Raw genomic sequence first — 142126 nt, 5'->3', positions numbered from 1 at the left:
AATTTCAGCCATGGGCGCCTGGAAATAGGGATGGTTCTTTTCCATAGGAAGGAAAGCACAGGGCCCCAGTGCTTCTGTGGCAGATGAGTAGCAGCCCTCTACATACAGCTGGACTGGTCAGGAGGGCCCCAAGGGGCCAAACCAGCCAGATCTGTTCCATGTTCCCTTGGATCCATGAGGCCCGAGGCCTGTGGTGTCACAATGTTCTTCTTCCTTCTGAGGTGTCACAATGGCCCCTGGGATCCCTGGTACCCTGCAATGTCACTGTGGCCCCTTGGTTCCATGGGGTCCCCATCGTGTCACAATGGTCTCCATTGGAATGAAAAAACCGAGCCCCAGTATCTCAGGGGCAGATGAGCAGCAGTCACCAGAGGCCAAGGGCAGCCAGATGAGATGGTGCTGGCACATTTTGTCTGGGAGCAATCCTTGGATATAGGGAATTTTATAGGCGGAATACCAATTTTGTACATTACCACCTAGAGGAGAAGGATGGCTCTTTTCCATAGGAAGGAAAGCATGGAACACCAATGTTTCAGGGGCAGATGAAAGGCGGCCACCAGAGGCCAAGGCCAGCCAGACCTCTCTGTCCTGGTAGCTTTTGTCTGAAAGCAACCCTTGGATATAGGGAATTTTGGAGGTGGAATCCCACATTCGGACATTTCTGCGTTGATAAGTGGGATGGTTCTTTTCCACTGGAAGGAAAGCACAGAGCACAAGTGTTTCAAAGGCAGAAGAGGAGAGAGGTGGATCCTGGGATGCCAAGACAGCCAGAGCTGTTCGTCCTGGCAGCTTTTTCCTGGGAGGAATTCTTGGACATACAGAATTTGAGAAGAGGAATCTCAATTTTAGCCATGGACACCTTGACAAGAATGATGGTTCTTTTCCACTGGATGGAAAGCACTGAGCCCCAGTGTTTCAGAAGCAGGTGAGAAGCAGCCCCCAAGAGGCCAAGGGCAGCCTGACCTGTCTGTTGTGGCAGCTTTCCCTTGGGAGCAATCCTTGGATGTACGGAGTTTTGGAGGTGGAATCCCAGTTTCGGCCATGGGTGCCTGGTGGAAATGGATGGTTTTATCTGTAGGAAGGAAAAGCACGAAGTCCAAGTGTTTTGGAAGAAAGTGACAGGTGGCCACCCATAGGTCAGGCCAGTCAGACTTGTCTCCCCTTGGCACGTTTTGTCTTTTTGTCACCTTTTTGGGGCAATCCTTGGACATGGGAATTTTGGAGGTGGAATCTCAATTTTGGCCATAGCTGCTGGGGCAGGAAGAAGAGTACTTTATATTAGGAAGGAAAGCACAGAGCCCCAGTATTTCAAAGGCAGATGAGAACCACATCTGTGGAAGCCAAGGCCAGCCAGACTTGTCTCTCCTGGCAGCTCTGGTCTGGGAGCTATCCTTGGATATAGGGAATTCTGGAGGTGGATCCCCAACTTTGGCCATGGGCACCTTGAAGGGAAAGGTGCATTTTTCCCATAGAAAAAAGAAGCACATGGTCCCAGTGCTTAAATGGCAGATGTGAGATGGACCCCAGGTTTCCAGGCCAGCCAGATCAGTCTCTCCTGGCAGATGTCATCTGGGAACAATCTTTCCATTTAAGGAAATTTGGAGGAGGAATCGCAAATTTAGCCACAGGCCCTTGGAGGAGAAGGACAGCTCTTTTCCACAGAAGGAGAACACAGAGCCCCAGAGCTTCCGGGGCAGATGAGCAGCAGCCCTCAACATGCCAAGGTCAGCCAGACCTGTCCAGCAGCCCCCGGGAGGCCAAACCAGCCAGGCCTATTCCACGTTCCCTTGCTTCCATGGGGCCCCTGAGTTTCACAATGGTCTCCTTGATTCCATGAGGCACCACAGTGTCCCCATGGCCCCTCGGTTCTGTAGGGTTCTGTACTGTCAGCAATGGTCTCCTTGGCTCTGCAGTGTCACAGTGGCCACACAAAGGCCCAGGAGCTTAAAAGACGGATCACAAGCTCAGCCCATGGTGTGGACCCTCCTTCTCCTGGGGTTTGTGTCTCACCCACACTGGAACCCAAGCAGTTGCTAGCTATATGTGTGTCTTTGGATATAGATCTTCTGTCTTTCTCAATCTCTCCTTTTCTTCTCCTTCTAATCCTCTTTACCTGAAACATTTTTGGGAAATTTAACATCTTTATTGTTTAACGGTTTCCAGGTTATAAGGGTGTCTTGGTTTGGAAAAGACAGGTGTTTACTAGGGAGGGGCAGGGCCTCCCTTGGAATGGAGAACTCAAATCCCCTCCCTCCAAATTATTATAATTTTGAATTTTGAGGGGGCTCTTAGGCAAAGATATGGGGATAGGATAAACAGTTCTTTTCTAGTATGTATAACAAGGCAAACAAACAACAAGAACAACAGCATTAACAACAAAACAGAACCAGGAACCTTGAGCGTCTTTGTTTCAGAAAGCTTGGGGCAGTCTGATTTTGGTGCCCCTGCGGGACTCTGAGAGCACCAAGCTGAACAGTGAAAAATCCTGGGCTGGTGGGTAAGGTATATCAGAAGCTCCACGGTGGTAGCTGCATTGGCAGGGACGTCCCGGCAGGACAGGGGAGTGCAGGCCCACAGAGTAGCAAAAAGGGCTGTGCCGAAGAAGGGGCAGTGGTGAGACAGGGCCGGCCCAGCTCCAGCAGGGCAGGAGGAGGCAGCCCTGAATTCCTGGGAACACGAGGAGAGGGTAGATTTCCCAGGACCGGACTTGGTAGTGTCAGTGGATTCCTCCCACAGCATGCAGCAGCCTGGCCGTGTCCTCTCTCCTAAATACGAGGGCAAGAGACAGCGTAGCTGCCCCCAGCCCCATCCTCTACCTGCCCCCAAAACTCAGATTATCTTCCCCCTCCGAGGGAAACTCCCAGAGACAAAAGAAGTGTAGTCCAATGCTACACTTACTCTCCTGACTTTTGGCTACTGCTTAGTTTTAGTCAAGCACCCACAAGTACCCAGCAGTTAGTCTCCTGGCAACTTATCGGACAAAATTCTGTAAGCAAAAAAGAAACAAATCTAACCCCCAACGATATCCACCCCAATATTTTTCCCCATACCAACATATTACATTGAATTTAAACCTTTAAATAATATACATACATTCGCTACCTTAATTATATACATATATACATGCCAACATGGATACAGACACAGTGTCACGGGTAGTTCTCCCTAAAACAAGGGTCCCTTGAGGTATGCATCGGATCTCTCCATCCTTTTGCATCACCCACCAGCTGCAACTTTGTCCCTGAGCAAAGACAACCCCACGGATGGGATTGTCTTTGCTGAAGGCAGAATTAATCCAGTTTTTCCCAGCATATCTCTCATGTGTGCCACTGGAACCTTATCTCCATCTATTGTTCTCAGGGGCTCAGATTGGGCAGGGCTGCTCTGTTGGTGGAACCTCAAGAGTTCACCAACCAGGTGGCCTTTGCTAATTAATCTCCCAGTTCTTCAAAGTCTCCCCATCCAGTGCCTTCAAGATGGTTTTAAGCAGGTCATTGCACCATTCAACTTTCCCGGCCACAGGCGCGTGATAAGGAATATGGTACACCCACTCCATGCCATGTTCTCTAGCCCAGGTGTTGGTAAGGCTGTTCTTGAAATGAGTCCCATTGTCAGACTCGATTCTCTCAGGGGTGCCATGTCTCCACAGGACTTGTTTTTCCAGGCCCAGGATGGTGTTCTGGGCAGTAGCGTGAGGCACAGGGTGGGTCTCCAACCAGCCAGTGGTGGCTTCCACCATGGCCAGCACATAGCACTTTCCTTGGAGGGTTTGGGGAAGGGTGATGTAGTCAATCTGCCAGGCCTCCCCATGCTTATATTTGGACCACCGCCCACCATACCATAGGGGCTTCACCCACATGGCTTGTTTGACTGCAGCACACGTCTCACAGTCATGGATAACCTGAGAAATACTGTCCATGGTTAAATTCACCCCTCAGTCTCGTGCCCGCTTACAGGTGGCATCTCTGCCCTGATCACCTGAGGCATCATGGGCCCATCGAGCTAGGAACAACTCTCCCTTGTTTTGCCAATCTAAATCTATCTTTGACACCTCTATCTTTGCAGCCTGATCTCCCTGCTCCTCATTAGCCCGACTCTTGGGGACATGGGCATCTACATGGCGGACTTTCATAGGTAGCTTCTCTACCCAAGAAACATCTCACTGTTCTCTAGTGGCAATGTCTTTCCATTCATCAGCAGCCCAGATTGGTTTTCCCCTCTGCTGCCAGCTGGCCTTTTTCCACCTTTCCAGCCAGCCCCACAGAGCATTGGCTGCCATCCACAAATCAGTGTAGAGGTAGAGCTTCTCTCTTTCAGCAATGTCCAGGGCCAATTGAACAGCTTTCAGTTCAGCAAGTTGACTCGATCCACCTTCTCCTTCAGTAGCTTCAGCGGCCTGTCTCCATACTCCCCTGCCTGGGGCTCCACACAGCTGCCTTCCACCTCCAGTTCATCCCTACGATGCGACAGGAGCTGTCAGTGAAAAGAGCGTAGAGTGTTTCTTCTGCTGGCAGTTGGTTGGACAGAGGAGCTTCTTCAGCCTTTGTCACTTGTTTCTGCTCCTCTTCATCAGTGAGACCAAAGTTTTCACCTTCTGGTCAGCTTGTAATTTTCTGTGAGTTGGCTATAGAAACCTCATTAGGTAACACCATGTTGTCTAGCTTACCCTGGTTTGGATGGCACATGGTTGTGGCTGTATTCCTCCCATTTGCAGGCCCTTATCAAAACAGGGGCCCTATAACTAAGGCTACTGGGTCTGTTATCTAGTTTGTTTTATGGGTTGATAATGTCGGAGTCCAGGGCATTCTTCTGGATGCCCTGGGAGGCCACAGACCTGAGCAAGAGGGTTTGAGATCTGTACAGGGGGGTTTTGGAGCTGTACAGGGAGGTTGGAGACCCTGGCACGGAGCTCCGGAAGACACTGTCTTTGACTTCAGTCCATGGGAACGGCTTCCAACATTGAGGGAAGAATTCAAAACCACAAAGATGTGAAAAAAGTAGTTTAGTTTGGTATAGGATGAGAAATTATGTAGGTTTGAGTTTTTAGAATATAGGTACATTCGGGAAACAAGATGGAGGACTTAGGGTGTTGCCCTTAGTTCTTCCTTCTTCTCCCCTGGCCTCCATCTTTTGGTGACGGTGGCACAAAGTAGTTTAAGGAGATTGGATTAGAGTAAAGTTAACCGTTTTACTATAGGTGATAGGTATTGGAATATAAGTGTAAACAGGTGATATGTAACTTTCTGTATAAAGGGACTGCGACGTCCCACTGTGGGGGGAGTCGCCTCGTGTCCCAGCTGCTGTTCAGATCTCAGCTGGGCACGGAGAACATTTTAAGATATGAAACAATAAACAACACGAAATATCAAGAGAACAAGACCTTGAGGACTCCGCTTCTTTCTTGCGACCTGGCTCGGGGCTTTCAGAGGGAAAAAAGGCTTTTTACCATCTTCAAGCTCAGGTCAGGAGACCAAACCCAACAGATAAGGTGAGGAATTCATGGATTTTTAACTTCTGCTTGAAGTTAAAGCACATAGATACATGGCTATCACACTCTAAGTGTATGTTTTTGGAGTTACTTTAAGAATGGTACTTTCTGTGAGGAAATGACAGCAGGGGAAGTTTCCTCCCAGCCCTTCAACCAGTTCTTTGTGCCTACCCCACCAGCTTCTGAAGGGCTCTGTCAGCCCCTGGAGTGGACACACAGGCTGAGCCAGAGGTGAGAATGGAAGAAGAGGCTGAGCTGAGAGGGACCCAGAGGAATGATGGAGTGCAGGCAATGGCAGCCTGGGCATCCCTGGGAGGGGTGTCCAAAGGCTCCTGGAGCTGCGGCAGCCTCGGGGCTGTGATCATTCCCCGGGAGCCTGGTCAGTGTCCCAGCCCCCTGTAGGGGAAGGAGCTTTTGCTGCTCTCTGGCCCGGAGCCAGCCTGGCCCAGCCCCAGCCGTTCCCTGGGCTGCTGTCCCTGCTCCCCCGGGGCCCAGGTGGAGCTGCCCCAGCGCCGGCCCTGGCAAGGAGCCGCAGCCCCCGGGGAGCTCCGAGCTGCGTCTGCTGGGCTGCGGCCGAAGGGAGGCAGCGGCCGCAGAGCTGCGGGGAAAGGTCCTGGCCCTGGCTCTGGGCCGGGGCCACGGGGAGAAAATCAACTTGCAGCTTGTGACCCACAGCAGGGAGGAGCAGTAATTGCTGGCTGAGAGAGACTCTTGCCAAGGGTCTGCAAGGAGAGGCCACAGGGAAGGGCTTTGTGCTGCCGGGGCCAGGCCGAGATGGGATGTGGGCATGGACTTGTACCCTGGGAGGGCGGTCGGGCCGTGGCCCAGGTTGGCCCGAGAGGCTGCGGCTGCCCCCGAATCCCTGGAAGGTTTTAAGTCCTGGTTGGAAGGGACTTCCTGCCCCGAAGTCATGGGATGGGATGGGATGGGATGGGATGGGATGGGATGGGATGGGATGGGATGGGATGGGATGGGATGGGATGGGATGGGATGGTGTAGGGTACCGTGGGGTAGGGTGGTGTGGAGCGGTGAAATGTGGGGATTGCACTGTGGGGGTGGTAAGGAACTTGGCAGGTGTAGGGATTGCAATGAGGTATTGGGTAGTTTTTGCTCTTGGAGTAGTGGGTCTAGAGGAAGGGAAAGCAAGAGGCACTTTTTGGAGGCTCCTGTTGCTTGTAGCAATTTTGGGGCCTAGAAGTGCATTCTGGGAGATCACAGTGAAATTGGGAAGGCAGAGGTAAAGGTCCCAAGCTGTGCAGGGCTGAGGTTACGTGGCAGTGATTTGGGGAGGATAAGGGCACCACATTACAGAAAGGGAGGAAGGAAGAAAGGAGGGAAGGAAGGAGAGAGAGAGAGAGAGAAAAAGAAAGAAAGGAAAGAAAGGAAGATTAAATAAAAGGGACGGCGGGACTACTCCCCAAGAAACTACTGGGTAAGATAATATTGGGCAAGAAACTAATCCCCAAGAAACTATTGGGCAGGAAACTACTCCTCTAAAAAGTACTGGGCAACAAAGTGTTTGAAGTGCAATCACTGTGCTGTATGGCAAGACTGCAGGAAAAAAGAAAGAAGCAGAGAAGGAAGGATAGAAATGTTTGTCTAGACTGTGAAACTATCACCCTTGTTTTTGCCATGTTCCTGTCTCAGCACGAAGAGCTGGAATTCTGCACCAGAAAATGCAACAGCAGTTACTGAGTTCATCCTAGAGGGTTTCCCAGAGCATGATCCAAGACTGCGGATGTTTTTATCTCAGGTCCTTCTGCTCATGTACCTGACAACAGTGATGGGGAGTGAAACCATCCTTTTCCTCCTGTGTGTGGATCACCACCTGCAAACCCCCATGGACGTTTTCATCTGCAGCCTGGCCTTCCCGGAAATCTGGTTTACATCCTCCACAAGCATCAAATGGTTTGTGATGCTGAGTTCTGGTCAGAACACTCTCTCACTCGGCAGCTGCTTTGCCCAAAACTATTTTTATTTTGCCCTGGGCTGCACAGAGTTTTTCCCTGGTTGTCATGTCCTTTGACCGCTGTGTTGCCATCTGCCACCCTTTGCTCTATGCTGACATCACAAAGCCTCAGCTCTGTGTCCACCTGGGTGTTGCTGCTTGGGTCCTCGGCTTTGTCCTGCTGAGCTACTGCTGCTCTTCCTCTCTGAGCTGTCTTTCTGTGGCTCCAAGATCCCCCATTTCCTCTGGGACAACTCCCCCTTGTTCAAACTGTCCTGCTCTGACACCAGCCTGCTCTGGGAAACAGACTCTGTCTTCTTACCGTGTGTCGTGCTGGGCTCCTTATGTTTGACTCTGGCATTTGACATCTGCGTCCTTTTCTGTGTTCTGCATCTTCCAGCAGCCTCTGGGAGGAAGAAAGCTTTGACCACGTGTTCTTCCCATCCCATCACCTTATCCATTGCCCGTGGGAGCTGTATTGCTCTCTACACGTGTCCTGCAGAAGATGTTTCCTTGAGGACCAACAGAACTGGAGCTCTGCTGAACACAGTCCTGAGCGATGGACACCTTGTCCCAGCTCCTTTCCTGGGACAGCCATCAGCCCTGCTTTGAAACCCCAAAGTTTGAAACCCCAAAGTCACCCTCCGAGTAAAGAAAGACTTTCTCCTGTGCAGTCTAAACCCTCCCTGGTACAGCTTTGAACCATTCTCACACGTTCCATCCCAGGATATCAGGGAGAAGAGAAAGGGAAATGCAGGGCAGAGCCAGGGGGGCAGCGAGATGGGAGTGTGCAGCCTGCAGGGACACAGCAGCAGCTGTGGGACAGCGCAGGACAAGCTGTGCTGGACGTGGCCAAGGGCCCGGCAGGGCTGGCAGTGCCCAGGAGAAGCCAAGTCTTGGTGCCCTGGGGCACAGCAGGGTCTGTGCCACCAAGGGCTGGGAGGGGACACCTTGTCCTGAGGCCCTGGGGCCTCCTGGCACAGCCCCAACAAGGCTGGGCACTGTCACCCCCTTGTCCTGCCCTCAGCATCCCCCCACATCCCAGTGGCCCCAGGGATCTGCGGGGACCAGTCCCTGGGAACCTTGGTCAGGAATGGCCCTGGGGGGCTCCTCAGTGCTCCCAGGGACTGCAGGTTTTTCAGAGCACTTTGGGTTTTGCTTTTGCCTGGGAGTCTCTGAGGGGTTTGTGCAATCACGGCCTCCAATTGTCTGCTGTAATTAGTCCCTTGAGATGTTTTGTCACTAACAACACTCAGTGGGGCTCATTAATGCCTCAAGTTACTCAAGAGTCATTAAAGTACTACTTTTTGACACTGAATCACTCTGAGAGGTTTGTGCAGTCATGGCCTCCAATTATCTGCTGTAATTAGTCCCTAGAGAGGCTTTGTACTGACACTCCGTGGGGCTCATTAATGCTCTGAGATACTCAATGTCTTTTAAGGTACTTTGGGTTTTCCTTCCCACACTCCGTCTCTGAGAGGTTTCTGGGCACTCTTGGCCTCCAGTTCTCTCCTCCAAGGAGTCCATGAGGAGCCTGTGTTGGGGATGGACCTCAGTGGGACCCAGGAATGCTTTGAGACACGTTGGGTTTTTCCTCTGACTTGGACTCCTGGAAAGGTTTGTGCCATCTCCTCTCAGGCCCTGAGGGCTCAGCACCAAATGCACCACGGGGCTCTTTGGGATCAAGCAAGTCCTGACAAACCACGGCTCTGCCTTGATTTCCCTCTGCTCTGGTGCAGTTCATTAGGAAGGTTTTGTACTGCAGTTATGGAGAAAGATTTCAAAGAGCTTCTAAGAAATTCACATTCCTGTTATAAAGGGTGTGTTTTATTACTGTTCTCTTTGGAGCAGAGGTGATTGCAGCATTCTGTGATTGATGTCGATCCATGGTCCCTCCTTAGGTCTGGCCTGCTCAGAGAAGCTGTGCCTTGAGGTCTGACCCAGTGTGGACAACCTTGTTCCACATTCCCCAAGCCCATCCTGCCTGTCCTCACTCACCTGGGACCTGCTTTGCTCAGAGAGCTGCCTGCACTCAGGCAAAAAGGGCTTTTCTATTTTTGAAGCAACGTAAAACTCGTAATTTTCCCCACTGAAAACAGACACACTCCTCAAGTGTGTGCCAGCCCAAGGGGCCACCAAAACCACTCCAGCCCTGCCCTGGGCCGGCTGTGAGGGTGGATCAGCATCCCAACCTGCCCTGGGCCACTGCAAGGGGCTGTGGCCACGGACACTGCACTGACCCCACTGCTGGGTTTGGGAGCCACGGCAACCGGGAGCAGTTCAAATGTCCTTGGAAACACTGGGGAGGACTGGGACATACTGGGGGACACTGGGAACACTTTGGGAGACACTGGGACATATTTTGAGTGATACTGGGGGATACTGGGACAAACTGGGGACAATGGCAACACTGTGGGGAAGACTGGGGAATACTGGGGCGTTCCATGAAAGATATGGGGGGAAATTGGAAGGGAATGGGAATGAACTCAGGTGTATTGGGAGGGACTGGGCTGTACTGGTGATGAAATGGGCTGTAAAGGGGGGGACTGAAGGGGCACTGGGGTACAACTGGGCTGTACTGGGGATGAACTGGGCTGTACTGGGAAGGACTAGAGGGGTTGAATCGGCTGTTCCCGCCTCCGCAAACTCCCATTTGCCGAGGCTCCCGCCCGTCACCGCCAGCACCCAATCAGTGCCAGGAAACCGGGGCCTCGGGGCGGTGCCTGGTGTCGGTGCCACGTTTCGGTTTTGTCTTCAACTCCCGTCATGCACCGCGGCCCAATTGAGCCCCATTGCACCCCGGACTACAATGCCCGTCACGCCCCGCGCTCCACAGAACCCCGCCCCCGTATCCCCCCTCCCCCCCATGTGTACCCTACCTTTCCCCCAGACCCTCCAGGATCCCGAAGTGCCCCCTCAGTATTTATTTGGAACCCCCCAAAATCGTCCCCGACTCCCCTGAATGCTCCCAACCCCAGAGATGCCCGTTAGAGCCACTTCTGGGAATTCATCTCCGATCGTCCCCCGTGCTCTCAGAGCTCTGCCCAACACAGTCTCGCGCCGAAAATTCCTGCTGTGCCCCGTGTCCTAAACCGCCCGGTTCGAGCTCCCCAAGTTCCCCCCAATTTCCCCCAGAAATGTCTCCGTGGACCCCAAAGTGGCCTCTTTTACCCTGTCTGAGAAAACGATAAAGAAGATGACAAAAGGAGTAAAAGTAGGACTAATTAGCATAAAGAGGGAGGAATCAATAGCCAGATGTTGTCAATGAATTAATGAAGGGACTTGTGTTACTTAGAACCAATGACCAATAATTTTTTGCGTTGCTAAAATTGTATCAATTTTTTAAAATACATGTAAAACGTAGGTTAAAACATATATAATAACATTTTATATATTTATAAGTATTAATATAATTTCCTTATATTTTTTTAAAAAAAGAAAAATTCATAATTTACAAAAATTATTTCAGATGTCAGTTTTTGGTGGATGATTTCAGACACGGTGAGGTTGGGGTGAGGAGCAGGTTGTCCAAACAGGGTCAGCCTGCAAGGGGCTCATTCTCCATGCCCAGACCTCCTAAGGAGACACTCAGCATTAAGATCACTTGGGGAATGTTTCTTTCACCTCTTCAATGGACTGAAAAAAAAAAAAAAATGCAGCCTTGATTAGAAAAACAAATCAGGAGATGCACTATGAAATCTTCCTCCATAAGAGAACTCCAAACTGGCTCCAAGCAGCTGCACAAGCCCTGGAGACGAAGACAAGTGAAGGAAGAAAAGGAGGTCGTGACTGCTTTCTGGATTTGAATCAGCCCCATTCTGGATTTGGGGCTGAGTCCAGAAGCTCCAGGCACTGAGAGAAGGTTGAAGAAGCTGATCAAGGAGGCAGAAGCAAAACTCCAAGTCCCTTGGAGCATCCCTGGGCCCCACTGAGGGCAGGGAGTGCCAAAGGCTCCCCAGGGACTGCTGAGAGCAGATCCTTGAGGCCAGGATTGCAGGGAGCCGCAGGCTGTGAGCAGGGAACTGCAATGCTGAGCAAGGCCTGGGCTGGTTGGAGGCAGCAGAAAGGCCAAGCCCTGAGCCCAGGCCTGGCACAGCAGGGCCTGTCCCTCCCGGGTGGCTCGGGGCTGCTTGTGGGGCAGTGGGATGGGAGGGGCAGCAAGGACAAATGGCACAAAGCTGTGTGACACTCCCGATCCTCATGGCACTGCGGGCCAGTGTGACACAGCAGGGCCTCATGGAAACAAGAGGCCGTAATGAGCCTGCGGGGCTGTAACACCCCAGAACACTGAAATAATGGGGGTACCCAAAGGTTCTCTTACTCGAGTTTGGTGCACAAGGAGAAATGCCAACCAGATAGTCTCAGGATGAACAGATGCACAGAATATTCTTATTTGCAAGGAACAGTCAAGGATCATAAGTCCAATTCTGAAGTTAATGGCCCATAGAGGGATGGAACCCTAAACCTCGGTGATATTAGCACCATATTTTAACCAACTGATCTAAGAGATCAAAGCAACACACAGCTCTACTGGAAAAATATAGAAAATCAAGGAACTTGGTAAACCATTTAATGGTTTTTTTGTGGAGCAGGCCCAGCTGAGACACACTGAGAGGAGCCCAGCGCTCCTTGCCCCTCTCCGCAGACACGTCAGCGTTGTCTCTTTTCGGGATGACCCCGGCTGTGTCAGGGGGTGCTGCTACGTGGACACGAGACAGCCGGTCCTGTCCTGCCGGGTCCCAGCAGTGCCTCGCAGCAGTCCTGCATCCCCGTCAGGATGCCGGCCAAGAGAGGTCCTGGAAGCTGAGGGAGCCGATTTGAAGCTTGCGCGGGTGCCTACAGGTCAAGGCCAAGGGCGTTCCCTCAGGATAGAGCAGTCCTGAGAGGTCTCTAGAATTCAAAGAAATCAGCAGACAAATGCATTGTCCACCAAAAGCTCTTTGATTTGCAGGAGGTTAGGGCTCTGCACCCCACCACAAGGCTTCTTTGCCACGTCCAAATTGCAGCGGGTTTCTGTAGGAATTCTATCAAAAATACCTTCCGTCTTTAGACTGCTGAGGTGATTCCATAGGCAGGGGCTTAGAAAGAAACACATTGCGTCAGAATCCTAGACTTGAAGCTAATGTCCACCTGCTGGCCAGGAGGAGTCTCAGCGCACCAAAGCAGCTCATCTTCCTCACCCCTTCCCTGCACAGGGCTGATTCTGTAGCTGCCCTTAGGTCTTCCCCAAGGCTATGTCTAAAGCTTTTTGTCAAGTCACTCTCTTGCCAAGTTAGGCTTCCAGGTTTTTCTTATGTGAACTGGTGCTAAGTACTTCTGGATATGTGTGCTAAGTACTCTTTCCTTCTGTCAATTGCCTGTGCTTCCTTACATCAAACAAAGGCCTTGTTTCATTCCTAAATGTGCCTGATGCTGGCCTAAGTCTTTTGGCACTGCTTGCTTTCCTGTGGCATGCTCTACCTCCCCCGAGAGTAAAGAGGGAGCTGGAGAAGGAGCTTGCCAGGCTGCTCTCCATCCTTTACCAGCAGTCCTGCTGAAGCGGACAAGTCTGAGCTGAGCGCAAATGGAACAGCTGAGCACGGGAAGGGTGGGTGGGAAGGATGATCCAGGAATCGTAGGCCTGGCAGCCTGAGCTTGCTGCCGGGGAAGGCCTTGGAGCACATCCTCCTGAGTGCCATGCCACGGCACGTGCAGGGAACCAGCGGGTGGGAAAGCTCTGCGGAGGGATGGGGACAGCTGCGGGTCTTGGCAGGGTGTTGAGCTGAGGTTGGTGTTGCTGGGCGTGTTGGGGAAGGAGTCGTCTGGAAGAGGAGAGGTCTAGGCTGGAACTGGAGTCACTTTGAAGGCACCACCTGTGGTATGGCACAGCTTTGGTTATGGAGGACAGAAGGAATAGCTGGGACTTTTTCTCTTAGTCATCCTGCTTCTCCTGCAGAGAAGAGGAGGGGAGAGCTGTGATTTCTTGGCCACTTAGATATCTGTAGCAGGGGCAGGATTAGCCCTTTTGCAATCTACTCCTTTGTTTGGGCTGCTTTTGTAACACTGAGTGGACTTTCATTCGTGGAGAGCTTTTATTCCTTAAGAGAATTAGGCTCTTAACATGCCTTCCTAGAAAAATGTTTGAAACCAAAGCAAGGCCTTTATTTTGCCTCTGTGTGGTCTTATGCTTTGTAAAGTGACATTCAGTGGATGACCTTAAGGCAGATGTGTTACTGCTTTGAGGTGGGAAGGAAACTTCCAAATCTATCAGGTTCTCAGGCCATTGCTATTAATTTAGGAAGTTTGCAACTTTTTGGAACTACCTGAGTTGAGTAATGGGAAGAAAAGCTTTCCTGAATTGAAGATTCTTAAATGCCAGATCCTTCTCAGCCTTTGCTGCCAGGGTGATTTTGTGCTTCAGGAAATGGCTCCAAGTAGAAAACAATTTCAGCATGGAGTAACAGCTTCTGACAGAGCGCAACAGTTGCCAGCACTTGCTCCAGGTGCTCCTGCCCACATGCCCTGTAGGAAGGAGCACGGCCCCCAGCGCACATTGGCTTTGGCTGCCCTGTGGCAGAGAAGCGCCCCGGGGCACAAGTCTCTGGGGCAGGAGATGACACCAGCACTGCCAGGGCTCGGGGGCAGCAGCTCTGCTTGGGCGGGGGCTCTGTCACACCTGCCGATTTCAGCGCTCCCCTGGCCCCAGGGCTCAGAGCAGCATCCGTGCCCTGGCCCACACGTTCCTCGTCTGCGTCACACCCGCGGGTTTAGGACGGCCAGCGGATGGGGACGTGTCCCAGGGAGGCCGTGCCAGCTTCTGTGCAAGGCCCCGTGCCCTTCCCGCTGCGGCCGCGTCGGCAGCCCTGGGGGCTCCTTCTGCTGCCCTGGGCCCGCAGAGCCGGGCAGCGTTTGCCCACGGTTTGAGCCGCTCTGAAAGATGCTGTCTCAGGGCTGTCTTCGACACTTGGGGTGAGGGATTCCTTCCAACCTGGGCCACCTTGGCTGGGCTGGGGGTGGCCCCAGGGCAGGTGGCAGTGTGTGCATTGGCCCTTTGTGACACGGTGCAGCAGCGGGGTCACCGTGGCATGGAACGGGACAGGGTGTCAAAGGACCCTTTGTGACCCGTGGCGACATAGGTTCTGGCGGTGACACAGCCAGGCCACAGTGCTCGGAGCAGGCGACGGGACAGGACGGGATAGAGCGGTGTCGTGAGCAGCCCCCCCAAGGCACACTCATTCCCGTCTGATCCGGAGCTTTTCCGAGGCGGTATTCCTACAGGTGACCTCGAGGCCAGACCACAGGACTTGGTGACCTGTGGCCTACCCGAGGCTTCTCTTTTGCACGTACCATCGAGGACTTTTTGACTCGGAGCTCTTCTGAGCCACCTCTCTAGAAGGCGCCCTCAACACCACACTCTGGCATGGCGGGCAGATTTCTTGGCCTCTTCAAAGTCTTCAGGGGGGAAAGAAAGCAAGCCCCTGGAGCACAGCAGCCTGAAGAGCCAGAGCAGCTCCAGCCAGTGCAGGATGGTGAGTGGCAGAACTGGGCCACAGGGCTGATGGCTGCAGCCAGCTTGGCTCCATCCTCTCCCACCTGTTGTGGACATGCCCAGGGACAGGACGGAAGAGGGGCTGGGGCTGAACCTGGCAGTGCCCAATCTCCATCCCCTGGGGCATCCCGGGGCAGTCCCAGCCTGGGGAGGACAGGGCTGGGCTGTGTTCTTCGGCCTCTCCCACAGCCCCTCAGCTCTGCCTGCTCTCGCTCTTTGCCAGATGCAGCCACGGACGGCACACAAGAGCACAGGCCTGCCAGTGGCCACTTCCACAGGACACTGAAGGTACCTGCAGCCCTCCCCACCTGGCCTGGGCCTGCTGTCACTGCTCAGCCGAGCACCGCGCTTGAAGCGTTCCATGGAACATCCCTGGCTTTGTTCCCCTGCAGATGTTCCCGAAATTCCTGCGCATTCGGCGTAGGAACACCAGCAGCACTGCAACTGCAGGTACAGCCAAGCTTAACTCCAGGCTGACCAACTGCCAGGCAGAGCCTGATGTCAGCACAAATTTGACTGCACGCTCAGAAAATTTTTTCACTGCAGTGAATGATCTCCGGGCGAAGGCTGTCGTCATGGAAATGACCGAGGGCACGACCATCACAGACACTGCCACCAGAATGACTCAAGGCCTCCCAAATACTGACAGCACCCCCACTCCCACCATGACTCATGCTCCCACCCTGCATTTTTACAAGGAAAGTCCTGTTCCTCTTCAGCAGCGGGTAAGCAGCCTGGGGCCAGGGCTGGAGGCCTCCCAGGATTGTGTGTCCCCTCAAGCCGTTGGATCCTCTCAGCCTTTGAAGCCATTAGAGTACTGTGGGAAGGGAAGCTGGAGAAGTTGCTGCCTTGGACAGTGCTCCAAGTCTTCCCCATGCCTCCTCCAGGTACCAGCCATTGTAAGGAATATTCACCAGAGACTAGCATCCCATGTCACTGTGGATGCCGGAATGGAAACTGACATTGTGAGGCTGGCTGAAGAACACCCAGCGGATGTGGTGCTGACCCTCCTGCGCTGTGCCCCAACATGTGACAGGTATGGGCTCACCTGCCTTGAGAGCTCAGGGCTCACCGGCCTTTAGGGCCGTGGCCCTGCATGACCTGTGCAATGGGCTCTGCCAGACAGGCAGACAGGTCCAGGACCCTCAGGCCCCTCTGTTTCCCAAGCCTGCTGCCATGCTCCCTCCCTGCCCTTCAGGGCACCGGGGCTCTGTCCCCTGGCCCCCAGACCCGCACAGGGCATGGTAGTGTGGCTGAGATGTCCCTCTGACACAGAGCTCTGATCCCACAGAGCTGCTGCCATGATGTGGAGAACCATAGGTTCATCGAGTTCCACGGTGGAGAAGGTGCTGCCAACACTCCTCAGTGTGATGGAGGACTGGCCTCTGTCTCGCATGTCCACCTCTGATGGGGACAAGGAGGACGTCTTTGCCCTGGCTGTGAGTTTCTGGGCATTTGCTCACCCCCAGGTCGCCTCTCCAGCAGCTCTCCATCCTCTCCCTGCCTCAGGCCCTGGGCTGAAACCTGGGCCAAGGGCAGGCTCAGGGGGCACCAGGCCTGCTGCTCCCCCTGCGTCTCCCCTGGGGCCCTGCCACATGGACACCTCGGCACTGAGCGCTCTCCTCGGCAACTTCTTTTGCAGGCAACTCTGGTGGTGTGGGTGATTGTCCAGGTGCCTGAGTGCCACGAGGCACTGATCCTTCATTCCTCCCGCCTGTTTGTGGCTCTGCTTTTCCATGTTGTCATCACCACACAGCAGATGCCACCACAGGAAGTCGATCGCTTCTGGAGAGCATGCCGAGAGGAACACCGCCTTCCCAGCGACCCCAACAGGTCTCCATCCTTCTGTCCTTCCCACGTCCTTGTGGCCAGTGCCAGTGCTCCCAGTGTGACCCGGGCTTTGCTCTGCACACAGGTTTGCAGTGCAGGCCGTGAGGTCCCTGCTCTGCCGGCTGGAGTGCGACAATGAGGTGATCGCTGTGGAGTCCAAGCATGGCTGGAACATGCTGCCCTGTGCTGACACCCAGCACTATGCTGTGTCTCTGCTGGCCAGGTGAGATCCCCTTCTCCCTGCTGTCCCTGGAATTTGTGCCCTGTGCCCGGGCTGCCCCACACAGTCCCTGTGGTCGTGGGCCAGAGGGCCTCGTCACTTTAGGGATGGCCGAGCAGACTGGAAAAGGCTGGGAGAGGAGGGTGCACAGGAGTGGCCGCCTCCCAAAGCACCCACATCCCCTGCAGGGATGCTGGGGAAAGACTGCCCCTCTATGAGTCAGTCCTGAGAAAAGTGTGCCCCCCCACCTCAGGCTCTTTGTTCCTTTTTGCCCCTGACAGGGAGATGCGCCATGTCTCAATCCCTTTGGCTTCCTGCATCGCAATCCATTTGCTCCGTCTGCTCAGCATTGAGAAGCCAGGCTGCGATCTGCCTCTCCTGGCATTCCTTGTGGAGGTGAGCCTGAAGGCCAGCGCGGCCTCGCTGAGCTGCCTCCCAGCTCTCTGCCCTCTCGCAGCCGCATCCCTGGCCTGGGATGGCACCAGGGCCCTGTGCTGCTGCCTGGGGCTGGCCCTGTGCACTTCTGGGCTCCTGCCAGCCGGGCCCTGTGCCACTGCCCTCTGCCTTTCAGGTCCTGGAGTGCCTGGACTTTACTAAATGTGGTGGCTGGGTCCTGAGGGTCGTTTCGAGTTACCTGCGGATCGAGTGCAGGCAGATGTGTCGCCTGGCGCTCAGAGGCCTCCTGGTGCTCAGCAAGGATCCCCTGATGGTGAGAAGGGGACAGCAGCTGAAGCTGCACTGGGGAGAGCAGCCCCATGGGCTGGCTGGGCTTCAGGAGCTGAGGCAGCTGCTCCCAGCTCTCCTGCCTCAGCTGCCCGAGTGCTTTGGGACAGGCCTTTGGTCTCTGGGCCCTGCGGCAGCAGGCTGGGCTTGCAGTGCCAGGGCGCTGTCGCTGGTGCAGCTGCTGACGGCTTCACAGCACAGCCTTGTGTTCCACACAGGCCAGAAAAATGTGCTGTCTGTCTGAAAGCTTTGTGGATCTGCTGGGCGATGAAGATGGAGTGGTGGTTGCCCTGACCCTCCGTGTGCTTACTGATATGCTGAAGAATGAAGACATCCTGATATCCAGCACCACCGCCCCAAAGCTGGCTGAGGCACTCCTGGCGCTCTTTAACAATGTAAGGTTCTGCAACTCAAGCCACAGGCATTGGGTGCTGCCCAGAAACTTTGCACTGTCTGCATTTTCAGGCCTTTGCCTAGGTGGGCCTGGAGTAATTGGTGCTTAGGTTTTTTCCTTTCCTCTAGGAAAATAGCTTCATGCAACTGCTCTCCATTGACCTCTTCCGTAAGGTGATGGAGGTGGTAGTGGATGAGGGAAAAAAGCCCCTGAAGACAATTGTCAACAAGAGCCTGCAGCTACTTTTAATCTACTGCCGTGATGAGAACCGGCTTGTGGCAAATGTGAGGTTTTGTGCATGCCTGGGAGGGGGCTCAGCCGCCTCCTGCCCTGGTGCCACGCAGGCTGCATCCTCCTCCAGGCCTTGGCACAGGGATGCGGGTCCTTGTGCCCTGGGCTGTGGTGCCATCTCTGCATCTCTGCTGCTCTTCAGGCCTCTCGGGAAACCCTGCATTGTGCGGCCAAGTTCCTGAAGTGGAGGGATCTGGAGGAGCTAGTGAGGAAGGAATATCCATTGAATATCGATGAGTGTAAGGTAAGGATGGCTTGGAGAAGTGCCAGCCTCAGCCTGGAGAAGATCCGTGGCCGCGGGGCTGGCAGCCGTGGCCCCTGCCCAGCGCTGCACCCAGGGGCTCCGGCCTGCGCCCCACACGCCGCTCCCTTCCCTGGGCCCCGCGGGCTCTTCTCCAGGCTCCTGCGGCCCCGAGCCGGGTGCCCGTGGAGTCCCGGCCCAGCGGGGCTGCGGGGCGGGGCGGCACCGCCGCTCCCCGGGCAGCAGCCGGCCCTCTGCCCCCTCCAGAGCCCGGCACCAGCGGCTGCTGGCCGCGCCTCAGGGCCGTGCGGGCAGGGGAGGCCGGGGCTGGGCGCGGCCAGAGCCCGGCCCAGGGGCTGAGCCCGCGCCAACCCTTCCCTCCTGCCGCTCTCTCCAGCTGGCAGACGACAGGAGCCATGCGGCCGAGCACCTGCAGAACCCACAGGAGTCCCTGCGAGAGGCGGCCATGGGGTTTATCGGTGAGCCACGAGCCCGGGGTCCCTCCCCGGCCCGCCGCAGCTCGGCCCCGGCCCCGGCTGCTGCCCCGGCTGCAGCGGCATCCGGGCCCGGCGCCGTGGAGCCCCGCCTGCCCTCGGGGCTGCTGCCGCCCTCTGGCAGCCGTGCCCTGGGGCGGCAGCAGGCGGCAAGGGCCCGGGCTGAGCCCTGCCGGGGCAGGAGGCCGTGTGGCCACAGGGCTGGCAGCGGCGCTGGCAGGGAGCCGTGCCGCTGGGGCCGTGACACGCTCTGTCTTCACAGGCATGGCCGGGCGGTACATGAGGGTGTAGCAGGGAGAGCTCCAGCTCATCGCCAGGGGTGAGTGAGGGCAGCGGGTTGTCAGCGGCTCTCTCTGGCGGGGGAAGCTGCACTGCCTGGGCCGAGAGCGGCAGTCCCCGGCTGGGGAGGGCTTTGTTCCTTGTGTGGACGAGGGCTGGAGAGGGCACAACACACAGAGATTTCAGGGGCACGTGGGGGATTCGTGGCAAGCACCTTCTGGCTGATCCCAATGTCTCCTGCTTCCTTCTGGGTGGGATGGCCCTGGCCGGAAGATCTCCTAGGATTCCCACAGATCCCGGCTCTGACCATGGCTCTGTTCTTCTCTCTTCCAGTCCTTCAAACCCAGAGGCAAGACAACAGCCCGTCATGTTCTAACCTGCAAAATGAAGCCCGGTTTCCGCAAAAAGCTCAACAACTGGGGACGTCTTCTGAAACCAGTGAACCAGTGTCCCAAGAACACACCAAAAGACACTGAAGAGGACACCATCTCTCAGTGCTGCTGGAGCTCCACGCACAGCTGAGGCTGAGCACAATTCCCACGGCTTCAGGCCTCTCCCTGTTTGTAGTTAGCTCCCTCCCTCCAGCCTTCAGACCCTGCCCATGCCCTATTTTTCCCTCCACTCTCCACCCCTTTTGACAGCTCCTTCCCTCTCAGCCCTCACACCCTGCCCATCCCCCCTTATTCCCTCCCAGCTCATCCCTTTGCTTCGCCTTTCATTAATAAACACTTTGGCTTCTTCACTTTACCTGCGTCTCTGGGGAGCTGAAGCGGCGTAAAAACCTGAGCCCTGGCACACACAGGCCCCTGCTGCCGTCCTCTTGCGCGCCGTCTTTTGTGCAGAGACACAGAGGAGTGAGGCCACATCAGGCTGGAAAGGTGCCTGTGCTGAAGGTCCAGTTCCACAACACTGTGGAGTTTAAGGTCCAACTGAGCAGCCTGAAGCTCCTGGATTTTGGAAGAGCCAACCTGAGTATGCTCTGGGCCCAACTGTGAGGGATTCCACGGCAAGCATCTACAGAGAGCAAAGGAGCTTGGAATGCTGAAAGCTTTCAGGAATAGCTTCCTGAAAGCACAGCAGTGCTCCATCCTTGCACAGGGTCAGGGAGAGGGCAGAAGCAGAGGCCATCAGGCCTTAACAGGGAGCTTTGGGTGTGCCTAAGGGCAAGTGAAGCAGCAGCAGCACGGTGGCCGAGACTCGGACGCGTGACCGAGCCAATGACCCGAGCGCCATCAGGCAGTGCCGGGATCCTGGCTGCGGTTCTGGTCCCCAGAGCTGAGGAATCGCAGCCCCTGCCTCAGAGCCTGTCAGAAAGCCAAGCAAGTGAGAGCAGAGGGAGGGCAGCCTTCCAGTCGCCCTTGGACATGGCCACAAAGCAGCCCCTGCTTCTCCTTCCTCCGCCTGTGTTGGGGGTGTGCTGATGGCAGCGCCAGCCAGGCTGTGCTCTGTGTTCCAAGGGCAGTGGAGAGCGGGCATGAAAAGTGCTGGGTGCACAGCGGAGAGTCCTGGAAGGTGCTGGCAAGAGCGTCCTGTGGGAACAGGGCTGTGGTCTCTGGCCAGGAAGAGCCTGGTTTTGCTGCTGTGAGTGCAGGCAGGCGTCGAGGCAGGTGAGGAGGCAGCGGGCAGCTTGTGTTTGTAGAGGGCCTGGGGCTGCATGTGCGAACCTCCACCTGGAATCACACTGGGGGAAATCCCAGCTAGAGCTGGAGCGCCTGTCCAGAAAGGACCAGAAGGAATTCAGCCTTGCCAGGGTTTCTTAAGAGTGTGTTGGTGTTCCCCAGGAAAGGTACACATTTGGGGAAATGCCTCTGGGGGAAGGGGGCTTGCTGCGGAAGGAAAGCGCTTTCCTAGGAGCTCCCGGTGCTGTCGGAGCAACTGTCCCCCTTTGGCTCTCTGTGGTCCTTTCAGTCCTTGAGGCCCGTTGCACTTGGCAGATGGACAAGGGAAGGGAGAAGGCTGTGAAGAGCGGGTTTGGAATCCACCTGGACCTGCAGAGACCAAGGTCAGCACCTGCACCGGGGTGTGTTCCCCCCCGTTTGGACACAGGTGTGAGCAGGAGCATCTCTGTCCAGCTGCCAGCCCCAAAGCTGTCTTTGAGAGCTGTGAATTCAAAGGCCTTCGCGCACACACCTCTCACATCTTACCTGTCTGCTGTGTTTCAACTCTTGGCAATATGCATTTGCCTCTTGCTTGCTGGAAGCTGCTGCGGCCCAGAGGGCCAGCACCGAGCTGGGCTGTGTGGGCCAGGCGGCACGGAGAGTCTTGGCTGATCTTGGGGTGTCTGTGGCCTCAGAAAAGGCTTGGAAGGTTTTCCTCCCAAGGCGCCCTGCTCACTGGCTCTTCCTGTGCATCTTGGAGAGAACAAGGCAGGCATTGCTGGCAGCTGGGCATTAGCAGGCCTTCAAATGGGGGCGTGTTGTGGAGCAGGCCCAGCTGAGACACCCTGAGAGGAGCCCAGCGCTCCTTGCCCCTCTCTGCAGACACGTGAGCCTTGTCTGCTTTCGGGATGACCCTGGCTGTGTCAGGGGGTGCTGCTACGTGGACACGAGACAGCCAGTCCTGTCCTGCCGGGTCCCAGCAGTGCCTCGCAGCAGTCCTGCATCCCCGTCAGGATGCCGGCCAAGAGAGATCCTGGAAGCTGAGGGAGCTGATTTGAAGCCGGCGCGGGTGCCTACAGGTCAAGGCCAAGGGCGTTCCCTCAGGATAGAGCAGTCCTGAGAGGTCTCTAGAATTCAAAGAAATCAGCAGACAAATGCATTGTCCACCAAAAGCTCTTTGATTGGCAGGAGGTTAGGGCTCTGCACCCCACCACAAGGCTTCTTTGCCACGTCCAAATTGCAGTGGCTTTCTGTAGGAATTCTATCAAAAATACCTTCCGTCTTTACGCTGCTGAGGTGATTCCATAGGCAGGGGCTTAGAAAGAAACACATTGCGTCAGAATCCTAGACTTGAAGCTAATGTCCACCTGCTGGCCAGGAGGAGTCTCAGCGCACCAAAGCAGCTCATCTTCCTCACCCCTTCCCTGCACAGGGCTGATTCTGTAGCCGCCCTTAGGTCTTCCCCAAGGCTATGTCTAAAGCTTTTTGTCAAGTCACTCTCTTGCCAAGTTAGGCTTCCAGGTTTTTCTTATGTGAACTGGTGCTAAGTACTTCTGGATATGTGTGCTAAGTACTCTTTCCTTCTGTCAATTGCCTGTGCTTCCTTACATCAAACAAAGGCCTTGTTTCATTCCTAAATGTGCCTGATGCTGGCCCAAGTCTTTTGGCACTACTGCTTTCCTGTGGCATGCTCTACCTCCCCTGAGAGTAAAGAGGGAGCTGGAGAAGGAGCTTGCCAGGCTGCTCTCCATCCTTTACCAGCAGTCCTGCTGAAGCGGACAAGTCCGAGCTGAGCGCAAATGGAACAGCCGAGCACGGGAAGGGTGGGTGGGAAGGATGATCCAGGAACCGTAGGCCTGGCAGCCTGAGCTTGCTGCCGGGGAAGGCCTTGGAGCACATCCTCCTGAGTGCCTTGCCACGGCACATGCAGGGAACCAGGGGGTGGGAAAGCTCTGCGGAGGGATGGGGACAGCTGCGGGTCTTGGCAGGGCGTTGAGCTGGGGTTGGTGTTGCTGGGCGTGTTGGGGAAGGAGTCGTCTGGAAGAGGAGAGGTCAAGGCTGGAACTGGAGTCACTTTGAAGGCACCACCTCTGGTATGGCACAGCTTTGGTTATGGAGGACAGAAGTGTTACGGATATGTTTGTTCATTAAATCCAGGATGTGGGTGACAAGTTAAGTGATAAAGGTTGTCTCGCATAATTTGCGATTGTAAGCAGTATTTTCCAGGAAGTCAGCGATTCTGAGTCTTGGAACGCGGCAGGGGAAGAGCAGACCCCAGCAACAGAGACGCACATGCGCAGAGTACTATTCCAGGAAGTCACGCACGCCGGAAACCGAACTGTATAAGAGGAAGAACTAAAACCCTGACTGACGCGGCAGTGGCGGGACAATAGTTCCCCTGTCGCCCAGCGCTGCATTACCTTATTGTTACGCTTGCTGTAATTAATAAAATCCTTGATTGGGACAAGCAACGGTGTCAGACTATTCCGTGCAAAATTTCCTCTATAACAATTTGGTGCCGTGACTCGGATAAGAATACGGATCCGACAGAGGGACTAGGGGAGGCGCCCCGCCTGTACAGGCGGCCTCTGGTTCTGAAGTCGGGATCTTGCTCTTACCGACGAACCCAAATTTGTAACAATAAGGTAAGGAAAACCCTATAAGCTCGGTGCACTCGAGGTCCGGACGAAGACGCAGGAGACGCGTAAGTAACTGCCCATTGTGCAGGGGAATCCGTCCGGGCTGGGTTGGGATCCTGGAATACAACGTGTGTGCGTGTGAATGAGAGGAGAACTGGCAGCCAGATTCTCCAAGTGAGTGCGGACCCTTAAGTAGTGCGTTTCCCATCGCCCGCGAGGGACTGGGCCACGAAAAAGGGAAAGTGAGTGAATACACACACGGCTGAAAGAAGGTATTCCAGAAGATGGGACAGGGGAAAAGCAAGCCCCCTCCACCCATGAGACCCCCTTCGGTTCCTAGGGATTCACCACTGGGGTTTATGTTAGAAAATTGGAAATACTATCCCACCACGGGGGACAAGGACAAAGTTAAGATGATACACTTTTGTGTAGAGGTCTGGGGAGGACAACAAATTTCCAAAGCAGTTTGGTAGCCCAGGTTTGGGTCATCAGAATTATGGATTCAGGGATTTTTGAATCAGTGGGTACGTGGGAAGGTCCCCTTTAATCAGGAAGAGGCAGATTATGCTGCGGTATGGGTCACCCGCCCAGGGGACCAGGGAGTAGCAATATTCAATCTCTCCCAAATAAAGTTTGAACATAAAGATGAGAAAAATAAAAAACCACAGGAGGAAGAGGAAGTTCCCCTGATACCACCCCCGTATGCACCCCCTCCACCACCACCGGCACCACAACCCCTGCCCCAAGTATTACCGGTTCCTACTCCTCAACCGGATACCCAAACCCCCGAGGACGAGGGCATCGGACCCACCGTTAGGAGAAGGCGGAGGGAACACGAGCTGCTACCCTTAAGGGAAGTACCTATGGGAGGGGCACAACCGCAACTAGGGTTCGTATCAGTACCTTTGAATTCAAATACAGTTAGAGAGTTTAAAAGGGATATGGGTAGCTTACTAGAGGACCCGCTGGGGGTAGCAGAAAAGCTAGACCTCTTTTTGGGACCTAATATATACAACTGGGAAGAATTACAGTCTATTTTGAGAATTTTATTTACGGCAGAAGAAAGAAATATGATTAGGAGAGAAGGGATGAGGCTGTGGGATTTACAACATGCGCAAGGACCTGCCGGGGACGTGAAATGGCCTCTACAGAACCCTGGGTGGGACCATCAAACCCAGAACGGGAGAAGGGACATGGAGGATTTAAGAAACATTATTATACAAGGGATTAGACAATCTGTTCCAAGAGGACAGAATCTACATAAAACATTAAGTGAAACCCAGAAGAAGGATGAATCCCCCACAGAATGGTTAGAAAGACTGAGAAAAAACCTGCAATTATATTCTGGGCTAGATCCCGAGACCCAACTAGGACAGGCTTTATTGAAGATGCAATTCGTGGGAAAATCTTGGGAAGACATTAGGAGAAAGTTGGAAAAATTGGAAAATTGGCAGGATAGGGGATTGGATGAATTACTCAGAGAAGCGCAAAAAGTTTATGTTAGAAGAGAGGAAGACACACATAAAAAGCAAATGAAATTGATGGTGGCAGCAGTACGAGAGGGGAGACGAATGGAAAGACCGCGGGGACTGCAAAGTGGAAACAGGATAGTAGCCCAGAAGGGGGCCCCCAACTGCTACTACTGTGGGAAGAAAGGACATATGAAAAGAGACTGCAGACAGAGGATAAAGGATGAGGCGGCATTCAAAGAAGATTAGGGGGGTCAGGGGCTCTATGTATTGGGGACCCGTACGAACAAAGAGCCCTTGATAAAACTGAAATTAGGTCCCCAGTCACAGGAGGTAGAATTTTTGGTAGACTCAGGAGCTGAGAGGTCTACCCTCCAGCAAATACCCCCTGGGTGCAAATTATCTAAAGATACTGCCCATGTGGTTGGAGCAAAGGGAGAACCCTTCAAGGTAGGGATTGTACAACAAGTTTTAATAGAAACAGAATCTAAATTAGGTATGGGAAATTTTCTCTTAGTCCCAGAAGCCGATTTTAATCTTTTGGGAAGGGATTTGATGGTAGAATTAGAAATAGGTTTGGAAGTTAAAAAAGGGGAGCTGGGAATTAAAATATGTGCCCTTAGGGTTGAAGACGAACAAGAAATTAATCCTGAAGTCTGGTATACCCCTGAGACCGTGGGGAGACTAAACATCTCACCATTTAAAGTAACCCTCAAGAACCCGGAGAACCCCGTCCAAATTAAGCAATATTCTATGTCTATAGAAGGGCGGAAGGGGTTGAAACCCGAAGTTGAGAGATTAATATCTCAGGGACTATTAGAACCGTGTATGTCCCCATTTAATACCCCAATTTTACCAGTAAAGAAACCCAATGGCACTTATCGACTAGTGCACGATTTAAGAGAAATCAATAAGCGCACTATGTCCAGATTCCCAGTAGTAGCAAACCCCTATACCCTTTTGAGTAAATTGGGGCCAGAAAATTTGTGGTACAGTGTAATAGACTTAAAGGATGCTTTTTGGGCTTGCCCTTTAGACGAAAGCTGTAGAGACTATTTTGCATTTGAATGGGAAGACCCTGACACAGGGCGCAAACAACAATTGAGGTGGACCGTGCTTCCACAGGGGTTTACAGAAAGCCCTAATTTGTTTGGACAAGCCCTAGAACAGATTCTTCAAGATTTTACCCCAGACCCAGAAATTACCCTGATTCAGTATGTGGATGACCTATTGATAGCAGGAAAAATGGAAAATCAAGTCAGAAAAGAAAGTATAAAACTTTTAAATTTTCTGGGACTTAAGGGGCTGAAGGTATCAAAGTCTAAATTACAATTTGTAGAAGATAAGGTAAAGTATTTAGGACACTACATTGAGAAGGGAGAGAAGACAATTGACCCGGAACGGGTACAGGGAATTTTATCTTTACCCCCTCCAGCAAGTAAAAAACAGGTTAGACAATGGTTAGGACTATTGGGATATTGCCGCTTATGGATTGAAAACTACAGTAGTAAAGTTAAATTTTTATATGCCAAGCTCACCGAGTCTAATCGTATAAGCTGGGGAAAGACAGATGAAGAGCAACTCTGGGCATTAAAGAGAGAATTGGCAAATGCACCAGTTTTAAGTTTGCCAGACTTAAACCGACCATTTTATCTATTCGCCAACATAGAGAATGGGACAGCATATGGAGTATTAACCCAAGATTGGGCAGGGAAAAAGAAGCCCATAGGATACTTGTCTAAATTATTAGACCCTGTGAGTAGGGGCTGGCCCACATGTTTACAGGCCATTGTTGGATGTGCCTTAATGATAGAGGAGGCTCGAAAAATAACCTTCAATAGTACCATTAAGGTATTATCCCCCCACAATGTGAGGAGTGTTTTGCAGCAGAAAGCGGAAAAATGGATCTCTGATTCCAGATTATTAAAATATGAGGGAATCTTGCTGGAGGCCCCGAATTTAACATTAGAAACTACATCTTTACAAAACCCTGCTCAGTTTTTATTTGGGGAACCAAAACCATCAGAAGAACTGGCCCACGATTGCCTCCGAACTATTGAGGAACAGACTAAGATTAGGCCCGATCTAGAGGAGGAGGAACTCTCAGAGGGAGAAGTAATTTTTGTGGATGGCTCATCCCGGATAGTGGATGGAAGACGTAGATCAGGATACGCACTAGTAGCAGGGAAGGATCTTGAAGTTTTAGAAGCAGGACCCTTGAATCCGTCCTGGTCAGCCCAAGCATGTGAATTATACGCCATCTTGCGGGCTCTTAAAAGACTAAGAGGAAAAACAGGAACCATTTATACTGATTCGAAGTACAGTTATGGAGTGGTGCACACATTTGGGAAGATATGGGAGGAAAGAGGTCTAATTAATTCCCAAGGGAAAGACCTTATACATCAAGAATTAATCAAGGAAGTATTGCACGCCCTGAGAGACCCCGTGAGAATAGCAATAGTACATCTCAGAGGACATCAAACAGGGACAGATCGTAAGACTAGGGGAAATAACAAGGCAGATACAGAGGCTAAAAAGGCTGCCCTTAGAATAGGACTTCTTAAGCATAAGAATCCTAGATCAGAACTGGACCCTCCCAACTCTTACCCTGTTCGATTTACACCCCAAGAAGAGCGTAAACTGAAAGATATGGGAGTACAACAAGATAAAGAAGAGAAATGGAGACTACCGGACGGGAGAGAAGTCATCCCAAAGGCTTTGGCTTTCCAATTGTTGTCGAATATGCATCAAAAGACTCATTGGGGAAGTCAGGCACTAGTAGATCAATTTGCTTTAAAATATATGAGTATTGGGGTACATGATCTAGCCAAATCAATCACTCAGCGCTGTGAGATTTGCTTGAAGGTAAACCGCTCTGTACAAAGAAAACTACCAAAAGGAGGAAGACCAGTTGCCGTAAGGCCTTTCTCTAAAATACAAATAGATTTCACTGAACTTCCCAAGGTGGGAAGATATAAGTATGTGTTAGTACTAATAGACCACCTCACACATTTCGTAGAGGCATTTCCAACCGCAAGAGCCACTGCACACACGGTGGCCAAAGTGTTACTAGAACAAATTGTGCCCAGGTATGGAGTAGCCGAAAGTATAGACTCAGACCAAGGACCACACTTTGTATCAAAAGTTATTAAGGCTCTGTCAGAAGCCCTTGGAATTAGATGGGAAGAACATACCCCGTGGCATCCTCAAAGTTCGGGGTTAGTAGAGAGAGTTAATGGAGAATTAAAGAAACAGCTAACGAAGTTAACCTTAGAAACCAAACTTAATTGGATTAAGTGTCTCCCCCTGGCCTTGTTAAATCTCAGAACTCTGCCCCGATCTGATGTGGGGATATCTCCTTTTGAAATGCTGTATGGGATGCCGTATGATGCAGGTATGCCTCGAGACCACCCCGGAATAATTGATAAACAAATGAAAACATATATAACCGAGATGATGGACTTTAGGAAGAAGTTATGGGAGAAAGGGCAGATATTGCAGAGACCACCCTTAAATATCACTCTACATCAGGTGCAACCGGGAGACTGGGTCTTAATCCGAACTTGGAAAGAAACTACTCTCCAGCCCCATTGGGATGGTCCATATCTGGTGCTCCTCACAACAAATACAGCAGTACGAACAGCAGAGCGGGGATGGACTCACGCCAGCCGTATAAAAGGACCAGTGCCTGAGCCTAAGTGGAAGGTCATCAGCCCAGCCGGAGATTTAAAGTTGAAACTCGCTCGGGGAACTGCAACAGGAAATTAAGAAAGGACATTCTTGATGAATAGAAAATATTGGTATAAAACTTTTAGGATAGAATATAAACTAGAGCTTGAAAGAGATCATAAGGGAAATATATATACTGATTGTATTTGTATTAAATGTAGTGATTCTTATTGTAATGGGAGTTGTTACCCCTTTGTATGTTACCAATGTTTAGTTTGTAAAAACAGGTGGTGGACTCATTGCCACAGAGGCAGGCCCCCGAGAGGTGTTTGCTGCCTCTGTCTAAAAATTCAACGGGAACTTACGGATTTAGTATTGGCTCAAAAAGTAGCTCAAGGGGAATTACAAGTAGACTCCAAAGAGTGGTGGGATATATTCGCAGAAGGCATAAACCCCGAACTGTATTGTTACCATTCCAATGAACCAGTCCCTTTTGTGGCACAAATAATAGCTGGAGTGTGTCGCCGTTGGGTAAAAGAAGTAAGGTGTGACGCTCCTCAGGTTAAAGACCACAACTGGAACACCTATATCCAGAGATCCTTAAAGAAAGGGCGAAAGTCCCCTCCTGAAGAATATCCCTGCTGCCGAGAAGATGGATCTCCCCGTGGCTTGCAGCAACCGAGTCGACGGGCGAGGCAGAGGGAGAGAAAACTGTGGAGGAAGTCGCCCTGGGATAGGTGGAACCAGGAGGTCATGGAAAATGAAATGCCCAAGGACTGGGACTAGAATCAGGGAAGAGGAAAATGAGATGGGAATGAGCCACTGTTGCAATGAGAACGCTACCTGTAGGCAACTGTTACTTTTATTATTGTTTTTATGGATAGGCAGAGCAAAGGGACAATCACATCAACCTTACAAGTGGTCTCTAATCAGATGGGAGGATCAGAAAGTAGTCCGGAATATCACTCAACCCGGGCCCCCAGCATTCTGTGTCCATTTAACTGAGCTGCTCACCATATGGCCCGGGGATTTGCCAAACGACCCCAGTAACCCACAGAGGAGGTATAAGGCTTTTTACATGTGTCCTGCTTCAAATCCCGGTAAATCGTATTGTAATCAACCCGGGTATAATTATTGTGCGTATTGGGGCTGCGAAACTATAGCCCAGGGATTTGCCCCGGGGGGGGGGCCAGATGAGTTTCTAACTGTAACTAGAGGACCACCAGGTTGCACACCCCCAAGATACGCTTATGATGGTACGGTGCAGGGGGGGAATTCGAAATGGTGTCAGTACATATGTCTAAATATCACTCAGCCAAATAATCCTGGTTGGCTTATAGGGAAGACATGGGGTATACAGCTCTGGGAGCCAGGGACAGACAGAGGAGGAATGATATTAATAAGGAAAGAATCGGCCCCAGCCGATACCCATAGTATGGGACCGAATAGAGTTTTAGGGGAGGATGAAGGGCCAACACCGGTTACAAATTACTCTGAGACTACAGACTCCCCACTAACTATATCCAGTCAACAGGAAGCACCCTTTCATACTTATAACACTCTGTGGAAAATTATGCAAGCTAGCTTTGAGGTATTAAATAGAACATATCCGAACCTTACCCGGGAGTGCTGGCTATGTTATGATATCCGGCCACCCTTTTACGAAGCAGTGGGGTCAAATGCCAAAATTAAAAGGGCCAACGGAACTAACCCTCGAGAATGTAAATGGGTGGAAAGAAACATCACTGAGGAAGCCCCGGGAATCACCATGTCAAAAGTCACTGGAAAGGGGACTTGTATAGGTAAAGTACCCCCTCCTAAAGAAACACTGTGCAACCGAACGGTTACGGCCAAGGGTTCACAGTGGATGATTCCAGCCAAGAATGCTAAATGGGTATGCATGAAATCTGGAGTAACTCCTTGCATTTCAACAAGAGTCTTAAATGATACACATGACTTTTGTGTCCAAGTAATAATAGTTCCACGGGTAATTTATCATCCTAAGGAGTATGTAATTGAACACCAAAATAATGCTGAGCATCACCTAACCAAAAGGGAGCCTTTCACCGCCTTGACTTTAGCAGTCCTATTAACATTAGCCGGTACTGGGGCAGGAACTGGAGCTGCAGCCTTGATCACACAACCTGGTAAATTGAGTTCTTTAAGACATTCTGTTGATGAAGATCTCCGGAAAATTGATGAATCAATTACCGCACTAACTAAGTCAGTACGCTCTTTATCAGAAGTAGTTTTACAAAACAGACGGGGCCTGGATTTATTATTTTGGCAACAGGGAGGACTTTGTGTAGCCTTAAAAGAAGAGTGTTGCACCTATATAGATCAAACAGGAATAGTCTTTGACACCCTAGGAGAACTAAGAAAACAACTAGAAAAAAGGGAAAGAGAAAGAGAGTCCCATCAGAGTTGGTATGAGAGCTGGTTCAATCATTCCCCATGGTTAACTACCTTACTGTCCACCATAGCTGGACCAATATTTTTACTAGTCCTTGTATTAACTTTTGGTCCCTGTATTTTTAACAAACTTATTGCAATAGTAAAAGCTCGACTGGAAGCTGCCCACTTGCTGCTGATACAGGCAAAATATGAGGACTTAGAAAATAGAAAGGAAGAAACGGAAGATGAATTGGAATGGAGCAGACAAGAGCTTAAGCGATTTAATGCACAACATAGATTAACCTAAAGACAAAGGGGGGATATTGTTACTGATATGTTTGTTCATTAAATCCAGGATGTGGGTGACAAGTTAAGTGATAAAGGTTGTCTCGCATAATTTGCGATTGTAAGCAGTATTTTCCAGGAAGTCAGCGATTCTGAGTCTTGGAACGCGGCAGGGGAAGAGCAGACCCCAGCAACAGAGACGCACATGCGCAGAGTACTATTCCAGGAAGTCACGCACGCCGGAAACCGAACTGTATAAGAGGAAGAACTAAAACCCTGACTGACGCGGCAGTGGCGGGACAATAGTTCCCCTGTCGCCCAGCGCTGCATTACCTTATTGTTACGCTTGCTGTAATTAATAAAATCCTTGATTGGGACAAGCAACGGTGTCAGACTATTCCGTGCAAAATTTCCTCTATAACAGAAGGAATAGCTGAGACTTATGAAAAGCCTGATGTCTCTGTGGAAGTGAAGAAGGACTCGAGAAAAATGCAGAACACTTCCACAAGCCAAACACAGGTCCCAAATGGGAAAACAAACAAACAAACCATTGTGACCTCCAGAAGGAGCCCATGCACCCTTGGGCTAGAGCGCTGCAGAAGCCAAGACATAGAGCTTCACTGAGCCAGATGCTCACCTGGAGCACCAGCCCTTTGGTGCCTCAACATGGCAGATCAAAGCCCATTTCCCAGCTGGCACTGGCTGGGGCAAATGCTAGGTCCTGGCAGGACTGCAGCACTCAGGATCTTTAGCCAGCAGCAGCAAGTGCTGGCTGGGCAGAAACTTGTACCTCGGCCTTGCACTAAAGACAGCACCCTCCAGAATTGGCATTTACTATCTCGGGAAAATCTGAGTCTGCTGTCACCACAGCTGTCGGGTTGTGGTAACTTTGCTCATTTTGCTCCGCTTTGGCCTCTTCTCCAGCAGAAGAGAGAGCCATCAGCACTGCAGGTGGCTGAGGAGCTACCACTAACTGTAGCAATGTATCTGCATAACTTGGAATACAAAGTGCTCAAGCCCAACTACCACCTAGAGATATTAGTTACAAGTAGCAGCTCTTTGGGAATATATCAAGGCCACAGAGACACAAACTGGTCTAAAAAGAAGAGGAGCCTGAGAAATTGAATATCAGGACAAGAAGAATGAGCTAGAGGCCATGAAGGCTCGAAATTATAGCCAATCAAATTGCCTAGAGGACGTGTGCTGAGCCAACAAAGCAGACGAACCAATCAAGAAAGGCATGAAGGTGTGAACGGTGGTCTTACAATCTATAAACATAGTGTAATGTAAATATGAAATGGCTTCTGCAGAAATCCTATCGGTTCTGTCGTTCAGAGGTACTGAGCTCCCACAAGTATCATTCAGATGTATTTGCTGGCAGGCAGAAATGAAAATTCAGGACTCAAGCTGTAGCCCCAAAGAGCAGGGAGATGCTCGAGGAGGCACCACCTTTGTTTTAGCAATTCAGCAAGCGAGCGAGTCCTTCTGTGAAAGGAACCGCTACCCCCCTTGCCTTCCTTCTGGCACCTGAGAAGGACAAAGACTGTCCCAAATGCAATTTGCAGGCTGCCACAAGTCTGTGCTTCTTGTGTCTTTTCAACACAGCTCTACCCAAAGCTGCAGCCACAGCTGACACCGGAGAGGAAAGCCCCTGAGAGCAGCAGAGTCTGTGGGGGCTGTTGGCATTTATCTCTCCTCCTGTGGCAGTGTTGAGTGCTTTACAAACCTCTCCAAAAGTCCGAGAAACAAAAGAGCCACAAAGAAAGGAGAAAGCGTTTAGATCTTGGAGTGCAAGCCAGCCCAGACTGGAGATCTCTGCTGGAAATGCCTAAAACCTGCAGGATGCAGAAGGGCTCTGTCAGAAGGCAGATGAGGCATTTTGCTCTCAAGTGCATGGCTACTGGGCTTGAAGCATTGAGGATTACTGCCTCAACTCAGAAGGAGAGTTTCTTCTTTCTTCTCGGGTTTCAGTTTCTAAATTATGCAGTTCTAATCCTGACCATGGAGTATTTCCTTCAGCAAACTCTTGGAAAGAAAGCTATGATAGGGGGTAGGTTTCTCTTTCAGGCAAGCAAGATTCTTCTCCCTCTGTACGTGTGGCCAGCTGATTATAGCTATACAAAAATGCAGGGGAAATTAACACACCGCTGTCCCACGCTTGAGAGACCAGGAGATCTATCAGGTCCTGTTGCCTACTGCAGGCAAGACCTTGGCAGTGTGACCATTTGACAATTTGACAATGCCTTCTGGCCACGCTTACAAATTCTGACTGGTACTGAGAGATGGGACAATCTATCCTCAGTATCTGAACATTTTTGCAGCTTGGCTGACTTCAGACTTGATAGATATTCTACCAGGAAAACACCTGGCCCATGGTTTTGTGGTCGGACTCACCCGCTGCTGATATTTTTGACTTTGATGGATTTTGTCATGGGATTTTCCATGCTCACAATTGTCCCTGAGGAAAACAAAATTCAAGATGCTCGCTTTGAAGCAGAGATCCCGGCTTCCAGGAGGCACAAAAGGCAGCCCCATTGCTGAGGCTCTGAACACTTTGTGGTCAGCTGGGTAACAACAACAACAACAAGGAGACAGACAGCTCTGAAGCAGAAATGGCCAGCAGAGACTGATTTTCTCCAGAAGTTCCTATGGGGAATCCTAAATGTCCCTGTGATATCAAATTGAGGAAGAACATTTGGTTCAGCTACGCTGCCACGTGCACACAATACGCTATCCTCCAAACAACAAATACACAAGACGTACTCAGTAGCTCCAGGGAGTCCTCCTCGATCTGCTGTTGCTGAGCAGCAGCTGTGTCAGTGCAGGAGATGAACCGACTGCCCGGGATCACCGTCTCAGCTTGGGGAGCAAAGGCTCCTTGACACAATGCTCCTGCTGCAGCTGGTTTGGTGCAAGAGCCTGTGTAGATCTGGGAGAAGAAATGAGTTTGGTTCAGAAAGGTGGCTGGCAGAGATGACCCTGAGATGCCATTCCAAATGCCAGCCCTTAGGAAGATGCTGTTAGCCTGCCACACGCAGGGCTCTTCAAATGGACTTTTTGCACGTCCACTTCCCTTTGACTGGATGGGCCAAAGCCAAAGGCTGGTGTTACTGGAGTTCATGGTCAGATTTATTTTCCATTTTCAGGGATTTTCTGAAGGAGGACTGCCACAAGGACCATTCCACCTCCTCCCAAGGGCTCTTTTCCCCCTCCAAGGGCTGCAGACACTCTTGCAGTTCCTTGTTCAAATGTTCTACCTCCTCCCACGGAGTGCTCTTGTCCTCCACCATGTTCAGGTCATGCTCAACCGGCAGCACTTCTGGTGGAGACAGTTCCTGCACCTCATGCTGACCTTGGGGCTCCTTCTTGCCCGTTATTTGCTGGAAGCATTTGCAGGCTGCCTGGCCAGATGTCAACACTTCCACCTCAAGTCAAACAGAAGAAAGCAGTCAAAGACTACAGCTCGTCCCTGTTAGCCAAGAGTCATCAGCTGTGAGCAAAGGGAAAGAAGAGATTTACAAGGGCTACAGACAGCTTGTTTCCATCCTCCATCTTGGACACAATGTTCCACTGTTAAAACACCTCATGAAACAAGGAGAGCAGGAAGAGGCCAGCAGGAATCAGTTTGGATGACTGCTGGCCAAAAGGCCAAAGGACTACTTCCATTGTCCAGGGCAGCAGTTGAGATTCAAGATACCAAGAAATGTCCTTCAGAACGGCTGTGACAGACACGACAGCAGGATGGCCCTCAGAGGCATCACCCCAACCCCCTGCACATAGTTTCATATATTAAATCACTTCCACAAAATTAATTGCATCAGAACAGAGGTCGCTTTAAAAGTCTCTGGTGGTCATTTGGGAAAGATCTCATGCCTCAAATTCTCCTTTGATGGTCAAGAGCCTCTGAAAACAAATTTCTTCCCCTTAAATACATTGAAACTATCTTTCCAGCAGGCCCACTCTCTTTATTCTCCCACCTAAGATAACCACTTGCACTGCTAGGAGGGAATACAGGACTAACAACTGTCTGGTAAAGCTTAAGGAATTCACAGTTTGTTATGGTCAAACATTTTCCCAACATTTTCCACTGCACTCTCTTGCCAGCAGACATCACCAACCTGTTCCATTCCCCTTGCAGAACCCTGTACCTGCTATCCATGGGCAGCCAGGAGGAGAGGCAGTCACAGAGGAGATGCACCTGCCACACCAGGCAGCAACCAAAACCCTCTCGAGTCACAGCTGCAGGCCTGTAACTGCACAGAATGCTCTGGCTGCCCCACTCCTTCTGGCCTTTTGGCTGGAAATGCGTTTTCTGCCTCATGCAGAAGTACCACAGCTGTGCAAACAAGGGCAGATGGGCCATATTCCAAAGGCACCGCAGTGTGGAGGAAGTGGTGCCCTAATGACTGAAAAATAAAACAACACACTTTTGTGACATTACTGTAGCAGGTAATGTCAAATCTGGCCTTTAACTGGAGGCCTCCAGGGGCAGATATGGAAAAACACCCGCCCCACATAGGGCAAATGTGGTTGTACAAGTGTGGAACATTAGCGTAATTGACAAGAATTCCCAATTAGAAGCACAAATATTGAGGAAATATCCCTGCTTTGCTCCCACCTCCTCTGGAGCCCCTCTTTCTTGCTCCTAGCTGTACTGCCTATCAGTACTGCTGTTTCAACCTTGGCTCCCAGAGGAGGCAAGATAAGATAGGAGCCTCTGGAACGTGTTTTGTCTTTCTGCCTATCAGAGGAGGAAAAGTACTGAAGTTACCTAGGAACTATATAACTATACAACAGTAGTCTACAGAGCTAGGAATATATATGAAGGAAATAGAAAAGCAGAAATCATGTTGGCATTAGAAGGAGACCATTCCCCAATTCCTAACCATACCAAAATCACCATCAGCAGGATTTTCCATCTTGAAAAAACAATGGACAATTCAGAAAGGTAATGTAGATTTTATGCACAGGGTGACAAGGAAGGGAATCTTCCAATGGAGTTGAGGTTTGATAGAGTTTTTATTCTGACTCCCACTCAGGGCTTGAACTGGAGAGAGTCATCTTGAAATGGTCATCACCCCCTCCTGAACTGCCTGCATTGCTTCACTGCAATGATCAGAGATGCCCATCTGGAGAGAGGCTCAGCTGGCATCAAATAGGGTTGCAGCACAAAGGGAAAACAACAATAACAACAGCAGCAGCAACAACAACAGCAATAATGGAACCATTACTTTGCAAACTCAGTGCCTCAGAGGATCAAGAGAGATTCCCTGGTTTCCAGAAATATGCTGAAATAGGACTGGCAGGACACTCTGCACCTCTGCCTTCATGTCCAGGACCTTGCTATCACAGGCTCATATGGCCCACAATCCCACTAATCCATTCATTGAGGTGTCTTCAGCAGCAGCAGTGGCACAGCTGAAAAACGTCAGGCAGCAGTTCCCATTCCCTGTGCATGCATGGCAGTGGGGCCAGCACTGCCAGGGCCAGGGCCAGGGCCAGGGCAGAGAGCACAGGCAGCACCAATGCCGAGGAGCCACTGCTCTGACACTGCCAGTGGGACTTCCACTGAGATGAGGCATCTGGGCGTGCCATGAGCACTGAGATGGTTTTTGCAGTGCGGCGAGGCAGCTCAGGTGCCTACCTGAGCCTTGAGTAGGCAGCAGCTAGCTCTGCCAGCAGCACCATATGGCCAGAGAGCTGCTGTGTTTCAGACTCACAGCAAAGCCCACCCAGCAGGACAATTTCCATGTCAGAACTGCAGAAGCGCTTTCCTCTTGTTACCTTGGTGCATCCCAGAGCGGAAGTTTGGACTCCGTGACAGAGAATCTGCTCACCCAAGAGACTGACGACTCCGCTCACAAGGAGCTCAGCACAACCAGAGTGTTGGCAATCCCTGTGGGACCAGCTGAAGATGCCATTGCAGCCGAGGGGACAGCACCACTGCCTGGAAAAGGACAATTCTGGTGAAGTACTAAGGACTCAACAACAGGCCCTAAGCCAAAGCTAACCTCCAGACGACCCTTCCAACCAAACATTGTATTTGTATTGGCTCATAAACAAAACAGGCATGACCATTACCGGTATGACAGATGAATCCGGTTGGTAGTGCAACAGGTGTTTACCTTTCCACACTTAGAAGCCAGACAAGGCCACGGAATCAGATCTGTGTGGTCTTGTTTGAAGATATATGGTCAAAGCAGACTGCCTTGGTTCCTCTCTGAGCCCGGGCCGAGAGAAGGATGAAATCAGATGTTCCTGCACTAGAAGTTTTGGCAGCTTGTTTATTCAACAGAATAAAATCTGGGGCCTCTAACAGCAAAGTCTGCGGCCTGGCCTGTGGGTGGGCCAGCTGCATAGGAATCCCTGGTTCCTGGGAGTGCATTTCCAATCCTTTGGTGTGACAGGGGCTCGCCAGCTGACGAGTGTGTCAGGAGGATGACAAAGCATATGGGTAACTGGCGATGTACCTTTCTTAATCCCTACAGGCAGTCTTCTGCTGTAACAATCAGGTGCATTGCTTAGCTTATCCTTTGGTACTCCTTTGCTGCTTTGCACTCCAGCAAAGGCCGCTTATTCCTTACGCCGGTGTTGGCGTCTCTGGTGCTGACTGCTGGCAAAACAGCGACACGTTTGCTTCAGAGCTGGACTAGGTGGATGCACAAGATGGCAGCCAGGGCTGAGGCAGCCAAGAACAACATGGCGGCCAGGGCTGGAGCAGCCACGCCCAAGATGGCGGCCAGAGAGCAGAGGCAGCCACGCACAAGATGGCGGCTGGGGCAGGCCGAGCCCTCAGCCATCTGTTGAAATGGACATTAACAGACACCCGGGAAACGGAGACGGCGTGGCGCCTCTGCTCTGCGCACACCGACATAGACCAGCCACTTTGGAACGTCGGCTGGCAGTATTTGGATGTCGAGGCAATTCAAATAGGTGAACAGAGGAAGAAACTCAAGGGTTTGAATGTTTTGAAATAAAAATTTTCTTTTTTTTCCAGAAGGGGGCCAAAAGCATTTCCTGTGCAGATGGACTTGGTTTAGCATCAAGAAGCATCACAAGTGGTTTCGTCCAGGCAGGAGTCACAGTGACTGTGAGGCGATGAAAACGGAGATGGGATCCGCTTGAGGCGGATGGTGCAGCGGCTGCTCACCTGCCATGTGTATCCCTCGCGGTACCTCTTTACTTAGAACACTGTGAAGACCCTATAGAATTGAAATACAAATCAAAACTGCAGCAGGAAGTGCAGTGCAGCTGAGGTTGTTCTTAATGGGATTCTTCAAGCTGAGCAGAGACATTCTGTTCAGCAGACGCACAGGCAGGGGCTTCTTGGAGCGCTGCTGTGGCGCCCATTATTTGGAGTAGGGGATGGCTTTGGGGACAGTGGTGAGGATGGAGTCCAGGTCGGAGAGGGCCAGGTTGAGCAGGAAGAAGAACATGGGGCTGTGCAGGTGGTGGCCGCAGGCTACGGCGCTGATGACGAGGCCGTTGCCCAGGAGGGCAGCCAGGGAGATGCCCAGGAAGAGGCAGAAGTGCAGGAGCTGCAGCTGCCGCGTGTCTGCCAATGCCAGCAGGAGGAAGTGGCTGATGGAGCTGCTGTTGGACATTTGCTGTGTCTGGCCATGGGGGCCTGTTCAAGGAGAAAAGATCAGTGACAGGTTAGGAGAAAGTTCTTTCAGTAAAATCAAAGCCTTTTCCCACAGACCATTCTTCTGTATCACACTGACAGCCTTTTGATTTTCTAGCAGATTTTCCTTAAACTCCAACTGGGGAGCCCTGGTTGGTGCTGGCTGAGTGGGTCTTCAGGTTCAGGGCAATTACATGCAGGGTTTTTACAATTCAGCCTTGCCGTGCAGACGTGAGAGAGGGACAGGGAACCTTGTCCTCGTGTTCCACTTTGAAACCCTGTTGATACAGAAGTCTCTGTCAGCTTGTACTCCCACTGCCAGTGACCAGGAATGGTAAAGTCTGTTTAAATGTTCTAGAGTTTTTTCAACAGCTTTTCTTCATCTCCACTTGACTATTTTTGATGTCAGAAACTCTCAGCATTTCTGCTGCTGCGCTCAGGGAGAACAGAGCAAGTTCTCTGAGGCAAGGTGGTGCATGGAGAATGAGGGGAGGAGGTCTGTCACCCTGTCCTGTTCCAGGATTCTCTGGGCTTTCACCTGTCCCCTACACAGGATGATCACCCTCCCACGTTTCCTTTAAAAACCATCCTGACACTGCTGAGAGCTGATGGATCCACCACAGTCCACCCAATGTCCATCCTCTTCTCAAGGGCTCAGCCCCACATTTGTACCCAAGGACACACGGGACTCATTCCACCAACCCAACAGCATTTTCTCCATCACAGAACTTGCGTGTCTCCCCGTGGGGCTTTCAGATAAGACAAAGATGCTACAGGGCAGGTTTGCATTGTGGAGAGAAGCTGGAAGCTTGGAAGGAAATCTCAGGGAGACTTTCAAGTGTCCTAATGATGGCACTGGATTAAATGAGATGGAGCTCCTTCCCTGGCTGCAGTGACAGCATTGCCCACAGCCGGGCACTGGGGACAGGGTCACCCTGAGCCAGCTGTGCCCCCTCCCAGAGCCCCCCAGTGCCAGGCAGCTGCTCCCAGCCCTGTGCTCTGCAGAGGGAACTAGGCCCGGGGCTGCAGAGCTGCCCCACGGCTCTGCTGCAGCTCTGCCTGCACAGAAGGGGCTTCATGCCTTGGACCCCCAGCCCTGAGGGCAGAGGCTTGGCTGGGTGACAAGAGGGAGGGGGCTTGTTCCAAGGGAGGGGCTGCACTGGAAAGGATCCTCTGGAGATCTCTCCCTGCCACAGCATTTCTGGGTTTTGTTTTCTCTCATTGCCTGATCTTCTCTCTGCTACCTGGAGATTTTTCTCCTGGAGGTATTTCCCTGTTCCTGATCTCTCCCTGCCAGCACTCACAGACCCCAAATCTCTGTGCACTCTCCTTGGCCCTACAGAAACCTGCCTGTTTGCAGGGCACTGGCTGGGGGCAGGTTCTGTTTGGAGCTTGGAGAAAGGACTGGTCAGACTAAGCCTGATGGCTCCAGTGAAGGTGATGCTGGTGCTGTCCATGGGAAAAGGAGTGGATGAAAGCACTTTTGGGAACCCATGAATAGCACTGGAGGTATAGTTCAGATGCCTTAGGGACTTTTAAACATGAAGTTGTTTATTATTTATCCCCCCCGTTCACCAGGAGTAAGAAACTGAAAACAGTGACTCAGTAAATTTTATCTTTATAAAAATTATTGTCCTGGAAATATTCCTGGAGTGAGCAGAAGCCCTGAGCATGTCCACATGCTTACAGCAGAGATAGTCTGAGTTGTACTTACAGAATCCATAATGGGATGTTCCTGCTTTAGGAGATCATTGCAGGAGCTGCAGCTGCACTGTCCTGCAGCCAGAGGTTTCCAGTGTCAAGGGCTGGAAATGATTCTAGCCCAGTCAGTCCTCAGCATCTTCCCAGCCCTGAGTGATTGAAGCTCTCTGTGCCTGTGTGCTGTGCCCAGGGTGGCTGCAAGCAGTGCCCCAGCCCTGCTGGGCTGTGCACAGGAGCCACTTTGATGGAGAAATGCCTTTTTGAAGCTCATCTTGGTTGCCAGGAGGTGCCTCTGTGTCAGGAGCCCGGCCCAGCTCAGCAGCACAGACACAGCACAAGGATGTTAATGAGCCTCTTGGGGATTTGCTGTTGTTTACATCAGACTCAGTCCCTGAGAGAGTGTTCAAAAAACTTCTCAAGGACTCAAAGTCAGATTAAAAACGCCAAAGTTTCTTGAAGTTTTAAATGGGTGCCATTGAGAGACATGCCTGAGAAAGTGTCCCCAGGTTCCAGTTAGAGCAGAACACCGCAGGCACTGATGACAGGTGGGGACAAAAAAGGCAAAGGTGTCTCTGATGCTGAGCAAACCTGCATGTGTTTCAGGAATGCAAAAGGCCAAGGCCTGAGCTCCAGCCCCTGGCAAGGCAGATACTGTCCCTTCCTGTGGTGGTTTTATGTTTGCTGAATTTTGTTTACTAGCTGGCAGGTAAGATTTTGGGAGAAAAAGCTGAAAGAGGCTCAACCTAAAAGTAAAAACAGATAGATTTTATTAGCATACAGTAAGAAAAGAGAAAAAGGAAAAATGAGACATTCAAACATCTTTCCACTTACCACAAACCGCTCACTTTCCCACTCAACAGAAAGAAAATTATGATTTTTAGCCAGTTGCAACTATTTAAACACAATCCTGCATCACCTTGGGAGAGGAGCCTCTCTAGAGTTTATGGAGATACGTGCCACAGGAAAAGGTCTGGTGGTTCTCATGGTCACAAATCTGCAACCACATGGAATTTTTGCAGATTCTGTGCAGTCCCACCCATCTAACAGTTTCCCAAGCTGCTTATGGGCCTCTGCATGTTTGGGGTACCATTTTAAGAATGCTTTTCTAGTATAAAGCAAGGATTCTCTTCTTCTTTCTCTAAAATCATCACTACCTCAAAAGAAATAGAGACCTCCTTTTATACCTAGGAGCCAGACCTTCAAAATTACTCCTTTCTAGAAGCATCTTCGTCTCAAAGGCTGAGACTTCCTTATTTTTTCCCAGGAGCCGGGTATATTTTCTATTCAAAATCCTAAATTAAATCTCATTCATATCAGTACATACAACTGTTTGACTAGAACTTGCATTCTCCCAAACAGCATTATAATAATCTATTTTTCTGTAATTCACATCCAGAGAAGTCTGGTCAGAAATATCCACTTCTTCCAATAGTCTTTATCAGTTCTTTTGCTAACTTTTGTCTCATACTCTCTCCTTACATTTCAAATCACTCTGTCTTCTATGAAGGAAGGAAAAAGGTTAATGTCTTTGCCTAAAGTCTTTTTTTTTTTTTTTTCTCCTTCTCCAGCTGACTCGCAGAACTTCAAGGCTGAAAGTGATAGCAGGGGGAGCATGGAGAAGAATCATGCTCAAGAACACTGATGGATGACCCTCCTCCACCCCTGGTCTGATCTAAAGCAACTCAAACTTGGATTAGCTCCCTGGAGCTCCAGACGAGAATTTTCAAAATTCTCTCCTCCATCAGCCAGCACGGGTTTAGGATAGGTAAGTCATGTTTGAGCAACCTGATCTCCTTTTATGACCAGGCGACCCGCCTGGTGGATGTGGGAAAGGCTGTGGATGTTGTGTGTTGGGACTTCAGCAAGGCCTTAGGCACTGTCTCCCACAGCACGCTCCTGGAAAAGCTGGCAGCCCACGGCTTGAACAGGAGCACTCTTTGCTGGGTTAACAACTGGCTGCATGGCCGGGCCCAGAGAGTGGTGGGGAAGGGTGCTGCATCCAGCTGGCAGCCAGTCACCAGGGGTGTTCCTCAGGGGTCTGTGCTGGGGCCAGCTCTGTTCAATGTTTGTATTGATGGCATTGATGAGGGTATCGAATATTTCATTAGTAAATTTGTGGACGACACTAAGCTGGGAGTGTGTGTCGACCACTTGGAAGATAGGATGCCTCTGCAGAGAGACCTGGAACAGTTGGATGGGTGGGCAGAGTCTAACAAAATGAAGTTTAATGAGTCCAAGTGTCGATTCCTGCATTTTGGCCACAATAACCCCCTGCAGCATTATAGGCTGGGCACGGCATGGCTGGACAGTGCCCAGGCAGAAAGGGACCTGGGGGTTCTAGTCAGCAGTCAACTGAACAGGAGCCAGCAGTGTGCCCAGGTGGCCAAGAAGGCCAATGGCACCTGGCCTGGATCAGGAATGGTGCGGCCAGCAGGAGCAGGGAAGTCATTCTTCCCCTCTACTCAGCACTGGTGAGGCCACACCTCGAGTGCTGTGTCCAGTTCTGAGCCCTCAGTTTAGGAAGGATGTTGAGATGCTTGAACGTGTCCAGAGGAGGCAGCAAGGCTGGTGAGGGGCTTGGAACACAACTCCTGTGAGGAACGACTGAGGGAGCTGGGGTTGTTTAGCCTGGAGAAAAGGAGAGTCAGAGGTGACCTTATCACTCTCTACAACTCCCTGAAAGGTGTTTGTAGTCAGGATCTGGGTTGGTCTCTTTCTCCAGGCAGCCACTGACAGAACGAGAGGACACAGTCTTAAGCTGCATCAAGGGAAATCCATGTTGGAAATTAGGAAGAAGTTTTTCACTGAACGAGTGATTAAAAAGTGGAATAGTCTGCCCAGGGAGGTGGTGGCATCACCATCCCTGGATGTGTTGAGAAAGAGACTGGATGTGGCACTTGATGCCATGATCTAGTTGAGGTGTTAGGGCTGGGTTGGACTCGATGACCTTGAAGGTCTCTTCCAGCCTACACATTCTGTGATTTTGTGAGACAAGAGGTTCCGGCAGTCAAGCCCAGAGCACGGCCACCGGCCGCCGCGGCCCCTGGCACAGGGCCAGCACTGCCGATCTGCAATCCTCCTCCTCTCCCCATCAGAGGAGCTGGAAGAAAAAGGGGACAGTGCCGGCCCAGGCAGCTCTCCTACAGGCAGTGGCCCTCCCAAGGCCTTGCCGGGCCTGGCTCTGGGGAGGCCTAGCCCGAACCTCTGACTTATGAAGTGGTGTTAACTCCTCGCCAGCCAGAAATAGAAAGACGACTGAGTCACTTGGTACTTTGATTCAAAACTGGGTCCCAAGAGACATGTACAACACTCTTATTTGTCAACCAAGCTGTCAATACTATTCCTTCTTAAAAAAAAAAAAAATCTTTCACATTCATGCTAAATTACCACATTCCCTCAGTGCTCAGGGCTCTTCCCGGCCCACTGGGATGTGGGGATGTGCAATGCCAAGGGCAGCAGCATGGGGCGGCCCCTGCCAGGCTGCTGAGCAGGGACAAGGAGGCAATGAGGCCCCAGGCCTGCAAGGGTCACTTGTCTCCTCCTCATGGCTCAGGCCCAGGCCCAGCAGCCATGGCCAAAGTGCTGCAGGAGTTGGCTCTGTCAGGGCCTTGCAGCTGCTGCCCATCCCTGTGCCCTGTGCAGCCCAGGCTGTGCTACGGTGTCCGTGCCCTGCGCCTCTGTCCCTGCAGGCTGTCGTCATCCCCCGGCTGCCCCACCTGGCTGGGCCCTTCCTTTGCTGACAGCTCTGCGTCCTGCCTGCCTCTGCCTGGCCACACAGAGCCTTGGGCTGCTCCAGACTCTTTCTGGGGGATGTTTTGCAGCACAGCCCTGCCCTGGGACAGAAATTCCTCTCTCCTTGTGTCCAGTTTGGAACTCCCCAGGAGATCTGTTTGGCATTATTTCATCCTCAGGCAGTTTCACACAATGAAGAAGAGCTCCACCATCTCTGAAACACCCCTTCAGGCCCTCTCAGGCTACTCACACCACTGAGCCCAGGGCCCTTAGTCTCACGGGCTTTGTGCTTGTGGCCTCCAGATTATATCTTGGGAGATTTTTGTGTCTTTTCAAGATCTTTTCAGATTAAAACATCGTGGTCATAATCCCAGAAAAATCGGCATATTTTTACAAGCCTATATTGGCAGTGGAAAGGGAAAAGCCTTTAAAATTGTCAAACATAAATTCAGACTTGATATAAGAATGAAATATTTCGTGTTTATGCTGACAGGACAGGAACAGGTTGTCCACAAAAGTGAGTGCCCCATCCCAAAAAGTGTTCAAGATCTGGAGCTTTGACCATCTGTTGCAGTGGTAGTTGTGCCTTCTCACAGCAAGGGGGCTGCAGCACATGATATTTTAGGGCCATTCCAATTAAAAAAAAAAAACAGAAGATAAAAATTTAATTTTAAGGAAGTTCTGACACCTCCTCATGAAAGCCTCACCAAGGGGGTAAATGACAGAGCTTTCCAGCATGATGTCATCTGAGCATGGGAGGTTCTGCGTTGGGGTCTGAGATTTATGATGGAAATCCGCAAAGGGCATTTGGGCAATGTGCGAGATTTCCCATGGTGTATCTAAGAAAGGACCCCAGGAAGGGAAAGGATGGGGGATCAAGGTGGTTTGCTCAGAGGTGATGGTCAGTGCCCATCCCTGGCCATGCCCTAGAGCTGATCCCCACAGCCTGTGCCATTTTCCTAAACCCCCTGCTGCCAAGAACTCTCTGGGACAAGGGAGCTCTCTCTGCTCGTGGTACTGAGGGACGTCCAAGTGCCAGATACTGGCGTGGGGACCACAAATCATCAGGTCCTGTGTCCTTTGGGGCCCAGGCATTGTTGAGACTGGTGTGTGTGCACACAGCACTGGTGTGTGTGGGGCTGGGTGTGACCACCAGGGAACATCAAACCAGAGCAACCAGAGAGCAGCAGAGGCCTGGGAGCCACTGAGTGAGATCAGCTCCTGCAGGGATCCACATGGTCTGGGTGTCTGTGCAGCTCTGCATCTCATCCTGCCATGGCAGAGCACACAGACAGCCCCTCCCTGTGTCCCTTTCTCCACTGACTGTGCTTTGGCCTGACCTGGAAACCTCCCGAGGTCCCTCCCAGGGGGAGTCCTTGTGCATTTCCCTCCCCCATGGCTCTGCTCTTCCTGATCCTTTGGTGTTTTAACAGTGGAACATGGTGCCCAAGACGGAGGATGGAAACAAGCTGTCTGTAGCCCTTGTAAATCTCTTCTTTCCCTTTGCTCACAGCTGATGACTCTTGGTTGACAGCGACAAGCTGCAGTCTCTGACTGCTTTGTTCTGTTTGACTCGAGGTGAAAGTGTTGACATCTGGCCAGGCAGCCTGCAAAGGCCTCCTGCAAATGACTGAGAAGGAGGAGCCCCAGGATCGGTGTGAGCCACAGGAACTGCCTCCACAAGAAGTGCTGCCGGTTGAGCATGACCTGAACGTGGTGGAGGACAAGAGCACTCCGTGGGAGGAGGCAGAACATTTGAACAGGGAGCTGCAAGAGTGTCTGCAGCCCTTGGAGGGGGAAAAGAGCCCTCGGGAGGAGGTGGAATGGTCCTTGTAGCAGTCCTCCTTCAGAAAATCCCTGAAAATGGAACATAAATCTGACCATGAACTCCAGTAAAACCAGCCTTTGGCTTTGGCCCATCCAGTCAAAGGGAAGTGGACGTGCAAAAAATCCATTTGAAGAGCCCTGCGTGTGGCAGGCTGACAGCATCTTCCTAAGGGCTGGCATTTGGAATGGCATCTCAGGGTCATCTCTGCCAGCCACCTTTCTGAACCAAACTCATTTCTTCTCCCAGATCTACACAGGCTCTTGCACCAAACCAGCTGCAGCAGGAGCATTGTGTCAAGGAGCCTTTGCTCCCCAAGCTGAGACGGTGATCCCGGGCAGTCGGTTCATCTCCTGCGCTGACACAGCTGCTGCTCAGCAACAGCAGATCGAGGAGGACTCCCTGGAGCTACTGAGTATGTCTTGTGTATTTGTTGTCTGGAGGATAGCGTATTGTGCGCACGTGGCAGCGTAGCTGGACCAAATGTTCCTCCTCAGTTTGATATCACAGGGACATTTAGGATTCCCCAGAGGAACTTCTGGAGAAAATCAGTCTCTGCTGGCCATTTCTGCTTCAGAGCTGTCTGTCTGGTTGTTTTGTTGTTGTTACCCAGCTGACCACAAAGTGTTCAGAGCCCCAGCAATGGGGCTGCCTTTTGTGCCTCCTGGAAGCTGGGATCTCTGCTTCAAAGTGAGCATCTTGAATTTTGTTTTCCTCAGGGACAATTGTGAGCATGGAAAATCCCATGACAAAATATATCAAAGTCAAAAATATCAGCAGCGGGTGAGTCCGACCATAAAACCATGGGCCAGGTGTTTTCCTGGTAGAATATCTATCAAGTCTGAAGTCAGGCAAGCTGCAAAAATGTTCAGACACTGAGGATAGATTGTCCCATCTCTCAGTACCAGTCAGAATTTGTAAGCGTGGCCAGAAGGCATTGTCAAATTCTCAAATGGTCACACTGCCAAGGTCTTGCCTGCAGTAGGCAACAGGACCTGGTAGATCTCCTGGTCTCTCAAGCACGGGACAGTGGTGTGTTAATTTCCTCTGCATTTTTGTATAGCTATAATCAGCTGGCCGCACGTACAGAGGGAGAAGAATCTTGCTTGCCTGAAAGAGAAACCTACCCCCTAGCATAGCTTTCTTTCCAAGAGTTTGCTGAAGGAAATACTCCATGGTCAGGATTAGAACTGCATAATTTAGAGACTGAAACCCGAGAAGAAAGAAGAAACTCTCCTTCTGAGCTGAGGCAGTAATCCTCAATGCTTCAGGCCCAGTGGCCATGCACTTGAGACCAAAATGCCTCATCTGCCTTCTGACAGAGCCCTTCTGCATCCTGCAGGTTTTAGGCATTTCCAGCAGAGATCTCCAGTCTGGGCTGGCTTGCACTCCAAGATCTAAACGCTTTCTCCTTTCTTTGTGGCTCTTTTGTTTCTCGGACTTTTGGAGAGGTTTGTAAAGCACTCAACACTGCCACAGGAGGAGAGATAAATGCCAACAGCCCCCACAGACTCTGCTGCTCTCAGGGGCTTTCCTCTCCGGTGTCAGCTGTGGCTGCAGCTTTGGGTAGAGCTGTGTTGAAAAGACACAAGAAGCACAGACTTGTGGCAGCCTGCAAATTGCATTTGGGACAGTCTTTGTCCTTCTCAGGTGCCAGAAGGAAGGCAAGGGGGGTAGTGGTTCCTTTCACAGAAGGACTCGCTCACTTGCTGAATTGCTAAAACAAAGGTGGTGCCTCCTCGAGCATCTCCCTGCTCTTTCGGGCTACAGTTTGAGTCCGGAATTTTCATTTCTGCCTGCCAGCAAATACATCTGAATGATACTTGTGGGAGCTCGGTACCTCTGAACGACAGAACCGATAGGATTTCTGCAGAAGCCGTTTCATATTTACATTACACTATGTTTATAGATTGTAAGACCACCGTTCACACCTTCATGCCTTTCTTGATTGGTTTGTCTGCTTTGTTGGCTCAGCACACGTGCCTTAGGCAATTTGATTGGCTATAATTCCGAGCCTTCATGGCCTCTAGCTCATTCTTCTTGTCCTGGTATTCAATTTCCCAGGCTCCTCTTCTTTTTAGACCAGTTTGTGTCTCTGTGGCCTTGATATATTCCCAAAGAGCTGCTACTTGTAACTAATATCTCTAGGTGGTAGTTGGGCTTGAGCACTTTGTATTCCAAGTTATGCAGATACATTGCTGCAGATACATTGCTACAGTTAGTGGTAGCTCCTCAGCCACCTGCAGTGCTGATGGCTCTCTCTTCTGCTGGAGAAGTGGCCAAAGAGGAGCAAAATGAGCAAAGTTCCCACAACCCTACAGCTGTGGTGACAGCAGAGTCAGATTTTCCTGAGATAGTAAATGCCAATTCTGGAGGGTGCTGTCTTTAGTGCAAGGCAGAGGTGCAAGTTTCTGCCCAGCCAGCACTTGCTGCTGCTGGCTAAGGATGCTGAGGGCTGCAGTCCTGCCAGGACCTAGCATTTGCCCCAGCCAGTGACAGTTGGGAAATGGGCTTTGATCTGCCATGTTGAGGCACCAAAGGGCTGGTGCTCCAGGTGAGCATCTGGCTCAGTGAAGCTCTATGTCTTGGCTTCTGCAGCGCTCTAGCCCAAGGGTGCATGGGCTCCTTCTGGAGGTCACAAGGTTTTGTTTGTTTGTTTTCCCATTTGGGACCTGTGTTTGGCTTGTGGAAGTGTTCTGCATTTTTCTCGAGTCCTTCTTCACTTCCACAGAGACATCAGGCTTTTGATAAGTCTCAGCTATTCCTTCTGTCCTCCATAACCAAAGCTGTGCCATACCACAGGTGGTGCCTTCAAAGTGACTCCAGTTCCAGCCTAGACCTCTCCTCTTCCAGACGACTCCTTCCCCAACACGCCCAGCAACACCAACCCCAGCTCAACGCCCTGCCAAGACCCGCAGCTGTCCCCATCCCTCCGCAGAGCTTTCCCACCCCCTGCTTCCCTGCACGTGCCGTGGGATGGCACTCAGGAGGATGTGCTCCAAGGCCTTCCCCGGCAGCAAGCTCAGGCTGCCAGGCCTACGGTTCCTGGATCATCCTTCCCACCCACCCTTCCCGTGCTCGGCTGTTCCATTTGCGCTCAGCTCGGACTTGTCCGCCTTAGCAGGACTGCTGGTAAAGGATGGAGAGCAGCCTGGCAAGCTCCTTCTCCAGCTCCCTCTTTACTCTCGGGGGAGATAGAGCATGCCACAGGAAAGCAAGCAGTGCCAAAAGACTTGGGCCAGCATCAGGCACATTTAAGAATGAAACAAGGCCTTTGTTTGATGTAAGGAAGCACAGGCAATTGACAGAAGGAAAGAGTACTTAGCACAGATATCCAGAAGTACTTAGCACCAGTTAACATAAGAAAAACCTGGAAGGCTAACTTGGCAAGAGAGTGACTTGACAAAAAGCTTTATACATAGCCTTGGGGAAGACCTAAGGGCAGCTACAGAATCAGCCCTGTGCAGGGAAGGGGTGAGGAAGATGAGCTGCTTTGGTGCGCTGAGACTCCTCCTGGCCAGCAGGTGGACATTAGCTTCAAGTCTAGGATTCTGATGCAATGTGTTTCTTTCTAAGCTCCTGCCTATGGAATCACCTCAGCAGTCTAAAGACGGAAGGTATTTTTGATAGAATTCCTACAGAAAGCCACTGAAATCTGGACGTGGCAAAGAAGCCTTGTGGTGGGGTGCAGAGCCCTAACCTCCTGCCAATCAAAGAGCTTTTGGTGGACAATGCATTTGTCTGCTGATTTCTTTGAATTCTAGAGACCTCTCAGGACTGCTCTATCCTGAGGGAACGCCCATGGCCTTGACCTGTAGGCACCCGCGCAAGCTTCAAATCGGCTCCCTCAGCTTCCAGGATCTCTCTTGGCCGGCATCCTGACTGGGATGCAGGACTGCTGCGAGGCACTGCTGGACCCAGCAGGACAGGACCGGCTGTCTGGTGTCCACGTAGCAGCACCCCCTGACACAGCCGGGGTCATCCCGAAAGCAGACAAGGCTCACGTGTCTGCGGAGAGGGGCAAGGAGCGCTGGGCTCCTCTCAGGGTGTCTCAGCTGGGCCTGCTCCACAAAAGAACCATTAAATGGTTTTCCAAGTTCCTTGATTTTCTTTATTTTGCCAGTAGAGCTGTGTGTTGCTTTGACCTCTTAGCTCAGTTGGTTAAAGTATGGTGCTAATATCACCGTGGTTTAGGGTTCCATCCCTCTATGGGCCATTAACTTCAGAATTGGACTTATGATCTTTGACTGTTCCTTGCAAATAAGAATATTCTGTGCATCTGTTCATCCTGAGACTATCTGGTTGGCATTTCTCCTTGTGCACCAAACTCGAGTAAGAGAACCTTTGGGTACCCCCATTATTTCAGTGTTCTGGGGTGTTACAGCCCCGCAGGCTCATTACGGCCTCTTGTTTCCATGAGGCCCTGCTGTGTCACACTGGCCCGCAGTGCCATGAGGATCGGGAGTGTCACACAGCTTTGTGCCATTTGTCCTCGCTGCCCCTCCCATCCCACTGCCCCACAAGCAGCCCCGAGCCACCCGGGAGGGACAGGCCCTGCTGTGCCAGGCCTGGGCTCAGGGCTTGGCCTTTCTGCTGCCTCCAACCAGCCCAGGCCTTGCTCAGCATTGCAGTTCCCTGCTCACAGCCTGCGGCTCCCTGCAATCCTGGCCTCAAGGATCTGCTCTCAGCAGTCCCTGGGGAGCCTTTGGCACTCCCTGCCCTCAGTGGGGCCCAGGGATGCTCCAAGGGACTTGGAGTTTTGCTTCTGCCTCCTTGAGCAGCTTCTTCAACCTTCTCTCAGTGCCTGGAGCTTCTGGACTCAGCCCCAAATCCAGCATGGGGCTGATTCAAATCAAGAAAGCAGTCACGACCTCCTTTTCTTCCTTCACTTGTCTTCGTCTCCAGGGCTTGTGCAGCTGCTTGGAGCCAGTTTGGAGTTCTCTTATGGAGGAAAATTTCAAAGTGCATCTCCTGATTTGTTTTTCTAATCAAGGCTGCATTTTTTTTTTATTTTTCAGTCCATTGAAGAGGTGAAAGAAACATTCCCCAAGTGATCTTAATGCTGAGTGTCTCCTTAGGAGGTCTGGGCATGGAGAATGAGCCCCTTGCAGGCTGACCCTGTTTGGACAACCTGCTCCTCACCCCAACCTCACCGTGTCTGAAATCATCCACCAAAAACTGACATCTGAAATAATTTTTGGAAATTATGAAGTTTTCTTTTTTAAAAAAAAATTATAAGGAAATTATAATAATACTTTTAAATATATAAAATATTATATATGTTTTTACCTAAGTTTTACATTTATTTTAAAAAATCGATACAGTTTTAGCAACCAAAAAAATTATTGGTCATTGGTTTTAAGTAACACAATTCCCTTCATTAATTCATTGACAACATCTGGCTATTGATTCCTCCCTATTTATGCTAATTAGTCCTATTTTTACTCCTTTTGTCATCTTCTTTATCGTTTTCTCAGACAGGGTAAAAGGGGCCACTTTGGGGTCCACGGAGACATTTCTGGGGCACATTTGGGGCAGTTCTAAACCTGGGGATGGAATCTGAAGAAAATTTGGGGTCTGAAGGACATCTGGGGGAGCCGCGTGGGCCCTTGGCGGGGCACTTAAGGATTCTGTCGGATAATTCGGGGTCCGGGCGGGCACTTGGGGGCCCTGAGGGGACTCTCTGGGGCGCGGGGGATGATGGGAGTTGTAGGCGCGGGTAGAACACGGTGTAACGGGGCCGCGGAGCATCACGGGAGTTCGAGGCGCGGCTCCAATGGCTGTCGGTGGGGCGCGGGGCATGACGGGAGATGGAGTCACGGCTGCAATAGGGCTCTGTGTGCGCCGCGGAGCATGCTGGGAGCTGTAGTCCCGGAAGTGCATAAAGCCGAGCTGTGGCGGGGCCGGGAAGGCGCTTGGCGGACACTTCTGCGTCCGAGTCGCGACTTGAGGCCCTCGGGGGAAACGTGTACGGTTCGGTAAGATTTGGGGAGAACTTGGGGAGCTCGAACCGGGCGCTTTAGGACACGGGGCACAGCAGGAATTTTCGGCGCGAGACTGTGTTGGGCAGAGCTCTGAGAGCACGGGGGATGATCGGAGATGAATTCCCAGAAGTGGCTCTAACGGGCATCTCTGGGGTTGGGAGCATTCAGGGGAGTCGGGGACGATTTTGGGGGGTTCCAAATAAATACTGAGGGGGCACTTAGGGATCCTGGAGGGTCTGGGGGAAAGGTAGGGTACACATGGGGGGGGGAGGGGGGATACGGGGGCGGGGTTCTGTGGAGCGCGGGGCATGACGGGCATTGTAGTCCGGGCTGCAATGGGGCTCAATTGGGCCGCGGTGCATGACGGGAGTTGAAGGCAAAACCGAAACGTGGCACCGACACCAGGCACCGCCCCGAGGCCCCGGTTTCCTGGCACTGATTGGGTGCTGGCGGTGACGGGCGGGAGCCTCGGCAAATGGGAGTTTGCGGAGGCGGGAACAGCCGATTCAACCCCTCTAGTCCTTCCCAGTACAGCCCAGTTCATCCCCAGTACAGCCCAGTTCTACCCCTGTGGCCCTTCAGTGCCCCCCTTTACAGCCCATTTCATCACCAGTACAGCCCAGTTCCTCCCAATACACCTGAGTTCATTCCCATTCCCTTCCAGTTCCCCCCAGTATCTTCCATAGCACGCCCCAGTATTCCCCAGTCTTCCCCACAGTGTTGCCATTGTCCCCAGTTTGTCCCAGTGTGTCCGTGGCCACAGCCCCTTGCAGTGGCCCAGGGCAGGTTGGGATGCTGATCCACCCTCACAGCCGGCCCAGGGCAGGGCTGGAGTGGTTTTGGTGGCCCCTTGGGCTGGCACACACTTGAGGAGTGTGTCTGTTTTCAGTGGGGAAAATTACGAGTTTTACGTTGCTTCAAAAATAGAAAAGCCCTTTTTGCCTGAGTGCAGGCAGCTCTCTGAGCAAAGCAGGTCCCAGGTGAGTGAGGACAGGCAGGATGGGCTTGGGGAATGTGGAGCAAGGTTGTCCACACTGGGTCAGACCTCAAGGCACAGCTTCTCTGGCCAGGCCAGGCCTTTGGAGGAGAGGCCCTGGATCAATATCAATCACAGAATGCTGCAATCACCTCTGCTCCAAAGAGAACAGTAATAAAACACACCGTTTATGACAGGAATGTGAATTTCTTAGAAGCTCTTTGAAATCTTTCTCCATAACTGCAGTACAAAACCTTCCTAATGAACTGCACCAGAGCAGAGGGAAATCAAGGCAGAGCCGTGGTTTGTCAGGACTTGCTTGATCCCAAAGAGCCCCGTGGTGCATTTGGTGCTGAGCCCTCAGGGCCTGAGAGGAGATGGCACAAACCTTTCCAGGAGTCCAAGTCAGAGGAAAAACCCAACGTGTCTCAAAGCATTCCTGGGGCCCACTGAGGTCCATCCCCAACACAGGCTCCTCATGGACTCCTTGGAGGAGAGAACTGGAGGCCAAGAGTGCCCAGAAACCTCTCAGAGACGGAGTGTGGGAAGGAAAACCCAAAGTACCTTAAAAGACATTGAATATCTCAGAGCATTAATGAGCCCCACGGAGTGTCAGTACAAAGCCTCTCTAGGGACTAATTACAGCAGATAATTGGAGGCCATGACTGCACAAACCTCTCAGAGTGATTCAGTGTCAAAAAGTAGTACTTTAATGACTCTTGAGTAACTTGAGGCATTAATGAGCCCCACTGAGTGTTGTTAGTGACAAAACATCTCAAGGGACTAATTACAGCAGACAATTGGAGGCCGTGATTGCACAAACCCCTCAGAGACTCCCAGGCAAAAGCAAAACCCAAAGTGCTCTGAAAAACCTTCAGTCCCTGGGAGCACTGAGGAGCCCCCCAGGGCCATTCCTGACCAAGGCTCCCCAGGGACTGGTCCCAGCAGATCCCTGGGGCCACTGGGATGTGGGGGGATGCTGAGGGCAGGACAAGGGGGTGACAGTGCCCAGCCTTGCTGGGGCTGTGCCAGGAGGCCCCAGGGCCTCAGGACAAGGTGTCCCCTCCCAGCCCTTGGTGGCACAGACCCTGCTGTGCCCCAGGGCACCAAGACTTGGCTTCTCCTGGGCACTGCCAGCCCTGCCGGGCCCTTGGCCACGTCCAGCACAGCTTGTCCTGCGCTGCCCCACAGCTGCTGCTGTGTCCCTGCAGGCTGCACACTCCCATCTCGCTGCCCCCCTGGCTCTGCCCTGCATTTCCCTTTCTCTTCTCCCTGATATCCTGGGATGGAACGTGTGAGAATGGTTCAAAGCTGTACCAGGGAGGGTTTAGACTGCACAGGAGAAAGTCTTTCTTTACTGGGAGGGTGACTTTGGGGTTTCAAACTTTGGGGTTTCAAAGCAGGGCTGATGGCTGTCCCAGGAAAGGAGCTGGGACAAGGTGTCCATCGCTCAGGAGCTGTAATTTGGATTGTCACTTGCCACTGTTCCTCTGAGCTCTTCTCTGTTCCAGAGATGGGCTCTTAATGAGCTGGTGGCTCTCCTGAGATGGGCCCGGGAGCAGCCCGGGCAGAGAATGAACTGAGTTTGTCCTGCTGTCATTGTTGGTGCCCTGTTTGGGAGTGCAGATGAGTCTCTTCTCTCTTAACCTGACACAACCCAGCAGGAGCATCAATCTCCTGAGGCAGCCGTGTTTGGAGGCTGCACACACAGGCACTGGTTTTGTGTAACAGATGATACCAGATCCTTGGGATGGCTTTCCAGAAATGCACCATGCTTAGAGGAAAGGCTTTATTCTTGGCCTGGCAATGGATTTGTTCAGGGCCAGGATCACAGATTTGTTCCCAAGGCTGCAGATAAATGGATTTAGGAATGGGAACAGGACTGTGTTCAGCAGAGCTCCAGTTCTGTTGGTCCTCAAGGAAACATCTTCTGCAGGACACGTGCAGAGAGCAATGCAGCTCCCACGGGCAATGGATAAGGTGACGGGATGGGAAGAACACGTGGTCAAAACTTTCTTCCTCCCAGAGGCTGCTGGAAGATGCAGAACACAGAAAAGGACGCAGATGCCAAATGCCAGAGTCAAACATAAGGAGCCCAGCATGACACACGGTAAGAAGACAGAGTCTGTTTCCCAAAGCAGGCTGGTGTCAGAGCAGGACAGTTTGAACAAGGGGGAGTTGTCCCAGAGGAAATGGGGGATCTTGGAGCCACAGAAAGACAGCTCAGAGAGGAAGAGCAGCGGTAGCTCAGCAGGACAAAGCCGAGGACCCAAGCAGAAACACCCAGGTGGACACAGAGCTGAGGCTTTGTGATGTCAGCATAGAGCAAAGGGTGGCAGATGGCAACACAGCGGTCAAAGGACATGACAACCAGCAGGACAAACTCTGTGCAGCCCAGGGCAAAATAAAAATAGTTTTGGGCAAAGCAGCTGCTTAGTGAGAGAGTGTTCTGACCAGAACTCAGCATCACAAACCATTTGATGCTTGTGGAGGATGTAAACCAGATTTCCGGGAAGGCCAGGCTGCAGATGAAAACGTCCGTGGGGGTTTGCAGGTGGTGATCCACACACAGGAGGAAAAGGATGGTTGCATTCCCCATCACTGTTGTCAGGTACATGAGCAGGAGGACTTGAGAGAAAAACTGCTGCAGTCTTGGATCATGCTCTGGGAAACCCTCTAGGATGAACTCAGTAACTGCTGTTGCATTTTCTGGTGCTGAATTCCTGCTCATCTTGCTGAGACAGGAACATGGCAAAAACAAGGGTGATAGTTTCACAGTCTGGACAAACATTTCTATCCTTCCTTCTCTGCTTCTTTCTTTTCCTGCAGTCTTGCCATACAGCACAGTGATTGCATTTCAAACACTTTGTTGCCCAATACTTCCTAGGGGAGTAGGTTCTTGGTCAGTAGTTTCCTGGGGACTAGTTTCTTGGGGATTAGTTTCTTGCCCAGTATTATCTTGCCCAGTAGCTTCTTGGGTAGTAGTCCCTCTCTCCCTCCCTCCCTCCCTCCCTCCCTCCCTCCCTCCCTCCCTCCCTCCCTCCCTCCCTCCCTCCCTCCCTCCCTCCCTCCTTCCCTCCCTCCCTCCCTCCCTCCCTCCCAGGGATGCCCAGGCTGCCTTTGCCTGAACCTTTGTCACAACATTCAGGACCAATTTGGATGTGTTTCATGGGTTCTTGCTAAGACTAATCGAATGTGTCCTGAGCACATGTATTCATATCCCCAAATGTTTCTTCCTTTCCCAGAAATTGCCTTTGTAACCTTCAACATCTGCCCCAAAAACCTACTGGAGTGAAAATCATAGGCTTTTCCTTGACACCTCTATATACCTGTCACATTATATGTGCGTGGTGTTGCCTTAACCCCAGCGGTGGCTATAACGATGGTTGCAAAGGCCACAATTCTCCAAACTATGCCTGTTTGATTTTCCATAACAACTACAAATCTTTCTAGTCTTCAAAAGTTATTGACCTATTCTAACATTTTACACACACACCATTCACTTTCCCGAATAAGCTTCAGTTTTAGTTCATTGTCACCTGGTGTGGCTCTCCAGATCACTTCAGGAGCCTTCTTCACTCGAGTGTGATGAATGCAGGCATTTTGCTCTCTGATCTTGATTGCAGTAAAGGTGGTGAGGAGCACCTGGAATGGTCCTTCCCACTGGGGTTCCAGAGTCTTTTCTGCAAAAGACATAACATATACATAATCCCCTGGCTGTATGTTATGTACTGGCCCATCTAATTCTCTCCTTTGAGCCCCAGCCACGTTTCTCAGTTTCTCTGTTTAGGACCATCATATACCCGTGTAGGGTTTCTTCCCCTACTTGGGTAGGTGTTGTTCCTTCTTGGACCCCATATGATCTTCTATACAATATTTCAAAAGAACTTCATTTTTCTTTTGTCCTTGGCTTCATCTGAATTCGTAATAATGCTACTGGAAGAGCTTTAGGCCAATGTAACTTTGCTTCTTGTCCTGTCTTACAATTTGCTGCTTAATCAGATGGTTCATTTTTTCCACCTGGCCACTTGACTGAGGATGATATGGGATATGAAGTTCCCAGTCTATGCCTAGGTGCCGGCTAATTTGCTGCTCAAGTTTTGAAATAAAATGTGGGCCCCTGTCTAAAGACATTGTGCCTGGGACTCCAAAACACGGTATTATTTCCTGTAACAATGCTTTGGTTACTTCTTGTGCTTTGGCAGTTCTGGTAGGGAAAGCTTCTGGCCACCCTGAAGAGGTTTCTGTAAATACCAATATCGATACCCTCCCCATCCTGGGTAGTTCTGAAAAATCAATTTGTCATTGCTGCTCAGGCCCATAACCTTTCCCAATTTGTCCAAGCTTTGGTTTAGGAATAGTTTGGGGATTAGTTTGGAGACAAAGGCTACATTGACGAGTCATTGGAATTACTGTTGTTTGCAAAATTCTGGAAATGATTCTGTCCTTCAAATAGTTATACAGAGTGTCTATTCCCCAGTGTGTTTTCTCATGTTCCTCTTTCACCAATGACCATGGCATGTAATAGGGAATCACAAGTCTTCCTTTCCCTTCATCTGTGATTGCCCGCCCTTCTTGGTTATAACTTCCATTTTCTTTCTCAGTTAGCATCTTGTTCTTTTTTGCTATACCTTGACTTACCTTCAGTAGAAATCTGTCCATCTGGAATTAAGGCTGCCTCAACTGTCTCAATAATCACCTCACCTTTAGCTGCTTCTTTTGCCTTTCTGTCCACCTGCTCATTTCCTTGATGTGCATGATGGCTACTTTTTCAGGTAGCAGGACTGCCCCCAATAGTTTTATCTCCTGGGAATGTTTAATACTTTTCCCTGGTGAGTTCAACAGTCCTCTTTCTTTCCAGATGGCTCCATGAGCATGAGCCATCCCAAGTGCATACTTTGAGTCTGTATAAATAATAATTTTCTTTCCTTTTGCCTGTTCTAAAGCCCAGGTTAGGGCAATTATTTCAGCCTTCTGTGCAGAGGTGTTGGTTGGTAATGGTCTAGACTCTATTACTTCTCTGCTCGTGGTAACAGCATACCCAGCATGTCTTTTTCCACTGATCACACAGCTGCTTCCATCAGTAAATCAAGTCTCAGGGTCCTCGAGAGGGGTGTCCTTCAGATCTGGGCGACTGGAGTAGGTGGCTTTGATGGTCTCCAGGCAATCATGGATCACTGGTTCTCCCGTATCCCCACTGACAAAGGAAGCTGGGTTCACAAGATTAGTTACCACAATTTCTACATGATCTTGCTCTACCATTATGGCTTGGTATGTCTGGAACCTCTGTGTGGAAAGACAATGTCTGCCTTTTACCTGCAGGACTGCAGACACTGTGTGGGACACTAGTATCTTCTAGATCTGCTAGCATCTTCTAGCATGACTGTGGGACACAGTCATCTTCTGGCCTAGGGTGAACTTGTGTGCTTCCTGAATGTTCATCACCACTGCAGCAGTGGCTCTGAGGCACCCTGGCCATCCCTTGGCTGCTGCATCCAGCTGCCTGGAAAAGTAGGTGACTGCCCTGTGACACAGGCCCAGGTCTTGTGCCAGTATTCCCAAAGCAATCCCCTGCTTTTTGTGAGGAAACAAAAAGAATGGTTTACTCACATCTGGAAGTCCCAGGGCTGGAGCTGACATGAGGGCCTTCTTTATTTGGTTGAAGGCTCATGTTGCTTCTTCCACTTATTGGAGGTCTCTGTTTCCTCATGTAATCAAGACATACAGGGGGTTGACTAACAGCCCATTATTGTAAATCCACAGTCTACACCAGCCTGTCAGGCCCAAAAAGGTTCTCAGTTCCTTTACTGTCTGGAGTTTTGGGGTCTGGCATGTTGCTTCCTTGCAATCCTGCCCTCGTAGCCCAGGTAGAAAACTGTTTGCTTCGCCATCTGAGCTTTCTTCTGGGATACTCGATACCCTTGTAGACCCAAAACGTTTAAGAGGCTTCCCATCCAATAAATGCATGTCTCTTGTGTTTGAGCAGCTATCAGGAGGTCTTCTACATACTGTAACAACTGTCTTCCTGGTGTGACTTCTCAGGATTCCAAACCTTTTGCAAGTTGTTCTCCAAATATCTTGAGTTTTTGAATCCTTGGGTTAAAACTGTCCATGTGAGCTGTATTTTGCACCTACTCTTGGGGCTTCCCCATTGAAATGCAAAAATTCTCTGGCTGGCTTCATGGAGAGGAAGGCAAAAGAAAGCATCTTTCAAATCTAAAATAGCAAGTCAAATTAGTTCTGGTGTTAAATGGGTTAACAATGTGTAGGAGTTGGCAACCACTGGGTGTAAATTCGCAGTTATCTTCTTAACAGCCTGCAAATCCTGTACTACTAGGTATGACCCATCAGGCTTTTTAACAGGTAAAATACAAGTATTAAAATCAGACCAACACTTTTAATAGCCCTATCTGCAAAAAGTTTTCAATTACTGGGCTAATCCCTTCCCTGTGTTCCTTTATTAAAAGGATACTGTTTAACTGGTTGTTTTCCTTCTTTAAGTTTAATTTGCACTGGGGGTGCATTCTTTGCCCTCCCTGGTATGTCAGAAGCCCATACCCCAGGAAATACCTGATCCATTACTTTTCTACTAGTCTCTTCCTCACTTTTAGCTTTGGACTCATTGGCAATTGACCTTAAGCTTAGCAATTCCACATGTTGTCAATCCTTAACCTTCAAAATAATCTCTCCAGTTTTGAATATTATCTTTGCTTCTAGTTGCTCCAATAAATCTCTACTCAAAAGTGCTAATGGGGCATTGGGCACGTATAAAAACTTACGAAATCCCCATTGTTTCCCAAGTTTATATTTCAGTGGTCTACAAAAATACGGTCTTTCAGGTTGGCCAGTTCCCTCTTTCACCATACCATAATCATCTGTTATAGGTATTAAAGCTTTATTTACACCGAGTACTTTGCCCCTGTGTCCCCCCCAAAATTTCATTTCCTTTCCTTTGTTCCCTATCTTGATTATAACCAGAGGCTCCCCTAGGGTAAAATCCTCTGGTCCTCCTCAGTCTTCTTTGATGTGAGCAATCACCCCCTCCCCTTTTCGGTCTCCTTTGATCATCACCTTTTCTTCGTTCTGGGCACTGGTTCTTCCAGCTTCCAAATTTCTTACAGAATGCACACTGGTCTTTCCCTAGTCGAGGTGGTCCTTGCCTTGGTGGTCCTTGTCCATATCTCCCTTTTCCTTCTTCCCTTACTATTACTACCAATTTTCTTATTCCTTGTTTGTATCCCTCCTCTTGATTGCTGAAAGCTTTCCACACCTCATCTAGCAAAGTCTCCAAATTCCGCCCTATCCACCCCCAGGTCTTCTGAAGTTTGTGCCCAATGTCCCCTGTGGATTGTCCTAAAAATAAATTCACTAATTGTTGTATCCCTTCTTCAAAGTCAAGATCTGAAGACATATAGTGGCAAATTGCATCTTGCAAATGATCTCAGAATTCAGAAGGTGTTTCAGAGGGACCTTGCTTAATTGCATATAAGGCTGACCAGTTTATGGTTTTAGGAATTGTCCTCTCTAATCCTTTCACTATAAGGTCTTGATAACTCGCTAATTTTTCCCAATTCCTTTCTTCATTTGCATTCCAACGTGAATCGTGGAGAGGGAAAACATTCTTTAACATCATCCTGTGTTACTCTACAAACATCTTCTGCTAAATCCCCTGCTAATTTCTAAATCAATTGTTTTTCTGTCTCAGTTAAAATATCCAGGCAGACTGGATGTCTTCCCAGTCCTGTCTATGTTGTTTAATCATAAATGTTAACTTTTTAGCAATACCTCTTGGGTCACTATGATAGTGTTTAGCAGTCTTCTCCCAGATCTCTAAATCCATTGGAGAAAAAGGAATTTTAACTGACGTTTTTCCCTCAGGGCCTATTGCCTCCCATAAGGCTGCTTGTATGGTTTCCCTAGTTTGTTTTCAGGCTGAGATGCTGGAGGACCCTTTGGGGAGGGCTCCTCTTTTTCCCTGTCACTGCTGGGCAATGGTGGATGTAGTTTCATTGGTTCGTGTGATTCAGGAGTAAGTGGGGTAGCAGACGGCTCAACTGGTGTCTTTTCCAAGGAAGATGAAGTGGGGGTTGGAGTTAACAACCGTTCTGAATTTACTGCTTCTCTCAGCCTCCCTTCCTTTCCAAGGGGTGGCCTGACCAAGTCCACCAGCTCTTGCTCCAGAGCCTCAGTTGGATACACCTTGTCAGGGTGTGTGCAGCGCTGGTTGATTGAGTGTGCACTGCAACATTGCTTGGGTTTTCCTCTGTTAGCCTTACTGTCCTATTCAAGGGCCAGTACCAAGGGGTCATAGGGGGGCCTAATTCCACAATCCCTCTGCCACTCAGGATGGTTCCGGAGAGAGAAAAATATGTCGGCATTTGTCACTTCCTCCCACTTCTGTTCTCATCTTAAGAATAACATCAGCTGTAACAGGGTCTCATAGTCTGAGGTCCCAGCTGGTGGCCATCTGACACCCTCTTCTAGCCTATAAAGTGGCCACCATTGTGTACAAAACTTAATGAGGGCCTTTTTGTTTTCTGTACCACCATACCCCACCATTTCCTTCCAGTGTGTCAGGATACATCCTAAAGGACGAGTTTTAGGGACCTCTTTGCTCTGATTAGTTCCCATTGTTTCTTTATTATATCCCAACTCTCTTACCTTAATTTGAAAAATCTCAGGGTATAAAAAAGGTTGAGCACACTCAGTCCTAATTGTTTTTGCTGGGTTACCTAAAATATTTAAAACTCTCTTTCCAAGAACTCAAACAATCTACTACTGACTTTCCTTGCAACCAGTTGCCACTCAAAAGCCCTTAACAAAAACTAGCACTCTACACCAATTCCTAGTATCTCCTTCTTTGCATCTTGTCTTTCTTCCACCCAAACTTCACTTCACAGTCTCTCACAGTCCTTTCCCAGTTTTCTTTTCCTGCACAACCCACTGCTCAGGTACTAGGTGTGACCTACTGCACACTGACTGTACATAAACCTAAATAAACCCTTTTGTTTCCTCTGTCTAACCAACAATTAGCCAAGTTCACAAATTCCCACAGATCGAGTCCAAACTACTGTGGTAAAGGGATCCCTTCTATCCATCTAGCCAGGTTAAAATATACACAAATCACCACCTGTAATAATTCCCATATAAAAGGCACCCCTCTTATTGCTCTAACAATTCGCAAACACAACTTTTCTGCCTCAAATTCCAAAAATCACAACTAAGCCACTGCCAAAAGGGACTTTACTCCCTTTTGCCAAACTTACACTGTTCCTTTGTCTTTTCCCAATCTTCTTCAAAAACATCCATGTCCAAAGTCCCAGAAACTAAACAATTCTTTCCACAAACTACATTTACTATTTCATTCTCAGCATCTGCTGCTTCCCTGTTATATCACAGCAGCTTTGGAGTGCACCTGTGGCACGCAGGTCTTCATCTGTAGGACACACAGTACCACCTTCTCTTACACTCCTTAAAGCAAAGGAAAACCCAAGCTGGATGCCCGTCTAGTTTCCAATGAAAACTTGTCAGGCTACGTACAAAACAAGGACCTACTCCCTCTCGTCCCCACCACAACAGGTTCTAAAGTCCTCCCTCAACCCATTGGGGGTAATTCCCAATCAAAAGCCAAATTATTATCGGTTTGGCTTGAGTACAATTCTTCACAGAACACCCTTTCTGTTCTTCCATCCTCTTGTCTCACCAAGACCCAGTCCCCCATCGCATTCAAAAAATCACCCAGTTCAAGCTGAAACCATTACAATGGGCCTGCCTAGATGGCCAGACCCTGTCAGCTCAGGCTCGAGCTTCAACTGCCACTTTCAACAGACCAAATAAACAAACACTAACTCAACCAGCTAAAAGCTAAATTGCAGTTTTCTGCAATTATTACTTTTGACACAAGATGTCAGTATTACCTGAAAAATACACCACAACTCTTAAAGCCATTGCCACTCTCACAAAAGCTGCCGAATTTCACAAAGCCAAAGTCTAAAAAGCATTCACAACTCCACAAATCCTGTGGAAAAACTTACAAAAATACTATGCTGGAAAACTCAACTTATGTCTCTCCAATTCTACAAGGAGGGAACCGTTTGAACCCAAGCACTGAGTGTCACAGCAAACGCCATCCTTGTTGCCTCCCGGGTTTCAGACTGTTTAAACCCAAACACCAGGTGTTACAGCAAATACCATCCACCGTAACCAGAAGTACACACACATCACAATCACAGTGGGGAGGGGTGCCTCTTTATGAAGGAATAAAATATTCACACAGCATGCAGGGCTGTGCAGAGCTTTAGGCATTCACCCCACTCGCTTCATTCGTTCCCGGCCGTGTCCGTCGCCTCAAGACGGAACTGCAGGTGGGAAGCGGTCGTTTGTATTTGCATCCAGGGTGGGTCTCAACAAGTACTCGCACAGTCACTCTCACAGCCAGGACACACTTAAAATGAAAACACATGATAAAATAAAAACAATAAACAAGGATTTGCCCCAAACTGTTAACGAATTTGCCCCAAACCACTAGCGAGCCCTTTATGGCATGACAAATCCCTCTGCCTGCAACCACATCCCACTGTATCTTGCAAGCAGACTACATAGGCTCGAGCTGAGCGTGGGATATCTCCTACGACTTACCAACAGCCTCTTGGCCACACATGTGCCTTATAGGCCACTATTTTAAATTTTTAAACAGACTGTTCTGTCCAGAGCTCTGCCAGTCCTTGTCTGTCCCGGGATGAACAGCCAGGGGGCAGAGCCCTCTCTCCGGGAAGATCCCTGGACGAGCCCTGAGGGGTCCATGACCCGAACTGCTCTCACAGCTGAACAGAACCCAGTCCTGCCACGGTCGCTAATTGATTTCCATAAAATTGGTAGGATCACAGACAAAGTTAGATCACTATCTAAGTAGTTTAAGTTAGAAAGAGGTATGCTTTATTCGATGTTGGGTTGCGCAGGAGTAGCTTCCCAAAGGTGTGCACACCAATCACAAAGCTCTAGCCCTCTATTTATTTACAAAAGTCTCACAGATTCATTCAACTACTCATAATGCCTATACATATGCACAATCCTAGTACTGCCTATCCCCGCTTCATATTAAAATGAGCTGTCCTGGGGTGATGTTGTGATGTTTGTATCCCCAGTCGCCTGTTGGGTTTGTGTTGGATATTGCCCTGTGTGCCTTTAGTGTTGGGTCTGGGAGCAGGGGGAAGGGAGAGAAGGGCAGTTTGTTTTCAGAAACTCTCCTCTGCCGGCTGGCTTTGAGAGTCAGAGTCAGAAACACATGGTGAGGGACGGAGAGTTCTTTTTTTCTTTCGTGCCTTTTTTTTTTTATTAGTAGTTAGTGTGTAGCTAGCAGAGGGGGAGAAGCTTCGCTTTTTTCCTTCTCCTCCTGTTTTTTTGTCCTTTTCACTTTCCTTTTTTTTCTTTTTCTTCTTTTTCTTTTTTTTTTTTTTTCCTGCCTTCCCTTGGAACTGTTAAAATCTCTCTGGACTGAGGACCCAGGAGAGCGCCGTGGGGGCTCACACCTGGAACCCACCTAGATCCATCCTGCGCAGCAACTTTTCCCACCACCAGAGGGACTGAGACAGAGCAACTACCTCCAGGAGAGAATTCTTTTCTAAATCTCTCATCTCTCCAGAGTGGCACAGAGTTCTTGTCATTGGGTGTTGTCCAATTTCTTGTGCTGGGGAGTGCTTTGCCTGTTTAATAAACAGGGCTCTTTCCACTTCTCTCTGAGGAGTTTTTTTTTCCCCAATCGGTTGGGGGAGGGGAGGGAGGGCCCCTTGGGAGGTTTCCTCCCAAATTTGCCTTCAACTTCTACATGAGCCTAAAGTTTGTTACACCTGCCTGATTCTTCTCTCAAATTGGGTTGGTGGTCTTTGAAATGGGTCAGTGGTCTGAAGGATGAAGTCAGAGACATCTTCCTGACAGTGGCCTTTTTACTTTCATCGTGTTGGCAGGCCACATGACCTCTTGGGCACAGTTCGAGTGATCCTGCTTGGTTCCAATTAGTTTCTGTGTCCAGGTGCAGTCATGGTTTCTTTCACTATTACAATGGTCCATCTATCTTATTTCCTTCTAAAAACAAAACTAAAATGAACAAGTAATATATTACCTATGCTCTAGCTTAAGCATCTAATAGTTATTAACTCTTCCACTTCATCTCTACTCTTCTAACTTAAATCCAAATCACTATAAACTGCTTCTCTCCCTTAGCTAAAATCATAACTCTTTAAAACCCTAACTCAAGGACCCTGCAGTCAATTCCTGAAGCACTTTGTGGGATGATTCTTATCCCCAAGGGACATTCCCATGGTGCCAACTCAGAAACTGAAATGCAGAGATAGGCCAGGGAGGAAAGGGAAAACAAAGATGGGCTGTTTGCATGAAAGGGGACAGGGATGGGTAGAAGAAGAAGAAATTTGGACCAGGAAAGAGGAAAGAAAGCAAAGGTGAAGCAAAGGAAATACCCAGGGAAGTTTGGGGGTGGCTGCCAGGCAGCCCTGGCTCTGAGCAACAATGTCTGCAGTGGCACAGGCAACTCACAGCTCATGGGAACAAACTTTCTGGCTGAATTCAGAGGCCACAACAAGCCTGAGTGGTTTTCCTGCTGTCCCCCAGCCCTTCCTGGCCCCAGGGGCTGATGGCATTTGTGCTCACTCAGGTTCATCTCCCCACAGCAACACCATGGGGTGCTCACGCCTGCTCTGGGCAGTGCGAACAGGGACTCCTGAGCCAGAGATACCGTGTCTGTGCCTGCAAGGATCCAGCACCTCTGTGAGCTGGGGAGAAACCAGGGCTGCAGAGGGGGGATGTTCATGGCAGGTGCATGAGAATGCTCTGGGACGCTGCCCTGGGGTGTCCAGCACAGTGGGGATGGATCAGCCCCTGCTCTGCTGCTCCTTCCCGTCTCCCACAGGGACCCTGCAGAGCCCCAGCCGTGCTGTTTGCCCCCAGCCTGCCCACGGCCACCCTGGGGCTGCTCACAGGGCTTTTCTCTGCTGAGATTTGGCCTGGGCGTGTTCTGGAGAGAGCCTGGGCAAGGAGCCTGGAGCCCCCAGGGCCTGCCCTGAGGCGTCAGCGCTGCCCCAGCGGTGCCCATGGCCTGTCCCTGCTGCAGCCCCAGCACTGCCACCCCCAGCCCTGTGCCCGATTCCCGAGAGCACTCCGGCCCTACAGCAACACCAGGGCCAGGAGGGCAGCGGGGCAGGGCCACGGGAGCAGCACTGCCAACACCAAGGGCTGCTGCTCCTGGGCACAGCTGCTGTGCCTGCCCTGATCTGCCCCCAGCCCTGCACACAGACATTGCTGCTGCAGCCCCAGAGAAGGGAACAAAAGGGGAATCTCCAGTGAAAACTTTACTGGCAAACCCTTTAGTTTGTTTAAAGCTACTGAGGCCACAGGTCCTCCTTGATACAGTCTATGGGTCGCAGCAAAGGTGGAGAGAAAAGAAACAAGAAAGGGCACAATCAATGACATTGCTTTGTGAACATCACTGAAAACTAAAATGAAGAATAAAAATCCAACAATCAAAAAAAGTGCTATCAAAAATGACTTTTATTACAAGTGATTGGATGAAATTGGCAACCAGTTTAATGTTTCTGAAATCGACCAGTGATCAGTGTCCACACTGCAGCCTTGAGCTCCTGGTTCCTCAGGCTGTAGATGACGGGGTTCAGAGCTGGAGGCACCACCGAGTACAGAACTGACAATGCCAGATCCAGGGATGGGGAGGAGATGGAGGGGGGCTTCAGGTAGGCAAATGTGCCAGTGCTGAGTAACAGGGAGAGCACGGCCAGGTGAGGGTGGCAGGTGGAAAAGGCTTTGTGCCGTCCCTGCTCAGAGGGGATCCTCAGCACAGCCCTGAAGATCTGCACGTAGGAGAAAACCATGAACACAAAACAACCAGAAGCTACAGACACTAACAGCAAGAATCCCAAGTTCCCTGAGATTGGAATGTGAGCAAGAGAGCTTGAGGATCTGGGGAACTTCAGAAAAGAACTGGCCCAGGGCATTGCCATGGCACAGGGGCAGGGAAAATGTATTGACTGTGTGCAGCAGAGTGTAGAGAAAGGCACTGGCCCAGGCAGCTGCTGCCATGTGGGCACAAGCTCTGCTGCCCAGGAGGGTCCCGTAGTGCAGGGGTTTGCAGATGGACACGTAGCGGTCGTAGCACATGATGGTCAGAAGGGCAAGCTCTGACCCAAAGAAGCAGACAATAAGACCTGTGCAGCACATCCTGCATAGGAGATGGTCCTGGTGTCCCAGAGGGAATTGTGCATGGCTTTGGGGACAGTGGTGAGGATGGAGCCCCGGTCGGTGAGGGCCAGGTTGAGCAGGAAGAAGAACATGGGGCTGCGCAGGTGGTGGCCGCAGGCTACGGCGCTGGTGACGAGGCCGTTGCCCAGGAGGGCAGCCAGGGAGATGCCCAGGAAGAGGCAGAAGTGCAGGAGCTGCAGCTGCCGCGTGTCTGCCAGTGCCAGCAGGAGGAAATGGCTGATGGAGCTGCTGTTGGACATTTGCTGCATTGGGGTATTGAAATCTGTTGAAGGAAAGAAGAAAGTGACTTTGAGGGAAGATTTCTCTCAGTAAAGTCAAAGGTCTTTCTCACAGACCAGTCCCTGCCACTAAACATATCCCCCTTGTCTATGTCTAGGAGAACTTCCTTCACCTTGGTTGCTCAAGCCCTGATTGCTGCTGGCCAATGTTCAGTGAGGAGCCAGACCTTGAGCTGCAGGACACCTGCAAGTCAGTCCTGGCCCCCAGTCAGTGCAGGGGAACAGTGAGGGCAGGGGCCAGTCCTGGTGTTTGAACTTGAGTCTCCTCCTAAGGCACAGGAGACACCAAGGCAAACGGGATGGGGATTGCAGGTGGCAGAATGGGAGATGATGCTGCACCTGGGTAGAACAGAGAATCCAGTGAGGCAGGGGCATTGTCTGAGCCTTAGTGCAGACTGAGGGGAGCTGCTCTGTCCCTCTCTCCTGTTCCCAGCAGCCCTGGATTTGCACCTTTCTGAGCTCCAATCCTGTGCTACCCTAGAAAGCCAGGAGACACTGCTGAGAGCAGAGGGATCCCTGGCACACAAAGTGGCCCCTGCCTTTCCTTAAATCAGGGAGATTCGGCTCATTCCCAGCCTGCCCTGCCCAGAGCTCTCCAGGGCAGAGGGAGCTGAGACACCCCATTGCTGTGCTCAGCCTGCACAGGAGGAGCCCAAGGGCTGGGCCTGAGCCTGCAGCTGGAACTGCCATTCCCAGAGAGCCCGTCAGCAATGCCAGCAGCACCTGGGCAAGGCAAGGAAAGAGAGAGCTGGGCCCTGAGGAAAAGCCTTTCCCTGCCCAGCCCTGCACAGCCCCTCCCAGGCAGCAGCAGTGCAGGACAGTGGCCCTCAGGCCCTGGTCAGCAGGCAATGGGCACATGGCAGGAGAGATGCCCTGCATCTCTGGGGCTGCTCTGCCGGCCCAGGAGGGGACTGAGGGCCCCGAGCCCCCGGGCTGAGGGCTGTGCTGGCTGGGAGGGGACACAAGAGCTGTGCTGCTCAGGGCAGTGTGTGCCCTGCAGGGCAGGGCCGGCAGGTGCCACATGGCCCCTGCAGCAGGGCTTCCCTCAGCACTGCCTCCCTCCCTCCCTGCCCACGGCTCTGCTGCAGAGCTGAGTTTCCATCGCTGCCAAGTTGAGCCAGGGAAAAGTGGGAGCACAGATTCAGGAAAGCAGACTCAAGTACGAAACACCTGCCCTGAATGAGCTCATGAAAAGTCTCCTCGGAAATGTCCTGGGCATGAGCTGGAGCTGTGAGCAGCCCTGGCACACACAGCACCCTCTCCACAGCAGCAGGACCTACCCTGGCAGGAGTCACTCACTGCACCCACAGCTCCCCTCCAGCATCCATGGGAGCTCCCAGGCAGGCTGAGAGCTGCCCCTGAGAGGTGACAGATCCCCTGGCCTGGCCAAGAGCCCTCAGGGCTGCAGCACCTGCTCTGCACGACAGCCCTGGGCACCCCTGGCTGCAGCCCCAGCTTCAGCCCCTGCAGCCGTCCCTGGCAGCAGGAGCTGTCCTGCCCTGTCCCTCTGACGGTTCCCAGGGCAGCCCCGCTCTGGAGCACATCCTTCCCCAAAGCAGAAAGGGCAGCAGAGCCATCCTTACAGTGCTGTCAGTCCTGTCCCGGGTCAGCTTTAGGAGATCCCTGCAGCCAGAGACTGACTGTCAGAAGGGGTGAAGAGTTCTCCATGAAGAAGTCCAGAATTTTAAAAAGTTGTGAAGATTTCTCTGTGAATAATCTCAGAATTGTCCTTCTAGTAGCTTTAAGTCTCTGCTTCTCTGTTATCAGGTGCCTGCAAGCAGTGCTGTCAGCCCTGCTGGGCTGGGAGAAGAGCTGCTCCTCAGGAGAAATGTCTTTTTGAAGCTCTTCTTGGTTGCCAGGAGCTGCCTCTGTGCCAGGAGCCCGGCCCAGCTCAGGAGCACAGGCATAGCACAAGGACTTTAATGAGCCTCTTGGGGCTTTGGTGCTTTTTACATCAGACTCAGTCCCTGAGAGCATTAAAAAAACCAATCAAGAACTTTTTCAAGAATATTTCAAGAACTTTTAAAAGTGAGATTGAAACTCCAAAGTTTCTTAAAGTTGTAATGGGTCCCACTGAGGAACATGACTGAGAAAATGTCCCCAGGTTCCAGTTAGAGCAGAACACTGCAGGCACTGATGACAGGTGGGGACAAACAAGGCAAAGGTGTCTGTGATGCTGAGCAAACCTGCATGTGTTTCAGGAATGCAAAGGGCCAAGGCCCGAGCCCCAGCCCCTGCCCAGGCACATCCTGTCCCTCCCTCAGTGCTCAGGGCTCTTCCCGGCCCACTGGGATGTGGGGATGTGCAATGCCAAGGGCAGCAGCATGGGGCGGCCCCTGCCAGGCTGCTGAGCAGGGACAAGGAGGCAATGAGGCCCCAGGCCTGCAAGGGTCACTTGTCTCCTCCTCATGGCTCAGGCCCAGGCCCAGCAGCCATGGCCAAAGTGCTGCAGGAGTTGGCTCTGTCAGGGCCTTGCAGCTGCTGCCCATCCCTGTGCCCTGTGCAGCCCAGGCTGTGCTACGGTGTCCGTGCCCTGCGCCTCTGTCCCTGCAGGCTGTCATCATCCCCCGGCTGCCCCACCTGGCTGGGCCCTTCCTTTGCTGACAGCTCTGCGTCCTGCCTGCCTCTGCCTGGCCACACAGAGCCTTGGGCTGATCCAGACTCCTTCTGGAGTGTTGCAGCACAGCCCTGCCCTGGGACAGAAATTCCTTTTTTTTTGTTCCCAGTCTTGGCTCCCCCAGGTGCCTTTGGAATTAATTTTTCCTTTCTCTGTTCTCTAAGATGTCAAAAGGATCCACCATCTCTGAAACCACCCTTCAAGCACTCCCAGGGCTCTTGTCCCCTGACCCCAGACTCCACTCCAATGAGCACTGAGCTCCTTCATCCCTAGATTGTGGCCATGTGCTTGATGCCATGGGCACCTGGACAAGAACGGTTCTTTTCTATAGAAAGGAAACCCAGGGTTTTGAAGGCAGATGAGAGGCACTCACCTGAGGCCAAAGCAAACCAGACCTGTCTGTCCTTGCAGTTTTGTCTGAAAGGAGCCCTTGATTATATGTGGAATTTTGGAGGTGGGATTCCATTTCAGCTATTGGTGCCAGGACTGGAATGACAGTTCTTCTAAACAAAAAGGAATGGACAGAGCCCCAGTGTTTCAAAGGCTGATTAGATGCAGCCCCAAGGAAGCCAACACCAGCAAGACCTGTTTGTCATGGAAGCTTTTGTCTGGTAGCAATCCTTGGATAGATGGAGTTTAGAAGGCCAATTCCCAGCTTTGTCCATGGATGTCAGGACAGGAAGGGCAGTTCTTTTCCACAGGAAAGAAAGTAGGGAGCCCCAGTGTTTCAAAGGCAGATGAGAGCTGGCTCTCAGGAAGCCAAGGGAACCCAGACTGTCCTTGCAGCTTTTGTCTGAGAGCTGTTCTTGGATATAAGGAATTTTGGAGGCAGGTTCCCAGTTTTGGCCATGGACATCTGGACTTGAAAGATTTTTTTTTTTTTCTGTAGAAGGAAATACACAGCCCTCTAGTGTTTTGAAGGCAGATAAGAGGTGGCCCCTAAGAGGCCAAGGCCAGCCAGAGCTGTCTGTCCTGGCAGGTTTCATATGGGAATATGAATTAAATATAATATAATTATATTTATTTATATATAATGGATATAATTAAATTTGGAGGAAAAATCCCAGTTTTGGCCATCAACCCCTGGAGGAGGACATTTCTTTCCTACAGGCAGGAATGCGCAGAACTCCAGGGTTTCAGGGGTAGATGGGAAGCAGCCCTCAACATGTCAAGGTCAGCTGGACCAGTCAGACCAGAGGCCGAGCAATCCAGTCCTGTTCCAAGTTCTTGGATCCTTGGGGCCCTGCAGCATCACAATTGCCCCTTGGTTCCATGAGGCCCCATAGTATCACAACAGAACTCTGTTTCTATGAGGCCCAGTGATATGCCAATGGTCTCCTTGCCTCCACAATGTCACAATGGCCCCTTGCTTCCATGAGGCCTTGCAGTGTCAAAAGGGTTTCCTTGGTTCTACAGGACTGCACAATGACACAATGGCCTCTTGGTTCTATTGGGTTCCCCGGGATCATAATGGCTCCTTGGTTCCACAGGGCCTGGCCGTGTCACACTGGCCCCTTGCTTCCATGGGAACCTGTAGTGTCACAATGGCCCCTTCCTTCCATGACACCTTGCAGTGTCACAGTGGTTGCCTGGGTTCTCTGACGCCCTGTGGTGTCACAATGGACTTCGGTTCCACGGGGACTCAGAGTGCCAGAGTGGTCTCATTGCATCCATGAGGCAAGGAATTCATATGAAGCCAGCCAGAAAATTTTTGGATCTGAATGGGAAAGCCCTAAAACCTGGGACAAAACTCAGTTCACATGGTGTGTATTACTCCAGGGGTGCAAGAACGCCCCTACCATATTTGGAGAGCAGCTTGCAAAGGATTTGGAGTCTTGGGAGCCCCCACCAGGAGAAGGACAGCTGCTTCAGTATGTAGATGACCTCTGAATAGCTACCCAGACCCGAGAGGTGTGTATGGACTGGATGGTAAGCCTCCTAAACTTTTTGAGCCTGCAGGGGCATTGGGTATCCCAAAAGAAAGCCCAGATGGGGAAGCAGACAGTTATTTACTTGGGCTACGAGGTCAGTGTTGGACAAAGAACCTTAGGGCAAGATCACAAGGAAGCAATATGCCAAACCCCAAAACCCCAGACCGTAAAGGAACGGAGAACCTTTCTAGGTATGATGGGGTGGGGCAGGCTGTGGATTTATAACTATGGGTTACTCATTAAACCTCCGTATGCCTTGATCACAGAAGGGAGCAGAGACCTTCAATGGACAAAAGAAGCAACACAAGCCTTCAACCCACTGATAAAGGCCCTCATGTCAGCTCCAGCCCTGGGACTTCCAGATGTGAGTATATTGTTCTTTTTGTTTTCTCTCACGAAAAGCAGGGGACTGCTTTGGGAATACTAGCACAGAACCTGGGCCATATCGGCGGGCAGTTGCCTACCTCTCCAAACAGCTGAACGTAACAGCTAAGGGGGAGGCAGGGTGCCTCAGAGCCATTGCAGCAACAGCAGTAAATAACAAGGAGGCACACAAATTCACCCTGGGCCAGAAGATGACTGTGCGATGTCACCCTGATTCTTCAAGCCTTCTGATTTTTACATATTTCTAGTGGAGATTCTCATGCATGTACCATAAACAAAGTAGATTGTTTTCATACCTCTCTGTGATGGACTGCTGAATTGACCATTGGGGTTAGAAAGCTGTTCCTCTCATCTACCAATTCTTGATCAAATCTCAAATCCTGTTTAAACCCCAAATCATAATAAACTTCCTCTTTCTCTGTTCATCTCTGAACCTGAGTGAGCTGAAATACCAAGCCATACTGGTAGCACAAGATGATGTTGAGATAGTGGTAACTAATACTGTGAACCCAGCTTCCTTCCTCAGTGGGAGTACAGGAGAACTGGTTATCCATGATTGCCTGGAGACCATCAAAGCCACCTACTCCAGCCACTAAGATCTGAAGGACACTCCTCTCAAGAACACTGAGACTTGGTTTACTGATGGAAGCAGCTGTGTGATAAGTGGAAAAAGACATGCTGGGTATGCAGTCACCACGACCGCAGAGGTGATAGAGTCTGGACCATTACCAACTAACACCTCTGCACAGAAGGCTGAAATATTCACCTTAACCCGGGCCTTAGAGCTGGCAAAAGGAAAAGAAATGAACATTTTTACAGACTCAAGGTATGCATTTGGGGTGGTCCATGCACGTGGAGCCAGTTGGAAAGAGAGAAGGCTGTTGAACTCACAAGTGAAAAATATCAAACATGCACAAGAGATATTGAAGCTATTAGACGGAGTCCAGTTACCTGGGAGGGTAGCTATCATGCACATCAAAGCACAAAGAGTGAGCTCCAAATTGGAAGAAGAAAACATGCTGGTGGACAGAGAGGCAAAAAATGCAGCCAAAGGTGAGGCACCTGATGAGACAGTTGAAGCAACATTGATCCCAGATGGAAGAATTTCCATTGAAGGTAAGCCAGTTTACAATAAAAAGGACAGGAAACTTATTAAGGTAGAAAACACAAGTTACAATCAGTAACAGAAGAAGGGAAACTTGTGGTACCCTCCTATTTATTGTGGTCATTAGGAAAGAACATGAGAAAACACATTGGGAAATAGATGCCCTGTATAGCCATCTGAAAGATAGAATCTTCGTCAGAAAATTGCAGGGTACAGTAATACAGGTAACTCATCAGTGTGATCTCTGCCTCCAAACTAATCCTAAGAATACCCCAACGCCTAAAGTTGGACAAACTGGGAAAGGTTGTGGACCTGGGCAGCAATGGAAAATTGATTTTACAGAATTACCAGGAAGGGGGGATATCGTTACCTATTGGTGTTAACTGATACCTTTTCAGGGTGGCCAGAAGCCTTCGCTAAAAGGACAGCTAAGGCACAGGAGGTAACCAAAGAACTGTTGCAAGAAATAATACCACATTTTGGAGTCTCAGCCACTATATCCTCAGATAAAGGCCACACTTTATTTCAAAAATTGTGCAGCAAATTAGTCACCACCTAAGAATAGATTGGGAATTGCATACCCCTTATCACCCTCAATCTAGTGGCCAGGTGGAAAAAATTAACCATTTGATTAAGCAACAAATCGTAACATTGGGACAAGAAACAAATTTGCCTTGGCCCCAGGCTCTCCAATTAGCATTGGTGAGAATTTGGACAAAACCAAAGGCAAAAGAGAAATTAAGCCCTTTTGAAATATTATATCGGAGATCATATTGCAGTCCAAGAAGGAACAACCCCCATTCAAGTAGGGGAAGAAACCCTACACAGATACATGGTGGCCCTGAATAAGCAACTCGGAGAGAAAAGTATTTGGCTGGGGCCCAAAACAGAGAATTAGATGGGCCAGTATATGATTTACAACCTGGGGATTATGTGTATGTTAAGTCTTTTGGAGAGAAGACTCTGGAACTGCAGGGGGAGGGACCATTCCAGGTGCTCGTCACCACCTTTACTGCAATCAAGATCAAAACACAGAAGGTTTGGATTCATCACTCCTGGGTGAAGAAAGCCCCCAAAGGAGTTTGGAAGGTCACGCCAGATGGCAAATAAATGAAGTTGAAACTTACTCGGAATAGCAAGTAACGGACTCATAGTTATCATGGGCATTATGTGGAAAGTTGTGACTTTTGTATTCATTGCCACAACCAAAACAGAAGTCAAAGCAGCATCACACAAGTATAATGTAACTGGAATATACCTATGCCAAGGGAAAGCTTAAGACTTTCAGTCTTGTAGGGCTCTAGGTAAAATGCTCAGAGTCACGGGTGCAAGTATGTGGGAAGGAGCAAATGTTTGGGCATGTGAAAATGGATTCGTACAGAATAGATTCCATGAGGCCTATCACCCACCCATGTAACTCATCCAGATTGGTCCTGGATGCTGTGACCAATGCTTAACCAAGTGTCCTGAGTTTAGACTCAAAATTGAAGGGTGTGCACCAAGAGGGTATGATCTTGACTTTAACTAATCACCCAGGTATGCACTAAGTTCCACAAGAAGAAGGCTAAGACAACTCCACCAGTGTTGAGGAACAATGTGACAGCCCAAATTACAGTCATTTTTGAGGAAGAGGAACAGTGTATAACTCCCATAATTACTAAAACTGGGCCATATGCTATTAAGAAAACAGGAATTCAGAGGCTATTGATTAACCCGGAATGGTCTCTGAAACGAGTAGAAATGGAAATGCAGGTAAATGCTTCTGCCATCCGGCCAGAGTGTGCCCCATTTCTCAAAAATTATTTTATGGATTGGACCACTTGGATTGGCTGCAAAAACACATGCCCTCTAATTTTAGGAGAAAGGATTTCAGTGGGTTATTAGGAGCAGGATTAGGAGTTTTGAGTATAGTGGATTCAGATGTGTTAATGAACAAATTGACCACAGTGGGGAGCAATTTGGTTAAATTACAGCAGCCTTTGCGATTCTCTTTGTTGGCCCTAGGTAACAATCATCGAAAGTTGTCCAAAATGTTACCAGAATGGGAAGACACAGAAGAGCAGAGACCCTGAAGTGATAATTAAGGCGCTAGGCACAGCCAGTGGAAACATCTCTCTGGCTCTTGGGATCCACAGTTGTGGATGCAGTCAGTGGCTGCCGCAGTCATCAGGGGAGGTGTAGAAGGAACACTTCCTGCTGAAATCCACAAAATCATTTGGGATAATGCCTCTGATATGGAGAGGGAGCTTCAGTGCTGGTGGGTTTTAGTCAATTTCACCTATGACCCTGTGACAAGTGTGGTGACAGCCTTTGTTTTGACGATACACAATGTGTCAGTGAGCTTGATACGTCCAATAGTCGCTCTAGGACTAAATCACGAGGGGACAGTATTGTATGTGGGCATGAGAAATTGAGGGGAAATGGCAAACCATTAACCTAGAGCCCTGTTCCATGAGGAAACAACTAGGATACAAATGTGAAGGGACTTTAGCAAAGAACAAAGATACCTATTTGGACAAAGACCAAAGCATTTGTCACTTTGAAATGCATTCCGTCAACCAGACAACTTTGTTGGTGTATACAGGACAAGGTTGTGTCTGTCTCAGGACAGCATGTCCCACCATAATGATAGACGGCTTAATTGTGCATGAAACTCAATTGAATTTATGTGTTTGCAATTTTGTTAAAATTGAAGGATGAGACTTTTCCAATCGGCACCTGTAATAACACATCAGCATATAAAGGCAAACCTGGTTACTGTGCAGGAGATATTGCCTGTGCCTATAGGAATGAATTTGACCTTAGTCACCCAGCTGTTGAAACATCATGAATTGAAAGAGATTTTGAAAGAAATTAAATATGCAGGGAAAAAGACTGATCATGTTACACCATGACACAAAAACCATCAAAAGGATTTTCAAACGATTTGAAGAACAATTGTCTCGTCATTGGTGGGATGTGCTTTTTGGATGGTCACCAACAGCAACCACTATACTTAACGCCTTGATCCACCCTATCATTGTGTTGCTCATTTTAGTTGGTATAAGTTTGGTCCTGTCTATTGTAACATTTATTTGGAATTGGAGGATGCTACGACAGGTGGCAGCCTTATTATCACTATCAAAGATGTATGGCTTGGTCTTGAGAGATACTAGCCATGCAGCTTGGATAGATGAGTAAAGGAATTTACGCATTTCAAAGAAGAAGTGGGTATAACTGAGACATGAATTTCAAAGGAATTAAGGGCTGGAATTAATTAAAGTAGATAGATAGATAGATAGATAGATAGATAGATAGATAGATAGATAAGCTGTGCTGGAAATAATTAGAAGTTAATGGTGGAAAGTTGAAAGGAAGCGGATCTAGGATAGCAATCCCGGATCTAAATAACTAATTGCTTGTCATTTCTGTGTTTGTTTAGCTGTGTCTATTATGAGAAACAGAAGAAACTGAGAAATAGATCTAAGAACACAAACAATAGTAAATCTTCTAGCATCCAGAAACCCATTGAACAGTCACAAAAACAGGAAACTGTAATTCTACCAGCTATCATTTGTCTTGATATCCATTGAAAAGGTTGAAAGTTTAGAACGAGGAAGACTTTCCTCACTTCCTCTTTTTATGACCCCTCCCCATAAAAAAGACCACTGACCCAATTCAAGGAACAAACTACACATGGTTAACAGCTTTATAGCTAATTATAATATGAAGTGGAGAATGGGAGGTGTTGATGCTATGAATATGGATTAGTATTTTGTGTATTCAACATTTTTGTAAATAAATAGACTGTAACCACCTGTAATTTTGTAGTGCGTATTAGGGAGTGATCCCACGCACCTGCCCAGCATCGCATTAAACATGCACTTTCTAACCCTAAACTGTTAGAGTCTTTTTTCCGTCACAGTAGAGTATTGATAGTAGATCAATATCCATATTTTAGTAAGTCATAAAAAGGTGTCAGTATTCAAAACTAGTAACTGATTGGTTTTGTCAGGCATGGAGGAAACTGTTAGCAGCTTCTCTTAGAAAAATCTTTTACATGGGTGGCTTCTTCCCTCCTCACCAAATGGCAATCAATGCAAAACCAGCACAAATAGTAAAAGAGCAGGAGAGAGAGAGAGAGAGGGAGGGAGGGAGGGAGGGAGGGAGGGAGGAAAGCAAGAAAGCAAGAGAAAGGAAGGAAGGAAGGAAGGAAGGAAGGAAGGAAGGAAGGAAGGAAGGAAGGAAGGAAGGAAGGAAGGAAGGAAGGAAGGAAGGAAGGAAGGAAGGAAGGAAGGAAGGAAGGAAGGAAGGAAGGAAGAAAGAAAGAAAGAAAGAAAGGAAGAAAGGAAGAAAGGAAGAAAGGAAGAAAGGAAGAAAGGAAGAAAGGAAGAAAGAAAGAAAGAAAGAAAGAAAGAAAGAAAGAAAGAAAGAAAGAAAGAAAGAAAGAAAGAAAGAGAAAGAAAGAAAGAGAAAGAAAGAAAGTCTTTCATTAGCAAATTTCCAGACAACACTAAGCTAGGAGCATTGTCCATCAGTTGGCAGGTAGGAGGGCTCTGCAGAGAGATCTGGAACGGTTGGATGGGTGGGCAGGATCCAATAAGGTGAAATTTAATAAATCCAAGTGCCCAGTCCTGCATTTTGATCACAAAACCCCCCTGCAGTGCTCTAGGCTGGGGACGGTGTGGCTGGGCAGTGCCCAGGCAGAAAGGGCCCTGGGGGTTCTGGTCGACAGCCAACTGAACATGAGGCAGCAGTGTGCCCAGGTGGCCAAGAAGGCCAATGGCACCTGGCCTGGATCAGGAATGGTGTGGCCAGCAGGAGCAGGGAGGTCATTCTTCTCCTGTACTCGGCACTGGTGAGGCCACACCTCGAGTGCTGTGTCCAGTTCTGAGCCCTCAGTTAAGAATAACCTTGAGATGCTTAAGTGTGTCCGGAGGAGGCAACAAGGCTGGTGAGGGGGCTGGGATGTGCTGGAGGACACTGGGAAGGCTGCAGGGGACACTGGGATGACACTGAGTGTGACTAGGATGCGTTGGGGGGCACTAGGGGTTACTGGAACATACTGGAAGACACTGGGAATGTTGGAGGGGCACTGGAGAGGGACACTGTGAGGGACTGGGATGCATTGGGAGGCATTGGGGAATGCTGGGATGTACTGGGGGTCACTGCAAGGCTTAAACGGGCACTGGGGGGACACTGAGTGACACTGGGAGGCAGTAGGGAGGGACTGGGGGGCACTGGGACAAACTGGGAGGGATTTGGGAACACCATGGGGAATAGTGGGGGAGGACTGGAATGCACTGGGAGGGACTGGGGACAATGGGGATATACTGGGGTCAGCTGAGGGAGGCTGGAAGAGACCGGGGGGTAGGGGGATGTTGTGCTTGGAGAGCCTGGGGATACCGGGGGGCACACTGGAGGGGACTGGGGGGGTGGGTACGGGCATGTACTGGGAGGAACTGGGGATCCTGGCATCCCACAAACCTTCCCTGGTGGACTCGGATGTCCGGGAACCCCCTCCCCCTCCCCGGCACCAAACATCCGGGTACCCCCCGCCCCTCCCCCCCGTGGGACTCAGGCGTTGGGAAATATTGACCGACGGGGGGGCGGGGGAAGGGGGGACACGGAACCGCCCGCGGCAGGACAGGGTGGGAACAGCCCTCCCCGCCCCGCAGCTGCCCCTCGGCACATTCCCACGCTCGTGTTTTCCCAGAACTCCCAGGATTTTATCTCCAGATCACCCGCAAACGGCGTTTTCTCCCAGGTTTTATTTCGGGGGCGAAACACAGGTTCGGGGTTTATAAAAATCCGGGTTTTCCGGATCTGAGGCAGTTTAAGGATGACGTCAGTGATGGGGTGCGGCCACCCAGGTGAAATGTCAATTTTCCACATCACTGGGTGGAAAGAAAGGGAAAATCGAGGGGGACTTCGTGGCAGTTCCCCCGGTTTAGGATCTTTTCCCCCTTTTCTGGACTTGTTAGGCCCATTTTTGAACTCTTCCCCCTCTGTTGTTGGTCTCTTTCCCCACTCTGAGGGGCTCTTTCCCCCTTTTTCATTCACTTTTCCCTGGTTTTGGGCGCTTTTTTCCCCTTTTTTGTGCTTTTCGTCGTGTCGTTCCCCCCCCCCCCCCCTCCCGCTTTTGAGGGGCTCTTTCCCCTTTTCTGGTGTCTCTCTTTGGTCTCTTTCCTCCCCCCGTCCCCCCCCCTCCCCCCACTTTCACATATTTTCCCATATATTTCTGGCCTCTTTCCCCTTTTTCTCTCTCTTCCCCGCTTTTTTTTTTTTTTTTTTGGCTCTTTCTTACGTTTTAATACTTCTCCCCCACTCCCCCGCCCCCCCTCGGCTTTTCTGGGTCCTTCACCCATTCTTTGTGGTGTTTCCCACCATTTTGAGCTTTTCATCAAATTTGGGGGCCTCTTTCCACCCTTCCCCCCCCTCTTTTCTCCTCTATCTTTTCCCACTTGTTTCAGTTCTTTTCCTCTTTGAGGGGTCTTTTCTCCCTTTCTTTGTTCTCTTCTCCCAAACTTTTGGGCTCCTTTCCTCATTTATGTGTCTCTTTTTCCATCTTTTGGAGTTACTTCCCCCATCTGTGCTCTTTCTCCCTTTTTTGTTTTCTTTTTCCACTATTTTGGGGTCCTTTACTCTGATTTTTGGGTCCTTTCTCTAGTTTTGGCTCTTCTCCCTCTTTTTGGTCTTCTTTCCCATCTTTTGGGGGCTCTTTTCTCCCTTTTGGGGAACTCTTTTTCCCCTTTTTGGTCTCTTTTCCATCTTTTGGGCCTTCTTTCTCCTTTTGGGGGGATTCTTTCCCTCTTTTTCAGGCTATTCCCGCCCCCCTCCTTTTTTTTGGCACTGTTCCCCCTCCTGCCACCCCCAAGACAGCCAAATCCCCCCGACACCCCTCCCCCAGTGTCACCCACCTGGGTGAAGTCGGGCGCCCACCAGGCCTTGGCCAGTGCCTGCACGTCGCTCGTCACCGTCCCGTCGGGCCCTCGCAGGTCGTTGCTGGTGGCACCGTCGTAGTCGCCGCAGAGGCCACAGAGCGTCGCCCGTGCTTCCCTGGGCACCTCCACTGTCACCCCCGTGGCGCCCAGTTCCACCAGGAATCCCGGGATTCGGCTGATCCGGAGGGTCGCGTGCGTCTCCGTGATGGTCAACGGTCCCGGGAGCTCCAAGGGCAGGGGCGTGGGGACCCCGTTGAGCTGGAGAACACCGAATTAGGGGAAAAAGGGGGATTTGGGGTGATACAGGGGTGAAGGCTACTTGGAGGAATCTGGGTGGAAAAGAGGGAGTTTGTGGACAAATGATGGGATGCGTCAAGGCATGGTGGGGGTAGGATGAGGGACAACCCATGGAGGTGCTTCTCTGACATGAAACTGGGGGAAAAAGAGCAATTTGGAGCAAAATTAAGATAAGAATATCCTGTGGTGCTGGTGGGATTGGACAGCCCATGGGGACTCTTACCTGGTCTGAAATTAGGGGAAAAAAACCACGATTTTTTTTTAAATTAAAATGAAGGTCAGGAAGATGTTTAGGATGGTGACATTTTTGGGTGCCACCCAGGGTGGTGACAACTTACCCACACTTTCCTGTTCCTCCGCACAGTGATGAGGCTGTGCGGGGTGAAGAGGTGAAGTGCCACCACTGCCGGCTGGTCCCCAATGTCCCTGATGTCCCCCAGCAGCCGGAACCATGCAGGGTCCCGGGGGTCACACACGCTGGCCACCACATAGATGCCGGTGGCCAGGGTGGCTCCAGTGACACCGTCAAAGGTGACAAAGCGGGTGGCAGGGGACAGGGCGCAGCGCCCTGGGTGTGCAATGCAGGTGCGGACGCCGTCACGGAGGCCGCAGGTGTGGCTGAAGGGACAAGTGAAGGGGCGGCACTGGAGGCCCCCGGGCCCCCGGCAGGTGCAGGATTGGGAGCAGTCAGGGGTCAGGATGGTCTCAGCAATCTGTTTTCCATGGATAAAATATAGAAAGTGGGGAAAAGTAGCTTTAAATGGCCAAAAAAATAAGGATGATGATGCTGTGAGGTGTCGTGGGAGGGGGGAAGGGGACCCATGTCTCCCATTTCCCCGTGTGTCTCCATATCCCCAGTTGGTGCCCATGGGGACCACCAGCATGTCCCCAGTGTGTGCCCATGTCCCCCCATTGAGGGCACTGGCACGTGCTGGGGGACACTGGTGGAGACACAGAGGGACACTGGAACATGCTGGGAGACACAGGGAAGGACACTAAGTCCCCCCACTAAGGGACTGGGATGCATTGGGAGGCACTGTGGGGGGAACAGAGACAAACTGGGAGGGATTTGGAACACTGTGGGGGAAAGTGGGGGGGGGACTCGAATACCCTGGGAGGCACTGTGGACAATACAGGGAATACCGGGGGAGACTGGAGGGGAGGAGAGACCCTGGGGCAAAGGGGGATGCACAGGGGGATGTGTTTGGGGCAAGTAGGGTACACTGGGGAGAAATGGTGACATGGGGGATGCTGGGGAGTACTGGGAGGGACTGGGAACACTGTGGGAGGCACATTGGAGGGACCCGGCATCAACATGGGGAGCCTGGAAGGAGCTAGGGCTGGAATGGGGCTGTATTGGGAGGCACCGGGGCCACACCCACCTGGAAGTAGCGCCCCTGGTGGAGGCAGCCGCAGGTCCCCGGGGGGACGCAGCGGGCGCCGTCGAACAGCAGCCCCTCGGCGCACTGACACCCCTCAAAGCAGCGCTCGCTGCAGGGGGGCGGGGCCGACACACCTGCGCAGGTGTGCTCACAGGTGCGGGCACACAGCTGGTAGTGGCTCTTGGGGGGGCAGGTGAGAGCTGGGAGAGGGAGGGAAGAAACAAAGGGGGTCAATGGGGCTACTGGGAGATCATCTGGGGTCAACAGGTATCTCCTGGGACCAATGCCATCCCATCTTTGGGGTGGGTGGTCCCATGGGGCTCCCACTGTGGGACATCGGGAGGGCCCTCCTGGTTGCACAGGGTTCCACTGCAGGACACAGGCTTGCCGTTTGGGGGGGGAGGGGCGATTTGGGCATTCTACAGATGGGGGCTTAGAAATGCGGACATGTACCCCTTTTTCCATGCAGGAATGAGCCCCTGTTCCATTCCACTCCCTCAGACCTCCAGATTCCCACCCCCACCAAAATTTCCACTCCCTGCAGAATTCTTGACCCCACAAAAATCCTGAGCCCTAAATTCCCATCCTCCCAAAACGTCACCACCCCAAATTCCCAACTCCAAACTACCTGTCACCTCGAATTCCCGACCCCTCCATTCACTCACGGCAACCCGTGGTCTCCCGCCACTCCCGGAGAGCGCCTCCGGCTGCCTGGCACGCGGCTGCATAGCCCTGAAAGCCGGGGCAGGGGTCGCCGCCTCCCCCGCACACCTGGCGCTCGCAGGTCACCCGGTACGTGCGGGGCGGCACCGCCCCGTGACAGCCCGCAAAGGGTCCCTCGGGGTCCGCCAGCACCGCGCAGCGCCGCGCCTGGGCCGGGGAGCAGCTGGGGGCGGGCGCCAGGCGGGTGCAGTTTGGGGGGAGGCCGCCCGGAGCCTCCCCGTCGGGGTCGTCGTCCTTGGGGTCCCCGTTGAAGTTGCCGCAGAGGCCCCGGGGGCGGCGGGATGAGGGGGGCAGCGTCAGCACCGCATACGCCTTGCCGTCGTAGAGGATTTTGGGGCCCCCCTGGACCTGGAGCAGTCGGTGGGACCCCACCTGCGCCACCCCCACCGCGCCCCCACGCAGCCACAGCGGCAGCAAGTGGCGCTCGCCATCCACCTGGGGAAAACGGTGTGAGCATCTCGAAAGGGAAGTCGGATCACCAAAGGTGGGGTTAACCTCCCAAAATAAGGTTTGCATCCCCAAAAACAGGGTTTGCACCCCCAAAACTAGAGTCTAGACTTCTTCTGTGCACCTTAAACTCAAGGTTTACATCCCAAAAAGGGACGGTGATTACACTCCAAAAAGAGAGTTTTCAACCCCAAAATCACGGTCTGCACCCCAAACCCCGGTTTAGCACTCCAGAAAGGGTCCCAAGAATGCTCACCAGAAGCAGTGTGTGTACCCCAAAAGCAGCCCTTACACCCCAAATAACCCCTTCCCCACTGCCATGTCCCTCAAAATCCCATGTTTACCCCCTCTTTTTCACCCAACCCCTTTTTATTCCCCAAAACACGGTTTGTACCTGCCAAACTAGGCTTGCACCCCCAAAAGCTTTGTCCCAAAACATGGCTTGCACCCACAAAATGGGGCATGCACCTCAAAGTCAGAGCTTTCACCCTAAACCAGGCCTTTCCTCAGTGCTGCACCTCCCAAAACCCCATTTCCATCCCCCTTTTTGTCCCCCAAATATTTTTGTCTCCAAAACCGGAGCTTGCATCCCCAAGGCCCCAGGCCCTCCACTCACCGTCACCTCCCACTGCTGTCCCCTGTCCATCACCACGGTCACTCCGTGTGCCATCACCGTCACCCGCTGCACTTGTGTGTCCTCCTGCTCCAAGGCCACTGTGATAGACTCCAGCTCTTCTTCAGGCTCACCCCTCTCCAACTGCAGCAGCAGGAGGGTGCAGGACCCCCCCCAGTTCCCCAGGTGCCCATCGAAGGTACTGTAAGCCCCTGCCCCCAAAACCTGGCACTGTCTGCAGGTGCGGGGGTGGCACCCCAGCACCCCATCCTGCACTGTGCATTCCTCGTCACTGGAGCAGCCTGGAGTGGGGTGACACTCCAGCCCCCCATTTTCGGAGCAGACGCAGCGCTGAGTGCAGGGGGGCTCAGGGTAAAACTGCACCCCCCGGGGGTAGTAGCGGCCCTCCAAAACACAGCCACACTGGGGGAGGGGCACGCAGTGATCCCCACTCCGGAAAAATCCGGGATTGCAGAAACAACCTTCAGTGCACGTGGAGGCATCAGAGCAGTCCTGAGGTCCAGCTTCGCCTTGGCAGGTGGGGGGGCAGGGGGACCCGCAGAGCTCATAGTGCTGATTTGGGGGACACACGGGACCTGTCAGGAAGGGAGAAGGACAAAAACCCCCATGGACACAAAAAACTCCCTGCAAACCCTCAAAACCCTCATGGATACCCCAAATTCCCATGAATGCCCCAAAACTCCCCATGCAGGCCCCAAATTCCCGAACGCCCCAGGGACATCCCTAAACTCCCTTGTCTGAACCCCAAAGCCTCCCATCCAAACCTCAACACCCCCTCATGCAGATCCCAAACCCCCCATGGACACCCCAAAACTTCCACTGACGCCCTAAAGCTCCCCATGGAGACCCAAAAACCCCTGGGAACACCACAAACCGGCCATGGACAGCCCAAAGCCTCCACAGACAGCCCCAACCCTCCTTCCGCCTGCCAGACACCTCAGAATCCTCCACGGACAGCCCAAAACTCCTTGCCTAACCCCTGCGTCCCTCTCTGCCCTCCAAAAGGCCCCCTACTCTCCCAAGGCCCCCAAGTCTCCCCATACTGCAGAAGGCAGTTGTGCGCCACGGCCGCACGGCAGCGCCCCGGCTCTGGCACGCAGCAACATAGGCGCCAATGGCCTGGCACACGGTGTCCTGGTGTCCCTCGTACAGGCAGGCATCAAAGAGACAGTCATCCAAGTAAGGGGTGGGGTCGATGATGTCGTGGCAGGCGGCAAAGGGCCCCCGTTTCTTCACCAGCAGCCCGCAGTGCTTGTCCCCACGGTAGGCACGTTTCTGGGCGTCGCTGCACACCTGGCAGCCCTCACTGCACCCAGGTAGGCACCCAGGGACATCGCCAACCTTCCAGCTGTCCCCCAGGTGCGTCTCGTTGTCAGCACGGCGGCCATCGCGGGTGACAAAGTCATCGTGGGGGTCGCCATTGGCATTGCCGCAGAGGCCGCAGACGGCGCCAGCGTAGGTGTTGGGGACGATGACACGGGCATAGCTGTACCAGTCAAAAGTGACAGTGACACCCGCGTCAGTGGTGATGAAGCCGTGGACGCCACGGAGAGACACCTGGAGCTGCTGGTTGTGGGTGAAGGGAAGGTCCAACAGGACACCATTAACCTGGGAAAGAGAACCGTGGGTGGCATGAGGTCAAGACAATGAAGTTGAAACCCACCCAGGTGTCAAAGGATTACCTTGAAGACCACCTAGATGCCACATGATGACCTTGAAACCCACCTGAAGACCATGCAATGACCTTGAAACCTTAGCCAACGCCACAGAATGACCCTGAAACCCACCCAGATGCCACACAAGGGCTTTGTAGCCCACCAAGACACCATGCAATGACTTTGAAGCCTACCAAGGTGATTTTGTAGCCCACCCAGATGCCACCCCAATGACTTTGAAACCCACCTGAACACCATAGAAGGATCTCGAAACCCAATCAGATGCCTTGAAATTACTTTGAAACCCACCTAAACACCTTACAAGGACTTGAAACTCCACCCAGGTGTCATGTGATGACCTTGAAATGCACCTGAAGACCATACCATGACCTTGAGCCCTCCCCAGATGCCATGCAATGACTCTGAACCACCCCCATCATCTCCTTCATCCCTACCTTGACCTTCCGGGGATGTTCCTGGCTGAGGCTGAGGGTCATGTTGTACACCTCCATGGTGACCACCTTGGTGAAGGAGACCAGGTGGCTGCCACGGTGATTGTTCTCCACAGTGACGGCAAAGGGGATGAGGGTGGGGTCAGTGGAGCAGAGCCCAGCCAACAGGTAGACACAGGTACCCATAAAGTCGTAGCGGTGCCCATCGAAGGTGGTATAGTGGGGGTCACCAGTGGCCACGCAGATGGAGCGGCTGTTGGCCACGCACCGCCGCACGCCCTTCACCACCGCGCACACCTCACCCGGCTTACACCTGGAGTCCTCGCATACCACCATTCCCAGCTCCGTGTCACACCTGCATCTGGAGCGACAGGTCTCATCGCCCCAAAACTCCTCACCAGGGCGGTAGTAGCGGCCATCACGGGTGCAGCCACAGCGGGACACTGGTACGCACTGTCCGCCACTGAGCACGTGGCCAGTGTTACAGGCACAGGTCTCCACGCAGGGCTGGTCACAGGCGGTTGGACTGTCCCAGTCAGAGCAGGTGGCTGGACAGGCGTTGCCGCAGGGCTCATAGTGGCTGTTTTCAGGGCAAGGTAAGGCTGCAGGGGGAGGAAACTGGGGTGAGGGAGGGATTAGGGGAGTGGACAGCATTCAGCAAAGTGGATGGGGATTGGGAAAGGGTCTCAAACATGGGGAAGGCTCTGGAAAACAAAAAGAGTCTGGATTGTAAGGAGGAAGGTCTGGGAAACATGGGAAGAGACTGGGACAAGTGGCATGAGGTCTGAGCCATGTGGCAAGGGTCTGGGCCATGTGGCATGGGGTCTGGAATGCACAGGATGAGGTCTGGGACACAAGGAGAAAGGCCTGGAATATGTGGCAAGGGTCTTGAAAATGCAGGATGGGTGTGGGATACATCTGGGACACAAGTGTAAGGGCCTGGCTCATGTGGGAAAGATCTGGAAAATGTGGTATGGATTCTTAGAAAGATGTGGTGAGTTCTGGGCCACAAAGAAGAGGCTGGAACACCAGAAGACAGTTCTGGAGAACTTGCAAGGATCACCTGAGGGATTTGAAGGCTTCAACCCAGGATGGATCCCACTCCATTCCCCTCCTCCCCCACTCTGGCTCCTTCCCTTCTCAAAGAAAACCCCAGCCCTTACGGCATCCTGATGGCGTCCTCCAGTCATGGACCACAGCTCCACGCTTCCGACACGTTGCCGCGTATGTCTCCAGCACCTGGCAGAGGATCGACCTCGCCCCATCACTCAGGCATAGGTCTGACAGGCAGCTGTGATAGAAGTCTTGAGGCTTCACTATGTTGTGACATGCTCTGAAGGGTCCCTGGAAGGATTTTTTGATGATCCCACAATATTGGTTCCCGCCATAAAGCTCCTTCTTATCCTCATCACACACTGGGCATGTTCCATCACAATAGTCCCAACAAATTGGGTCATCGGCCTCAGAGTCAGCACTTTTCCAGCTTTTGGCCCATGTGACAATGGCAGTGATGTTGTCACCAGCCTCGGGGATGTCGTCGAGGGGCTTGAGGTTGAAATTCCCGCAGAGGCCGCGGACATGGCGGAAGTAGCTGCTGGGGAGGTCGATCAGGAGGTGCCAGTTCCAGTCATAGGAGACCCGGAGACCAAAATCTGTCTCCAGAGCAACACGGAGCCCACTGGGACGGACCCGCACCTTCCCATCTGCCAGGAGCACTGGGAGCAGCGTTACCTCCCCATTCACCTGCCGATGGCCCAACGTTCCCAGTTATCTCAATGTTTTATTCTCAACATACACCAATATTTTATTCCAAATGTACCCTAATATTCTATTCCCCACATATCCCCATTCTTTATTCCCAGCATATTCCAATGCTAAATTGCATCATATCCCAACATTTTACATCTTACATATCCCAACATTATATTCCTGCCATATTTGGCTACTGACATACCCCAACATTCTCTTCCCACTATGACCCAATGTTTTATTCCCAAAATATCCAAACACCCCAGAGTATTTTATCCCTGCTGCATCCCAACATTTTATTCCTGAAATACCCAAATATTTTATTCTCTAGACACACCAACATTTTATCCCAGTTTATCTCAACATCTTATTCCTGGCATATCCTGTTTTATTGCTGACATACTCCAACATTTCATTCCTAACAAATCCCAACATCTTATTCCAAGCTTATCACAACATTCTGTTCCTGAAATTTCCAGATATTCTCTTTCCCATATTTTGTTCCCACCATTTCTCAACTTTTTATTCCTGACATATCCAAACATTTTATTCCCAAAATATCCCAACATTTCAACAATCCATCTCCCAGTCTGACTGATTAATCCCAAAATAACATTGGCACTGGCTGGATGAAGCAAAAAGTGGGGGAAAAGCCCAAAATCTCATATTTCCAACCAACTCACCCGGACTTTTCCAACTTCATTCCGGCGGAAGGAGATGCGTAGTCCGTAGACGTCAACATTGACCAAGGAGACATAGGATACAGATTGGATCCCGCCACGGATATCGTTCTTGGCCTCAACCCTGAAGGGCACCAGCCCAGGGTCATTTCCATGGGATTCGGCCATGGTGTAGGTGCAGGTTCCTTGGAAGTCGAAGTCAAGGCCGTCGAAGGTGCGGAAGTGTGGGTCACCCCATGCCCAGCACGTGGCGACCAGGGCCGGGACACAGCGGGATTGGGCACCGCGGGGCCGGCAGCGCTCCTTGGGGCGGCAGTGCAGGGACTTGCAGGGGTCTGGGAGGAGACGGAGAGCGGGATGAGCCGTGGGCTGGGTGAAATAGGAGATAAACACTGCAGGAAGCCATGGGCTGGGGAAAAGGATAGGGAAAAAATTGGGGGTAACTCACATGAGAGAGAAAACTCTGAGATGAGAAAGACCACGGAATAGGAAAAATCACCGTATGGAAGAAATTATGGGAACAGTAGTGGAATGAACCATGGGAGAAATCATGGGATGGAAAACCATGGGAAAGACCACGGGAAAAACAATGAGAAAAACCATGGGAAAGACCACAGAAGAAGCCATGGGATGGGAGAAACCTTAGGAGAAACCATCAGAAGAATTGCCCCATCCCTGAGGCTTAGTGACACACGCAGGATTCTGTTCCCTCCACCTCCCTTTCCCTTTTTTCCACAGTCAACCCCTCAAGCATCGCCAGATCCACTTTGCATCTGAAGTCCCCTTTTCCCTCATTTTTCCTCACTTTTATTGATGCATCCCAAGACCCCTTCCCGGATTTCGCAGGATTCGTCCTCAGTGCAAGTGTGCTCATGGCAGGTAAGGCCCTGGCCAGGGACACAGGTGCAACGGCGCTGGCAGTGATCCCTGAAAAGCATCTCATGGGGCTGTGGGGAGGGAGAAGGGAGAAAGGGAAACCCATGAAAATAGGGGATATAAGGAAAAAATGCAGAAAAAAGGGCATAAATGGAGAAGAATAGGGAAAATAGTGAACAAATTGCAAGGCAAAGGGATGTACATACTTACCTTTCCTATAAATAGAGGAAAAGGGGGAAATGCAGGGAAAAAAAGACATAAATGCATAAAAATAGGGGGGAAATGCTGGGGAAAAGCATAATTCTAGGAAAAATGTGGGAAATGCAGAAAAAGAAATGCAAATGGGTAACAGGGAGAAATACAGGCAAGAAAAAATATTTCACTGCCTAAAAATAGAGGAAAAGAAAGGAAATGCAAGAGAAATATGACATAAAAATAGGGGGGTGGAAAGGGGAAAAATGGTGCGAAAATGAGATAGAAAAATAGGGGGAAATGCAAGAAGTAAAAGTGTAAATGCATAAAAATAGGGGGAAATTAATTTTTAATGGGGGAAATTAACTTTTAAAATGTAAATACATTAGGCTAGGAAAAAAGAAAACAACATGAAAACAGGTAAATGCAGAAAAATAGGAGAGAAGAGAAAACAAATGAGGAAAAATATAGCTAAAGACATAAAAATAAAAGAAAGAAGAAGGAAATGAAAGAAAAAAAGGAAGCAAATGTATAAAAATAGGGAAAAAACGAAGGGAAAAAAGACATAAATGCCTAAAAACAGGAAAAAAGGGCAGAAATACTACCTTATAGTATTCCTCATCGCTAAAGCATCCGCAGTGCTCCTCAGGAATGCAACTGTGTCCATCAAAGACAAAGCCCTGATGGCACTGGCAGCCCTCAGTGCAGGTTTGGGGACAGGTGGTGGCATTTCCAGCACAGGTGTTGGCACAGGTGTTAGTGCAAATGGAGTAGGTGCTGTTGGCTGGGCAGGTGAGGGCTGGAATTTTCATGGAATCATGGATTGAGTTGTATTGGAAGGAACCTTAAAGCTCATCCCATCACCCCATGATGTCACCACTGTCACCCACACCCAAACAGGGAACATTCCCTGCCTATGCCCCCCCAAACTCCAGTATCACCTGGAGATCTTCCCAACCCCAAACAGGACATTTTCCCCTGTGCCCTCCCAAAACTCACGGCAGAAGGATGGTGTCCTCCAAGCCCCCACAGTGACTCCGGCATGTTGGCACATGGTGACATAGCTCTGGATATTCTGGCACTGGACATGCGTGTCCCCTCCCGTCACACAGAGGTCATGGATGCAGGATTGGGAATACGGGATGGGGTCGATCATGCGATGGCAGGAGCCAAAGGGACCTTCGGGGGCCGTGAGGAGGCCACAGTAGTTGGGTCTTTGGAGGACTGCCACTTTCTCCTCTGGGCAGGTGGGACACTCATCCTTGGGACAGGTGTCATCGCAAGGCGTGTCTGTTTTTTTCCATGCAGATCCAAAGGCTGTTGCATCTGGAGCCAGTTGGCCACTGGAGAGCTGGAAATCGTCATTGCGTTGGCCATTGTAGTTGCCACAGAGGCCACACAGGCGCCCCATGTAGGTCTGGGGGACTGTGACCATCACGTGCTGGACAAGGTCATAGTGGACAACGAGGCCGAAGTCAGTGCGGAGCAGGACACCTGTCCCATGTACATAGACCTGGACCTGTCCCTCTCTCAGGATGGTGGGGAGGTGGTGGGAGATGGAATCCACCTGGGATAGAGAAAGAAGAGTCCTCCAGTGAGAAGGTGAGACAAGAAATTTTGGGAAAACATCTTCCAAACAATATTCTGACACATTTGTGGATCCCACTTGGAAGGAAAAGTTCGGACGAGAATGGATTAGTCTTGCAGATGGAGTGAGGGCTCCCCTCATCAAGCAAGCACAGATTTGCGGCTGATTGAGGTAGAACAAAAAATTTAGGGAAAACACTTTCCCACCAAAGTTTTAGTGCATTTACAGACCTTGCTTACAAAGAAAGGTCGGCAGGAGTATGGACTGGGCTTGGAGATGGGCTGAGGTGTCTATTCCATCAAGGAAACCCAATTTGGAGGGCATCCCATGAGATCTGGAACATCAAGTGCCACCTTACCATGACATCTGCCCTCTCTCCTTGTTTCAAGGTCAAGGTGACCCCATAGACTTCCACAGACAATGCTTGTATCCCAGAGACCTTCCCCTTCTGCCGCGCCTCCTTCTGGATTGTGACAGTAAACGATGTCGCGTTGACACCTGTGCAGGTCTGGGTGAGGATGTAGGAACAAGTACCAGTGATGTTGAAGGCCATCCCATCAAAGCTGACATAGGTGTGGTCACCTGTGGCCACGCAGGTGCTGGACACCTGCAAGGGACACTGGAAGACACCATCAATGACCTTCCCAGGGCGGCCATCAGGACAGGAAGTATTTTGGCACTTCACAGTGCCACCAGAGAGGCACTGGCACATCTCCTGCTCTGTGGGGTAGAACGTCTCCCCCTCTTTGTAGTAGACTCCGTGGTGGCTGCAGCCACAGTGGGACGTGGGGACGCACTCATCGCCGCTGAGCATGAAACCATCCTGACACGTGCAGCCCTCACGGCACCGCCCTGGGCACGTGGCAGAGTCAGCGCCGCAGGTGTGCTGGCAGGTGTGCGAGCAGAGCTCATAGGAGCTGTTGGAAGGACAGGGAATATCTGCCGGGAGACAATGGGATTCCTGAGGAACCAGGAAATTCCAAGCCAAATCCTGGAAATTTCCTGGAATTCAGGAGCAAACTTCACCAAATACAGAGATTTTTAGCCCAGTTTCATGGCAAACCCTCAATTTTCCTCCCTGCGGATGTGATGAGGGGCATCATCAAATGATGACCCAATGATTATCTGATGACGATCCAATGATCATCCATAAAGAATATGCCAGCCCATTACAATAGGAATTCTTACTGCTAAACCACCCAATTTCCCACATTTTCATGGAGAAAAATGCAACATTCACCCAAAGAATTGCTCCACACTGGGTCCTCAACTGGCCTCCAAGCTGGATCCCTTTAACACAATTCCACTATTTTTGGTGCATTTTTTGGTGGTTGGCCCGCTAAATTATCCATTTTGTAGCCAACACCAGGAAACTGGAGATTTAGAAGGGGTTAATTATTCCAGATGAGACAGCTACCTTAGGAAGGGTTTATTTTGGGTGGATTATGGGATCAACCAAGAGTTTGGGTGGAATTCCCACTGGATTCACACCCACCTCTGGCTTGTTCATACATGGATTTGGAGCAGACTTGCAGATCCTCTGGATACTGCTGAAGGAAAATCCCTCCCATTATCCCAACTTACGGCAGAAATTATCTGTCCTCCACCTCCCAATGGACACACCAGCAGTCTGGCATCTGGTGGCGTAGAGGGCAATGATTGCACACATCCCTTCTTCCTGATCAGGGAACAGGCAGGAGTCATGGATGCAGCTCTGGAAGTACTGGTGGGCATCAACATGACCATGACATGCTCCAAAAGGTCCATCCGCTCCCAAAATAATTTCACACCCCTTCCCAGATACTTGCTGTTGGAGCCGGGAAGGTGCAACAGTGCTGGAACATTCCACTGTTGACCTCTCACCACATCCTGGGACATCTGTGACCTTCCAGCTGCTCCCAAAGGCATCTGGGTCTGATGTCACATGGTTGTTCCTCATCATCATGTCGTCGCTGGCGGCGCCATTGTAGTTCCCACAGAGCCCACACAGGGCGTTGGCGAAGCCACTGGGCACTGTGACGGTGACGTGGCTGTACCAGTCGCAGGTGACAACGAGGCCAAAATTGGTCTCTACCACCACGTCCTGCCCGTCACGATAGACAACAATCTTTCTTTCACTGTAGCGATACGGGAGATTGACCAACTGCTCATCAATCTGGAGAGAAAACCATAAAAAGTGATCAAATTTGGAGTCTGATGGTAAATTCCAACTATTGTCAACAGCCAGAGCAATCAAAAAGCATTGATTTAATTAAATTTTGAATTGAATTAAATTTGGGATTTAAGAGGGTGAGAAGGTCCAAGTCCCAAGAGGAGGCTGATCAACCACTCATTGATCTGGGGAGAAAACCATAAAAATTGATAACTTTTGGGTCTGATGGCAAATTCCAATTCCGCTTTCAACAGCTGGAACACCCAAATGACATTGATTTTATTACATTTCAGATTTAAGCACTTGTTAATGGGATGAGGTTTGGGATGAGGTGCAGAATGTGGTGAAAAGATAAGGGATCATTCCCTAAACTCACCATGATTTTTCCAGGGTGTTCCCTGCTGATGCTGATGGTTTTGTTGTAGACTTTGACTGTCACCACAGCAATGGATGACATGAGCTTGTCACGCCGGTGGCCATTCTGCACCAATACCTGGAATCCCACCAAATCTGGGGTGTCCTCACATAACCCAACCAACAGGTAGGTACATGTCCCCTGGAAGATGAACCTCTTGCCATCAAAGGTCTCGTAGTGGGTGGCTCCAACAGCAGTGCAGACCCCAGAAATTTTGGGATAACAATCCTGGATCCCCTCCTCCACTCGGCATTCCTCCTTGGCGCCACAACCAGAATCCCGGCACACCGCCTGCCGCTGCTCCGCGTCACAAACGCAGCGTTGGGTGCAGGTGAGGTCACCCCAAAATTCCTCACCAAGGCCACGGAAGAGACCCCGAAAGACACAGCCACATTCAGAGGGGGGTATGCAGGTGTTGCCATCAAGGACAAGGCCCTCATGGCACACGCAGGTGTCCACGCAGGTGGTGACAGCAGTGCAGCTGGATGACACAGCAGGAATGTTGCAGGTGGCAGGGCAGGCAAGGCCACAGGTGCTGTAGGTGCTGTTGGGCGGGCAAGTGAGAGCTGGACAGGGAGGGAGACAGTGGTCAGGGGGCAGTGGCACATGGCGGGAGAGACTTCTTTGACTATCTACACAGATATCCTGGAGGCTCCATGGGTTTGCTGAAGTCTCCACAGACTTCCTAGGCCTTCCACCTGGACTTTCTGGAGTCTGTATGGAATTCCATGGCCTTCCTGCCTGGATCTGCTGCCATAACCTTTCCCAACCCATGATCCCATGGATCTTCAGTCCCACATTAATTAGGTTCCGCCCACCCCAAGGAGTATTTTACCCAACCACCCTCTACTCACGACATCCCACTGTTGTCCTCCAATCGGAAACATTGATCCCCTCCTCCTGGCAGTCATCAGCATAGATCTGGAGGGCGTGGCACAGCACATCATGACGTCCCTCACTGGCACACAGGTCATTGATACAGTTCTTCACGTAGATATTGGGCCTGATAGTGTCATGACATGACTGGAATGGCCCAGAATGATGGGACAACTTCCCACACCAGGTTTCTGCCTTGTATGTCACCACCTGGTCCCATCTGCACCGCCCACAGTCGCCGTCGCAGGTGTCCTGGCAGCAGCCACTCTCACTGGCCACCTTCCAGCTCCTCCCCAGCTCCACAATATCCCACACCTGTTTTCCATCAGGAGAGAGGGCGTCATCTTGGGGGTCCCCGTTGTTGTTCCCACACATTCCGCAGACTTTTCCAGAAAGAGTAGCCGGAAGCTTGATCACTACATGATCGTCCCAGTTGTAGAGGACCTTCAGGTTGAAATCCGAGTGGATCAACATGGATTTACCCTTCTGGTAGATGCGGAGCTTCCCATGGGAGAGGGAGATGGGGAGGCGCGAGCGGAGGTTGCTCACCTGCAGGACAACAACAACCATCAACACAACCAAAACCCATCAAAATCGGGCAATACATGGAGATGAAGAAGACAGGAAGTGTTTTCATGCAAGGGTTACCTGCACACCAGCAAATCCTGAAATTATTTAGGAAAAGACCCTCAAGGTCATTGCTAAATATGGAATTGCAGTGAAATTCCATGAGATTACTTGGAATTTGGCAATGATGATGGTTTTTTGCTTACCCTCACCATCCCGTTCTCTGACCGGACAGCAGTGACAGTGATGTTGTCAACATGGACGGTGATGGACCCGATGGAGGAAACTTTGGAGTTCTCCTTTTTCTCCTTTTTGACCTCAACAGAGAAGGCAGGAAGGGTAGGATCCGGATTGCAGATGGTGGTCAAGGTGTAGGTACATGTTCCCATGAAATCAAAGAATTTTCCATCAAAACTCCGGTAGTGTGGCCCGCCAGCGAGCCAACAGGTGGAGAAAATCTCCTGGATGCACTCCGGTTGTCCATCCACCATCTCACACCTCTCCTCGCATACCAAATCCTCACAGGAGAGCGGTATGGGGACTGAAAAGGAGGGGAAACCCTGTGAATGGTCAACTGGACAACACTCAACCGCTGGAGTGATGCAACAATGGACTGACTGTACTCACTGGCAGCACAGAGCCCAGGGAAGCCGTATCCAGTGTGACTCTGGAACCCAAACACCAGGAGGCCAATAGGCACCTGCGAGTTCTCGGCGCTCTGCATCGTTGCGCTCACGGTGATGCTGGCCCAGGAGAAATCTGTGCCAGGAATGGCCTGCCATGCCACGGTGTTGTCTGGCCGATGGTTGAGGGTGGTAGTGGCAGTGGCAGTGGTGGGTGCAATGAGGATGGCATGGTTATTCTGGCTGGGCACGCTGCTGAAGCGGAATGCAGTGCAGTGAGCGTTGACAGGAGGGACAACAAGGAGGAAGGGATCTTGCCAAGATGACCCGCTGAAGAAAAACACCACCTGCACTGCCACCACAGCACTGATGTACAGGTGGGAGTTACGGTTCACCACAAACGTCTGCACCGCCCCTGCCACCATGGCCACAGTGGCATTCCCGCTCCCGGTGTTGTAGGTGATGGTGTTGTCTTCATCCGTCACCACATAAACAAAGTCAGCGTCTGCCTGCAGCGGGTTCGGTGGCACCACATAGGTCCTCCCCCACGCTGTCATTGGCAGGAGCTGCTCCACCACGAAGTCAAAGCCAGCAGACACCTTGACACAGGTGTGGCCACTGAGGACGGCCACAGGGGTGTCGGACACCACGACTGTGCCAGTGAAGTCCTGGCTGCTCTGGAGCTGCAAGCTGTGGTAGGGCTGCAGGAACAGGCGCAGCACGGCACCAGGGATGTAGGTGGCCCCGGCATAGTGGAAAGTGGTGGTGGTGGTGATGCTGACAGCGGTGGTGGTGGCGCCGGCGGCCACCACAAACTCGGCCATGCCATAAGTGTTGTTCCCAAGGGGTGTCACCACGTAGTACCTGGTGCCCAGACTCTCCACAGGCAGGAGGGCAGTGGCACCCACGGTGTAGCCTTTGGTGCTGACAGCCACCACGGAGATGTCAGCGCTGGCCTGGACCACCAAGGTTTTATGGGAAGTGCGGCTTCCAGTGAGTTCCAGGTTAGCGGGGAGGGGCAAGGGCACAGTGACATCTGGCCTCAGGGTGACATTCTGGGTGATGGAGCCGCCACGAAGTGTCACCGACACCTGGGTGTCGTCAGGGCCATAGGAAGTGAGCAGCAGCTGCAGGTAGGCGCTAGAAGACTCGTCATCATTCTGTGGGAACACGGCCAGGAACTCCCGGCCCCGGTAGCTGGCACTGGAGAATGCTGGGAAAACAGGGGGAAAACGGGGCCTTGGTTAATTTTTATATCAACCAAGGGGGTTGAATAAAGGGGCTTTTATATTTTTATATTGATTTTTTAATATCAATTTTATATGTGTTTATATACCAATTTTCCTATTTTATAGTAGGAATTGTACTGACATTACTTTAAAGATATGACTGCAGTATCCAATTTATAAAGTCTCTTTTTACATACAATCATAATAGAAATTATATTTAGTTTATTATGTTAATAAACAACATTTGAATAAAACTATAAATATTAATGTATAAATATTAAACTCTTATTTATATGTTCTATTGACAAAATATTAAAATACATCAATGTGTTAATAATATGAAATAATGTGTCATTAACTAATATTAATTCTATAAAATACTCTCCCTAATACAACAATATGACTAGGTATTTATACTGTTATATCACGTGTTATTGATACATTAATATTACTATGTAATACCCTTTAGGATATTACTAATTATTAGCACACTGATAAAATATTAATAATATAGGACTCATATATCAGTAAAAACACGTCAATTACTTTTTTAGCCTGTTACTGTATTATTATACTTGTTATCCAGTATATAACTTGGTTATATAGTTTTCTATGTTATTATTATACAGATCTATTAATTATAACACTGTAATGTTCAATAGTTCTATGTAAATATACAGTAGTAATTTTTCCATTATTTTGTACCTAATTTTAATAGAATATCAGCAAAGATTTAATCCAAATCCATAATTATTAAAAATAATTAAAGTAACACAATAATAACTGCTGTGATTATTGAATTTATTTCAGTATTACAAATTTACATGCTATTTTTATAATTACATACAACAGTAGATAATTCATATTTCCTCTATTAAAATATTCAGATAATGACTTAAAATTATTTCTTGTTTCCATAGAAACGGTTTGGGGGAAAAAAAAACCCTCTAGAAATCAATCAAAAATAAGCAATAAGGAGCAAAAATACAAAGGTAGAGAATATATTGTAGGCCAGAATAGAATTAATATACCATTACATTATACTATATTGCAATGTAATCTATCATTATATGTAATTAATGTAACAATTATAATAGTGTCTATTACATTCTAACACAAAAATAATATATAACTGCGTTAGTAAATTTTATATTCATTCATTGCATGCAGTTATAATTACATTACAATACAATAACATAATGTCATTCATATAATATAATGCAACTCTATGTCATAGTACATTGTAAAATAATCGACAGATGTATATATTATATTTATAGTAATATCTATTCTATATTTTATAATTACCTCTCAATAACTGGATATAGTTGCATATAATAGCAATATATAGTGTGCCATATTAATTAACACACTAATATATTATATGAATACAAAATATTAAAATGTTTTTATATTTCACATCTTTTATACATCCATATAAACATTTAAATAATTCTGTACTGAATTTTCATAGAAATTCTTACTAAAGAATGCAAATCAAGAATAATAATACTAACAATATAATTATAGAACAATAGATCATACATTGTATTTTTAATATAATTACAGAAAAGATTATATTGTACATTCATATATAACTATTATAGTCTGTGCATATTAATAATATATCCACAACATATAAAATTATAGGTAAGTATTAATAAGCAATTGTTGTCCTATTAGTCAATAGTATGTTATTCAATTACACTATTTAATTGTATTAGCCAATTAAAATTTTAGGTATTTTATGTAAGTAGAAATATAGATATGGATATAGATAAAATATATAAAAATAAATAAAAGTAAAAATAAACAAATAAAAGATACTTTGAAATGATTAAAAATATTTTCAGGGATTTTTAAAATGTTACAAAACAGAAAAATACCCCTTTTATGCCCCAAACCAAGTCAAAAAGAGTGGTTATCCTCCCGAATTAAAAAAAAAAAAAAAAAGAAGAAGGAATTTTTTAGATATTCAGGATAAAAAAACCATCAAAATGAAATAAAAATTGATTAAAACTCGGTCTATATATAAAAATCTATGATAAAGATTTTTTAAAATTGAAAAAATAGGTAATTGTGAATGTTGGGTAAAAAAAACATAATTCTGGTGATTTGTTTTGGAAAAAAAAATGGAATTTCAATGTTTTGAGGGAAAAAACTTGGAATAAAGAGGTTTGACTGTGAATAAAAAATAGGATTAAAGGAAGCTTCCTGAAGTAATACATAAAAAAGGGTTTTTAAGGGGTTTTTTACAGGGGGATTTTGAAGAAAAATCAACAGGGAAATGAGCAATTAGGATTTTAAGAATTAGAACAGAGTGAATGAGGTTTTTTCTTTAAAAATACTTGAAACCTAAAACAGAGTTCAAGAGGGCTTTTTATTCCCCTCAATGAATAAATTTTAAAAAATAAATTTTAAAAAAAGAATTAAAAAATATTAAGGGAATAAAAGGTTTTTTTCTTTAAAACACTATCTAAAATTGGGTTGATAAGAGGTTTTAATGAAAATTGGAAAAAAATAGGAAAATACGAAATAAAAGGGGTTGTGGTTTTTAAATACCAACTGCTTTTATTAACAAAGACCAAATAAAAGAACTTTTTTCATTAAAAAAGCCTTTTTAAAAATAGATCTTCCCCCCCCCCCCAAAAAAAAAAAAATACAATTCCAGCATATAGCTCTTGGGTTTTTTCCTGGGAAAACACTAAAACTCATCATTAGAATTTTAGCTCACAAAAAAACCCAAAAAAACCAAAAAAAACCAACAACAAAAACACCATACGAAGAAACCCACAACCAAAAAGTAAACTGAAATTAGCAGGACAAAGTGCACTTTTTAATTTTTTTCTGTAGAAAGTGAGGAAAAACGGGATTTTTCTATTGAAATTATTGAGGCGTTCATGAAAAATAAAAGATTCCAAAGGCGTTTGGATTTAAAAAAATTAAAAGGGCTTTTTTTGCTAAAAATAATAAATCTGCAGCTGAGAGGTTGTTGGAGAAAATACAAAATGAGGGAAGAGGGGAATTTTCACACAAAAACAAGCCCAGGGATTCAGGATTTCATTTTATATGCTAAAAAGCCTGGTAATAAGTACAAAATCCAGGAAATTTGGGGATTTTGTGTGGAAAACAGGGGGTTTGCTTACCACAAAAGGGAAGGAGGAGGAGCCACCAGATCCCATCTTGTGCCATCCCTGTGAAAAAACACTCAAAATCACTAAAAATCATTATTTTATGGGGAAAATCCATGTGAGCCCTGAGAGGTGTCTCCAAAAGCCTCAAATAACACCCAAATTACCCCAAAACACCTTTCAGTACCCCCAAATGCATTTTTTTACCCCATGGAAATGTCTTGGGGATTATATTGGCCCCCACTGACCCCAAATCCGCTCCAAACATTCCAAACTCCATGAATTTTGTCCATAATTCCCCAAATTTGGATACAAATGGTTTTTCTTCCCAAATTGCCGCATTTTGGGTCAAGTTTTTTTTTCCTCAACCCCTCCCCTTGTGGTCAAAATGGAATTAAACAGCTGAGGCAACCATCACTCCCCCCATCCTCCCCACTCCCCTGGCTTCAGGCCGCATCAGAGTCTCTATCTTCATCAGATTCACTTAAAAACCAGATTAATTTAAACCCAAATCACCAAGATTCCTGTCAAAATGAGGTTAAAATGCTGACACAGCCTTCCTGCCAAGCCATCCCCTTGATGCCACCACAATACACCATTTCCACCAAATCCACACTAAAATTTTACGGAAAGGATGATTTCTTCCCCAAATCCCACCAGTTTCGGTCAAAATGGCTGTTTTGTGCCCAACATCCCCCAAATTGGGATCAAAAATGGGGCTCAACGTCCAGGAAAACACTTCATTCACCTGCTCCCACACAAACCCTCCCAAATGTTCAATTTGGCCTCAAAAAGGGGGAAAAAACTCACCAAAGTTTGGGCATGAAGGCAAAAAGTCTGAAATTTGGGGGAAAAGTGCACGAAAATGGCAAACTTCAGAGATTTGGGGGAAACGGGCAAAAAATAAAAAAACTTGGGATGGGGGAAAAAAATGTGTTTAAAGCCCAACATTTTGGAAGAAAAAGGGTTACTTGGGGATTCCCAAGAAGGATAAAATTATGAAACTTGCGGGGGAAAGGGAGCAAAAGCCATAAAACTGGGGATGGGAAAGGGTTAAAAAATCTGAAATGTGGGCAGAAAAAAGCCTCAATTTCTGCCCTTCCCCAAACAATGAGGAAAACCAGGAAGAAACGGGGAATGAAGCCTCCCCACTCACCAGCCCCTTGGCTCTTCAGTTCCTGGGATCCTGCAGACACACAGCGTTTGTCCAAAATCACTCCTTTTATACCCAAAGAAAAACACCCAAGCCACAGCCAAACCCTGCAGATTTGGGCAGATTCAGCAGAATTTCAGGATGGGGGGGAGGGGCCAAAGGGGCATGACCCACAGCTCCAGAGAATCTGGGAACTGGCAGCTGGGTCCTGTCATGGATGGGACATGACAGGAATGGAACCCACCGTGAAAAGTGGGAGTGCCACAGGGACGTTGTGACAGGGGTGGAACCCACAGGGATTCACAACAGGTGTGGGACCCACGGCAATCATCCCAAATTCCCTGAACTCCCAGAATCACTGTCCCCATGGTACCCTCTGGCCCCATGACCCTGGGGGAAGGACAGACCAAACCCAGATGTTTTTTACCCAAAATTAATGACCCGAGTCCCAGAGGGGAATTCCAGGGAATGGGAAATTCTGGCCCAAATGACTGAAAAAGCTGAAGAAAATCAGCTGGAGCCAGGAGAGACGATGGCAATCAGGGAATTGAAGGGCTTTTGTCTTAAAATGAAGACGTAAAAATGAGGAATCCCTGAACCCCACAGAGATCCTCAAAATTGTCCAGAGACAGAGACCTCCCAACCTCCTTCAGGGACCCCCAAAACCACATGGGGATCCCCCAAAACTACCCGGGGACCCCCTCAGCCCTCTGAACTCCCCAAACCACAAGGTCCCTGCATGGAGATGGGAGTCCCTGGGGGCTGTTGGGGGTCCCTGGAAGGGTTTTGGGGTTCCTGACAAATGACACGGAGAAGGGAAATTTTCAGTTGCCCTGAAGGTGCCGGATGGAGCTTAAAGACTAACTGGCAAAAAAGATGAAAGGATGCCAAGGTACGCACAGTGGATCACAAGCATAGCTGAAGCCAGTGGAGAAATAGGTAGTGAGGAATGTAGTGGGGTTTTTGTCCTCATGTACCAAGAAGGAACAGTGCATGCCCAAGGAACACATTCAAGAAAAGGTCACCTGCCATATGGAACCATTCCGTGAATATGACCACCAGAGACCCCCATTCGTGCTCCCTCCAGGACCATACCCTGTTGTGAATTCTCACCACACACAGCAGATTAAAGGAGAAATCCTTCAGTCTGTCCTGCGCAGATAAAGAATGCCTAACGCTTCAGATTGGGTTACAAAGTTTATTTTCCAGCCAATTTTGGTGTCATTCCCTTGGACGGGCTTACGGATCAATGGGGCGCTGAGAGAATCCTGTCGGGGTTTGGGGGTCCCTGGGAGGGCTTGGTGTTTCCAGGGGAGATTTAGGGGGTCCATGGGGGAGATCGGGGGTCTCTGTCAGCGGGAACCCAGCTGCCACTTTAACCACCCCAAGGAACTCCCAAACCACACGGGGACCCTCCTCGACCGCCAAATGTCCTCTAGGATGCCCAGAAGCACACCAACCTCCCCCGACCATAAACCCCGACCAGGGGGTCCCGAACAACTTCTCCGGGACCCTCAAAACCACCCCAGGGACCCCCAAAACTCCCTGGGTATCTCTCGGCGCCCACAGACGCGCAGTCCCCGCCAGGGACCCCCACATACACCCCCAGCACTCTCTCGGCGCCGCCAGAGCCCCCGCAGCCCTCCGGGAGTCCCCAGAGCCCTCCCAGGGACCCGCCCCGCCCCCCCCCGCGCTCGGCGCCGCCGCTTCCCGCCTTCCCCCGCCCCCGCCTCCCATTGGCCGCAGGGCCCGCCCGTCCCCGCCCCTAACCAATCAGCGCCCGAGCTCGGAGCGCCGGGGCGAAACCGAAGGAGAGAGTGGGCGATGGAGCGGGTGAGGCCTGAGGGGTCCGCTGGGGGAGGGCTTGGGGGTTACCAGAGCGGAATTTGGGGGGGTCAGGGGGGACCCCGCGTGACTCCCCGCATTCCCCCCGCAGAGGCTCAGCCTGGAGCAGCGAACGGAGCTTCTGGTGCAAAGGAGGTGGGAGAGCAGCCCGGCCTCAACTGCCCCTCGGGATCCCCAAGTGCCCCCGGGGGACCCCAATCTGCTCCCCCATTCCCTGAGTGTTGTCCCGGACCCCAAGTGCTCCCCTTGCGCCCAAATGCTACCCCCGACCCCTAAATGCCTCCCAGTTCCCTCCCTTGCCCCGTGTTCCCCAAGAGCGCCTCGGGGACCCCCAACAGCCGATCCCAGGTGATGCCCCGGATCCCCCATTCTGCCCATCAGTGCGTCCCGCAGCCCCTCACATTCCTCCCGAGACCACCAGCCCCGAGGGGGGGGCAGGGCAGGGTCAGCATTTCGGGGGTCCTCGCCCCTCCCCCAACACTCTCCTTCCCCCCAGCCAGGCCCTGCTCAGGCCCCGCCTTCACGGGCCAGAGACGGCGAAGCTTCTGCTTGGCTCCGCCCCCTGCGCCTCCATCCTAGATGACCCCCTCGTCCAATGGCGCTTGAGGCGGTGCTGAGGGGAGGAGCCAGCTCTGGACACGCCCCTGATGGGCAGGGCCCTGCTGGGCTCCGCTGCTCCCCAGGATGCCCTGCCGGGAGTGCAATTATTAGAACAAAAAGCTAAAGAGTTACTTTTAATAGAATGCCGACAGAGTGAAGAATTCAGCTGAAAATTCCAGTAGTTGTAGGTGACAATCCAAAAAGAGTGTCTCACCATCAGTGTTCTCCATCTTTCTTCACCTACTCCATCACATGGTGCATGTCTCCATGTCATGATGGAGAGTAACCAAAGTCTTTTTCCCATTCTCTTGAGGTTGTTTCAGCAAGCGTCTCAGCCTGCATGTTGTAACAGTTCCTTTACCGATGTGAGGTTCGTAACAATTGGCGTAGGCTGTAAATGTTGAATCAGAGTGTATGTAGTTAGATTCCAGAAATTGATTGGATAAAACAGGAGCTAAAAAACTAAAATCTCATCCTGTAAACAAGTACAAATAATAAAGTGATTACTTGTATCTACAGTAAGGTTATCTACAAATAAAAAATTGCAAGAGGTTCTCATGCAAATGCATCCTTTACCAATATACACAAGTACTGTTTCCAGGTTTTCATTGGGATGAATCTCAAAATAACAAACATTTTTCTCAGTGTCAAGACGAATGTCTTGGGCCTTGATGGTGTTACTTTCGCAAATGAATCCTTGTTGCTCCTGCACAATGCATGTGTTGATATCAGTTTTTTGCCATTGATTCCCATCTTTTCGGGTCTATAATCTGTGCTCCAGATGATAGAGTCCCGTCGTGATTTAAACCTAATGCAGTGATTGGGTATATGTCATTTACCAAAGCATTGCATATTCTTATCATGAAAGCTGTGGCTGTGCTGCTCATGGGGTCATAAGTAGAATTGACTAGGTACCACCAGAATTGGAATTTCCTTTCAAATTTAATCACATTGTCACAAATAACCTTTAGAAATCTAGTGGGTAAGGTACCTTCTTTTCTTTCCCCTATGACTGCATCTGTCATTGATTGCATTCACAAATGAGCTTGAATGCAAATAAATGCCAAAGAGATAGTAGTTTGACTACATTAAGTGCATCTATCATAAATTAATGGTCCTTTTCATTAATTCTCTCCCTCTGAGGTAATATATCTGTCAGAAGCCATTGATTAATTCCCAAAGATGAAAGGGAAGATCATAGAAGGTGCTGGAGTTTATTTAAGTCATTATAATTGTGACTAGTTTGTTTATTATTACTTCAGAGTCTATGCCATTTACACCTCCCAATCCTGTTCCCAGTGTGAAAAATAAAAGTTCACTCTTTAGAATATTTTTAAAAGTTTAATAAAGGGATAAAAGGGACAAAGAGCTGGAGTGTTCCTGGTTATTGACCAAAGAACACTTAAGGCAGCGTTATCTATATACTGTTACTTTACTGAGATACATACATATTCATAAGTTTCATGCATTATTCAAACATTCTTGGGAGTTTTTATGGTGCAGGAACTCTTTCTTGTTTTGATTTTACACTCTGACTTATCTGCATGGCATCCTGCAGATCAGTCAATATATTTTATTTCTTCTAGTGGTTTTATCTTGTTTTACACTTCCTTGATAAGAGGAGTTAATAAGTTCTTTTCTAATACTCTTCTGGTGCTCTGGTTTGTGTGTTCTTCTCTGATTCTCTTCTGATGCTCTGGTTTGTGTCACTGTTATCACTTGGAGAGGTCAGTCAGCAGATGTGGGAAACAACATAATTGCTTTACATCTATCTCTGTTACATGGAAATATTTTAACATTTTATGTGTTGCTAAGGCCTACAGTTTAATACATTCATCAACCACTACTTTCATAAACTAGCGGTGTATACATACTATCACACTACTATTTCTATGGGGTATATGGTGCATACTTAAAATGGTAGATTATGTTGTATTAGCAAGCAGCTAAAAGGAGTTATAAAAATTGTGCCATATTTGAATGTATATAATCAATACCAACATGCAAAAGCTAATACATAAATGCAAAAGACAGTATTATAGGGTCATTCTTAACACCAGGATGCTAGTCACATCCATCCTGGCTCATCTGGATGAAGTGAGAACACGTTTTTACAACCATCTTGCAAGTGAGCAAGCTGGGTGGCTTGTAGAAATATTATTCTGCATTAACATGTCTGAGAGACCATGTTGGGTTAAATAACACTTGCTATTGACCTGTATCTTTTATTAAGGACCAATGTTATAGATGTGAGGAGACAGTTCAATAGGAGGTGGAGGTTTTGGAGGCTGAGTGCTTAAATTTGTTTCTTCAACAACAATTTAGAATTGAAGACCCAAGCTTGATCAAGAGCTGAGATGTCATTAGCAGGTGCAGGGCGGGGTTTTCCTCTGGGCTGATTAAAAGAAGACCCCAGGAAGCGCGGTGACCCGGAGCAGGCAAACAGGGCATGACACGGTTCTGAGGGCACAGCATGGCAGTTTGCCTGGCAGTTTGCACAGGCAGGGCAAGCAGGTTTCCTCCTGTTAGTGGGGTTCTTAATTTGCTGTTCTATTGGTTGGTTGGTTTGGGGGTTTTTTCTATTAGTAATGGTTTTTACACGATCAAATACTGCAGTTAGTAAAAGTGTACATAGCCAGGTAGAACCCTCCATAAAGGATTGGTCTGTCCAGACCCATTCCTTTACGGAGTGTTTGAGCTTATCAGTGGTACCGGGGGCGTTGTAGAAGAAGCCTGCCTGTGGTGTGAACAAGTAAATTATTTCCTTTTGCTGGTGGCTGAGCTTAGGGAGGAAGTTGAAATACTAAGAAGTATTAGGGAAAGTGAAAGGGAAATAGATTGGTGGAGTTCTGTCCTTCCATTCTTGATGGAGGCCCACCAGGAGTCAGAGGACTCCCATGCCTCCCACTCCCAGGCAATAGGAGGACACCTGGTGGATGAAGGGGAATGGAGATGGGTCTCTACTTGGGGAGGTGATAAAAATTCCTCCTGACCCCCATCACCTGCCCAGGTGCCACTTCAGAATAGGTATGAGGCCCTGGATCTAGAGGGTCAGTCGGATGACGTAGAAGAAAATTATCTGCCAAGTGAGCCTCCCAGTTACACTTCATCTGTCAGACGTATCACCATCTCTAACATTAAAAGAAAAACTCCCTAAAATGTGGCTGTAGTCAGGTGGGGTTGGTCTCTTTCTCCAGGAAGCAACTGACAGAATGGGAGGAGACAATCTCAGGCTCCGTCAAGGGATATATAGGTTGGATATTAGGAAAATGTTTTTTACAGAAAAGGTGATAAAGTACTGGAATGATCTGCCCGGGGAGGTGGTGGAGTCACCATCCCTGGATGTGTTTAAAAAAAGACGTTGTGGCACTTGGTGCCATGGTTTAGTTGACGTGTTAGGGCTGGGTTGGACTTGATGATCTTGGAGGTCTCGTCCAACCTAGTCATTCTGTAATCTGTCCAGAGACACATTTCATGTGTTGGATGGAGTATTCTAAAGGTGTGCCAGCACTCATGCTTAAAAGAGCAGGTATATATATTATATAAAAAGTTTCTCCCTTTGGCATAACTTGCAACACCTTTTCCTTCAACATAGTTCATAACAATAAGACTGTTGTCATGCACTTGGTGTTATTTTGAACTCGACATCCTATCAAAATGACACCTCCTTTAATTCCCTTTAGAGATGGGAAGTGTTGTTTTTCACTCTCATGTGTGATACTCCACTCCTGCTTGTAGAAGGTGATGTTGTGTAGTGCCACTGTAGATAAATTTAGGCCAGGTATAGGCATGTCAAAAAGCAGATATTCCTCTATCCATGGCCACCCTGTTGTACCCACATTCCATTATTTGGGTTCTACAATTAAAAAATCAAATGATGGTTCTACGCCCAGTTTTCCTTTGAACAAGATGAGAAGCACAGGTTGTGTAAAAGTGAAATTGTATCAACAGTCATACATTCAAGGCTGGTGTAGCCTAATCCATCCATCCACATGCAGTTCATTCAGCGTTTCTTTGAAATAGAAAAGAAAGGCAATATGCTTGGTTGAAAATGCAACCGGGGGTGTTAATTAAAAGGACAGTTTTGAGATTCTGGTGGAATCTCCACTACTTCACTAAGTGCTTGCCACATGACTATTGCAGCTTCCCCTACAGTTTCAGGGGGCTCTCCTCCAATCAGATCATTTGGAGGGAGTGAAACTGTAAAATTTTGGCAAGTGCAAAGTGCAATCCTGGAGGAATGTTAATACTCCTGTGGGAGTCTGTTAAAGGTGTATGGCACTCCCTTGCAGGCAAGCACAAATTTTGCTTTCACAGAATCACAGAATGACTAGGTTGGGAGACCTCTAGGAGACCCCTGACGCACGTTCACTGACAACACTGAGCTGTGTAGTGCAATCATGTGCTGGAGGGAAGAGATGGATCCAGAGACACCTGGACATGGTTGAGGTGGATCTGCGCAAACCTCATGGAGTTCAGAAAAGCCAAATGCAAGGTCCTACACCTGGGTCAGGGCAAAACCAGGCACAGCTATGAGTTGGGTGGAGAAGGGATTGGGAACCCAGGGAGGTCATGGATATCTCACAACCCTGGTAATGTTCAAGGCCAGGTTGGGTGATGCCTTGAGCAACCTGTTCTAGTTGGATGTCCATGACCATGGCAAGAGGGTTGGAACTAGATGATGTTTAAGGTCCCTTCCAACCCTTATTATTCTATGATTCCATGAAGTCTGATGCAAGAAACAGTGATAGAAGTCCCAGGTGGGCAATGTCAGAAATGGTGACGTCTCTTCAGGAGACACTCAGCATCAAGACCACTTGGAGAATGCTTTTATTACGACTTCTTTGAAATTAAAAACAATTAAATATTCCCTTTCTTAAAATAAAAAAAATTCAGGGGCTGGACTTTGAAATCTTCCTCCAAAACAACACTACAAATCTATTCAAATTAACTGTTACAAGCCTTGCAGACTTGAAGATAATTGAAGAAAGAGAACTCCTGAGGGCTTTCTTGTATTTTAATGAGGCCTGTGGTAGATTTGGGGCTGAGCTCAGGATCCTCAGGGACTGAGAGAAGGTTGAAGAAGCTGCTCAAGGAGTCAGAAGCAAAACTCCAAGTCCCTTGGAGCATCCCTGGGCCCCACTGAGGGCAGGGAGTGCCAAAGGCTCCCCAGGGACTGCTGAGAGCAGATCCTTGAGGCCAGGATTGCAGGGAGCCGCAGGCTGTGAGCAGGGAACTGCAATGCTGAGCAAGGCCTGGGCTGGTTGGAGGCAGCAGAAAGGCCAAGCCCTGAGCCCAGGCCTGGCACAGCAGGGCCTGTCCCTCCCGGGTGGCTCGGGGCTGCTTGTGGGGCAGTGGGATGGGAGGGGCAGCGAGGACAAACGGCACAAAGCTGCAAGCCCTGCCAGCCTCCTCAGGGAGGGGCCGGGCAGGAGCAAAGTGCAGCCCCTGAAAGGAAAGTTCCTTCTGTGGGGCCTGCAGAGGCGCTGGCAGAGCCCAGGGGACAAAGGCCTGGGTGCCTGTGGCCCTGCCAGCCCTGCCCGGCCCTTGGCCATGTGTCCTGCAGGCTGTGCCCCCTGTGCGTGCTGCTGCTGTGCCCTGGCCGGCTGCACACGCCCATCTCGCTGTCCCCCCAGCATTTCTCAGCCCAGCATTTCTGTGCCCTCCCTGGGCTCCCTGCACCCAGCGCTGCCGGCTCCTGGCACACAGAGCCAGGCCATGGCCCGGCCTCACGCTGGGACACCTCCTGCACCAAAGTTCTACCCATTGTGTGAGTTTTCTTTTTGCTCAACTCCAGTCTGAGCCTTCCAATCTCTCTTTGCGGAGGTTTCCTTTTCTTCCCACTCCCAAGACCATCCTTCAGGCAGTTGCAGGATGAGCCCTGGGCCTCCTCTTCAGAAAGTCCAGCAGCCTAGAGCCCTCAGCTTCTCTACAAAGGCTCCAAAGCCCATCCTGTCAGTCCTGCAGAGCCTCTCCAGCTCCTCCTCATTGCCCAGAACAGGGAGCCCCACAGCCAGACACAGCAGCCCAGATGTGCCCCCCTGGCCTGTGGTGCATCTGGCAAGGGAGCCAAAGCTGGATTCAAACTGTGAAGTTTCTTGTAGTGCTAATGGGTCCCACTGAGGGACACTACTGAGAAAACATCCCCAGAGCACAAAGCTGGAGGCAGTGGTGGCAGGTCACACAATCACAGAATCATTAAAGTTGGAAAAGACCTTAAAGATAATCTAGTCCAACAGTCAACCCAACACCACCATAATCACCATATTCCCCAAGTGCCACACTCAGGCACCCCTTGAACTCCACCATCTCCTTTGGCAATTTTTTTCCAATGACTGAACACTCTACCAGTAAAATTGTTTTCTAATATCTGATCTGAACCTCCCCTGGCCCAGCTTAAAGCCATTTCCTCTTGTCCTGTCACTTGAGACAGGACAGAAGAGACTGAAGACCTGACTAAAACTTCTTTTCAAGCAGTTGTAGAGAGCAGTGAGGTTCCCCTTGAGCTTTCTCTTCTCCAGATTAAAGAATCCCAGTTCCCTTAGCTGCTCCTGGCAAGATGTGTTTTCTAGACCCTTCCCCAGCTCCACTGCCTTCTCTGGACTCGCTCCAGCTCCTCAATGTCTCTCTTGCAGAACTTGCCAGAACTGTACACAGGACTTGAGGTGGCACCTCAGTGGTGCCCAGTGCAGAGGGACAATCACTGCCCTGGTCCTGTCGGCCACACTGTGGCTAATCCAGGCCAGGTGCCACTAGGCTTCTTGCCCACCTGGCAAAAAAAAATCCAGCTGGTTCAAATCCAGCTGGCTGCCAGCTGAAACCCCCAAGTTCCTTCCTGTTGAGCAGCTCTCAAGCCACTGCTTCCCCAGCCTGGAGCATTCCATGGGGGTTGTTGTGATTCAAGGGCAGAACTTGGCACTTGGCCTTGTTGACCCTCATACCAAATTCCTCAGCCCATCCATCCAGCCCGTCCTGATCCCTCTGCAGAGACTTTATGCCCTCCAGCAGATCCACACTCCCACACAAGTTGGTGTAATTTGTGAACTTAGTGTGATGTTGTAACAGACAGACAGGACTCAATTTCCTCATGCCAAAGAAGCCAAATCTTTATTGTATAGGTCATATTCTATAGGATTATCAGTAGGCACTATGTCAGATCTAATTGATTAACAATACACTCACAACTTAGTTCATTGGTCAGTACATTGTATTTTGCATATCTGTCAAACTTCTTTATTTTTAGTTAGTTTACATACTTTTTCTACTGATTCTTATGGAACAGATTACTTGTTATTACAGGTGCAACCTGGTCTTGTCTCCAAGAATAGGTTGTTGTGTCAACAGACTTTTCATTCTTCTGATTGTTTCTCATGGGAACTTACAAACTGCTTAGTGTCACTTAGAAGAAGTGACAGGCTAGCTGGTAATTTAGCAGAGCAAGGCCTGATTTTATGAAGCCTTTCTTTTATAATACGTCTACCTGTCTGCCACAGGAACTGTGAAGTGGAAGTGTGACTTCCACTCGATCCCCTCATCCAGATCATCAATAAAGATGTTAAACAGGACAGGCCCCAACACTGACCCCTGGGGTCACCCACGAGCAATCAGCTGTTATGGATAGAGTGGGAGCTTCAGACAAGCCCTATCTTAGGCTAAGATTTTTGGATACAGCTTTGTAGTGGTTTGAAAGCAAAACAAATGAGAGGCTCCAAGTCAGAGATACAATTTAATAGGAAGAAAGTAAAGAAAGTAAAGAAAGTAAAATAAAATAGATGCAATAATACAAAAGACCACTGACAGGGTCAGAATACAACCTGAGCAGAGTGATGGAAGCAGTCCAGATGAGGTGGTCTTCCTGAAGCAGTGATCCTGTAGAAAGGTCTGGTAGCTCGGGTCCTCTGGGAATCCGGTGGGTAAGGCTCGCTCTGGTGTTCAGAGTCTCAGCTTATATCCAGGCTGGAATGCTTGGTTCCTCCCTCTGGGCGGAGCATCTCACAATGAGATGGTGAGTCATGTGATAAGGCCTGATGGGCCCATTAACAGGAGATAGTCCAGGAGGGGGTTATCTGTGAGCTGTGCAGCAAAGGTGCTGATGGGCCCATTAACAGAAGATAATCCAGAGTGGGTGAGGCAGGGAGCACTGCCTCACCTGATTTCAACAGTTCATGAAGATGGTGATAGAATATACTTCAACCCAGGACAAGCTTGAATTAGGTGGCCTGCACTTAAATTGCTCTGGCTCGCAAGTTCTAAGAGTGGCAGGTCAGGTCTATTATAAAATGAATTATTTGTTGAATAGATAGGAGATAATAGAGTAAAGGTCTTGAACAGAGTTACTTACTACACAGTATAAAACAACTACTCGTAGATTACATGAAACAGTGGACAACATTAAGGTACTTCTATTAAAGCTAGGAAAGAAATAAGATAGATTAGGAGTCAATGTGACTTACCATTGAACTGGGAAGAGTGTGCACAGAGTCCTTTCACTCCACTCTTGAGAGAGTCACTACAAAACCAGCAGCCCGGCTTCATGGGGAAAGCCCCACACATTTCCAGGGAATGTGCAGAAGACTTCTGCTTTGTGAAAGTTGGGTGCAGCTTTAATAGATTGTGAAGTAAAGTGTCTGTCAGAAAGTCCAGCTAGTCTTTCCACAATATAGCTTCCACAGCTAGTTTATTGTCAGCTAGAAGTGTCACTTCCGTGGCACCTGAATAACCATGAGACAAGCGGTATTTAGGGATTTATTTCACCAGTTAGCAAGCTCTTGTGGTGGGAAACATGTCCTGCTACACCAGCCCCAACTGGATTTAGTTCCATTCCCCACCACTCTCTGAGCTTGGGCATCAGCCAGTTTTTCACCCAGCAAACAGTTCCCTTGTCCAATCCATGAGCAGCCAGCTTCTCCAGTGTCAAAACTTTACTGATGTCTAGGAACACACATCCACAGCCCTTCCCTCATCTACTGAGTGGGTCATTCTGTCACAGAAGGACCTGCCTTTCCCAAATGTGCACTGTCTGGGCCTGATCGCCTGGTTATACTGCATATGCTGTAGGATAGCACTCAGGATGATCTGCTCCATGGCCTTCCCCAATACAGAGGTCAGGCTGACAGGCCTGGACTTTCCTGAATCCTCCTTCCAATTGTTCTCATAGATGGGCATCATATCTGCTGATTTCCAGTCAACAGGAACTCCAGTTTACCAGAGCTGCTGGGAAATGAGTGAAATAGGCTTGGCCAGCTCTTTCTCCAGATCCCTCAAGTGCATCAAGTCAGTTCTGCCCAGGGACTTGTGTGTGTGTCTAATCAGCAGAGCAGGTCACTGACTGTTTCCTCCTGGATTTCAGGGGCTTCACTCAGCTCCCTGTCACCAACTTCCAGCCCTGGGAGCTGAGCATCCTCAGGACAACTGAGGTATTAAAGGGTTTGGTATTAAAGACTGAGCCTTTTCCTCCTCCCTCACACAGCTCTGCCCTCTGCACCCAGCAAAGGATGCAGACTTTCCTGAGCCCTTTTTTGCTTCCAAGGGATTTATAGAAACTTTTCTTGCTATCTTTAACCACACTGGCCAAATAAAGTTCTAGTTTGGCTTTGGCCCTTCTAATTTTCTTGCTATATCACCTCCCAACATCCTTGTAATCCCCTAAGTTTTCTGCCTCTCCTTTGCCCTGAGTTCCTGCCTAAGTTCTCTCTTTAACCAGTCCAGTCATTTTCCCACACCATCTTGTTTTATGGCACATGGGCACGGCTCCTGGAGCTTTAAAATTTTTAAAGCGTCTCCATCTTTCCCAGATTCCTTTTGTCTTCAGGACTGACTCCCAAGGAACTCTGTCAATGAATATTCTAAAAAGGACAAAGTGTGCCCTCCAGCAATCCAAGGAGGCAGTTCTGTTGCCCGCTCCCTTTTATCCCCACAGTGGAAAGCTGTTGTTTTGTGGTTGCTCTGCCCAAGACACTCCTGATTACCACATCACACACCACTCGTGGAATGTTAGTGTGGAAGAATAGAATAGAGCACTCATAGAATTTGTGTTGGAGGGAACCTTAAAGAGCATCTACTTCCAACCTTCCTGCCATGGCCAGGGGACACATTCCACTAGATGAGGTTGCTCCAAGCCCTGTCCAAGCTGGCCTTGGACACTTCCAGTGATGAGGCAGCCACAGCTTCTCTGGGCAACCTGTGCCAGGGCCTCACTACCCTCACAGGGGAGATTTTTTCCTAGAAGCTAATCTAAACCTGCTCTCAATCAGGGGGAGGCCATTCTCCCTCATCCTGTCACTCCAGGCCCATGACCAGGACGCATGGCTGACACCAGTTCTTGGAGCAGCTCCATGGAGATCCTGCCATGGGCATGAGCTGAGGCCTGTAGCAGGTCCTGTTGCCATGGCAGCCATTTGTAGTCTTGTTCCAAGGGTCAGTTACCACCGCATCGTCAACAGACCCACTCCTAAATTTTTTGCCTTGACAGCCAAGTCTTGGCCCAGTTGTGATCCTGGTTTGCCATGTGTTAGAGACTGAAATATTATAGTTTATATCTTAAATATCTTCATAAAGGACTTTGACCTATTATAGTAAAACTGTATTACAAAAGCTGCAGAGAAAACCACCACACCCTGAATGGGGCCCTGGCTGAGACCCTATACTGCACGATGATAAAGATAAAGTAACAGCTCAGGGCTGGGGACACTCACAGAGCACAAGCCTAATACCTTCTGAGTGAAGACTGAAGCTCCAGGTCTGTCAGCTGCCAGATTCCAACAGATCCTCCCACAAAAGGGTGGGGGGGAGAGAGGTTTTGGGTGTGTGATGAAAAAGTCTCTGGAGAGAGGCAGTTAACACCCATCCTCCACTGTGCAGAGGAGCTCAGCTGTGGGGCCCTGTCACCCCAGGAGAAGCTGCATCTACATGAAGGACAGAGGGGTGTCATGGCCCATCAAAGCCCTTCCCCCCCAAAAGGGGTTCCCAGACCCCGCACCAGAGCACTGCAGCATGATGCAAGTGATCCACAGTGTTGCAAGGGACAATGTCAAACTGGCCCCCTGCAAAGGAGGCACATGGGTGTTTCCACCTGCCCAAAACCTACATTGATCTACTGGACTCTATACTTCTCAGTGTGACATGGTGGTGTGGTGTGATGTGGCAGCACGGTGCTGGTGGGGAGCTTTCACCACCCAGAAGACCAGGGGAGAGAGGCAATGAGACATCATTTGGACCCCCGGAAGCGTGATATGTTTCTACCTAACCCCTTTCCCTCTCTCCCTCTTTCCCCATTTCCCCTCCCTCCGCCCCACACTCCTCTTTCTTTTCTTTTTTTTTTCCTTCTTTTTTCTTTTTTTTTCCCCTTCCCTTCCCTTCCCTTCCCTTCCCTTCCCTTCCCTTCCCTTCCCTTCCCTTCCCTTCCCTTCCCTTCCCTTCCCTTCCCTTCCCTTCCCTTCCCTTCCCTTCCCTTCCCTTCCCTTCCCTTCCCTTCCCTTCCCTTCCCTTCCCTTCCCTTCCCTTCCCTTCCCTTCCCTTCCCTTCCCTTCCCTTCCCTTCCCTTCCCTTCCCTTCCCTTCCCTTCCCTTCCCTTCCCTTCCCTTCCCTTCCCTTCCCTTCCCTTCCCTTCCCTCTCTCTTCCTTACTATTAAATAAAATATATCAGTTTTTTGGAACCAACATCTAACCTTGGTTTATGTTTTTGGGGATATTTTGAAGCTTTCTGGGTTTGATCATCTTTCTTTGCACAGACTTAGTTTCCTCTGCTCTTCTGTGTTTAAACCAGGTTGTAACACAGTGGAAACCTGCACTAAGATCTGTTGCTATTGGCTTGGGCCATGGAATTCCTGATTGCTTTGCAACTGTCATGGTTTCAGAATGGTACCCCCCAGTTCAGTGCCCCCTCCGAAACTCTCCCTAACCAGATACCAGTTTCTTGCTCCCCTCTTTGCCTCCCCCTTCCTGCTCTGGCAGGATGGAGTAGAGAATTGGAGGCACAAAAAGTAAATATCACAGGTTGAGATAAGAAATATTTAATGCAATGAGATAAGAAAACAAACAGTAACAGCACCAATAATTATAAGAAAAGTATACAAAAAAGGGTAACTCATGCAAAAGTGCTCAATGTGGACCCCAAGACAATGAACAATGGCAGAAAATTCCATCATGTTTTTCATCCAGAAGCCACGTCCTCCTTCTTAGAGGCCAGAGAAAGTCCCTTTCCCCCACCCCTGACAAAAAGGTGAGGTGGTACTGAAGCGCAACAAAGACTCCACAACCAAACATTATGAAGTAGGTATGTTTTACTTGGTGCCTGGATGCACAGGGGGATAGCTCCACCAAAGACGTGTGCCCCAAACAGAGCAGGCACTTTGTTCAAATACACTTAAACTCGTCCATATTTATGAAAGTTTCAACGTTGCCTATACATATTCAGAAGTTATCTCCGCCTACTCTTGTTTCGTATGTTAATCAGCTTTTTGTTGGTCTGCACTTGTGCATTGTCTCCTGGTGGTTTCAGGCGAGGGTCACTGGATGAAGTAAAATATTCTTCTTCAGGTGTCTGCTTGGATGAACCTGGTCTTTGCACAGGCCTTCTTTGTCTCTTGTCCTCCAAGGCTCCTGGGCATAGTCTAAACTACAAATCGATGTTGTCTAAATAGTCTAAACTACAAATAACAAAAGTTATTTCCAGGTTTTGAGCACTGGTTTCTGCTTGTCAGCCTTAAACAAATGGACAACGTCCTGCTTTTGTATGGCAAAGGACTATCTGTTTTTAACACACTTGATTACACAGCAGATTATAATCTGTTTAAATTTAGTTATAAGTTCCCTATATCAGTATAGAAAACATTAAAGCCCTATCCAAAGCCAGGACAGTATCTACTCCTCTTTCTATACCACCTACTCATGCCCAGATCCTACACCTTCCAACCAAATACATATAGATATATATATACATATATAGATATAAATATACACAAGCACAGGTATCATTGCCATTGTGAGTGGCTGGGCCTCCAAGCTGTCTGCTGAGTTCACTGAGTCCATGGCTCTGATTTTGTTCATCCTAGATGTCTCCCAGGGCAGGAGGGCTGCAGTGCTGTTGGCTGGCTGCAGCATCAGGAGCTTATGACTGGTGTATCTGGAGCCATCCATCCTCATTGGCTATGGGACTTATGGCACACAGTGGCAGTGTAATTCAGCACCCAGTGTTATACAATTCAACATCACTGACTATTCTCACTCAAAGTGAAATCCTCCAGCATTACCCACATAATGCACCAAGGTCCTTGAGCAAAGATAGGGTCTTTCCCACGGATTCCATGGACGGGTTTCCCTCTGCCTAAGATAGGACTGAGGCAAACAGTTTTCCCTAACCCATTTCTCATATGCACCACAGGAACTTTATCCCCTTCTCCAGTATGTGGACTTTTTTTGGGCAGGGCCAGAGCAAATGATTAGGCATAACAAGCTCAATTGGTAGAGCCTGGTAGGTGTTCACTGACCAGGCGGCATTTGCTAAGTGGAGATCCTAATGTTTGAAGGTCCCACCACCCATTGCTTTCAAGGTGGTTTCTAAGAGTCCATTGCACCATTCAGCTTTCCCAGGGTTGGTGCATGACAGGGAATGTGGTACACCCACTCAATGCTGTGCTCCCTGGCCCAGATGTGCATGAGGCTGTTTTTAAAATAAGTCCTATTTTTTGAGTCAATTCTTTCAGTGCTGCCACATTGCCACAGGGCTTGTTTTTCAAGGGTCAACATGGTGTTCCAGGCAGTAGCGTAATGCATGGGAATGGGTCTCCAGCCATCCAGTCATGCCTTCTACCACTGTCAGCATGTAACTCTTGCCTTGGAGAGGTTGTAGCAGTGTGATGTAATTGATCTGCCAGGCTTCTCCAGATTTATATTTCAACCACTGTCCCCCACACCACGGGGCTTTATCCGCTTGGCCCTGCTTGATGTCAGCACGTTTCACAGTCATGGATTACCCAGGATATAGGGTCCATGATTAAGTCCACCCCTCAGTCATGATGCATCTGTGTGCTACATCTCTTCCCTGATGACCTTAGATGCCTAAGGGGCCCACTGAGCCAGAAATACCTCACCATTGTGTGGCAAGTCCACACCCACCTGACACACTTTAATCCTGGCAGCCCCATCCCCTGTCCATTGTTGTGATGCTTTTCACTAGCCTTCTTGGGTACATGAGCATCCACAGGATGGACTTTTACAGCCAACTTCTCTACCCAGGCAGCAGTATCTTGCCACAATTCAATAACCCAGATGGGTTTCCCTCTGTGCTGCCAATTGGTCTTTTTCCATTGTCCAGCCACCTCCACAGAGCATTTGCTGCTATGCACAAGTCAGTGGCCGTTTCTCCCATTCAGCAATATCCAAAACTAGCTGGACAGCTTTCAGCTCTGCAACCTGACTTTATACACCTTGTCCCTTGGTAACTGCTGCAGCTCATCACATAGGACTTCACAGGGCTGCTTTCTGTTTTCTGATGTATCCCTTCAAAATCCTCTCCTGAGGTAACCTCTGCAAAGGGTACATGGGGCCACTAGGCCAGTCACAATGAGGTGTTTTTGCCCTTCATTCCCAGTCAGGATCACTTCAGTTTCCAACACAGTCAGCTGTTGGGGTTCCCCTGTCATTCCAGAAATAGATTTGGATTCTACCCCTAGAGATATTGATGGCATCAGGGTAAATCACATGCTGGTGTCAAATAAAGTCTTACACTCTTGTGGTTCTGCTGTACCAGCCATCGGATCCACATTCTCTAATAGATCAAATGGTCCCTTTCCTCCACCTGGCTGGAGCCAGGGCCCTTTTAGTTGCTCACTTCTTGTAAATATGACTTGGAGATCCTTTCAAGAGGATCAGAAATAATATCAGCCCTTCTATTCTGTCTGAGAACTTGCCCACTGGAAACTGGAGCAGATTTATCCTTGACAAGTTTTCTGTGGTGGTGTTCTTCCTCTCAACTCACCTGTGCTGCTGGGGAAGAGGTGGGTTTTCAATCCCACTTCCTCATGTCCTCTCCATGGTCACACAGTTAAAACCACTACTTCATAGTATGTCTCCCCTCTCCTGAGCAGGACTTTGGCTGCTCCCAATAGCAGAGACTCTGGTCCATACTGGCAGGCCATGGGACATTTCCTGTCTAGTTTTCTTGAGTCATCCAAATGTGTCTGCAGTGTTGGACATTCTTTCCACAGCCAATGCATAGGTCGGTAGGGAGAAGAAATTATGATCTTTGTATTGCCAAAGCTGGGTAGTCACCTGAAGAACTGTTTGCTTTCCTTCTTTCATTGACATCACTTCCAATGACGGTATACAACTATCACTATTGTATTAGGGATGGCTGAATAACGACACACAACTCTCAAGTCTTCTCAGAAGGTGCGAGCCCCATTTATTAGAGATTGTATCTTTTTATAGACTGTTCCAAGAGAGCAGGACATGATTGGTCCTCAAATGAACACCTCTCACCGTTACTGAGTAATTGGAAACAACACCTCTTCATAAACATCTTTGCAAGTAAACAAGCTGGAAAAACAGCAGGTGCTAGATTGTTTGAATTAGTTCCTCACAGCTTCCCAGATCAATGTACAGGGAAATTAATTTGATTTGCTTTCCCACAGGCTCTGCTGCTGCTGCCTGATACTTGAAAATTCCTCTTTGACCCAACTGTCAGCACTCACATACAACTGTGATGCAGTCCATGCAAACTTCTGCCACATGGATTGTGTGCCCTGAGCTGTGGTGCTCCCAGAACCACCCAAACAGAATAATCAACTGCTTTGGAGAATGTGCAGCCCGTAGACTCAGTTTGCTGTGCCTTCCCTTTGAGAGATTTTCTTGCAGTTTAGGGTGAGCAAAAGTGCTTCAACCCATGAGCCCTTGCAGTTCTATGTTAATGTTTTATACTCTATTGGTTATTTCCCTTGTTCCTGGTTTTCCCCTTCCCTGGTTGGTCAGGTTTGGATACTTTTCCCAATTCCTTTCCCTATTGGCCAAGTTGTGAAACCCTGCCCCTGGCTACCCTATTTAGTCTCTCTCCCCTGCACCCAGCCGGCTGTTTCCTCTTCGGACCTCATGGAATAAAGCAGCTCTCCTAGCGATTGGAAAGCCTGTCTCACTGCTTTTACTCCTGCGTCGCCCAGGGTGGCTGTCACGATCCGCTCACATAAGCGGGGTTTGTGATGGTTCGTTTTAGGGATCTCAGAGCACAAAAGACACAGTGGGGGACAAACTCAGTTTACTCAATCACAAATGCACCTTTATTTAGTGCCAACAAATGCGATAGTGGGGAGAGAAAAGAGAATAGTAAGAAAGACAGAAAAGAGGGGAAGGGGATTGTAGCTACCAGCATGGAGGGTCGAGTCCTCGAGGCTTTTGAAGATGCCTATAGACGCGATCTTCTCCAGTGGGGAGGTCTCAAAAGTGAGCGGGAGTCTCCAGGGTTTTTATAGTCCTCTCCGAAGCGACAGGCAGTTGGCCAGACAGGTGGGGGAAATCATTGCAGTGTGCTCATTTAGAGAACTCAGAACAAGTCGGTCGTCAGCAGGTACAGTGTCAACCAGTACAAGTCAACAGGCGCAGTCCACCGTGACTTGCCCATTGTTTCTGCTCAGGTTCTGATGTTCCCATATGGGTGCTGGGTGTTTTCCATCAAACACACCTGCAGGCAGCACTTGGCCAACATCCCACCTCAGCCAGGCCAGAACTCCTGTGTTGAGATTTTCAAGTCCCTTTTAGGGGTTTCAGTCTGTGCTTGACAATGGTCGTGAGGAAAATGAGGGATCTTCGGACCGTCTCTTACAGCTGGCCAACACGGCTCTGCTGCTCAGGCAGCCTCACAAAAAGAGCTAATCACTCTGCACCTGAGAGTGCACAAAAGAGCTGATCACTGCACCTGAGAGACCCTGTGCCTCCATAGATATGTGTCTTTTTAAAGACTTCTCTAGTGAAGAAGGTCGTGGCACCTTCACAGCCAGACCAGACCACAACACTGGACCTCATCTGGATCTTCCTCCTGTTGTGAGGACCCTGCTTCCTCTCCCTCCCTCACTGACCAAACTGATTTGGTCTTGGATTTCTTCTGTATAGGGGGGCAACTGCTGCCGGCACATGTTGTTCCTGGGGTTCAGCTGCAATTGGAGTGCCCACAGTGCCTGTTGCTCTCCTTTCCTCCTCCTCCCCCTGAGGGTGCTTCTAGTGAGGAACAGTGCCTGGTAAATAGTATCCAGGGCCCAGCACAATGCATAACTTTGTGCCTCTCTAGACTCACTACAGCATTTTTCTTTCATCTCTTTTATCACTTTAACAGGGTTCTGTAGTTCAGGGGTAAACTTCCAAACCATTGGACCAGAGAAATCCTCCAAACACTGACCCGTGTCCTCCCATATTTCATATGATCCCTGACTATCCTGCCTCACAGAAGATCTCTGAATGGCCTTTTTGAAAATTCCTTTTGTAATTTTAAACATGATGTGGACCACACTGAGGAGACCTGGCTGACACAGCAACAAGAACATACTTTCCTTAACATCCAAAGGCAATTCAAAATTCTCAAAAGTTCTTGTAACAGGCCTGAAGGAGGAAAAGGAGGTGAAAGGCTGGGGAAAACCATCCTCCCCTGTTCCCCCCACAGGCTGGGCACAATTACTAATGGACACCCAGAGATAACACCTGAGGCAAGGGCAGGAGAGAAGCACTGAAGACACATCCCAAATGACCCTCACTGCCCTTGATGTTACCATGTCATAAACTGATATCCCACAGCACAGCAACAAAGCAATCCTGATCCCTCTCCCTGCCCTGAAAAAGAACATATGGGAATACATACAGGATTAGGTACCACGCCCACATGAACAGACCAAGCAACATTGTGACCAGTGGCTCTGCACGTAATACAACAAAGGCTTAGATCACATGTGTTTTCAATCAGCTCTAGACAGGTCTGTTGTTATCTCAGCACTTTGTGCCTCACACGGGGCAGCAATTAAGGCTGTCATGTTTTAAGAATGGTATTCCATACTTGAATGATTATACTGAAACCACATTGGCTCTTGCTTCCCTGCTCCCTCCAGCTGGAAGCACAAAAGGCAAAGATCACAGTTTGACACAAAAAAAAAATTTACTGGAAACAGCAATGAAATAAGAACACAAACAGTAACAGAAACAAGATTAATGACAAAAGGTATAAGACAAAGAATCTGCATAGAAAGTCTGTGACAATACTGACTGTTTCACCTGCCATGCTTTCTCCTCACAAAAGGAATCCCTTCCTCTCCGAAGTGAGGGAGAGAGTCCTTTTCCTTTACCCCTGGCAAATAAGATGTTATTGAATAACCTCCTAGAAATAACCACAGCAACCCCTCAGTTACTGCAACAACAAAAAAAAAATTAATTCTATTTTAACGACTCTGTTCTGGCTGAAACTTGGATGGCCATACTGGTGGGGAGGCTTCAAAGGGGTGTTGGAAGATGGATGCAAACAAGAGGAATGAGAAGCTCTGGAAGCAGAAACACCTCATAGGAAGCGATGTGGGAATGGGGCTGTCAGCTTGTTCAGGGGAAGGTTCAAGGGTGACCTCCGCATCATAGCAGTGCTGGTTTGGCAACTCCTTTTGTCTCTGCAGCATTGAAGAGGACAAAACAGGGAGAAGAATTGCCCTAAAGGGGAGCAGGGAGGGAGATGAGCTTTGCCTCATCCCAGCCGAGCCTGGGAGTGACCCCTGGCACAGGGGCTGCTGCAGGAAGCCTCCCTTCCCTCCTCTCCCCCTCCACTCCTCTCTCTCCTGTCCTGGGGAGACAAGGGGTGTAAAGATCCCAGGGTGCCACCTGCACAGCTCCTGGCTGGCAGCAGATATGACCCCAAGTTGTCACAGGGCCTGCAGAGCTGCAGGATGCCTCAGCCCAAGTGCCTGGGGCTGTGTTGGGGTGTCTGGGTCCCAAGTCTGGGGTGCTGATCTCTGTGCCCATTCTCTCCCAGCCCACGTCACCAGAGCAGATCCTAGAGATGTTGGTTAAGGGCAATAAAAACCAGCACAGCATCACGCCAAGGCCCACGCCACCTCCTCCCACTCCCAAGGCACCCTCCAGGTGAGTGCTGCTGGCTGTGGTATTGGTCCGACCAGTGCTGGAAATGAAGCTACGAAGTTGCTAAGATCAACATCCCAGGGCTGTCTCACTCAGCACTGAGCCGGGAATCACACACCCCAAGACTCTGTCAAAGTGCTCCCCAGTTTTTTGGTGCAAACTTGCCAGTGGATTTCAATTCTAGCCACGTACTTCCCTGAATTTGCAGGGCTGTCACAGCTGCCTGGGCAGATGGAGGCTCTGGCTATCACTTCCGCCTGAACCTGATGCCTCACCCATTGCTACTGGCAGGGGAGTAATCCAGGGCCCTTGGAAACCCAACCAGCTGTATCATTCTCTACCACTAAACATGGGAGTTGCTGATTTTTTTCCATAACTCTGTCCCTTCTTCCCAGATCCTTTCCCTACTTTGCTCCTTGTCTCATCTCCGGGTGTTTGGCTCATGCTCACAGCACGCCAGGTTCCTCTCCTACTCCTGCCCCATCTTCCAGTGTGATTCACTTGACCCATTCCATGGGCAACACGGAGCCCTAGTCCCAATGCAGCCACCTGCTCCAACTAGTCTCCCCAGGGGCATTTGGAGCCGTAGCTTCAGCCATCTCTGTTCTCACAGATCCAAGTGAAGCAGCACGACCGACCCCACTATTGGCTTTGCTGGGAATCTGCGTGTGGCCAAGGTGAGCCTGACTGACCCAGCGGTCTTGGAGTGAGTCTAGGTCACCAAGGACTGGGGAGAGGGGCTGTGGGAGGGACCAGCATCAGTCGCTCACTGCTGGCCCTCGACAGCGTCATGCACCCACTGGCCGGAGGTAAGGGAAGGCTGTTCCTTGCCTGTCACTGCCAGCGTCTGGCTGTCTGGGGACTGGCCCGGGAGGGACAACCTCGAGCGCCCCAGGGTCGAGAGCAGAGCTTCGGTCTCTCAAGACAGAGCAGGCAGAGCCACATCCTGCTCCGGGGCAGCAGCTGATGCGCTTACGGACGGAGTTCCCTGGGCAGCTGCCACGGCCCCGTGATCACGGTCATGAGCCCGCGGCGCCGGCCGGCCTGGTCAACTGCAGCACACTCCGGCTCGCCAGTCAAGCCAGGTGCATCCTGCTGCTGGTAAGGATCAGGGGGGAGCAAGGCAGGGACGTGCCCGGGGCTCGGGAGCTGCTGAGTTGGGGGACAGGAGGGTGCGTGGTGAGATGGATTGATGGGTGCCTCTTTATACCGCTGGAATTCCCCAGCCGTGGGGGTGCCGCTACGGGCAGAAGCAGCCAATTGAGCTACAGCAGCATGTGCCCAGGAAGAGCCAGATGTGCAAGAGCTGCAGCTCCCACGTGCCGGGAAAAGGAACTGAGTGATGAAGCATTTGCTGCATCTGAACATTGAGGTCCATTTGCCCTCCTCTTTTCCTCCTCCTCCTTCCCCTTTTCCTCATTACCATCATCCCAATTGCACATTTCTGAGAGCATAACTAGAGATTTTGGGATAAAACCACTTTTTTTTTCATTGGGAATGTCCCTGGGGATCCCCATTACACCAGGGTGAGGTTGCTCTAGAGCAACTGCTCTCGATCCCCACAACCTTTCTCCCCCTCCCCTGCCTTCTCCTCTTCTTCCTCTTCCTCCTCCTCCTCCTTCTTGTTACCTTCATCCCCACTGTGCAGAGCACATTCCCAAGAGAAAAGCCGGTGATTTTGGGATAGAAATTTGCTTTTCTGAGGGGTAATCTCCACAGGGGTCCCAGTGCTGTCAGGGAAGCCTCCCTCCCTGCCCCCCGTCTTCCTCTCCTCCTTCTCCTCTTCCTCCTTGCTGTCATCATCCCCACTCCACAGGGCACCTTCCCCAGATAAAAAACAGTGATTTGGGGGCAGAGGGTTGTTTTCATGAGGGAGAACTTGCCCAGGGGTCTCAGTTGTGCCAGGGCACCCTTCCTCCCTGCCCCCTCTCTCCCTGTCCTCCTCCTCCTCGTCCTCCCCCCCACTCAGGGCACACCTGAGCTTTGCCCAGAAGAGGGGCCGTGCAGGGGGCTCAGGGGGCCAGCGCAGGTGTGTGCGCCGCAGCAGCACACGGCGCATGCGGTGGAAGGCCGAGAGCTCGGCCTCAGGGATGTCCTCGAGGAAGATGAGGACAAGGACATCACGCAGCTCATCGAAGAGGCGATAGCTGGCCATCTGGATCTCCAGCGAGCACCACTCGCTGCGCAGGTATCCACGGCTCACAACACACACTGTGTGCCGGCTGTTGTACACAGCATCCACGATGTTGTCCACTATGGCGCGGCCGGGGCGAAAGTCACGGTGGTGCAGGCAGAGCCGCAGGGCTCCACGCTCTAGCTCAGGCACCAGCTCCTCCAGCACCCACTGCTCATCCCCGGAGTTGTAGGACACAAAGGTATCGTAGGTGTAGCGCCGCTGCTCCCGCCGCCAGCGCCCACGTGCCCACGCACGCAGCAGGAACAGTTGGTAGCGCAACCGCCAGTACCCGCGGTGGTGCAGTAGTGGCAGCAGCAGCAGCAGCAGCACAGCCGGTGCTGTCCCTGCAAACAGGTACCGCCCCATGTCCAGGTAGCACACACGTGTGTCAAAGCAGTGCAGGTATGTGGAGGTCCCACCCATCTCACCACAGGTGTAGTTATATAGGTAGACCACCTGCACGGGCCCACGCACCAGCCAGGCAGGCAGCCAGGCATTGGCACAGCTGCAACTCAGTGGGCACTTGCGCAGGTCCAGGTAGTGCAGGGCGGGGAGGTGTGTGGCCAGAGTCACATCCAGTGCACGCAGCTCATTCTTGGCCAGGCGCAGCTCCTTCAGTTGCGTCAGGTTCCCGAAGACCTCAGGGCCAAGACTGCGCAGTCCTGCACTCTCCAGGTTCAGGCTGTGCAGTTGGCTCAGGTTCTTGAAGATGCCAGCAGGCAGGTGGCCCATCCCGCCATTGCTGTCAGCCAGGGTCAGGTACTTCAGCTGTGCCAGGTCATCAAAGGCGTCAGCAGGGATGGCCGAGAGCGAGTTCTGTGACAGGTAGAGCGAGCGCAAGGCACTGAGGCCCTGGAAGAAGCGTTGCGGGACCACACGCATCCCGTATGGCTGCTGCGCCTGTAGCTTCAGGTCGTAGAGGTTATGTAGGTAGCGGAAAGGTGGCTGCTGCCGCAGGTGTCGGCTCAGGTAGCGCAGTGCATTGGCGCGCAGGTCCAGTACACCCAGTGTTACCTGCACCGGCCGGAATGTGGCTGCTCTCACCTCCAGCAGCCTATTGCGGTCCAGGTAAAGCCGGCGAAGCTGTGAGAGGCCCTGGAATGCCCTGGCTGCCAAGTGCCGCAGGTTGTTCCCACCCAGGTCAAGGATCTGCAGGCGGTCAAGCCCCTTGAAGGCACCAGGGAAGAGCACGGCCACACGGTTGTTGCGCAGGTTGAGGTCTTCCAGCTGGTGCAGGTCGGCAAAGGAGCCGGGCAGGAGGTCGGTGAGCAGGTTGTTGTCAAGGCGCAGGTGTTGCAGGTTGCGGAGTCCACGCAGCGCTGCGCGGTCCAGCCGTGCCAGCCCGTTCACATCCAGCCGCAGCTGCCGCAGTGCTGGTGCATTGTCAAAGGCACCCGCACCAGCCACTAGGATGCGGTTGAAGCGCAGGGACATATTGTGCAGCTGGTGCAGAACTGGGGTCCCGCGGCATGATGGCAGCCACTGCAGCAAATTATGCTCAGCCACCAGCTCACCCAGTGCTGCCTGCTGCTTCTGGTTCAGCAGCCGCCCTATGCAGCCCAAATGCCGCAGCCGGTTGCCAGACACGTCCAGGGCACCCAGCACCGGACAATGAGTCAGAGCCCCCCGGGGCATTTTTTTAAACTGCAAACGCTGCAGCCGCAGCCTCTGCAGCGGTAATCCTGTCAGCTGCTTGCACAGGTATGTCAAGTCCCTTGTGCCCATCTGTAGCCCTGACACATCCACATGGCGCGGGGAGACTCCAGCCACGTGCAGCAGCTGCACCACGTCCAGTGAGTTCCCAGCCAGGTGCAGGTGTGTCAGGTTGTGCAGACACAGGCGAGCAAGCGGCGCAGGGTCTGAGATGTTGTTGTAGGACAGGTCAAGCACATGCAGCCCTGGGGGCATCACCCCAGAGGTGGCCCCTGAAAGAGCTCCCAGGGAGTTGTTGCAGAGGCGCAGGACCCTCAGCGTGGGTGGCAGCCCTGGGCCCAATGTTGACAGCATGTTGCCACACAGGTCGAGCAGGTCCAGGCGTGTCAGATTCTGCACAGCCATGGCGACGGGCTCCAGTGCGCTGAGCCGGCCACCCCGCAGTGAGAGCGTGCTGAGTGTGGCCAGTGGCCAGAAAGCCCTGGGGGCCACCTCCTGTAGTGGGTTGTGGTCCAGCCGCAGTGTGCTCAGGTTGCCAAGCCCAGTGAACACATCTGTGGCCAGCACTGACATGTTGTTGTGGGCCAGGTCTAGGTGGGCCAGTGCTGACAACCCCCAGAAAGCCCTTGGGGCCAGGTGTTGCAGTTGGTTGTGGGTCAGATCAAGGGTGTAGAGCCGTGGCAGGTGGGCAAAGGCACCAGGGGGCACCTGGCGCAAGACGTTGACAGAGAGGTTGAGGGATGTGGCATTGGAGGGGAGGTCATCCACTGCAGCCCCCACGGTGCTCAGGAAGCGCTGGATGCAGCGGAACAGCCCAGGGTCCCATGGTGCCTGGATGCAGTTGCGGAAGCCATAGGGAGAGACCCCTGAAGGCACCATCAGCAGTGTCACCAGCGTCACCAGCGTCACCAGCAGTGGGGTGCACATCCTGACACACCCTGGGGAGATCCTGGATGCAGTGGGGAGAGAGTGGGATGAGGCATGTCCTTGGTACCACAGATCCCCCTCGAGGCCCAGGGACCACACTTGGGGCTCAGGGATTCCCCCCACCACCCTAGGGAATCCCCTCGCAACCCAGGGACGCCACTACTACCGCAAAGACCCCACTCCCTCATCCACACCTCAGAGACCATCAGAACCCCAGAGCCCCCACTCAGGGCTCAGGGACCCCTCATCCACACCCCAGAGACCCCCACCAGAACAACAGGATCCCCACTCAGGGTCCAAGGACTCCTCATCCACATCCCAGGGACCCACACACACACTCCAGGGATCCCCATCAGGGCCCAGGGATCTCCTTCAGCACCAAAGAACATCCATAGCCCCCAAGGACCCTTCGCCCCCCAGTCCCCAGGGATTTTGGGAACCCCCCGCTCCCCATCAAGTTCCAACCGTGCCACTGCCTCCGCTTTGGGTGATTTTGGGGTTAGAAAAGGGAAGTTTGGGGTATCGCTTTTTGTCACCACTGCCCCACCCACCTCCCTGTGACGTGGGTGGGGGACGCCCCTGCCTGGACAGATTTCAGGGTCTTCGGGGGGCTGGCAGGGGTACGAGGGCACATAGCTGGGTCATCCCCCCAGTGCAGCCCCCCGGAGTCTGGGGGGTCCCTGGGACACCCAAGCCTCTGCTCCCCACCCCATCCCTCCTATCCACACCATCCCCCTCCTGCCACGTGCTGCTCTTTGTTCCTCTTCCCCTTCCTCAGACTGAAACACCTGGTTTTGGTTCCTTTGTGGGAAATACTGGGCTGTAATGGGTTATACTCTTTTATACTGGGCTATAGTGGACTACATTAGTCTATACTGGGCCCTGCAGGGTTGTACTGAGTTAAACTGGACTGTACCGGGTGCCAGCGCGGGCTGTGCTGGGCTGTACCGGGACAGAGCCGCGGCCCCGACGGGACGCGGGGGGCGTGGCCTGGCTCGGGAATGGCCGCGGCCCGCGTCAGGGGCGTGGCCTATGGGATCGTGGTCCCTGCGGCGTCAGGGTCTGGGGGCGGGGCCAGGGCTCGGCGCGGGCCCTGTGGGGAGCGTGGGGGCTGGAGAGTGACGGGGCCTCAGGATCGGGGGCGTGTTTGGGTCTGGGGGCTCGGGGCATTTGGGAGAGCTGCAGGGACCGGGGTGCATCGGGGGATGGGGGGATTATGGGGGGGTGGGGGGGCGCCTGCACGGACTGTGCTGTGCAGCGGCCGCAGCTCCCGCTCCGTGCATGAGCGCTGGTGGCGCGTAGCCCTCAGCAAAGCGGGGAGAGTACCCCCCGCCTGCCCCCTGGGAGGCCCCCGACCCCCCCAGGGCGATGGGCTGGAGCTGGAGTGCGAGATGGCGCTGACCGAGGGGGATTCCTTCCCGACGGGGCCCTTCTCGGCTGATGGGTTCGGTGCGGAGGCGGGCGCTGGAAGGGCGGTGGGAGGGGGAGCGGCGCACAGCGAGATCGGGGGGTATATTGGGGGTTATGGGGCTCTGCAGGGTCTGGAGGGACCGAAGGGATTGGTGTACATCAGGGTCTGGGCGTGTATTGTGGTCTGGGGGGCTGCAGCGATTTGGGTGCATTGAGATGGGGATGTAAAAGGGTTTGGAGGGCTTTTTTGGGGTTTGGGGGGGTTGGAAGGATTGGGGTGCATCAGTATTGGGGGATATATTGGAGGTTATTGAGGTCTGAGGAAGCTGAAGGGGCTGGGGGTACGTGGGGGTTGATGGTGGGGCTGTAATGCAGGGGACCTCTGTGGATAGACCCTGGTGGATACTGGGGACCTCATGGGGTGAACCCCTTCTCACCCCACCCCCCACCTTCCCCAGGCATCCTGGAGACAGACATCACCTTCCTCCTCATCTTCATCATCATCCTCACCTTCTACATCAGTGAGCTGCTGGGGGGAAATCTAAGCTTTGAGGGGGCCTGGCAGGAGGCGATGCTTTGAGATGTCTTGTACTCATCCCCCCAGCCCTAGTCTAGGGGTGGCAGCTGCTTCACACCATCTACAAGATGCTCATGGTGTCTGCCAGCATGGAGCGTGGAGGGGGAGCTTGGGGGCTATGGGCAGGTTTGTGGGGGCTGGGGGCAGCTGCGGGGGCTGGCGAGCATCGGGGTCTGGGGAAGTTATGTTGGGATTTGGGGGGTCTTCAGAGATTGGGAGGGGTCAGAGTCCAAGGGGTATATTGAAATTTGCTGGAGCTGGGGGTTCTGGGTGGGTTTGGGGGGGCTTTCACAGCGAAGTATAGGGGTTTTGGGGATGGACAGGGGCACTTCAAAGTCATGGGAGGTGATGAGGGGCTTGGGGGAGTACAGGAGGTATGAGGGTGCATAGACCCTTGTGTGGGGGGGGTTTGAAGGAGGGGGGTGCCCAGTCCTCCCCATGCCAGCTACTCCTCTCCTCCCCCCTTGTCAACTTCCTCATTTTCCTCGTCATGCTCATCCTGCTGGGCAAGTGCTTTTCCATCACAGGTACCAGAGGGGGTATGGGGAGGTGGCTGTCTGTCACTGTGGGGCAGTCAGGGGTCCCTACAGAGCGTTTGGGGGGGGTCTGTGGGGTAGGTTTGGGGGTCTTTGTGGGAATACACAAGATAGTCTTTATGGGGCACCCACAGCATTGGTCCTCTCAGGGGCCACATGAGACTGGGGAGTTCCATCCAGCTCTCTGTACATGACCCTGTACAGCATCACCCACATCACCCTGCTAAACTCCAAGACCTAGGTGAGACCCCCCCACACCCACCTGTATTTGTGCAGTTTGGAGAGGGTATATGGGTATTTGGGGAGTATTTTGGGATGCAGAGGCAGTTCTTTGACCCCCATCAGGTGGTTTATAATTGTGAGGTTCAGGTGAGACCCCTGTGTGTCGAGAGGTTTGCACACCCTCATTGAAAACTAGAAGCTGGATAGTTGCAAAAGAAGTCCTTTATTGCATCATTAAATCAGTCCTATGAAGGCAAAGTTACTAGAGTCTGTAGCAGTATGCAGAAACCTTCTAATATGAAGTTTCTAAGTCCCAAGCAGAAGCTGTGGCCACAGCAGCAGCAGAGGCCACAGTAGTCCGTGTCCCATCTTATCAGTAGCAGTTCCAGCAGTAGCAACAACAGTGGCATTGGTGTTTTCATGCGTCTTGTGTGTGGGTTCTCAAAGTAGTGCATTTTTATTCTATTTTTAGCCAAAATTTTTAGCCAATTAGGTACTTACACAAATTTTCTATAGTCTTGTTGGGCCAATCCTAAGTTAAGATTGATATGCGAAGGCAAATGCAAATTCTTACACAAATTCTACATATATAATTCTGTCTGTTCCATCTAGGAATTTTCAGCAAGGCTTCATTATTTTTGTTATGACTAGAATTTAACTAACTTTGCAAAAGGCAATCTTACTGAATTATAAACTAGGCTTTAGGGCTTCTCTTACTAGCTAATACAGGCACTTAAAATCCTCTATTTATTAAAAACTAAACTTGCATTTCTACTTCGTGTCTGTGTGGATTTATGTATTTTAGTTTCTCTGAAGGTTCTAATTCAGTCCTCATATTTCTGGGCACTCCTGGGCCTGTGTGGATTTGGCCCAGGGGGGTTCATACTCCAACACCTGTGCCCAGCTGTATTTGAGGAATATGGGGGGTATTTTGAGGGTTATGGAGTATTTGGATTTTGTTTGGCTTTGTGAGATTTATCTTTGGGAGAGAGGCAGTTTTTTGACCCTGGTCAGGTGGTTTAGCCCTACAAGTCACCTGCTGGGCACAAGCTCATTGTGCTGCAGTTCAGGGCATTCAGCTGGTTCTGTGATGCCATTGCCATCACAGTCACCATTGTCCTTGAGTACTGCTACTTCTACCTTCCCTTCCTGGGGCTTATGCCCTGTGGTGAGTCCAGGGCGGTAGCTGGAGGGCATCTGAGGTCTCTGACACAAGGGTCTCACAGAGGTCTCACAAGGGTCACTCTCATAGAGGTCTCACAAGGGTCTCCCAGGCAGAAAACTCTTCAAGGAAAAATGCCGCTCCGTTTCCACTGGGCAAGTCCTCAGGCAGAACTGAAGGGCTGATGTTACTTCTGACCCTCTGGAAAGGACCTCCAGCTCCTATTGACAAGAAGCGAGCAACGAGTACCGTGATCAGAGCCAGACGGGCCCTGGCTCCAGCCAGGTGTGGGAGAAGGACAGTGGGGTCTATTGGACTGTGTGGATCCATGGCCTGGCACAGCAGAGCCACAGGAGCACAAGGCCACACTGGTGCACAATGTACCCTGATGCCATCATGCGAGGGCAGAATCCATCTCTGTTTCTGGGGTGACAGGGGGATCCCAACAGGGACTATACTGGAAGCTGAAGTGCTCCTGACTGGGCATGAGTGGCTGAAAAACTCCATTGTCAGTGGCCTTGAGGCTCCATGTATCCTTGGCATAGATCACCTCAGAAGAGGTATTTCAGGGACCCAAAATGACATCACTGGGCTTTGGGAGAGCTGCTGTGGAGACAGAAGAAATTCAGATAGCTGAATCCCTTGCTTTGTCTTTCAGAGGACCCTTCTGCTGTGGGACTGCTGAGGGTTGAAGAACAGCAGGTACAACAGTGTCCTATTGGCAACATGACACTGGACTTCAGGACCCCGTTCATGAGCTGATCCATGATCTGGACAACTGGGCGTGCTCAGCAAGACTCGCTAACCCTTCAATAGCCCTGCATGGCCCCTGCCTGAGTCCCATGGACAGTGGACACTGACAGTGGACTGACAGTGAATGAAGCCACACCATCACGGAGTGCTGCCATGCTGGGCATGTTAGAACTTCAGTTGAATGGGAGTCCAAGGCAGAAAAGTGGTACCACAGCAGAGGAAGCTTTTGAGAAAGGGGAGAAGATAATCCTGATCCTCCTGAAGTCTAGTTATGCCATAAAACAGAGTAACATTAAGTGACCTTCCCAGGAAATTCGGTTTTTAGAAGTAAAATAGCAAAATGGACATTGTCAGATTCCAGTGGATGTGGCTAACAAAATAGTAGCCATATCCCCATTGACCCACAGGAAGGAAACACAGGCTTTCCTGGCACTGTAGTATTTTGAAGAAGGGATCTTGGAAGTCATTACAAACTCGCCCAGAGGCAAAAATTTCAATTGTCATTAGCAGAGGAAGAGGTGAAAGTGGCACATGCTAAGGAGGCCCCGGCTACCAGAAAATTAAAAGCATCACTCTCTCTTTACTGATGGTTCCTGCCATATTGTAGGGATGCATCAAAAGTGGAAAGCTGCTGTATGGAGTCCTACATGACAACTTGTAGAAGCCACTGAAGGACAAGGTGGATGCAGTCAGGTTACAGAGCCTAAAGCATTTAAAGCCATCTAGCTGGCTTTGGATATGGCTGAATGAGAGAAGTGGCCAACACTCTGCCTCTGTACTTACTCATGGATGGTGGCAAATGCTCTGTGGGGTGGCTGGAACAATGGAGAAAGGACAACTGGCAGTGCAGGGAAATCCATCTGAGCTGCTGGACTGGGGCAAGACATCACTGGCCATGGGAGGAGTTGGCTGTGAAAGTCCCTCCTGTGGATGCTCAAGCACCCAAGAGTCGGGCACTGAAGGGCAGCACAACAACGGACAGGGGGATGGGGCTGCCAGGATTAAAGTGTCTCGGGTCTGGACTGGCCACACAAAGGTGAGTTATTTCTGGCTCAGTGGGCCCATGATGCCTCAGGTAACCGGTGTTTCAGGGGCAGATGAAAGGCTGCCCAGGGGAGGTAAAGACCTTTCTGTCCTGGAATATTTTGTGTGGGAGCAGTCCTTGGATGGATCCAGATTTTGAGCTTGGCACCAAATTTAGGAGGTTAGGCTCAGAGAGGGAATGAAAGAACGTTTCCTTGGGAGGAGAAACACCTAGTCCTACTGTTGGTGCTGCAGATGATTGTCTGCCCAGGAAAGGAAAAGGCAAGCAAGACTTACCTCTCCAGGCACCTATTCTATTGGAGCAATCCTTGGACATATTCATTACTAGAGGTGGTTTCTAAATTTCTCATATGTGCTCCTGAAATGGAATGACACTGCTTTTCCTTGGAAAATAAATCACTAGTCACAGTGTTTCAGGACAAAAACATTTTGCTGGCCTTCACCTCCACCTGGCAGATGATCATCTACTGTACTGTCAGTCAGACATGGTGTTTCCCTTCACAAGAATAGGCACTGATTCATACTGAAGAACCTACTTCTGGCATTTGGAGCTGAGTTTCAGTATTCAATCAAGGGACTGCTCTCACATCAAACAGACTGGGGCAGAAAAGTCTTGCTGGCATTTCCCCCCCCTTTCCACTTTATAATCTGTGGCTGGCTGGTTTCCTTCCCATGTAAAAGAAGTGTCATTCCATTTCAGGGGTCAAACACACAGTTTTGTGTACCACCTCCAATACTGAGTATGTCCAAGGATTGCTCCCAAACAAAGGCTCCACGACAGAAAGGTCTTGCTGGCATGTCTGTCTGCTGGGCAAATAATCATCTGCAGCACCAACATTAGGACTGGGAGTTTCACTTTTCTAAGGAAGGTACTGTCATTCAGGGCCTGACTTCTGACATTTGGATTCAAGCTCCAATACTGAATGTGTAAGGATTGCTCCCACACAAAAAATGTGAGAACAGAAAGTTGTTGCTGTAGTTTACCTTCACTTTGCAGTCATCTGAACATCACCAGCAGGATTATGTGTTTGCCTTCCCAAGGAAAGGTAGGCAAACACATAATGTTCAGGAGCACAGTTGCAGCATTTGGAGCCACACTCCAATATGGAATACATACAATGATTATCTAACACAAAATGATCCACGGCCAAAATGTCTTCGTGGTCTTTACCTCCCCTGGGAAGCATATCTGCACAAGAAACAGTGGGTTATGTCCTTTCCTTCCCATGGAAAAGCACTTTAATCCTCCTCAGGAGTCCACCACCTTACTTTGGATACAACATTCCAACATTAAATATATCCAAGGATTGCTCCCACACAATATGCGTCAGGCCAGAAAACTGTTGCTGGACTCTACCTCGCTGGGGCAGCATGTAATCTGCACTTTGAACCCTGGGTCTAGGTGTTTTCCTTCCCCTGTAAAAGTGATTCAATCATCTTTAAGGAGCTCACCACTGAAATTTGGATACCACCTCCAGTACTGAATATATCCAAGGATTGCTCTCATACAAAATGTGGACAGACAGGTCTTGCTGGCTTTTACCTCCAATGGCCAGAGCTCCTGAAAGAAAATGAGAGTGCTTTACCATGGGAAGGAAAGCATGTAGCCCCAGTGGTTTAGGTGCAGTGGCTAGAGGCTGCCCTAGGGTGGTAAAGATCAATGAAAGCTTTCTGACCTGGTAGCTTTTGTATGAGATTAATCCTTGGGCATATGCAATATCAGAGGTGGTATTCACATTTGAATGATAAGCTCCTGGATGAAAATGAGAGTTCTTTTCCATAGAAAGGAAAGCATGTAGCCCCCGTGTTTGCAGTACTGATGAGAGGCTGCGCAGGGGAGGTAAAGGCCAACCAAGAACTCTCTATCATGGCACCTTTTTGGTGGGAGCAATCCTTGGACATAATATTGGAAGAGTTATCTAATTTGGGTAATGGGTAAAATCCCTGGACATATTCAATTAATTGCACTTACATCTGAAAAGCATTTGTGATGTAGAATGCATGTACTAAGTTATCATACTTATTAGCTTAAATAAAAGAAGTGACTCCACCCTGTAGGTTCAGCTTGTTAATGTGTGAACCAAATTTGGTTCCTGCTGGCAGTGATTGCTTCTGCAAGAAGGATAACTTGTCCTTCGATGGTTAACTTGATCTTCAGTGGGGGTGTGCTGGAATCATTACTGATACCATTCCTGGAAGGAAAAAGCAGTATGAATCTCTGCAGTGTTACCCTGGACAGATTACCTTAGTGGCTCAAGTTGTTTAATCATTCAGACTAATGACGAAAGTCCTTTTCCCCACTCAGAATCTCTGTTCCATCTCTTTAAATGCAGTTGAGTTGAATAGTGAATATTTCTTTGGTCTTTCATGATGTTAGGCCTTGACATTCCTCAGGAGGAATCTCAACTTCTATTTTATGAAGTGCTTGCCCACCACCGTTGCTGCTTCCCATGTTTTCAGGGGGGTCTCCTGCAATTTGAGTTGCCCTCCATGGGTAGGTTGCTCTCCTAATTTGAGTTATCAGTTCCGCAAAGTTTAGTACAGCAGTGATTGTAGATGTGGTATTGGCATTCAACTGCCTGTAACAAACCATAAGCCACAACTGTCTGTTTGGCTCTTTCATGAGCCAGACGCTGAGACCGGCTCAGTTGGTCTGAGCATGGTGCTCATAACACCACAGTTATTGGTTCAGTCTCTGTATGGCCCATTTACTTAACAGCTGGACTTGATAATCCTTGTGGGTCCCTTTCAACTCAGAATATTTTGTCATCTGTGACATAATGGCAATGCCAACAGCAAACATTGGCTAAACACTGGCAAACATCTATGAGACGAGTGTGTTAAAATGATCACTGGCCACTTTCTCAGACAGGAGAGATAGGAGTGTGACTGAGTGACAGTACCTTTTTTCTCTAAATCTATCACCACTCCATCAATGTCCAAGCACACAGGTCCTTATATTGTGGCTGTCAGGTTTGCAGTATTGGGTACTTCAGCTTTTAGTGAGGCCAAATTGGCCAGAACTTAGAAATTCCACTTCTCCCTGCAGCAAAAATCCAGCACTGGGATACACTAGCAGTCCTTGGATCAGGGAGTGCAGGTGCCACGTGGAGTCAGCACAGTCTCTGGACTCCTTTTAGGGTTCAGGCCAATGTTCAGACATTAACATTGACTCACTGCCATAAGGCAGACAACAGATTTGATCATTCAGAACATCAAAACCCCAAATACTGTCATTGTGATCTTTGATTGGAAAGCAAGTAGCCAATATCCACTTCTCATCCAGGAGCCATAAATTAACCTTAGCAACTTGGCAGATAACATTTGCTCCATTTACTTCAGTGATTATCACTCTTGGCATCTGGGTCATACACCCAGCTTCTTGGCATCCTGCTTCATTAGCACTCAGTGTTGTGCTCCTGTATCTATTAGAAATGTAATTAATTGTTGACAAGAACCAACTGGAGTCTGGATGTATGGATCATTAGTACATATGTATTGATAGGATTCCACTTGTTGGATTTCAGTCTCACTTTGTTTGTGCCTGGAATGCTTTTGCAAATCAGCCACCTGAACGAACTCTGTACAATACAGGGTGAATTGGTAGCTTGCTTTAGCATCACATTTGCCTTTTCTTTCAGTTTTCATCTTTTCTTCCTGAAACTGTTTCTGCAGCTGTTCTCAGTAGCAGATAATTCAGCTGCTTTCATACTATTTCATCTCTCAGATCTTGTTTCTCTGTTCTATAATTTTCCCTATTCAAATTCTCAAATAATTGTCTTTCTTTACACTCTGCTGAAGCAAATAGGTTCCTAAGATAATCTTTCTCAGTTATAAGTTTATCAACTTGGATTCTCAGTTTTTTCTCCTGTCTCCATCTCAGAAGCCAGTGATGACTTTGATACCTCATTTTCTGTGTCAGTTTTATTTTTGGTGAGCCTCCTTAAATGTTTGCAGCCACCACCCCCCAGCTCACTTACTCAGGGTGGTGAAAGTTGTTTTTAAGACTCCAGTTAACATTGGCCTGTGGGGCCACAGTAATGACAGGTCTCTCAGAAGTTCCAACTCCCACATCAACATCTTTATCCTGCCTGTGGCAAAGGAATGCAACTTTCCTTTTCCCCACGTACTCCATTCCAGGCACTTCATTCTCCAGAGAAGCAGTGGATAATTTATCACTTCCTGAGAAATTCCTTTCTGCAAGCCTTTCGCTTACACTGCATTCCATCGAGCACTGGGACCCTGCTGCTCCCTTTTGGGCAGTCTGCTTCCTTGCTGTGATTCCAATCTCCTGATTGTGTTCTGTTTACTAATCAATCAGTGAAACCCATCCTTCTGCCATAGCTAATTAGCCCCTATGATCTCTCTCCCCATATTAAAGGTCTTTTCCCTTTGTCTTCCTCTCTTGGGGTCAACACTTGCCTTAAGTGACCCTGTAATTCTGCCACAGTGTTTTATCATGTCCAGCAAAACTCTAACCATGGGAGCCACACACTTGGATAACCAGTGATGTAGGTGAGGGCTGTCCTGGAACATCCGTCTTTCATTAGTTGCAAACATGCTGCCTTCTGTACACTCTCTGTCCTGTGGTCTATGGCTGGGGTCTTGATCCTAAGCAAATCACGCCTCTCTAATGGATCCAACCTCCTGCCCAATAGGCAGTACTCTGAGTTAAAAACCACAGTTTTCTCTAGTCACCCACCATTAAAAATACTTCTGGCCCCCAGAAGCCGTGGGCCTCTGCCTCAGACAAATGATTCAATCACCCCTGTCAGAGGTACTCTCCAAACATAACCAGTTTCCAATTCCCATGTAAGTCTGCTATACTTTCCCTGAAAGTTGCTATCTTGGCTGCTGTACCACACTGTTTTAGTAACATTTTTCAGATGTGTGTTGGCGAAGGCAGGAACGGGATGGGACTGCTGGGCTAGCTGTTCTCAATCTTTAGTGGAGCGTCAGTCTCATTACAGGGGTAGAGACAATTGGGAAAAAGCAACAGCTCACTGCCTGCCTGCAGCAGCCACAAATTTCTTTGTTATGGAGCATTTTAAAAACTTTTCAGCCAATAGTCTACTGCTAAAGCTTACAGACAGTTTAGCCAATCAATTATAGCACATGTACACCTGCTTTGAACAATGCTTGCTTGTATGCTTTTCTATTAAAAATTCACAATACCCTTACTAAGCTTAAGACCTTCTACTATCTAGTCAGGCATACATTTTCTGCAGTGCTAAGATTTATTCAAGCCAAACCTAGAAACTCAGCTTTTGTTTCCCATGTCCTTGTTTGCTCTACTACTGTATGTTAGATTCTAATTTCAAACTTTCCAGTTGCAGCAGATTCTGAGTTCTCAGCTTTTTCTGCTTGAGGCCTGCTTTTTCAGCTCCTAAAAATCCTTTTTACTTTTAGTGTTTTCCACACAGACCCTGACTATCATCGAAGGTTTTATCTTTAAATAGGGTTTGTAATGTGATTTCCTCATCATCAGATGTACTGCTGCTTATAGGGTCATTAGAGAGTGGGGTTTAGTCAAAGCAATTTTCCATCCTGTCCACAATTTGAGTTAACTTTATTTGAAGGTTCAGTAACAAAAATATTCCCCAGCAAACTCAGCACCAGCACGTCTGGGGAAAAAGAGGGCTGAAAGGACCCGAAAACAGGGGGTATCCCAAACCAGGTGGGTGGGGGCGGGGCTGGGATTTTAGGGGGGATATTTGGGGTCCCTGAGGTTTGGGGGGCTTAGAGGGTCCCATAGGAGGTCCCAGTAAGTTTAGGGTGTGAGATTGTCAGGAGAGAGCCCCAGGGTGGGGGTCCCAGTACAGGGCTCTGGGGGGTTGGGTCTCTGCAGGGGCTCAGGAGGGTCCCATTCAGATGCCCCCCTGCTCCAGCCCGCGCAGGCGCCGGGCCAGCTGCAGGTCTTTGGGGAACAGGGTGACTCGGCGGGCGTGCAGCGAGCACAGGTATCCGTCTTCCAGCAGCCGCACAAGGAAGGCCTCTGCTGCCTGTGTCCCAAAACCTGAGGGGGGGTCTGCAAACCCCCCAGCATACCCCAACCCTCACAGCACCCCGGGGGGCAGCAACCCCCCAAAACACACCCCCAGGGGTCAGGGTCCTTCCAAACCCACCCACGGGCGACTGGGGGTACTGAAACCTGTAAATGTGTGCCTGTAAACGTGTGATGGGGGACCAACACCAAGTGACCCATCCCCATTCCCCAGCAGAACCCAAAAATAAGGGACCCCCCCCCAGCACCCAGAGGTCTCCCAGGGACCCTCTCAACATCCATGAAATCCTGTCCAGAACCCATTGACCTCCCCCAGCCCATGGAGACCCCCATAGGCTCCCCTCAGCTCCCATCAGATATCCCCAACAAACCTCTCAGCCCCATCCAAGCACCCAAAGAGACCTTCCTGGACCTCCCCAGTCCCCCAGAGAACCCCCAGCACCCACAGACCCCCCTGCAAGCATCCACAGAACCCCAATCCTCATGGAAACCTTTTCACCACCCATGAGATCCCCCTCAGCCCCCTTCCCCACCCCCCTAAGCCCCCTGGACACCCCCAGAGCAACCATAGAACCCCTCCAGCCCCTCTGTGACCCCCCCCTCCAGCACGCCTGGGCCCCCCAACCCCTACCTCCTGCAGGGCCAGCAGGGCCATGCGCTGCCAGCGGTAATCCACCCCGCGGGTGAAGAGCAGGCAGAGCTCCCGCACCTGCAGCAGGGAGGGGATGTGGAGGGGGTACATGGGGGCATCGGGGTCACAGGGAGTGGAGGGACATCAGGACAATATGGAGGGGATGTGGGGGCATTGGGGATAACCCGGGCTGGGGCCACCACCCTGGTGACATGGAGACACTGTCTTGGGGACATTCCAGGGGCAGGAACGCTGGGGACAGGAACATCTGGGGATACACTGGGGAGTGGGGGAGGAGGGATGTCCCCATCATGATGGGGACACCCTGCAGAGACCCCAGGTGGGAGGCAGGGGGGATACACCACTCTGGGAACATCTTGGGAATACCCTTGGCCACGGGAACATGTGGACACTCTCCTGGGGAGGGGACACCCCGATGGGACAGGGGGGACAGTGCCAGCACAGGGGGCGGGGCACAGGGAACACCCAACCCATGCAGCCTCTGAAGGTTACGGGACACAAGGATGTCTAGAACCACAGAAGGACATTGGGAGATGTGCAAGGATGTTGGGGGAGGACAGGCCCACCATGTCACAAGGATGGGGAGGACAAGGACATGGGGAGGGTTGGAACAGAGTTGAGGGGGGACCCTGGGGGAAGGGAGTGGTCCTGAGAAGTCCCAGGGAGTGATTTGGGTTTCTGGGGAGTGACTTGGTGGGTCTGGAGGGGGTTGGAAGGTCCCAATGGGTGTTTGGGATGGGGCCGAAGGGGAGACTGGAGGGTTCCAGGTTGGATTTCAGGGGTCCCAGGGTAGATTTGGGGCTTGGATTTTGGTCCTAGAAATTTTTTGAAGGGTCCCAGTGGGTATTTGGGGGAGTCCTGTGGGGAGCTGAAGGATCCCAGGGTGGATTGGAAGGTTCTGGGAGAGGTTGCAGAGGCCAAGAGGGTTGATCTAGGGTGTCCTGAGATGGATTTGGGGATCCAGAGTGGTTGGAGAGATACCAGAGAATGCTGGAGGTCCTGAGGTGGATTTGGGGGGGTCCTGGAGGGGTTTGGGGGTCCCCAAGTAGATTTTATGGGTATCTGAGATGATCTGTGTGGTCCCAGGGAAGTTTGGGAGTCCATGGGGGGTGCTGGGGAGGTTCCATCAGGGAAATTGGGGTGTCCGGGGATTTTGGGGTGCAGGAGTGTTCATTTTGGGATGTGGGGGGTTCTCACCAGGCGGGCGAAGGGGCCGGGGCGCAGCAGCAGGCGGGTGCTGCTCTGGTACCTGCGGATCTCCTGCAGTGCTCCCTGACCCGGGCGGCGCCCTGGGGGAGCATTGGATGGGGGTCTGTACGGGCTTTAGGGGATCTATTTGGCCTGGGGGGCACAGATGGGGGGCTCTGAGGGAACATGGGGGGTATAGGAGATCTAAAGGGCCTGAGAGGACACAGGGGCCTATAGGGGATCTAAGGAGTGGGGGCTGTGAGGGCCGGGGGGACAGGGGAAAGCTGGGGGGGTTATAAGGGATCTCTAAGGTCTGGGGGGACATTGCGTGCATGAGGGATCTATAGGGAGCTACAGCGATGGCCGATACAGGGGAGCTACAGGAGGCAGGGAGTACGGGGGTTATAGGGCACAGGGTATAGGGACCTATAGGGGAGAGGGAGTGTGGGGTGACTATGGGTGATGGAAGGGGTATATAGGGCACAGGTATACAGGTATATAGGGTACAGGTGGGGGGCGGGGGAGGGTTTATAAGGGGAGCTCTATAGTGGGGTCCGTAAGAGCTCTGGAGGGGGGGGTCTAAAAGGGGCCTCGACGTGGGAGGTCCA

At 50.3% G+C, this 142126-nt stretch overlaps 3 protein-coding genes and 2 long non-coding RNA genes across 10 annotated transcripts in view; 2 read left to right on the top strand and 3 right to left on the bottom strand.

The window, feature by feature from the left end:
* The first annotated feature begins 52263 nt into the window (after window positions 1–52263).
* Window positions 52264–78393, top strand: LOC136302545 (uncharacterized). 3 transcript variants are annotated; one of them, XR_010724081.1, is made up of 4 exons: window positions 52264–52350; window positions 55269–55442; window positions 72708–72805; window positions 75935–78393. It is a non-coding gene; the product is annotated as an uncharacterized lncRNA (long non-coding RNA). The 3 variants fall into 3 exon arrangements; XR_010724080.1 differs by having other exon boundaries at window positions 73339–78393; XR_010724082.1 differs by lacking the exons at window positions 72708–72805; window positions 75935–78393 and adding an exon at window positions 64838–65100.
* A 1272-nt stretch (window positions 78394–79665) lies between these two features.
* Window positions 79666–102060, bottom strand: LOC136302503 (IgGFc-binding protein-like). Its single transcript, XM_066205977.1, has 20 exons — window positions 102048–102060; window positions 96166–97374; window positions 95745–96079; window positions 94950–95520; window positions 94057–94661; window positions 93113–93683; window positions 91887–92467; window positions 90940–91507; window positions 90546–90739; window positions 89678–89819; window positions 88876–89207; window positions 87607–88186; window positions 86447–87045; window positions 85380–85944; window positions 84319–84911; window positions 83198–83690; window positions 82533–82732; window positions 81489–81863; window positions 80830–81111; window positions 79666–79806 (listed from the first exon to the last, which is right to left on the bottom strand). Exons 1-20 carry the CDS (start codon window positions 102058–102060, stop codon window positions 79804–79806), a joined length of 8811 nt encoding a protein of 2936 aa, XP_066062074.1. The 3' UTR covers window positions 79666–79803.
* Window positions 102061–103459: 1399 nt separating this feature from the next.
* LOC136302541 (uncharacterized) lies at window positions 103460–105694 on the top strand. Of its 2 annotated transcripts, none has more exons than XR_010724076.1 (3): window positions 103460–103507; window positions 103611–103654; window positions 104020–105694. It is a non-coding gene; the product is annotated as an uncharacterized lncRNA (long non-coding RNA). The 2 variants fall into 2 exon arrangements; XR_010724077.1 differs by having other exon boundaries at window positions 104016–105694.
* An 18973-nt stretch (window positions 105695–124667) lies between these two features.
* Window positions 124668–127970, bottom strand: LOC136302548 (toll-like receptor 13). The gene has a single exon (XM_066206022.1). It carries the CDS (start codon window positions 127968–127970, stop codon window positions 124752–124754), a length of 3219 nt encoding a protein of 1072 aa, XP_066062119.1. The 3' UTR covers window positions 124668–124751.
* An 11127-nt stretch (window positions 127971–139097) lies between these two features.
* LOC136302529 (histone H3-like centromeric protein A) overlaps window positions 139098–142126 on the bottom strand; it is a 3879-nt gene continuing 850 nt past the window's right edge. For 2 of the 3 annotated variants that reach the window (XM_066206002.1, XM_066206001.1), the window contains exons 3-5: window positions 141528–141619; window positions 140310–140387; window positions 139098–139702 (exon numbers count right to left, since the gene is read on the bottom strand). In XM_066206002.1, the coding sequence (XP_066062099.1) occupies window positions 139445–139702; window positions 140310–140387; window positions 141528–141619 (428 nt within the window). In that variant the 3' untranslated portion in view covers window positions 139098–139444. The remainder of the gene's footprint in view (window positions 139703–140309; window positions 140388–141527; window positions 141620–142126) is intronic. The other variant, XM_066206003.1, reaches the window with a different exon arrangement.

Source organism: Chamaea fasciata, unplaced genomic scaffold (genome assembly GCF_029207755.1).
Source record: "Chamaea fasciata isolate MVZ Bird 193981 ecotype frontalis unplaced genomic scaffold, bChaFas1.0.hap1 SCAF_29, whole genome shotgun sequence".
In the NCBI taxonomy this organism is placed as follows: Eukaryota; Metazoa; Chordata; class Aves; order Passeriformes; family Sylviidae; genus Chamaea; species Chamaea fasciata.
This window is presented reverse-complemented; position numbering and strand designations above follow the sequence as displayed.

Excerpts from the sequence above, each read along its gene's own strand:
- LOC136302503 (XM_066205977.1), bottom strand. Across the intron at positions 89,208-89,677 it reads CTTGGGATGCATCAATAAAA|ACCCCTGCAAGTCCCTGCAC; the intron begins GTGAGGAAAAAT and ends GTCTCCTCCCAG. Across the intron at positions 83,691-84,318 it reads GACAGCAGTGGGAGGTGACG|GTGGATGGCGAGCGCCACTT; the intron begins GTGAGTGGAGGG and ends CGTTTTCCCCAG.
- LOC136302548 (XM_066206022.1), bottom strand. The coding sequence starts at position 127,970 with ATGTGCACCCCACTGCTGGTGACGCTGGTGACGCTGGTGACACTGCTG.